General features: G+C 43.3%; 5 protein-coding genes across 8 annotated transcripts in view; 4 read left to right on the forward strand and 1 right to left on the reverse strand.

Annotated features, from left to right (window-relative positions):
* Positions 1–2,375: 2,375 nt before the first annotated feature.
* On the forward strand, positions 2,376–48,047 carry LOC110530835 (1-phosphatidylinositol 4,5-bisphosphate phosphodiesterase delta-1). 2 transcript variants are annotated; one of them, XM_036986605.2, is made up of 16 exons: positions 2,376–2,690; positions 16,421–16,579; positions 21,145–21,251; positions 22,844–22,965; positions 24,426–24,555; positions 26,995–27,223; positions 27,509–27,710; positions 28,449–28,593; positions 28,910–29,062; positions 31,248–31,400; positions 31,879–32,038; positions 33,709–33,825; positions 36,203–36,381; positions 37,713–37,845; positions 37,979–38,128; positions 44,783–48,047. In XM_036986605.2, exons 1-16 carry the CDS (start codon positions 2,660–2,662, stop codon positions 44,869–44,871), a joined length of 2,259 nt encoding a protein of 752 aa, XP_036842500.2. In that variant the 5' UTR covers positions 2,376–2,659; the 3' UTR covers positions 44,872–48,047. The 2 variants fall into 2 exon arrangements, with proteins under 2 accessions (XP_036842500.2, XP_036842499.2); XM_036986604.2 differs by lacking the exon at positions 2,376–2,690 and adding an exon at positions 8,121–8,474.
* Positions 48,048–52,354: 4,307 nt separating this feature from the next.
* Positions 52,355–61,898, forward strand: LOC149982175 (1-phosphatidylinositol 4,5-bisphosphate phosphodiesterase delta-1-like). The gene is made up of 4 exons (XM_090182907.1): positions 52,355–52,566; positions 54,658–54,790; positions 54,926–55,075; positions 58,489–61,898. Exons 1-4 carry the CDS (start codon positions 52,420–52,422, stop codon positions 58,575–58,577), a joined length of 519 nt encoding a protein of 172 aa, XP_090039033.1. The 5' UTR covers positions 52,355–52,419; the 3' UTR covers positions 58,578–61,898.
* A 611-nt stretch (positions 61,899–62,509) lies between these two features.
* Positions 62,510–79,533, forward strand: LOC149982176 (1-phosphatidylinositol 4,5-bisphosphate phosphodiesterase delta-1-like). The gene is made up of 5 exons (XM_090182908.1): positions 62,510–65,942; positions 69,392–69,570; positions 72,509–72,641; positions 72,777–72,926; positions 76,219–79,533. The coding sequence occupies exons 1-5, from the start codon at positions 65,543–65,545 to the stop codon at positions 76,305–76,307; spliced, it is 951 nt and encodes a 316-aa protein (XP_090039034.1). The 5' UTR covers positions 62,510–65,542; the 3' UTR covers positions 76,308–79,533.
* Positions 79,534–85,443: 5,910 nt separating this feature from the next.
* On the reverse strand, positions 85,444–132,679 carry LOC110530834 (CTD small phosphatase-like protein). 2 transcript variants are annotated; one of them, XM_021614118.3, is made up of 8 exons: positions 131,885–132,573; positions 100,074–100,231; positions 99,722–99,754; positions 96,734–96,835; positions 92,513–92,569; positions 89,375–89,467; positions 86,852–87,037; positions 85,444–86,603 (listed from the first exon to the last, which is right to left on the reverse strand). In XM_021614118.3, exons 1-8 carry the CDS (start codon positions 131,958–131,960, stop codon positions 86,478–86,480), a joined length of 831 nt encoding a protein of 276 aa, XP_021469793.1. In that variant the 5' UTR covers positions 131,961–132,573; the 3' UTR covers positions 85,444–86,477. The 2 variants fall into 2 exon arrangements, with proteins under 2 accessions (XP_021469793.1, XP_021469794.1); XM_021614119.3 differs by lacking the exon at positions 99,722–99,754 and having other exon boundaries at positions 131,885–132,679.
* Positions 132,680–134,472: 1,793 nt separating this feature from the next.
* Positions 134,473–144,179, forward strand: part of hhatla (hedgehog acyltransferase like, a) — a 42,858-nt gene continuing 33,151 nt past the window's right edge. The window contains exon 1 of one of the 2 annotated variants that reach the window (XM_090182911.1): positions 134,473–134,881. The gene's annotated coding sequence lies outside the window, so the exon portion shown is untranslated. Of the gene's footprint in view, positions 134,882–141,804; positions 141,903–144,179 lie in introns of those variants that run through there. The other variant, XM_090182910.1, reaches the window with a different exon arrangement.

Below are 144,179 nucleotides of genomic sequence, written 5' to 3' on the forward strand. Positions count from 1 at the left end.
GAGCCAGTTTGCTACAGCAGGAAAATAGCCCTGCAGCAACAGGAAATGCGAATTATTAAGTGGATTTTAATTCATTTATATTTTTGATACATTTTTTTAAGGGAAAATCAAGTCCGAAATTTCTACATAAAAATTATAAACTTCAGAAGCCTTTTTAAACCTCAAATACACTCCTGCAACAGGGTGATCAAATTATGATCCTACATTTGTATGGGGATGCCTCTTCCCTCTTCCCAGAAGTGAGGCCCTGTCCCTGTGTAAAAGCACACTAATCCCTGTGTGTTAATGATCCCTGTGCCCTGCTGTGCTGACTGAGCGCCGCCCAGAGGTAAGCCTGGCCTGAAAGGGAAGTGCTGAGGGCCACAAGCTCCCCCGGCATCCAGCCGGCAACTTGCCTCTCCATCACTATTGTCTGGGGGAACTGGGTTGGGGGCAGGGCCCGGCTCTAAAATAACTTTTTTATTGGTAGTAGTGCATGGTGCTCCCCTAGTACTCTAACCTTTAGTTAGGAGCACCACCAGTACTCTAACCTTTAGTTAGGAGCACCACCAGTGCTATAACCTTTAGTTAGGAGCACCACCAGTACTCTAACCTTTAGTTAGGAGCACCACCAGTGCCATAACCTTTAGTTAGGAGCACCACCAGTACTCTAACCTTTAGTTAGGAGCACCACCAGTACTCTAACCTTTAGTTAGGAGCACCACCAGTACTCTAACCTTTAGTTAGGAGCACCACCAGTACTCTAACCTTTAGTTAGGAGCACCACCAGTGCTATAACCTTTAGTTAGGAGCACCACCAGTACTATAACCTTTAGTTAGGAGCACCACCAGTGCTATAACCTTTAGTTAGGAGCACCACCAGTACTCTAACCTTTAGTTAGGAGCACCACCAGTACTCTAACCTTTAGTTAGGAGCACCACCAGTACTCTAACCTTTAGTTAGGAGCACCACCAGTACTCTAACCTTTAGTTAGGAGCACCACCAGTGCTATAACCTTTAGTTAGGAGCACCACCAGTACTCTAACCTTTAGTTAGGAGCACCACCAGTACTCTAACCTTTAGTTAGGAGCACCACCAGTGCTATAACCTTTAGTTAGGAGCACCACCAGTACTCTAACCTTTAGTTAGGAGCACCACCAGTGCAGGAACACCAGTAAAAGAGAGTAGGCCCATATGAATCAACCTTTAAAGCACATCTCCTGGAGTTGCTCTTTACTTTCGTCTAGTGCCATCTTTAAACATACTGGCCGAGTTGTTCTCCAGATGGATAACTTGACCAGGGGTCAGGGGTCAATGGTCCAAATCAAGTTAAGTGTGATGCGGGTGCACTGTCATTTTTGGTTAACCATCTGCCAACATCCATGATGGCGGCAGGTAGCCTAGTGGTTAAGGGTGTTGGACCAGTCACCGAAAGGTTGCTAGTTCAAATCCCCGAGCTGACTAGGTGGAAAAAGCTGTCGACGTGCCCTTGAGCAAGGCACTTAACACTAATTGCGCATGTTAATCGCTCTGGATAAGAGCATCTGCAAAATGACAAAAAATGTAAATATATATATATATATACAGTATATGGGCCAGGCTTTGAATGCACAGAGTATAGTTGAAGATAAGTACATGAAAACGGTTTGTCCTGCAGGTTGCTTTACATTCCCATGCTTTTACCACAGACCGTCTGGATTAACCACAGACCAATAAACATGACATCATTACATACCCATTGGTTAAAATATGTACTGTCTGGACCAAAAAAAAATGTATGCATGAAAACATAACAACTTAGCTGACCTCTATTCTTTAAACTGGACAATAACAACACACAGTAGATCCTTATGAAATACTTTACTAGGCTGTCTGTCACCTGCTCCACCTTTCCTATTGTTTAAACATTCTTTCAAACGGTTGCCAGCCACTGTAACCAAGGGAAGATATTAGCCTCAGGTTATGCTTTGAGACCGGTCTGGCTTCTTTCAGGTCAAGATGTCTGTGATTGGTGAGAGAACGCGCGAGTCATTCCAATTATGAGCCTCCAATAATTCCCATTGGAAATGGGGCAGAGGGCCAGCTGTCTTAGAGATCGCTAGTGATTCTGCGAACGGAGAATCATTGATCAATCACTTGTCATCTGTGACATTCTGAGTGGGCAGGCTACATTTACAGTTACACTGACTGCCCAACCGAACCTATAGCCCAGCTGACTTAAGTTATTATTTTACTGATCCATCTACATTTGATACATTCTGAATATAAATAGGACGGTTGACACTACAGAATTGTTTCACAATGAAGTCACTCTGAAAGTATGTTTTGCATTTAGTGTTGACTTCGCACGAAAATGGTATCGTAAGGAGTAACCCAAAACTGGTCCACGATGCCAGGGACATCACTCGTTGACAACAGACGGGGAGGAGGAGTGGCATTTCAATCTTCCACAGGAAAAGTACCTGCCCTCAGAACTAACCTTACTTTGATCATGTTTTTGAGGATGTTATATTGTACTCTTTGAATAAGAAAAACAATGATTTTAGGCTATCCGAGGCACGCGTAACTACGCACACGACAGAGAGCAGGATTGGGAGTGGCCTTCGGAGGATGGAGGACGGATAGAGAGGACGGACAACTTTCCCCGGTACTATCATAGGCACAAGAACATTTGACATAATGGAAACAAATGGGATAAACGACAAACACGGTAAAAGCTACAGACTTTGTTCTTTTTTTAATGATGAATTAAATCATTTATTGATCTAGACGTTTTAAAAAAGGTTACATTTTGTCATCTGAAGCAACTTGAATAGGATATGTTTTGATTTGTTTTCGTTGTTTTACTCATTTAAATGTACAACTGTTGATTGTGATGGTCTTGACCAACAACATTCCAAATAGTTTACGGCAGGTGTATAATTACAGGAAGCTGTTATCCTGTTAGTCATAATGGTTACTCATAGGGTAATATAATACACAGCCATAACCTACATGAATCAACACCCATTATTTCTCAATAACCAGCGTCAGTATGTATGTATGTATGTACTGTATTTCAGTCAATCCCACTGCTCTCATCTAAATCAAATAGATAAATATGTTCCATGGAGATATGTTCCATGGGGATAAGTTCCATGGGGGAATGTTCCATGTGAATATGTTCCATGTGGATATGTTCCATGTGGATATGTTCCATGGTGATAAGTTCCATGTGGATATGTTCCATGGAGATAAGTTCCCTGGGGATAAGTTACATGTGGATATGTTCCATGGGGATATGTTCCATGGGGATATGTTCCATGGAGATAAGTTCCATGGGGATAAGTTCCATGTAGATAAGTTCCATGGGAATAAGTTCCATGGGGATATGTTCCATGGGGATAAGTTCCATGTGGATATGTTCCATGGAGATAAGTTCCATGGGGATAAGTTCCATGGAGATAAGTTCCATGGGAATAAGTTCCATGGGGATATGTTCCATGGGGATAAGTTCCATGGAGATAAGTTCCATGGGGATAAGTTCCATGGGGATATGTTCCATGGGGATAAGTTCCATGTGGATATGTTCCATGGAGATAATTTCCATGGGGATAAGTTCCATGGAGATAAGTTCCATGGGAATAAGTTCCATGGGGATATGTTCCATGGGGATAAGTTCCATGGAGATAAGTTCCATGGGGATAAGTTCCATGGAGATAAGTTCCATGGGGATAAGTTCCATGGAGATAAGTTCCATGGGAATAAGTTCCATGGAGATAAGTTCCATGGGGATAAGTTCCATGGGGATAAGTTCCATGGAGATAAGTTCCATGGGGATAAGTTCCATGGAGATAAGTTCCATGGGGATAAGTTCCATGGAGATAAGTTCCATGGGAATAAGTTCCATGGAGATAAGTTCCATGGGGATAAGTTCCATGGGGATAAGTTCCATGGAGATAAGTTCCATGGGGATAAGTTCCATGGAGATAAGTTCCATGGGGATAAGTTCCATGGGGATAAGTTCCATGTGGATAAGTTCCATGGAGATAAGTTCCATGGGGATAAGTTCCACAGGGGTAAGTTCCACAGGGATAAGTTCCACGGGGATAAGTTCCATGGGGATAAGTTCCATGGGGATATGTTCCATGTGGATAAGTTCCATGGAGATAAGTTCCATGGGGATAAGTTCCACGGGGATAAGTTCCATGGGGATAAGTTCCATGGGGATATGTTCCATGGGGATAAGTTCCATGGGGATAAGTTCCATGGGGATAAGTTCCATGGGGATAAGTTCCATGGGGATATGTTCCATGGGAATAAGTTCCATGTGGATAAATTCCATGGGGATAAGTTCCATGGAGATATGTTCCATGGAGATAAGTTCCATGGGGATAAGTTCCATGGAGATAAGTTCCATGGGAATAAGTTCCATGGGGATATGTTCCATGGGGATAAGTTCCATGTGGATATGTTCCATGGAGATAAGTTCCATGGGGATATGTTCCATGGAGATATGTTCCATGGAGATAAGTTCCATTGGGATAAGTTCCATGGAGATAAGTTCCATGGAGATAAGTTCCATGGGGATAAGTTCCACGGGGATAAGTTCCATGGGGATAAGTTCCATGGGGATAAGTTCCATGGAGATAAGTTCCATGTGGATAAGTTCCATGGAGATAAGTTCCATGGGGATAAGTTCCACAGGGGTAAGTTCCACGGGGATAAGTTCCATGGAGATAAGTTCCATGTGGATAAGTTCCATGGAGATAAGTTCCATGGGGATAAGTTCCACGGGGATAAGTTCCATGGGGATAAGTTCCACGGGGATAAGTTCCACGGGGATAAGTTCCATGGGGATAAGTTCCATGGGGATATGTTCCATGGGGATAAGTTCCATGGGGATAAGTTCCATGGGGATATGTTCCATGGGGATAAGTTCCATGGGGTGGGTATGAAATGTGAACATCATCATCCCCCATATTCTTTACCAACTGCCCACACAACAACACTAACACAACTTTTGTCTGAGTGTAACGGATGTGAAACGGCTAGCTTAGTTAGCGTGGACGCTAAATAGCGTTTCAATCAGTGACGTCACTTGCTCTGACACCTTGAAGTAGTAGTTCCCCTTGCTCTGCAAGGGCCGCGGCTTTTGTGGAGCGATGGGTAACGATGCTTCGAGGGTGACTGTTGATGTGTGCAGAAGGTCCCTAGTTCGCGCCCGGGTATGGGCGAGGGGACGGTCTAAAATTATACTGTTACATTGGTGCCGTGACCCGGATTACTAGTTGCTGCGGAAAAAGGAGGAAGGTCAAAAGGGGGGTGAGTGTAACGGATGTGAAACGGCTAGCTTAGTTAGCGTGGGCGCTAAATAGCGTTTCAATCAGTGACGTCACTTGCTCTGAGACCTTGAAGTAGTAGTTCCCCTTGCTCTGCAAGGGCCTCGGCTTTTGTGGAGCGATGGGTAACGATGCTTCGAGGGTGACTGTTGATGTGTGCAGAAGGTCCCTAGTTCGCGCCCGGGTATGGGCGAGGGGACGGTCTAAACTTGTACTGTTACATTGATGCTGTTGACCCGGATTACTGGTTGCTGCGGAAAAAGGAGGAAGGTCAAAGGTGAGTGTAACGGATGTGAAACGGCTAGCTTAGTTAGCGTGGGCGCTAAATAGCGTTTCAATCAGTGACGTCACTTGCTCTGAGACCTTGAAGTAGTAGTTCCCCTTGCTCTGCAAGGGCCGCGGCTTTTGTGGAGCGATGGGTAACGATGCTTCGAGGGTGACTGTTGATGTGTGCAGAAGGTCCCTAGTTCGCGCCCGGGTATGGGCGAGGGGACGGTCTAAAATTATACTGTTACATGAGGGCACACTTGGATTTGAAAAAATATATGTGTGAGGTTTTGGTTTAATTGCATTCCACCTGTAGGCAAAAGGCGTGGCCTTGGTCTGGACCGTCTAGACTCTATGCCCTATATCCAATACAGTCCATGGACCCTCAGCCCCTATCCCAAACTACTGGGCACCTCTGTTTAATACCTACCCCCTACTGCTGGGTACTTCTGTTTGACCCCTAGCCCCTATCCCCTACTACTGGGCACTTCTTTTGAATACCTACCCCCTACTGCTGGGCACCTCTGTTTAATACCTAACCCCTACTGCTGGGCACCTCTGTTTGACCCCTAGGCCCTACTGTTGGGTACTTCTGTTTGACCCCTAGCCCCTATCCCCTACTACTGGGCACTTCTGTCGGTCTGACACAATTGGATAGGTGTATCCATAGCCTTATCTAAATATAAGGATAGAACAGTGGCTATAGGACAGTGGCTATTGGACAGCGGCTATAGGACAGCGGCTATAGGACAGCGGCTATAGGACAGGGGCTATAGGACAGTGGCTATTGGACAGATGCTATAGGACAGCGGCTATTGGACAGAGGCTATAGGACCGCGGCTATAGGACAGAGGCTATAGGACAGCGGCTATAGGACAGAGGCTATTGGACAGCGGCTATGGGACAACGGCTATGGGACAGGGGCTATAGGACAGCGGCTATAGGACAGGGGCTATAGGACAGTGGCTATTGGACAGAGGCTATTGGACAGCGGCTATAGGACAACGGCTATGGGACAGGGGCTATAGGACAGCGCCTCGGCTACGGCATCTTTGTTTGTCTGTGAGTGTAGGCTACACTACGGTTTTTCAAAAAAACTTGTCTGGTGATATGAACGGACATTTAATAACTTGTTTGTAAAGCGGGACTAAAATCCATCACTCGGCAACCAGAACTGTCAATCATATAATATCAAACTGCGCGCATACCACTCTCCTAAAACAGTACTTTAATGTTTGTCAAATACCGTGATTTACCAAGACATTTAGTATAAATAAAACACATCTAGCTACCATACAATAAAAAAAACTGCATTAAAAAAACATAGCAGCACATCAATCAGCGACGTTTATTGTTGTCAGGGAATAAATACATAACATTTTGACGCCGGAGCAGAATTCTACTGTCTGACAAGGTACAGACCTGATGCGGCACTTTTTTCCATTTATTATTGTCTGAAAAGTTATCAATTGTCGCTATAGACATGTTACTGTAGCTGCGTTCTATGTCAGTACGGGGTGGAAGTAACGTTAGATAACTTAATTTCCCGGCTCCTGCGGTCAAACATACGTAATATGTTCTTCATTGTAAATTAAACGTGACATTTTATGAATTGTTCCTATCGTTTTAGCGGAAAACCGAGAAAAAAAATGGCCTTTTAAACGTTAAGAAAAATGGTCCGTTTGACACATCCCTAGTACAGGATAGTGGCTATGGGATAGTGGTTAGTGGTCCATTTTGAATTCAGCTGAGCTAGGAAATGGCAGGCAGTTGAGAGTGAAGCGAACCAATCCTCTTCTAGCTAAATATCTAGCCTAATTCTTGTTTGTCTCAGTCTGAATCATTATGTGGCTCACTTTCTGGTTTCCATATGATACTCACCATACTCCCCATTCAATGGTATGATGTTTACAGTAGCTGCTGGCAGGGTTATAACTTCATTCTGCACAACAAAACAATAAGACATTTCATAATTGTAAGGAGATGACAAAATAACCTGCAATGATGGCGGTTATATCCTTTTCATACAATCTAGCCTTTTGGGGGCCCAACGTGAAATTTGGTTGGGAGGCCTCCCCACCTCGCGGCAAAATATTTTACCGCTGCAAATCTAACTGGTAAATTGAGACCCAACTGAGTCCGCAAATGCCTGGAACCGGCCCTGCACACAATGTCTTCTAGAATCTCACCGCAAGAGGGCAACCTAGTCTTATTATCAATACCATCTAAGTACAGCTGTCTCAGGCAAAGTAAGGTAAGGTAAGGCCATAATGAAAATAATCACATTTGGCAGATGCCATCTCTTATAGTATGACTCCTATAAATAGTACGCCATCATTCATGATATTGATCATAAACATCTGTCCAATAGCCACTGTCCTTATGAATGATGGCATAGGGCTACTTAGTATACTAGACACTTTGGTTAAAATGATGCTGATTTAAACCGAGCATAACCATCTAATAGCATATGCAGCCAGTATCAGGACAGTAACACAGTGGCATTTTTTAATTGTGTGTTTTAAAAAAAAATGATAGTGTACTGTACACGCAGTGAAACCGCGAAAACACGTAACAGATGCTTTCTCCTTACCGTAACCAGTATTTGCCTATCGCTTTACTGAGGAGTGGAGTTGACTGTAAAATGATTAGTGAACTTTTACCCTTGAGTAGTACACGCCCTTTAAGAAATATCCTTTCAAAACGCCAAGCACGAATAGGATTCTCGCTGACAAGACACTTTTGTTTTGTAACAACGGATACTATTTGTAACAACGGATACTATTTGTAAGGAATTGAAGTCACAATGCAATGCATACAAAGGCAGCCCAAACGCACCAGATCCGAGGAATTACTTCATAATGAAAAAAGCAAGAAGGTTACGCGTTTAAATGTCAAACTGTTGGGTAAGTTTACTTATCTAACCCACGGGAACACCTGTGATATTGTAAGATGTTGTGTCAACCATTTGACAGCTGTTTCTACCTGCGACTGTAGCCAACATATACTGTGACACATGATCACTAGGTCACCTAATAGGCATAGCACTTCCAATGCCTGTATGGAGGCAGTAGTACCTGGGATCAGCTGGCACGACTTTCACTATTGACACCTTTTCAAGTCTTTCTATCACGTAAAAAGGCCCAGAGTATCTAACATTCAAAAGCTCTATATCCCTACACTATCTAAATTCAATAGCACTCTTTCCATACTCCCTACAGTTATATAGTATTGTAGCGACCCTGGTGTATATGTGCGGATATCGACTCTGCCACTGAAGCATGGTTTTGTGGCACAGTCGATTTTCGCGTGGCTATGGGCCAGATGGTTGAGGGCTCGGGCCGCACTCCTTGCCTGTTTCATTACACTGAAGCAAGATTTGTGTTGGTTTTTTTTCTCATATTTTTTTATGGATTCGTCCAGGCTGTTATGTTTATGTTTTGCATGTTACTGTTTAATAATACATTAAAAAACAAGCTCAAGTGGCGGAAGTCGATACCCGCGATCATACACCAGGGTCGCTACACTATTTATAAAGATTATATAGCTCACGCTTTTGATGAGGCCACACACAAATACTTAATAACTAATGATTAGTAAATGGTTTATAAGGACCTATATTACACATATTATGGTTAGAGTACATTATTAATAAATGACAAATGCTTTATTTCGTGGCGTTATTATAAAATGCCCCAGAATATACAAACGGTCAACATCAGTGACAATTATATCTATTTAGTTAAACTTGGTGTGTCTGGGGGCCATGATGTGGAGTAACCTAAACAAACCTAAAACAACTAAAAACGTGAAGATCTGATCACTGGAAGCTCACTATAACCATTTCGAATGAGGTTAGGGGACAGACTGGTCCAACTCAAGGTGTCATGAATAAAAATACCCCCCCAACATGAAATATTATCACATGACCCTCCCCTTGTACTGTATAGAATTAAACCAAAATAATGCTTACGACCAAAAAGAAGTACAGCAACCTTGTGTTTATTTAACTAGGCAAGTCAGTTAAGAACAAATTATTTTTTACAATGATGACCTAGGAACATTGGGTTAACGTCCTTGTTCAGGGTCAGAACGACAGATTTTTACCTTGTCAGCTTGGGGATTTGATCTTAGCAACCTTTCAGGTTACTGGCCCAACGCTCTAACCACTAGACTACCTGCTGCCCCAGCAATGTTTATAAATGTTTATGTAACGACTTCACCACTTCAGCATGCTTTTGTGGCACAGTTGATGCCACACAGGGCTCATGGCCAGAAGGTTACGGGTTCACCGACCACCACAGACGAGCTCACTCTCCCTGCCTGTTTCATTACACTACAATCAGAGCCGACTGCAGACAATGATCAGCTAGGGGGGAAATCAGATTTTCTACATTTTGATGCCATATTTCTAATTATATAAAATATATGCAACGAATTCTCCACCAACAGGTTACTATTCCAATACACCACACAACCAATAAACAAAGCATAGCGACATAAGGCCCTTGAAAATCATGGTTTGTGTTATTCAACACCACAATAAACAGACTATGTCAATGTTGACAAACAGAAAATACATCCCTCCCTACCAATATCAAAGACTGGTCTTGACAATCTCAGAAGTTCATTAAACATTTTGGTGTTTTGTAACAGTTGGCCTCTTTCCATTCATCAATTGGTTGCTGCACATGTTGGGATTGATTGATGGATTTGATTTGTCAAGACCAGTTTAGTAAATGGTTTATAAGGACCTATATTACACATATTATGGATGGAGTACATTATTAATAAATGACAAATGCTTTATTTCGTGGCGTTATTATAAAGTGCCCCAGAATATACAAACGGTCAACATCAGTGACACTTATATCTATTTAGTTAAACCTGGTGTGTCTGGGGGCCATGATGTGGAGTAACCTAAACAAACCTAAAACAACTAAAAACGTGAAGATCTGATCACTGGAAACTCACTATAACCATTTCGAATGAGGTTAGGAGACAGACTGGTCCAACAGGAAAAAATACATATGTGACCGACCACCTTGATTCAGTCTTATGTAGCAAAATTTGAAATTGTGTTTATTTTTTTAATTTTTACGTTGAATAAAAGCAGAGACGCAAAGCTACAAAATGGTATATCATACACTGCATTTGAGGAACAACGGGAAAGTAATTCTGCTTTGAAAGTTGATAAACTTTTGAGAAAATGGCCTTTTGGTTTTGGCATCTACTGGAGAGCTCTTCTTCTTCTTCTCTTCAGCTAGCTAGCTAACAGTACACACTCACTTGAAATGAAAATACTTTATGTCAGAATTAGAAACATGTCCTATATGAAAATGAAGCTAGCTAGACTATCTTACCCGTGGTCTGAAATCGGAGTAGATAGCCAGAGCGAATTTACCAGCTATGTCTATCAACAGTTGTCGCAGTGACATTCTATTGAAATGGATACCTCCACATGTCCCGTAGATATGTAGCTAGCTAGCTAGTTAAACAATGAACCATAATCCCAACTCACGACAATACTACCCTGCATGAATCTGCAGGTAGCTAACCAACCAGGTTCAATGTTAGCTAGCTAACATTAGGCTATAACTAGCCAAGCAAATAGCAGTGGTGGAAAAAGTACCCAATTATCATACTTGAGTAAAAGTTAAAGATACCTTAAAAGAAAAGGACTCAAGTAGAAGGGAAAGTCATCCAGTAAATACTACTTTAATAAAAGTATTTGGTTTTAAATGTATCAAAAAATAGAACTATAAATCATTTAACATTTCTGTCACGCCTGCTTCCGCTCCCCCTCAGGCTGCCCATCATTACGCACACCTGTCACCATCTGTAATGAACACGATGGGAGACAGAGAGCTGGTTTCATTCGCAGGGCGCAGCAGGTGTTTATTTGTGAAGGACCACAGGAGGAGGCAGGTAGCTGGGTCCAGGGACAGGCAGTAGGTCATACACAGGAGGAGGCAGGTAGCTGGGTCCAGGGACAGAAGGTCATACACAGGAGGAGGCAGGTAGCTGGGTCCAGGGGCAGAAGGTCATACACAGGAGGAGGCAGGTAGCTGGGTCCAGGGGCAGGCAGTAGGTCATACACAGGAGGAGGCAGGTAGCTGGGTCCAGGGGCAGAAGGTCATACACAGGAGGAGGCAGGTAGCTGGGTCCAGGGGCAGGCAGTAGGTTATACACAGGAGGAGGCAGGTAGCTGGGTCCAGGGGCAGGCAGTAGGTCATACACAGGAGGAGGCAGGTAGCTGGGTCCAGGGGCAGGCAGTAGGTCATACACAGGAGGAGGCAGGTAGCTGGGTCCAGGGGCAGGCAGTAGGTCATACACAGGAGGAGGCAGGTAGCTGGGTCCAGGGGCAGGCAGAAGGTCATACACAGGAGGAGGCAGGTAGCTGGGTCCAGGGGCAGTAGGTCATACACAGGAGGAGGCAGGTAGCTGGGTCCAGGGGCAGAAGGTCATACACAGGAGGAGGCAGGTAGCTGGGTCCAGGGGCAGAAGGTCATACACAGGAGGAGGCAGGTAGCTGGGTCCAGGGGCAGAAGGTCATACACAGGAGGAGGCAGGTAGCTGGGTCCAGGGGCAGGCAGAAGGTCATACACAGGAGGAGGCAGGTAGCTGGGTCCAGGGGCAGAAGGTCATACACAGGAGGAGGCAGGTAGCTGGGTCCAGGGGCAGAAGGTCATACACAGGAGGAGGCAGGTAGCTGGGTCCAGGGGCAGGCAGTAGGTCATACACAGGAGGAGGCAGGTAGCTGGGTCCAGGGGCAGTAGGTCATACACAGGAGGAGGCAGGTAGCTGGGTCCAGGGGCAGAAGGTCATACACAAGAGGAGGCAGGTAGCTGGGTCCAGGGGCAGAAGGTCATACACAGGAGGAGGCAGGTAGCTGGGTCCAGGGGCAGAAGGTCATACACAGGAGGAGGCAGGTAGCTGGTTCCAGGGGCAGAAGGTCATACACAGGAGGAGGCAGGTAGCTGGGTCCAGGGGCAGTAGGTCATACACAGGAGGAGGCAGGTAGCTGGGTCCAGGGGCAGAAGGTCATACACAGGAGGAGGCAGGTAGCTGGGTCCAGGGGCAGTAGGTCATACACAGGAGGAGGCAGGTAGCTGGGTCCAGGGGCAGAAGGTCATACACAGGAGGAGGCAGGTAGCTGGGTCCAGGGGCAGAAGGTCATACACAGGAGGAGGCAGGTAGCTGGGTCCAGGGGCAGTAGGTCATACACAGGAGGAGGCAGGTAGCTGGGTCCAGGGGCAGAAGGTCATACACAGGAGGAGGCAGGTAGCTGGGTCCAGGGGCAGGCAGTAGGTCATACACAGGAGGAGGCAGGTAGCTGGGTCCAGGGGCAGAAGGTCATACACAGGAGGAGGCAGGTAGCTGGGTCCAGGGGCAGTAGGTCATACACAGGAGGAGGCAGGTAGCTGGGTCCAGGGGCAGAAGGTCATACACAGGAGGAGGCAGGTAGCTGGGTCCAGGGGCAGGCAGTAGGTCATACACAGGAGGAGGCAGGTAGCTGGGTCCAGGGGCAGAAGGTCATACACAGGAGGAGGCAGTTAGCTGGGTCCAGGGGCAGGCAGTAGGTCATACACAGGAGGAGGCAGGTAGCTGGGTCCAGGGGCAGAAGGTCATACACAGGAGGAGGCAGGTAGCTGGGTCCAGGGGCAGGCAGTAGGTCATACACAGGAGGAGGCAGGTAGCTGGGTCCAGGGGCAGAAGGTCATACACAGGAGGAGGCAGGTAGCTGGGTCCAGGGGCAGAAGGTCATACACAGGAGGAGGCAGGTAGCTGGGTCCAGGGGCAGGCAGTAGGTCATACACAGGAGGAGGCAGGTAGCTGGGTCCAGGGGCAGAAGGTCATACACAGGAGGAGGCAGGTAGCTGGGTCCAGGGGCAGGCAGTAGGTCATACACAGGAGGAGGCAGGTAGCTGGGTCCAGGGGCAGAAGGTCATACACAGGAGGAGGCAGGTAGCTGGGTCCTGGGGCAGGCAGTAGGTCATACACAGGAGGAGGCAGGTAGCTGGGTCCAGGGGCAGAAGGTCATACACAGGAGGAGGCAGGTAGCTGGGTCCAGGGGCAGGCAGTAGGTCATACACAGGAGGAGGCAGGTAGCTGGGTCCAGGGGCAGAAGGTCATACACAGGAGGAGGCAGGTAGCTGGGTCCAGGGGCAGGCAGTAGGTCATACACAGGAGGAGGCAGGTAGCTGGGTCCAGGGGCAGAAGGTCATACACAGGAGGAGGCAGGTAGCTGGGTCCAGGGGCAGGCAGTAGGTCATACACAGGAGGAGGCAGGTAGCTGGGTCCAGGGGCAGAAGGTCATACACAGGAGGAGGCAGGTAGCTGGGTCCAGGGGCAGGCAGTAGGTCATACACAGGAGGAGGCAGGTAGCTGGGTCCAGGGGCAGAAGGTCATACACAGGAGGAGGCAGGTAGCTGGGTCCAGGGGCAGGCAGTAGGTCATACACAGGAGGAGGCAGGTAGCTGGGTCCAGGGGCAGAAGGTCATACACAGGAGGAGGCAGGTAGCTGGGTCCAGGGGCAGGCAGTAGGTCATACACAGGAGGAGGCAGGTAGCTGGGTCCAGGGGCAGAAGGTCATACACAGGAGGAGGCAGGTAGCTGAGTCCAGGGGCAGGAGGTCATACACAGGAGGAGGCAGGTAGCTGGGTCCAGGGGCAGCCAGAAGGGCATACACAGGGGGTACAAAAAGGCAACAGTACAGGCAGGGAAAAGGCTAGTAACATTGTCCGGGAGATCAGGCAACAGGTAGATAACAGAAATCCGATAGGCCAAAGGCATCGTTAGTGAGGCAGGCAAAAACTATCATACACGGGAGGATTAAATTACGGGAAAAACAGCTCTCCGAAAGAAGTGTCACAAAACAACCAATACCTCACAATGACGAAGTGCAAAGACCTGAACTAAATAGTGTGTGATAATGACATACAGATGTGTGAACAGGTGATCAGAATTCAGGTGATTGGGATCTGGAGAGTGAGCTGCGTTCAGGGGATCTACATTGTTTGAGAGTGTGAGATGGAAGGAGACGTTACACCATCATTACGCGGATCAGCGCAATATTAGACTCAGTTGGACCCCTTCACTTTGTTGATTTCCCCTTCAATATCTGTCTGTTCCTCACATTTTTGGACTCACCTTGTTGTGCTGTGCTCACTTGGAACAGGAAGGTGGGGCGACGGTCCCTCGTGGGTAAATTTTGTCATCAAAGTCTGTCTTTCTCTGGATTTATGGTGCTTTACAACATTGGAACGCAGGAGTGATGGTTGCTGGAAATGGGCCTCTGTACGCCTATGTAGATATTGCATGAATAAAAACATCTGCAGTTTCCAGATACAATGGCCATGTCACGTTCTGACCTTAGTTATTTTATTATGTCTTTGTTTCTGTATGGTCAGGGCGTGAGTTGGGTGGGTTGTCTATGTTATTTTTTCTATAATTTGGGATTTTTTGTAATTCGGCCTGGTATGGTTCTCAATCAGAGGCAGCTGTCAATCGTTGTCCCTGATTGAGAATCATACTTAGGTAGCCTGGTTTCACTTTTGAGTTGTGGGTGTTTATTTCCTGTTTAGTGTTTTTTCATTCACCTTACGGGACTGTTCGTTTTGTCGTTTGTTGTTTTGTTCAGTGTTCAGTTATTTTATTAAAAACATGAACACTTACCACGCTGCGCTTTGGTCCTCACCTTCTTCCACCACACACGATCGTTACAGGCCATTACAACATTTACAATGTCTACACTGTATTTCTGATCAATTTGATGTTATTTTAATGGACAAAAAAATCTGCTTTTCTTTCAAAAACAAATAACTTTCTAAGTGACCCCAAACTTTTGAACGGTAGTGTATATTTTTTACATAGTTTGAAAACTGATATGTGAAAACTCCATGTGTAACTCTGTGTCGTTGTATCTGTCGAACTGCTTTGCTTTATCTTGGCCAGGTCGCAGTTGTAAATGAGAACTTGTTCTCAACTTGCCTACCTGGTTAAATAAAGGTGAAATAAAAAAAATATGTGACACATAGTAATGGCAAAATAACATGCAAAACAGGCAAAAAAAACACCCTCCCTTCAGCTGTGGCCAATAAAACCCCACCCTCCCCTCCCCTGTGGCCAATAAAAACCACCCTCCCCTCCCCTGTGGCCAATAAAAACCACCCTACCCTCCCCTGTGGCCAGTAAAATAAAAACCACCCTCCCCTCCCCTGTCGCCAGTAAAATAAAAACCACCCTCCCTCCCCTATGGCCAATAAAAACCACCTTCCCCTCCCCGATGGCCAATAAAAACCACCCTCCCCTCCCCTGTGGCCAATAAAAACCACCCTCCCCTCCCCTGTGGCCAATAAAAACCACCCTACCCTCCCCTGTGGCCAATAAAAACTACCCTCCCCTCCCCTGTGGCCAATAAAAACCACCCTCCCCTCCCCTGTGGCCAATAAAAACCACCCTACCCTCCCCTGTGGCCAATAAAAACTACCCTCCCCTCCCCTGTGGCCAATAAAAACCACCCTACCCTCCCCTGTGGCCAATAAAAACCACCCTACCCTCCCCTATGGCCAATAAAAACCACCCTCCCTCGTGGTCAACCTTCCCTTATTTTGGACCACCCCTCTCACCCGTTCATTTCGATCTGTCCCTTATAGGCTCCATTATTTCTTTATATATTTTTTATTGATCCAGCTAAGTCTTCTTCTTACAGCATCACTTTATTGTCTTGATAGTCTGTATTTTATATCTTTCCCTTCTGAGGGAGACGTGAACCTCCAATAATAACCTGCCTTTCATTGCCTATACAGTAACTACTATCTTCCTGACACTCTGTCTCTCCCGTCCTCAGGTATGGAGGGGGACACAGACCTCCAGTTCCTGCTGGTGGGTGGAGACCTTCTGAAGGTGAGATCTTCCTCCTGGAAGAAGACCCGCTTCTACAAGCTACAGGAGGACTGCCAGACCATGTGGCACGAGTCCAAGAAGACCTTCAAGTTCAAACAGACCTGTGAGTGCTGTCCGTGAAAACCACCATGGTGCAATCCATCCACATGTGTGTATGACTGTCCATCTCCCCGACCGTCTGTCTCTAGTGTTGGGGTGTGGTGGATAGGAGTTTGTTGGCTCTTTGTTCTGTTTTCAATGTTCTTCTATGATGTCCATTGGGAGATAAGGGTGGATTTAGGAGATAAAAAAACGGGGGTTTCATCTCAGGGGGAACACTTAGAGGTGATTTAAAGAAAACATTTTTTTGGGGGTGGGGGGGGGGGTAGATCAGCTTTAATATTGCAGATAGAATGAAACTTCCATCAATGTAATTGTCTGCATCACTTCCAATCCCCCATATCTATGTTTTGCAAATATATATATATATATATATATATATATATATATAACTTTTGACTGGTACTGTATATGTGTGTATGTATGTATGTATGTATGTATGTATGTATGTATGTATATATATATATATATATATATATATATATATATATATATATATATATATATATATATATATATATATATACACACATGTACAGTACCAGTCAAAAGTTTAGACACACCTACTCATTCAAGGTGTTTTTTGTGTGTTTTTTTTACTATATCTACAAGTGAAGACATCAAAACTATGAAATAAAACGTATGGAGTCATGTAGTAACCAAAAAAGTGTTAAACAAATCAAAATAGATTTTAGATTTTAGATTCTTCAAAGTAGCCACCCTTTGCCTTGATGACAGCTTTGCACACTCTTGGCATTCTCTCAACCAGCTTTACCTGGACTGCTTTTCCAACAGTCTTGAAGGAGTTCCCACATATGCTGAGCACTTGTTGGCTGCTTTTCCTTCACTCTGCGGTCCAACTAATATCAAACCATCCCAATTGGGTTGAGGTAGGGTGATTGTGGAGGCCAGGTCATTAGATGCAGCCCTCCATCACTCTCCTTGGTCAAATTTCCCTTACACAGCCTGGAGGTGTGTTGGGTCATTGTCCTGTTGAAAAACAAATGATAGTCCCACTAAGTGCCTACCAGATGGGATGGCGTATTGCTGCAGAATGCTGTGGTTGCCATACTGGTTAAGTGTGCCTTGAATTCTAAATAAATCACTGACAGTGTCACCAGCAAAGCACCCCCAAAGCTATTTCAAAATAGCGCTTGATGGTTTTTGCGACTGCACTTGAAGAAACTTTAAAAGTTCTTGAGATGTTCCCTATTGACTGACCTTCATGTCTTAAAGTAATGATGGACTGTCATTTCTCTTTGCTTAATTGAGCTGTTCTTGCCATAATATGGACTTGGTCTTTTACCAAATCTTCTGTATACCACCCCTACCTTGTCACAACACAACTGATTGGCTCAAACACATTACATTACGAACAAAATAAATTCCACAAATTAACTTTTATCAAGGCACACCTGTTATTTGAAATGCATTCCAGGTGACTACCTCATGAAGCTGGTTGTGAGAATGCCAAGAGTGTGCAAAGCTGTCATCAAGGCAAGAATCTCAAATATAAAATATGCACCTTTTTGGTTGGTTACTACATGATTCCATATGTGTTATTTCATAGTTTAAATGTCTTTACTATTATTCTACAAGGTAGTACAAATAGTAAAAATAAAGAAACACTGGAAATACATATATTTAAAAAATATATATTTTCCTTTATTACTTTCTAACCCTACAATCCCTCCCCTATTTAACCCCTGCTGGTGAACATGGGAGTCCTACTACGGCTAAAGGCAGAGATGGTCAATTAGTCGGTGCACCAATAATGCAGTGCATGGCCTTGTCATTGTTTGTCTCACAGCCACACCTGTGGCAGCCAGGTAGGTCCTTATCTCCCTGAGCCCTGAGGCTGAGGTAGTTCTCAGTTAGTTCTCAGGAAGGCTAACTATCTGTAAATGGCCACATCTACGACTGAGTTACTCTATCAGAAGAGCTGAGGGATTGACCAAGCCCATTCCACACACAGTCCCTGCAATTACCCTGAGGTGAAACCTATCTCCCGAGTGGCGCAGCGGTCTAAGGCACTGCATCTCAGTGCTAGAGGTGTCACTACAGACCCTGGTTCAATTCCAGGCTGTACCACAACTGGCCGTGATTGGGAGTCCCATAGGGCGACGCACAATTAGCCCAGCGTCTGGCCGGGGTAGGCCGTCATTGTAAATAAGAATTTGTCCTTACCTGATTTGCCTAGGTAAATATAGGTAAAATAAAACCTAGTCCTCTAAGATCTACAGGAGTGGTTAGGGTAGGGAATGTTTTAGAATCCAGTATCCTCTACCTTTACACTCAGGTCTCTCAGATAAAAAAAACGATTATATTTTTCTGTTATGGTAATTACTGCAATATGTACTGGCATTAATTTAGATGAACGAAAAATGTGGATGGTTTTTTATTTATTTTATTTAGGCCGCTAGATTTGAATACGTATACTACAATACGTAATACATGACATGATTTGATATTTTATTCAGCTTCATGATGGCACCTTTTTATGGGTTAAATCTTTAGGTTCACAGACCATAAAAGTCTGATAGACCATAAAAGTCTGTCACCACTGAGAGTTTGATAATAACTATGGTGACAGGAGTTTATGGCTTTCTTAGTCACTCTTAGCACAGACAGGTCTCTAAAGTCAGAGAGAAATTAGTGTTTTCATTGGATAAGCTGTTTTTTTTAGTTTTTTTTTTAACAAAAACGGAGATAAAGAAAGAATTTGAAGGCATTTTGTTTGTCGTTTTTAATAAGGTTTTGTATTTGATCTTTTATACACTTTTGAAATTGTGTGTTTTTTGTTTTTTTTTGTCAATTCTGTAATCTTGAGTGGAAATTTCCAGAGCTGGTTTATGAGTATTTTTATAGTCTATTATATTTTATGACACAAAGCAAAGTTCACTTGAATGCAGAACATACACAGAAGACTACTGAAACAAAAGCCTCAGACAATTTAGTATCCAAAGTACACACAAAAAAACTTCCCATCGTAGTAATCAATCAACGCAGAATTAGTATAAAGTAATTCCTGGTTCTAGGGAACGCCAAACCTTAACTGTCTTTTGCACGTTTCCTATGTGACTTCCTGTTTATTCAAATGATCTTTCATTGCTCTTTTTCTATGTGAGTGCTTTAATAATAATAATTATACATGGGATTTATGGAGTGCTTTTTAATGGACCCAAAGTAAAAAATAAAAAAAATATGAATAAAATAAAAACAGTAGTCAAAACCAAACAACATCAGACTATCAAAACATGAAAAAATAGAGGTGGGTCAAGGAAGGGAAAGAGTGTGATGTATCAGTATATGGAGAGGAGAGGGTTGGGATTAACATACAGACCCGGGTTTAGGGTAAGGGGCGGGATTGGGGTTAAAATACAGACCCTGTTTAGGGTAAGGGGCGGGATTAAGGTTAGAATACAGACCCTGTTTAGTGTAAGGGGCGGGATTGGGGTTAGAATACAGACCCTGTTTAGGGTAAGGGGCGGGATTGGGGTTAGAATACAGACCCGGGTTTAGGGTAAGGGGCGGGATTGGGGTTAGAATACAGACCCTGTTTAGGGTAAGTGGCGGGATTGGTGTTAGAATACAGACCCGGTTTAGGGTAAGGGGCGGGATTGGGGTTAGAATTCAGACCCGGTTTAGGGTAAGGGGTAGGTTAAGGTTTTAGGTTAGGTGGTGCTCAGTATGGAGGAGAGAGGAGTGTCTTTGTAGTGTATTGCATTGCTTGTGTGTGTGTGTGTGGGGGGGGGGGGGTCAAAGAGTTAGGACTTTAGGGGGGACAGAAAGATGAGGGAGGGAGTTCTAGAGCCTAGGATCAACCCTGGAGGAGGCCCTGTCGCTGAAACTCTGGAGAAGGCCCTGTCACTGAAACTCTTGATCAACCCTGCAGAAGGCCCTGTCGCTGAAACTCTGCAAAAGGCCCTGTCGCTGAAACTCTTGATCAACCCTGGAGAAGACCCTGTCGCTGAAACTCTTGATCAACCCTGGAGAAGACCCTGTCGCTGAAACTCTTGATCAACCCTGGAGAAGGCCCTGTCGCTGAAACTCTTGATCAACCCTGGAGAAGGCCCTGTCGCTGAAACTCTTGATCAACCCTGGAGTAGGCCCTGTCGCTGAAACTCTTGGCAAGGTGGTGAAGGGCTTTGTAGATCAGAAAGAGGATCTTGTAATCCCTGCTGGGGGAGGACTGGGCAATTTCACGGTGAAGTTGTATTCCTGTCAATACCTGTTGTATTCGGCGCATGTGACAAATACAATTTGATTTGATTTGACAGGGGTGATGTGCTGCCAGGACTTAATGTGGGTGACGAGTCGGGCTGCAGAGTTCTGAACCATTGGCAGCTTATGGAGGGAGCTTGAGTTGATGCCGGAGAGTAGTGAGTTGCAGTAGTCAAGATTGGATTGGGTTGGGCAACACTGGTTCTTTGGTATTCAACACGGGTTCTTTGGTATTCAACACTGGTTCTTTGGTATTCAAAGTTGCTTTACAATATAGTCTGAGCGATCCTGTTGTAGACAATAACCCCGCCCCCTCCCTCTCCTCTCGTCTCCTCTCCTCTACAGTCTCCATTAAGGACATCTCGGCGGTGCGTGCTGGCCGTCAATCGGAGGGTCTGAGGAAGAACACAGAGGAGCCGGTGGAGGGGAGATGTTTCTCCATAATCTTCAAGGTTCTTTTATATATTTTTAAACAACTGAATTTGCAGTGTATTCAATGTCATTTCAGTCAGGCTTTATTTCGCTTTAGAGTATTACAGAGATGGGAGGAGGTCAGGCAGAGATGGCAGTGGGTGGAGGTCAGGCAGAGATGGCAGTGGGTGGAGGTCAAGCAGCGATGACAGTGGGAGGAGGTCAGGCAGAGATGACAGTGGGTGGAGGTCAAGCAGCGATGACAGTGAGAGGAGGTCAGGCAGAGATGACAGTGGGAGGAGGTCAAGCAGAGATGACAGTTGGTGGAGGTCAAGCAGAGATGACAGTTGGTGGAGGTCAAGCAGAGATGACAGTGGGAGGAGGTCAGGCAGAGATGACAGTGGGTGGAGGTCAAGCAGCGATGGCAGTGGGTGGAGGTCAGGCAGATATTAGGTAGAAGCATCCGTCAACAGACTGTGGGAGGAGGTCAGGCAGAGATGGCAGTGGGAGGAGGTCAGGCAGAGATGACAGTGGGTGGAGGTCAGGCAGAGATGACAGTGGGAGGAGGTCAGGCAGAGATGACAGTGGGAGGAGGTCAGGCAGAGATGGCAGTGGGTGGAGGTCAGGCAGGGATGACAGTGGGTGGAGGTCAGGCAGAGATGACAGTGGGAGGAGGTCAGGCAGAGATGACAGTGGGAGGAGGTCAGGCAGAGATGACAGTGGGTGGAGGTCAAGCAGAGATGACAGTGGGTGGAGGTCAGGCAGAGATGACAGTGGGAGGAGGTCAGGCAGATATTAGGTACAGCATAATCTCTTGTGGACAGACGCACGTAACATAGTGTGGTCTAGAAGCATCCGTCAACAGACTGTGGGAGGAGGTCAGGCAGCGATGGCAGTGGGTGGAGGTCAGGCAGATATTAGGTAGAAGCATCCGTCAACAGACTGTGGGAGGAGGTCAGGCAGCGATGGCAGTGGGTGGAGGTCAGGCAGATATTAGGTAGAAGCATCCGTCAACAGACTGTGGGAGGAGGTCAGGCAGCGATGGCAGTGGGTGGAGGTCAGGCAGATATTAGGTAGAAGCATCCGTCAACAGACTGTGGGAGGAGGTCAGGCAGCGATGGCAGTGGGTGGAGGTCAGGCAGATATTAGGTAGAAGCATCCGTCAACAGACTGTGGGAGGAGGTCAGGCAGCGATGGCAGTGGGTGGAGGTCAGGCAGATATTAGGTAGAAGCATCCGTCAACAGACTGTGGGATGAGGTCAGGCAGAGATGGCAGTGGGTGGAGGTCAGGCAGAGATGACAGTGGGAGGAGGTCAGGCAGATATTAGGTAGAGGCATCCGTCAACAGACTGTGGGATGCGGCGACTAATGAGGAACTTTGTTCTGGTGTGCAAGATTTTTTCAGCACTAATCATTTGGACAAATCCTGATTTCGCAGGTGTTAGCATATTTCGACTGTCAGAAGGGGAGGGGACATTTTGGCCACGAAGAGCAAACCCCAAAACCTAATGAATCTTCTGACACATTTACACAAGATTGTAGTGCTGGGTTTCTGAAATTAGGTACAGCATTGTATTAACACGATCACATTTACATCACAGTTGCATTTGTACAACCCTCCATTATTTTTAAGGGCAGAAGAAAGAACCTGGACCTGATGGCTAGCTCTGAGGAGGAGGCCAAGCAGTGGGTCACCAGCCTGGAGAAGATAATGTCCAACATGGAGAACCTTAACAGTCAGCAGAAGACTGAGCAGTATCCTTCTCACAGATATAGAGTCAGAACCACGGGAATCAGAATCTATAGAAAGGCCTTGGAACCTCTAACTCTGGCAATTTGAATGGTAAACTATATGAGTGCAACGGCCGCCAGTCCACCCATTATGACATCATTGATTTGAATGGGGAGGTCCATTCTATCGATTCTATTTCTATGGTCATAACAGCCTCATCGTGGTTAGGGTAAGTATACTTTAGTTACTAACCATTTGTTTTTGAGAAACTCGTATTCATTTGAAATGACTGAATCAATATTGTACTGGGCAGTAATATTTGATAGTGAATATTCAGTGTATTATATATACACATCACATACACAACCAAACGGTTTATCTGATAAATAGCTATCTGCTAGAGACTGTGTTTGAGTTACAGTAGTAGGCAGGGAAAAACATGTCTGAGAATGGACTTCTAAATTTAAGTTACAAAGCATTAACAAACCATTACAAGGCTTATTCTAAGCATGGTCAGAGAGAGAGAGAGAGAGAGAGAGAGAGAGAGAGAGAGAGAGAGAGATCATAGCCTGAAAGGTCATGCCCCAAAAGTCCATGGGGTGGAGTGAGAGAGAGACAGAGAGAGAGAGAAAGAGAGATAGAGAGAAAGAGGGAGAGAGTGAGAGAGAGAGAGAGAGAGAAAGAGAGATAGAGAGAGAGAGAGAGAGAGAGAGAGAGAGAGAGAGAGGGAGATCATAGCCTGAAAGGTCATGCCCCAAAAGTCCATGGGGTGGAGTGAGAGAGAGACAGAGAGAGAGAGAGAGTGAGAGAGAGAGAGAGACAGAGAGAGAGAGAAAGAGAGATAGAGAGAAAGAGGGAGAGAGTGAGAGAGAGAGAAAGAGAGATAGAGAGAGAGAGAGAGAGAGAGAGAGAGAGAGAGAGATCATAGCCTGAAAGGTCATGCCCCAAAAGTCCATGGGGTGGAGTGAGAGAGAGACAGAGAGAGAGAGAGAGTGTGAGAGAGAGAGAGAGAATCTCACCACAGCAGGTCAGGAACAAATAAGAGAAAGAGCAATGAAGACCTTGTAATAAGCATCTGAGTTGTTGACCAATAGTATTACTGTACAGTTAACCACCAATCAGATATCAGACCTACATGATGTAACCAAGGCTTCTCAAAGGTGAGCCAATGGAGTGTTGGCAAGACCAGCACAGATAATGCTGAATTCCTAGGAAAACACAGAGGAAATGATTGCATCCAGTTGATAAGAAGAGTCCCTTTGGGGGGCTGCCCTACAATATGACAAGGAATCCTCTTGTAGAAATACTGTCTGTGCAGGCTTTTGCTCTAGTAGGGCTGGAACAAATCCCTGCAGAAGGGTAGCTCTGCAGGAGGGCTGGCAACCTCTTTGCAGTAGGTAATGATACTGATCATGTAACCCATATCACCATGTTGTGCCCATATGATACGGTGAGTTCAGTCCTTACATGAACTCTTCTTCAGTTGGATCTTCAACTGCCTTAGGAAAGCAGACAAGAACAGTGACAACAAGCTGAGTCTGAAGGAGCTGAAGGACTTCCTGCACCAGATCAACATCGAGGTGGACGATCAATACGCAGAGAAGCTCTTCCAGGTGAACACTTGAATTAAATACTTTATTTTATTGTATAATTTAATAACTTTTATAATTCTCAGAAAAACAACGTTTTGATACATCTAAGAGCTCAAATCGTCTTCTAGGTGAACACGTCACAATATAAAATATGACAAAGTGTAGAGGCCTGGTGTACAGTGTAGAGGCCTGGTGTACAGTGTAGAGGCCTGGTGTACAGTGTAGAGGCCTTGTGTACAGTATAGAGGCCTTGTGTACAGTGTAGAGGCCTTGTACAGTATAGAGGCCTTGTGTACAGTGTAGAGGCCTTGTGTACAGTGTAGAGGCCTTGTGTACAGTATAGAGGCCTTGTGTACAGTGTAGAGGCCTTGTGTACAGTGTAGAGGCCTTGTGTACAGTATAGAGGCCTTGTGTACAGTGTAGAGGCCTGGTGTACAGTGCAGAGGCTTGGTGTACAGTGTAGAGGCCTGGTGTACAGTGTAGAGGCCTGGTGTACAGTGTAGAGGCCTGTTTTACAGTGTAGAGGCCTGGTGTACAGTGTAGAGGCCTTGCGTACAGTGTAGAGGCCTGTTTTACAGTGTAGAGGCCTGGTGTACAGTGTAGAGGCCTTGCGTACAGTGTAGAGACCTAGTGTACAGTGTAGAGGCCTGGTTTACAGTGTAGAGGCCTTGTGTACAGTGTAGAGGTCTGGTGTACAGTGTAGAGACCTTGTGTACAGTGTAGAGGCCTGGTGTACAGTGTAGGGCCTTGTGTACAGTGTAGAGGCCTGGTGTACAGTGTAGAGGCCTGGTGTACAGTGTAGAGGCCTTGTGTACAGTGTAGAGACCTAGTGTACAGTGTAGAGGCCTGGTTTACAGTGTAGAGGCCTTGTGTACAGTGTAGAGGTCTGGTGTACAGTGTAGAGACCTTGTGTACAGTGTAGAGGCCTGGTGTACAGTGTAGGGCCTTGTGTACAGTGTAGAGGCCTGGTGTACAGTGTAGAGGCCTGGTGTACAGTGTAGAGGCCTTGTGTACAGTGTAGAGACCTAGTGTACAGTGTAGAGACCTGGTGTACAGTGTAGAGGCCTTGTGTACAGTGTAGAGGCCTGGTGCACAGTGTAGAGGCTTGGTGTACAGTATAGAGGCCTTGTGTACAGTGTAGAGGCCTGGTGTACAGTATAGAGGCCTGGTGTACAGTGTAGAGGCTTGGTGTACAGTATAGAGGCCTTGTGTACAGTGTAGAGGCCTGGTGTACAGTATAGAGGCCTGGTGTACAGTGTAGAGGCCTGGTGTACAGTGTAGAGGCCTGGTTTACAGTGTAGAGGCCTGGTGTACAGTGTAGAGGCCTTGTGTACAGTGTCGAGACCGGGTGTACAGTGTAGAGGCCTGGTTTACAGCGTAGAGGCCTGGTTTACAGTGTAGAGGCCTGGTGTACAGTGTAGAAGCCTGGTGTACAGTGTAGAGACCTTGTGTACAGTGTAGAGGCCTGGTGTACAGTGTAGAGGCCTGGTGTAGAGGATAGAGGCCTGGTTTACAGTGTAGAGGCCTGGTGTACAGTATAGAGGCCTGGTGTACAGTATAGAGGCCTTGTGTACAGTGTAGAGGCCTGGTGTACAGTATAGAGGCCTTGTGTACAGTGTAGAGGCCTGGTGTACAGTGTAGAGGCCTGGTGTAGAGGATAGAGGCCTTGTGGTCAGTGTAGAGGCCTTGTGTACAGTGTAGCAACTTTCATAAAATAGGTGCATTACCGCCACTGACCTCGTTCGTCTTTCAGTCACCCACGTGGGTATAACCAATGAGGAGATTGCACATGGGTACCTGCTTCTATAAACCAATGAGGAGATGGGAGAGGCAGGACTTGCAGCGCGATCTGCGTCACAAATAGAACTGACTTCTATTTTAGCCCTTGGCATCACAGACAGTCGTTGGCTCGCGCGAGCTGTGTTTGTGCAATAATTGAATTTAATAGATTTCTAAATGTATTTTGCAACGGTCGCACACGCGACGCGAACGGTGTAGTCAGCCTGTAAGGTGCTTGTTCTTTAGGAGAAGCTTTGTCTTCTGTCTTTTACACTCCACCTTCAAGACAGACAAGGAGGCAGGGTCAGGGGTCACGGGTCAGGGTCAGGAGGCAGGGTCAAGAGGCAGAGTCAGGAGGCAGGGGTCAGGGTTCAGGAACAGAGGCCGGGGTCAGGAGGCAGGTGCAGGAACAGGGTCAGGAGGCAGGGTCAGGAGGCAGGTGGCAGGGGTCAGGTGGCAGGTGGCAGGGGTCAGGTGGCAGGGTCAGGAGGCAGGGTCAGGAGGCAGGTGGCAGGGGTCAGGTGGCAGGGTCAGGAGGCAGGGTCAGGGGGCAGGAGACAGGGGTCAGGAGGCAGGGGTCAGGAGGCAGGGTCAGGAGGCAGGGGTCAGGAGGCAGGGTCAGGATAGCAACAGCATTTTGATACACCAATGAATGTCTTTCTCCATATCTCCATCCTGTAGGAGTGTGACCAGTCTAAGTGTGGCCACCTGGCTGGCGATGAGATAGAGCACTTCTACAGCCTTTTGACCCATCGCGAGGAGATAGACACCATCTACGGAGAATACGCTAAGACCACGGGCTTCATGAGCGCTGAAAATCTACTGGAGTTCCTGATTAAAGAGCAGAGAGAGGAGGCAACGCTAGCCGATGCACACAGACTCATCAACAAGTACGAATTGGATGATAAAGGTGATTATGAATGAATATTTAGTTGTTATGCCTTCACAACAACATAGAAGAGCATTCATAAAGTCTTCCTAAGCCCTACATACAGTAGACGTTTCAAAAAATTATTTAGAAGAAAAATCCTACTACATAACACAGCATTCCCTGGAGGGTGAGACTGGGAGCTGTCCATATCATTTCAAACAGTTCAGAGTTAACTTCCTATTCAGTAACGACACTTCTGCTCATTTGAATTGTCAGCAGTCTATCTTGTAGTTAGAGTCTGACATCTGTCTGGTCTAACTGCAGCCAAAGAGAAGCAGCTGATGACCCAAGATGGTTTCCTGATGTATCTCCACATGCCCGAGGGTCTGGTGCTGAATCCTACCCACAAGGCCGTGCACCAGGACATGAGCCAGCCCCTGAACCACTACTTCATCTCCTCGTCTCACAACACATACCTGATGGAAGACCAGCTCAAAGGGCCCAGCAGTACTGAGGCCTACGCCAGGTATAAATGACAGACATCATCTAGGACAATGTTTTTCCAAACCTCTCCTTGAGTAATCTCAGCTAGTTCCACCTATTTGATCTACTCTGGTATTACAGTAGTACATGTGATTCAACTGAGTAACTTCAGCTAGTTCCACCTATTTGATCTACTCTGGTATTACAGTAGTACACTTGACTCAACTGGTCTGGACTAAGATTTACTAGCTATTGTAATGTTTCTTAGCTTCTATTCTTATGGAAGACACTGTGGACATTTAAAAACCTGTACTTGTCAGTGTCTGCCTGGGAATGAGTCAAGTCAGGACATGTTGTTAAAACATTAGTTAAACAGTTAAACAGTAACTCTTCGTAGGGCTCTTATAAAACAGTTATAACCCTTCGTAGGGATCTTATAAAACAGTTATAACCCTTCATAGGGATCTTATGAAACCATTATAACCCTTCGTAGGGCTCTTATGAAACAGTTATAACCCTTCATAGGGATCTTATGAAACCATTATAACCCTTCGTAGGGCTCTTATGAAACTGTTATAACCCTTCGTAGGATCTTATGAAACCGTTATAACCCTTCTTAGGGCTCTTATAAAACAGTTATAACCCTTCGTAGGGCACTTATAAAACAGTTATAACCCTTCGAAGGGCTCTTTAAAAACAGTTATAACCGTTCGTAGGGCTCTTATAAAACAGTTATAACCCTTCGTAGGGCTCTTTTAAAAACAGTTATAACCCTTCGTAGGGCTCTTATAAAGGGCTGTCGCTGTGTGGAGCTGGACTGCTGGGACGGGTCAGACGGAGAGCCAGTCATCTACCATGGATACACCCTCACTTCCAAGATCCTGTTTAAAGACACCATCAAAGCCATCAAGGAGTACGCCTTTAAGGTAGACTAAAGTTCCATGTCAACTTTGTAGAATTGTATCTGTCCTGTTCCTGTTTAATTCATATCATGTTTGATGACAACATTAATTACAGATGGTCATCCTTCTTATCAACAGAGGCCCAAAAGGCTCGGGCCTTTTCCCGTGTCAAATACTTACGCTGCACTTTATTCTGTTTGTCCAGTACAATGAAATCAAAGGAATATTCCCAAAAGTCTAAACTCCATGCTAAATCAAGCGCCTACAGAAATGATTTCACACATTTATTTGACTCAGGTCTGGAGTTGAACTGTATTTAACTGTCTCTGTCTGTCCCCAGACCTCGGACTACCCAGTGATCCTGTCCTTGGAGAATCACTGTAGTGTGGAGCAGCAGAGGGTCATGGCCCAGCACATGAGCTCCATCCTGGGCAGCGCTCTGCTCACCTCCCCCCTGGGGGACCAGATGCCCACAGGCTTCCCCTCCCCAGAGGTGGCTGGCTATAGTCTCTAGTCTACTGTTTCATATAAGAGTCACTGTCTGTGTGTATATGAGGAAGTGTATGATATGCAGAATTCTTACAGTTCCCCTCTTTTGACAACACATTCTAGATTTACTTCTGTTTTAATGTGCCTAGTGCTTCCTAGGACCAGGAGCATTTCCTGTCCAGGAATGTCTCTAGTTCCTTAGTCAAGAAGAACTTAAAAATATACACTGAGTATACCAAACATTATGAACACCTGCTCTTTCCCTGACATAGACTGACCAGGTGAATCCAGGTGAAAGTTGATCCCTTATTGATGTCACTTGTTTAAAAACATCTTATGCCTGGGGGCAGTATTGAGTAGCTTGGATGAATAAGGTGCCCAGAGTAAACGACCTGCTACTCAGTTCCAGCTGCTAATATATGCATATTATTAGTATATTTGGATAGAAAACACTCTGAAGTTTCTAAAACTGTTTGAATGATGTCTGTGAGTATAACAAAACTCATATGTCAGGCGAAAACCTGAGAAAAATCCAACCAGGAAGTGGGAAATCTGAGGTTTGTAGTTTTTCAACTCATTGCCATTCCAAAATACAGTGTCTGTGGGGTCATTTTGCACTTCCTAAGGCTTCCACTAAGATGTCAACAGAATTTAGAACCTTGTTTGATGCTTCTACTGTGAAGGGTGGCCGAAGGAGAGGGGATTGAGCCAGGTGTCTGGCAGAGAGCCACGAGCTCGTGATGCGCGGTCATGCGAAAGTTAGCTTTCGTTTCCATTGCTTTTTGTAGAAAAAGGAATTCTCCGGTTGGAACATTATTGAAGATTAATGAGAAAAACATCCTAAAGATTGATTCTATACTTCGTTTGACATGTTTCTATGACCTGTAATATAACTTTTTGGACCTTTCGTCCGACCTTTCGGCGCGTTTGGATTTGTTTACCAAACGCACTAACAGAAGGAGGTATTTGGACATACATTTTATCAAACAAATCAAACATTTATTGTGGAACTGGGATTCCTGGGAGTGCATTCTGATGAAGATCATCAAAGGTAAGTGAATATTTATCATGTTATTTCTGACTTCTGTTGACTGCACCATATGGCGGATATCTTTTTGGCTTGTTTGGTCTCTGAGCGCCGTACTCAGATTATTGCATGGTTTGCTTTTTCCGTAAAGCTTTTTTGAAATCTGACACAGCGGTTGCATTAAGGAGAAGTGAATTTAAAATTCCATGTATAACACTTGTATCTTTGATCAATGTTTATTATGAGTATTTCTGGAAATTGATGTGGCTCTACAAAATCACCAGATGTTTTTGGAACTACTGAACATAACACGCCAATGTATACTGAGATTTTTTTTATATAAATATGAATTTTACCGAACAAAACATATATGTGTAACATGAAGTCCTATGAGTGTCATCTGATGAAGATCATCAAAGGTTAGTGATTCATTTTATCTCTATTTCTGCTTTTTGTGACTCCTGTCTTTGGCTGGAAAAATGGCTGTTTTTCTGTGACTTGGTGGTGATCTAAAATAATTGTTTGTGGTGCTTTTGCTGTAAAGCCTTTTTGAAATTGGACACTGTGGTGGGATTAACAACAAGATTACCTTTAAAATGGTATAAGATACTTGTATGTTTGAGGAATTGTAATTATGAGATTTCTGTTGTTTGAATTTGGCGCCCTGCACTTTCACTGGCTGTTGTCATATCAATCCCGTTAGCGGGATCTCAGCCATAAGAAGCTAAATCACTTCAATCAGTTTAGATGAATGGGAGGAGACAGGTTAAATAATTATTTTAAACCATTTAAGTGCCTTTGAACAGGGTATGGTAGTAGATGCCAGGCACACAGGTTTGTGTCAAGAACTGCTTGTGTCAAGAACTTGTTTTTTCACACTCAACAGTTTACCGTGTGTTTCAAGAATGGTCCACCACCCATAGGACATCCAGTTAACTTGACACAACTGTGGGAAGCATTGGAGTCAACATGGGCCAGCATCCTTTGGAACGCTTTTGACACCAACGAATTGAGGCTGTTCTGAGGGCAAAACTCAATATTAAATAGGTGTTTCCTAGTGTTTGGTATACTCAGTGTATATAGTTTTATTCCATCACATTATCAGAGCCTTTGTGAACTAACACATTAAGATAATTGTTTATATGTGTGTCACATTCGTCAGGAGCTGAAGGGGAGGTTCCTGGTCAAAGGGAAGAGGTTAACTAAACTGGAGGCCTGCTTTGGCCCTGAGGAGACAGCTGGGGATGATGGTAGCTTAACTGAGGAGGAGGAGGATGACAAAGAGGAGGAGGAAGAGGAGAAGAAGAAGGCCACGGTAGGGGAATAGGAGCCAAACCTACTATGGCACTCCAATAGTATCATTGTGACGGCCCCCTCCCTGTCTTCTACACCACATAACTGTATTGCAACATACTGTGTATGTTCTATATGTTCTGTATGTTCTATATGTTCTGTATGTTCTGTATGTTCTATATGTTCTGTATGTTCTATATGTTCTGTATGTTCTATATGTTCTGTATGTTCTATATGTTCTGCATGTTCTATATGTTTTGTATGTTCTATATGTTCTGTATGTTCTACATGTTCTGCATGTTATATATGTTCTATATGTTCTGTATGTTCTATATGTTTTGTATGTTCTATATGTTCTGTATGTTCTATATGTTCTGCATGTTCTATATGTTCTGTATGTTCTATATGTTCTAGTAGAGCTGGAGTGTGTTACCATTCTGTCCAAACTACTGTACAGTAAAGCTGAAGTGAGCTGAAGTGTGAATGTGTTTGATCTGCAGGAAGGTAAAAAACTGAAGCTGGCTAAGGAGCTGTCAGACATGGTGATCTACTGTAAGAGCGTCCATTTCAATGGATTCCAGGATGCTAAAGATAACCTGGGCTTCTACGAGATGTCCTCCTTCAAGGAAAGGAAAGCTATGGCGTTGGCTGAGGAGTCTGGTGAGCATGTTAACTGTGAAGCTGAGGAGTCTGGTGAGAATGTTAACTGTGAAGCTGAGGAGTCTGGTCATGTTAACTGTGAAACTGAGGAGTCTGGTGAGCATGTTAACTGTGAAGCTGAGGAGTCTGGTCATGTTAACTGTGAAACTGGGGAGTCTGGTGAGCATGTTAACTGTGAAGCTGAGGAGTCTGGTGAGCATGTTAACCGTGAAGCTGAGGAGTCTGGTGAGCATGTTAACTGTGAAGCTGAGGAGTCTGGTGAGCATGTTAACCGTGAAGCTGAGGAGTCTGGTGAGCATGTTAACTGTGAAGCTGAGGAGTCTGGTGAGCATGTTAACTGTGAAGCTGAGGAGTCTGGTGAGCATGTTAACTGTGAAGCTGAGGAGTCTGGTGAGCATGTTAACTGTGAAGCTGAGGAGTCTGGTGAGCATGTTAACTGTGAAGCTGAGGAGTCTGGTGAGCATGTTAACCGTGAAGCTGAGGAGTCTGGTGAGCATGTTAACTGTGAAGCTGAGGAGTCTGGTCATGTTAACTGTGAAGATGAGGAGTCTGGTGAGAATGTTAACTGTGAAGCTGAGGAGTCTGGTGAGCATGTTAACCGTGAAGCTGAGGAGTCTGGTGAGCATGTTAACTGTGAAGCTGAGGAGTCTGGTCATGTTAACTGTGAAGATGAGGAGTCTGGTGAGAATGTTAACTGTGAAGCTGAGGAGTGTGGTGAGAGAATGTTAACTGTGAAGCTGAGGAGTCTGGTGAGAATGTTAACTGTGAAGCTGAGGAGTCTGGTGAGAATGTTAACTGTGAAGCTGAGGAGTCTGGTGAGAATGTTAACTGTGAAGCTGAGGAGTCTGGTGAGAGTGTTAATTGTGAAGCTGAGGGTGCCGTGGAGAGTACATTTTTTATTTTGCTCAAGCGTTTAGCTGCAGTACCTATTACAACCTATCGCCACTTATCGCAGAAAATGTTTAGCAAATATAGGGAGTGTTACTTTATTCACCATGAACGACGATCAGTTTACCCACCCCTTTTTTTTAACCTCTACGTCACTGCTGTGAAGGTTTCTACCTCTACGTCACTGCTGTGAAGGTTTCTACCTCTACGTCACTGCTGTGAAGGTTTTTACCTCTATGTCACTGCCGTGAAGGTTTTTACCTCTACGTCACTGCTGTGAAGGTTTCTACCTCTACGTCACTGCTGTGAAGGTTTTTACCTCTATGTCACTGCCGTGAAGGTTTTTACCTCTACGTCACTGCTGTGAAGGTTTCTACCACTACGTCACTGCTGTGAAGGTTTCTACCTCTACGTCACTGCTGTGAAGGTTTCTACCTCTACGTCACTGCCGTGAAGGTTTTTACCTCTACGTCACTGCTGTGAAGGTTTTTACCGTTACGTCACTGCTGTGAAGGTTATATTAGACTAACACAAATGGAGAAAATTATTTCAACTTCATTGAACTTAATTGTACACAAAGATAGTACACAAAATGTCTTGTTAATAGTTTCTCATCACACTCCAGTAAGGATATGAGAATGACGTTGTTCTGTATAGGTTCTGTAGAGCTAAGTGATATCTCTCTCTCTTTTTGTTCTCTCTCTCTTTTTGTTCGCTCTCTCTCTTGTTTGGTTCTCTCTCTCTCTCTCTTTTGTTTATTCTCTCTCTCTCTCTCTCTCCAGCCAACAGCTACATCCATCACAATGTGGACAAACTGAGTCGTATCTATCCAGCAGGCACCAGAACAGACTCCTCCAACTATAACCCTGTACCCTTGTGGAACGCAGGCTGTCAGATCGGTAAGACTGTCTAAAAGAAGAAGGGACAAGGGCAAGAGGGAATGTTTTCATGTAGTAAATGGGCTGTGGTACAATTCTCTCCTGAAGTTAGGCAGCAGGTAGCCTAGCGGTTAAGACTTTCGTGTCTTTAGTATCATTAAAGGTGAAGACTTATTTTATCTAATCAATTCTCTGTAATTATTATGACGTGATTAAACTAATCATGTAAATATAATTAACTAGGAAGTCGGGGCACCACGGAAAATGTCCAGATTACAAAGTTATAATTTTCTGAATATAACTCTTCAGATATTTTAATATCTGATCAACAAGTCAATTAATTATTATTATTACCTTTGTCAGTCTCATCTGAACGTCGTAAATGGTTGGTTATCTGCACAAACCCAGCCTTTACTATAAATCATCCATACACCAACTGGCTCAATTATATATTTACTAACTAATTAAACAACATTATACCGTCCCTAGTGGACTAAACAAAAACCGTTTGGTTATAACACGTGTGGCACACCAGGGGGTTTGGTCAAGACGTTTACACAGATCAGACACAGAGTGTAATTAGCTCGGTTTCAAGGGTGTCTATTAAATAATAAATCAAAAGAAAAGGATAGGTCTCCCCCATGAGACCCTCTCCGGGATACCGTCGTCTGGGCTCCGGGTCTTGCTGTATCCTGTCGGGCACACACACTCAACCGTCTTAGCTCGTCTGCAACTACACGGAAGTCACCTTACTTCACCCAGTTCTTCCCTGTGCGCTGCCCTTCTGGCAGCTTTATGGGACTTGAACAGCTGGTGAGCAATCAGCCCTTGATTACTCACCAATCCCCAATCAGCCCCAATTAGTCCTAGCCGGAGAGCCCGTCGTGACCTGGCACGTCCAGCAGATGGAGCCATCGCCTCGTGATGTATACTCCGTCTGTCACCAGGCCTCGACGAGTCTCCCCCTGGTGGCTGACCTGCTGTACGACACACACGATAGATTCAGAGAAGAGAAGGGGTTTTGGAAGGAAGACTAAGGGACATGAGTCTCTATGCGAAGCTATTCTCTCATAAATACATATGCCACTTACGATCGCTCATTCGGAAAAGCAATGCATTGTATTTACGTGAAGCTGGTGATGTGAGGCTCTGGTTTGCCCAGTCGATGTCGCCCTGTCCTTTGTGGAATCTTCCAGGTCGTCGTGTGAGAAGTTCACGTGTTCTGAGAGGTTCATCTCTCTCTGGAGACTCGTCCACGTCGGTCAGTGTTGTCGTACTAGATTTGCTACCTTTCCAGCTGCAGTCTGTTATGCTGTCCTCTAGGACTCACTTCTTCTTGAGTGATCAATAGTTCAGAATTCATACCATTTCACGTGTAGAGCAAGCGCCCACGTTTCCTGGCCTGTATGGTTGACATTAGAATTAGCCCTTTTAAACGTGAGGATTTATTCAGAATTTGAGTGACTTTTCGTTATGCGGAGTGGATATCCACAGCTCGCCCTGGGGCTTGCTTAGTCCAATGTGAATTGGGTCACGGGGGCACTTTTAGAAATGTAGAAAAGGGGGTGGTTTATCATTTCCAACCAATGTCTATTCACCTGGGCGTGGCTACTGACTTAGTTAAACTTTACAGGGAAGATGATTTTCTCATTTTGAGTAGAGTTTATTTTATTTTTTATTTTTACAGGGACAGTGCACATTAATCAACGTTTCAGTAAAAGTGATGGTTTTAGCCAGCCGGCTAATTTTCAACCGCAGTCCCTGGGCAGGTTCATAAAAAATTGTTTTTTTACATCACATTACATCATTTCGCAAATAGTTTCATCTTTACTCATTCATTTTAAATAAGAATAAGTTGAAAGCCTCGTAACTGAGGGACCTGTATAAAGAGAGTTAGGGTAATGTGGCTGTATTGTCTTTCATGAGGTCACAAACATGAAACAGAATGTTTATTGTTCAATTCTCAAATTCTGGGATGGAGTAGAATTCGGCGGGAGAATCCCTTTGTCTTAATGTGAAACTTTCTCTCTCTATACCGCATGGTCATGGAGAGAGGAGTCTCTGTGGTATTTACGACGTGGTTGTAAGGTCCTAAAACTGAGGGGGGGGGGGGGGGGGGGTTGTTCACGTCTCTGCTAGCCAATTCACTGAAAGGGCTTGCGTCAAGACAAAAGCTTTGGGCCGACTCCGTGAAAAAATCTGTCAATGTGCCCTTGAGCAAGGCACTCTGGATAACATAATCTGTCAAATGACTGATTTTTAAATGTACACTCCCCCTCATGGATTTTAAAGGACTGGTGTGAGGAAATCATGCTTACACCATCCATTAGGAGTGAGCATTCTAGAAGGGTAAGGATTCTCCCCACAACTGTTACTTAATCTCCTCTCCCCCTGTCAGTGTCCCTGAACTTCCAGACCTCCTGTAATGACATGGATGTGAACCAGGGTCGGTTCCTGACCAACGGGAAGACAGGATACGTCCTAAAGCCGGCCTACATGAGGGACCTGGGGTCAGAGTTTGACCCCATCACTCTGACCGCGGGACCGTGGCTGCAGCACAAGACGCTCCACCTCATGGTCAGACTCATTCTCTGGCTTGTTGGTTATATGTACATATCTCATTGACCTCGTACCCCTGCACATCGACTCAGTACTGGTACACCGTACATTTAGCCAAATTATTGACCTCGTACCCCTGCACATCGACTCAGTACTGGTACACCGTACATTTAGCCAAATTATTGACCTCGTACCCCTGCACATCGACTCAGTACTGGTACACCGTGCATTTAGCCAAATTATTGACCTCGTACCCCTGCACATCGACTCAGTACTGGTACACCGTACATTTAGCCAAATTATTGACCTCGTACCCCTGCACATCGACTCAGTACTGGTACACCGTGCATTTAGCCAAATTATTGACCTCGTACCCCTGCACATCGACTCAGTACTGGTACACCGTGCATTTAGCCAAATTATTGACCTCGTACCCCTGCACATCGACTCAGTACTGGTACACCGTGCATTTAGCCAAATGATTGACCTCGTACCCCTGCACATCGACTCAGTACTGGTACACCGTACATTTAGCCAAATTATTGACCTCGTACCCCTGCACATCGACTCAGTACTGGTACACCGTGCATTTAGCCAAATTATTGACCTCGTACCCCTGCACATCGACTCAGTACTGGTACACCGTGCATTTAGCCAAATTATTGACCTCGTACCCCTGCACATCGACTCAGTACTGGTACACCGTGCATTTAGCCAAATTATTGACCTCGTACCCCTGCACATCGACTCAGTACTGGTACACTGTACATTTAGCCAAATTATTGTTACTCGTTGTGTTTCCATTATTACATGTTTTACTTTTCTATTATTTCTCTATTTTCTTCCTCTCTGTATTGCTGGGAAGGACCCATACGTCAGCATTTCACTGTTAGTCTACACGTTGTTTACCAAGGACCCATACGTCAGCATTTCCCTGTTAGTCTACACGTTGTTTACCAAGGACCCATACGTCAGCATTTCACTGTTAGTCTACACGTTGTTTACCAAGGACCCATACGTCAGCATTTCACTGTTCGTCTACACGTTGTTTACCAAGGACCCATACGTCAGCATTTCACTGTTAGTCTACACGTTGTTTTACCAAGGACCCATACGTCAGCATTTCACTGTTAGTCTACACGTTGTTTTACCAAGGACCCATACGTCAGCATTTCACTGTTAGTCTACACGTTGTTTTACCAAGCAATGTGACTAATAAAATTGTATTTTTTTGTCATATATACAGTAGCTTGTGTGTTATCAACGTTCACTCTCTTATGACCACGTTTCCACATTGATGATGACAAAAACGCTGACCATGTAGTCGTTTTCCCCTTTGTCATTCCCAGATCATCTCAGCCCAGCAGCTTCCAAAAGTGAACCAGAAAAAGACATCCATTGTGGACGCGCTGGTCAAAGTGGAGATACACGGGGTGCCTGCTGACACCGCAGATAAAGAGACGCCGTACATCGGGAACAATGGTATGAGAATTCACACACCCAAAGTGCTTAGCAAGTGACACTGTTCTGACCAGAATTCAACAATGCTCATTTAACTAGCAGATGTTTCTACCAATGTGTAACGGGGTGTTTTCTTGATTTTTGGACTCCTCAGGTTTCAACCCGATGTGGAATGAGAACTTTAAGTTTGATGTGTACGTGCCAGAGCTGGCCCTGGTCCGTTTTGTGGTCGTGGACCACGACTCTGTTACTGATAATGACTTCGTCGGACAGTTCACCGTACCATTCACCAGTTTACAGATGGGTAAGTTAGTAGTCATACCATTCACCAGTTTACAGATGGGTAAGTTAGTAGCCATACCATTCACCAGTTTACAGATGGGTACGTTAGTAGTCATACCATTCACCAGTTTACAGATGGGTACGTTAGTAGTCATACCATTCACCAGTTTACAGATGGGTAGGTTAGTAGTCATACCATTCACCAGTTTACAGATGGGTACGTTAGTAGCCATACCCTGCCATTCACCAGTTTACAGATGGGTAAGTTAGTAGTCATACCATTCACCAGTTTACAGATGGGTACGTTAGTAGTCATACCATTCACCAGTTTACAGATGGGTACGTTAGTAGTCATACCCTGCCATTCACCAGTTTACAGATGGGTAGGTTAGTAGTCATAACATTCACCAGTTTACAGATGGGTAGGTTAGTAGTCATACCATTCACCAGTTTACAGATGGGTACGTTAGTAGTCATACCATTCACCAGTTTACAGATGGGTAGGTTAGTAGTCATACCATTCACCAGTTTACAGATGGGTAGTTAGTAGCCATACCCTGCCATTCAGTAGTTTACAGATGGGTACGTTAGTAGTCATACCATTCACCAGTTTACAGATGGGTAGGTTAGTAGTCATACCATTCACCAGTTTACAGATGGGTAAGTTAGTAGTCATACCATTCACCAGTTTACAGATGGGTACGTTAGTAGTCATACCATTCACCAGTTTACAGATGGGTAGGTTAGTAGTCATACCATTCACCAGTTTACAGATGGGTACGTTAGTAGTCATACCCTGCCATTCACCAGTTTACAGATGGGTAAGTTAGTAGTCATACCATTCACCAGTTTACAGATGGGTACGTTAGTAGTCATACCATTCACCAGTTTACAGATGGGTACGTTAGTAGTCATACCATTCACCAGTTTCAGATGGGTAAGTTAGTAGCCATACCCTACCATTCACTAGTTTACAGATGGGTAGGTTAGTAGTCATACCATTCACCAGTTTACAGATGGGTACGTTAGTAGTCATACCATTCACCAGTTTACAGATGGGTACGTTAGTAGTCATACCATTCCCCAGTTTACAGATGGGTAAGTTAGTAGTCATACCATTCACCAGTTTACAGATGGGTACGTTAGTAGTCATACCATTCACCAGTTTACAGATGGGTAGGTTAGTAGTCATACCATTCACCAGTTTACAGATGGGTACATTAGTAGTCATACCATTCACCAGTTTACAGATGGGTAGGTTAGTAGTCATACCATTCACCAGTTTACAGATGGGTACGTTAGTAGCCATACCCTGCCATTCACCAGTTTACAGATGGGTACGTTAGTAGTCATACCATTCACCAGTTTACAGATGGGTACGTTAGTAGTCATACCATTCACCAGTTTACAGATGGGTAGGTTAGTAGTCATACCATTCACCAGTTTACAGATGGGTACGTTAGTAGCCATACCCTGCCATTCACCAGTTTACAGATGGGTAAGTTAGTAGTCATACCATTCACCAGTTTACAGATGGGTACGTTAGTAGTCATACCATTCACCAGTTTACAGATGGGTACGTTAGTAGCCATACCCTGCCATTCACCAGTTTACAGATGGGTAAGTTAGTAGCCATACCATTCACCAGTTTACAGATGGGTACGTTAGTAGTCATACCATTCACCAGTTTACAGATGGGTACGTTAGTAGTCATACCATTCACCAGTTTACAGATGGGTAGGTTAGTAGTCATACCATTCACCAGTTTACAGATGGGTACGTTAGTAGCCATACCCTGCCATTCACCAGTTTACAGATGGGTAAGTTAGTAGTCATACCATTCACCAGTTTACAGATGGGTAGGTTAGTAGTCATACCATTCACCAGTTTACAGATGGGTACGTTAGTAGTTATACCATTCACCAGTTTACAGATGGGTACGTTAGTAGTCATACCCTGCCATTCACCAGTTTACAGATGGGTAAGTTAGTAGTCATACCATTCACCAGTTTACAGATGGGTAGGTTAGTAGTCATACCATTCACCAGTTTACAGATGGGTACGTTAGTAGTCATACCATTCACCAGTTTACAGATGGGTAGGTTAGTAGTCATACCATTCACCAGTTTACAGATGGGTAAGTTAGTAGTCATACCATTCACCAGTTTACAGATGGGTACGTTAGTAGTCATACCATTCACCAGTTTACAGATGGGTAGGTTAGTAGTCATACCATTCACCAGTTTACAGATGGGTACGTTAGTAGTCATACCCTGCCATTCACCAGTTTACAGATGGGTAAGTTAGTAGTCATACCATTCACCAGTTTACAGATGGGTACGTTAGTAGTCATACCATTCACCAGTTTACAGATGGGTAGGTTAGTAGTCATACCATTCACCAGTTTCAGATGGGTAAGTTAGTAGCCATACCCTGCCATTCACTAGTTTACAGATGGGTAGGTTAGTAGTCATACCATTCACCAGTTTACAGATGGGTACGTTAGTAGTCATACCATTCACCAGTTTACAGATGGGTACGTTAGTAGTCATACCATTCCCCAGTTTACAGATGGGTAAGTTAGTAGTCATACCATTCACCAGTTTACAGATGGGTACGTTAGTAGTCATACCATTCACCAGTTTACAGATGGGTACATTAGTAGTCATACCATTCACCAGTTTACAGATGGGTAGGTTAGTAGTCATACCATTCACCAGTTTACAGATGGGTACGTTAGTAGCCATACCCTGCCATTCACCAGTTTACAGATGGGTAAGTTAGTAGTCATACCATTCACCAGTTTACAGATGGGTACGTTAGTAGTCATACCATTCACCAGTTTACAGATGGGTACGTTAGTAGCCATACCATTCACCAGTTTACAGATGGGTACGTTAGTAGTCATACCATTCACCAGTTTACAGATGGGTAGGTTAGTAGTCATACCATTCACCAGTTTACAGATGGGTACGTTAGTAGCCATACCCTGCCATTCACCAGTTTACAGATGGGTAGGTTAGTAGTCATACCATTCACCAGTTTACAGATGGGTAGGTTAGTAGTCATACCATTCACCAGTTTACAGATGGGTACGTTAGTAGTCATACAATTCACCAGTTTACAGATGGGTACGTTAGTAGCCATACCCTGCCATTCACCAGTTTACAGATGGGTACATTAGTAGTCATACCATTCACCAGTTTACAGATGGGTAGGTTAGTAGTCATACCATTCACCAGTTTACAAATGGGTACGTTAGTAGTCATACCATTCACCAGTTTACAGATGGGTAGTTAGTAGTCATACCATTCACCAGTTTACAGATGGGTAGGTTAGTAGTCATACCATTCACTAGTTTACAGATGGGTAGGTTAGTAGTCATACCATTCACCAGTTTACAGATGGGTACGTTAGTAGCCATACCATTCACCAGTTTACAGATGGGTAGGTTAGTAGCCATACCATTCACCAGTTTACAGATGGGTAGGTTAGTAGTCATACCATTCACCAGTTTACAGATGGGTACGTTAGTAGCCATACCCTGCCATTCACTAGTTTACAGATGAGTTAGTACTCAGACCCTGCCATTCACTAGTTTACAGATTAGTTAGTACTCAGACCCTGCCATCCACTAGTTTACAGATGAGTCAGTAGCCATACCATTCACCAGTTTACAGATGGGTAGGTTAGTAGTCATACCATTCACCAGTTTACAGATGGGTACGTTAGTAGCCATACCCTGCCATTCACTAGTTTACAGATGAGTTGGTACTCAGACCCTGCCATTCACTAGTTTACAGATTAGTTAGTACTCAGACCCTGCCATCCACTAGTTTACAGATTAGTTAGTACTCAGACCCTGCCACCCACTACTTTACAGATGAATTAGTAATCAGACCCTGCCATCCACTAGTTTACAGATTAGTTAGTAGCCATACCCTGCCATTCACATGTTTACAGATTAGTTAGTAGCCATACCCTGCCATCCACTAGTTTACAGATTAGTTAGTACTCAGACCCTGCCATCCACTAGTTTACAGATTAGTTAGTACTCAGACCCTGCCATCCACTAGTTTACAGATTAGTTAGTACTCAGACCCTGCCATCCACTAGTTTACAGATTAGCTAGTACTCAGACCCTGCCATCCACTAGTTTACAGATTAGTTAGTACTCAGACCCTGCCATCCACTAGTTTACAGATTAGTTAGTACTCAGACCCTGCCATCCACTAGTTTACAGATTAGTTAGTACTCAGACCCTGCCATCCACTAGTTTACAGATTAGTTAGTACTCAGACCCTGCCATCCACTAGTTTACAGATTAGTTAGTACTCAGACCCTGCCATCCACTAGTTTACAGATTAGTTAGTTCTCAGACCCTGCCATCCACTAGTTTACAGATTAGTTAGTACTCAGACCCTGCCATCCACTAGTTTACAGATTAGTTAGTACTCAGACCCTGCCATCCACTAGTTTACAGATTAGTTAGTAGCCATACCCTGCCATCCACATGTTTACAGATTAGTTAGTAGTCATACCCTGCCATTCACATGTTTACAGATTAGTTAATAGCTATACCCTGCCATTCACATGTTTACAGATTAGTTAGTAGCTATACCCTTTGCCAGATGAGATGGGTGAGTTGGTAATAGATCCTTACAGTACCTTCAGTGTTTTAATACACTGGCAAGAGTCATCGTTCCAAAGTTCCAAAGTCCAAACTCAACCATTGGTTCTTTATTTTGATAGAAACGATTCTTAATCTACTAACACTGAAACCCATACTATGCTTTTCCTGTCAGTGTGACTAGATGATAGGGAAGTATTGTCTCCTCTCTGACACAGAGAACAGAGTCTCTGTCATCATGACAAGACTGTAAAGCTTTGTTTCGCTCTTTAACTACAGTACCAGTCAAAAGCTTGGACACACCATTTTCTACATTGTACAATAATAGTGAATACATCACAACTATGAAATAACACATATGGAATCATGTAGTAACCCAAAAAGTGTTAAACAAATAAAAAATATATTCTTCAAAGTAGCCACCCATTTCAAGCACACTCTTGGAATTATCTCAACCAGCTTCATGAGGAATGCTTTTCCAACAGTCTTGAAGGAGTTCCCACATATGCTGAGCACTTGTTGGCTTCTTTTCCTTCATTCTGCGGTCCAACTCATCCCAAACCATCTTAATTGGGTTTAGGTTGGGTGATTGTGGAGGCCGGTCAACTGATGCAGGCGGCGCACAATTGGCCCAGCATTGTCCGGGTTATGGTTTGGCCGGGGTAGGCCGTCATTGTAAATATAAATGTGTTCTTAACTGACTTGCCTAATTAAATAAAGGTTAAATAAAAAATGCAGCATTCCATCACTCTCCTTCTTGGTCATATAGCCCTTAGATAAGCCTGGATGTGTGTTTTGGGTCATTGTCTTGTTGAAAAACAAATGATAGTCCCACTAAGTGCAAACCAGATGGGATGGCGTATCGCTGCAGAATGATGTGGTAGACATGCTGGTTAAGTGTGCCTTGAATTCTAAATAAATCACAGACAGTGTCAACAGCAAAGTTCCCCCACACCATCACACCTCCTCCTCCATGCTTCACGGTGGGATCTACACTTGCAAAGATCATCTGTTCACCTACTCTGCGTCAAACAAAGACATGGCGGTTGGGACCAAAAATCTCAAATTTGGACTCATCAGACAAAAGGACAGATTTCCACCAGTGTAATGTCCAAGCAAGTCTCTTCTTCTCATTGGTGTCCTTTAGTAGTGGTTTCTTTGCAGCAATTCGACCATGAAGGCCTGATTCACACAGTCTCCTCTGAACAGTTGATGTTGAGATGTGTCTGTTACTTGAACTCTGTGAAGCATTTATTTTGGCTGCAACCTGAAGTGCAGTTAACTCTAATAAATTTATCCTCTGCAGCAGAGGTAACTCTGTGTCTTCCTTTCCTGTGGCGGTCCTCATGAGAGACAGTTAACTCTAATGAACTTATCCTCTGCAGCAGAGGTAACTCTGGGTCTTCCTTTCCTGTGGCGGTCCTCATGAGAGCCAATTTCATCATAGCGCTTGATGGTTTTTGCGACTGCACTTGAATAAACTTTCAAAGTTCTTGAAATTTTCTGGATTAACTGACCTTCATGTCTTAAACTAATGATGGACTGTATTTTCTCTTTGCTTATTTGAGCTGTTCTTGCCATAATATGGACTTGATCTTTTACCAAATAGGGCTATCTTCTGTATACCAGCTCTTCCTTGTCACAACACGACGGATTGGCTCAAACACATTACATTAAGAAGGAAAGAAATTCCACAAAGGAACTTTTAACAAGGCACAACTGTTCATTGAAATGCATTCCAGGTGACTACCTCATGAAGCTGGTTGAGAGAATGCCAAGAGTGTGCAAATCTGTCATCAAGGCAAAGGGTGCATACTTTGAAGAATCTCAAATATAAAATATATGAATATTTGTTTAACACTTTTTTGGATACTACATGATTCCATATGTGTTATTTCATAGTTTTGACATTTTCACTATTATTCTACAATGTAGAAAATAGTAAAAAATAAAGGAAAAACCCTTGAATGACTAGGTGTCCAAACTTTTGACTGGTACTGTATACACACTGACTGTTCATTGACTGAGAACCTTCTCTCCGTTTAGGATACAGACATGTGCCGCTACTCAACAAGGAAGGAGACCCCCTTCCCTCAGCAGGACTGTTCGTACACATCATGATCATGGATGCCTAAAACAATCCCTGTCTGAATGTGCCATAATCACCACTGTGACTATCGTCCTGTCCCAAACAGAACTTCAGCCCTATACCAATACACCCTAGGGCACTAGAGTGGATCTGAAATGATTGAATATGTGTAAGTGTCCTAGGGAGGAGGGGCTAGGGGTTGGTTTGGGATTTGGCCCGAGGTAGGCGGGGCCAGGGGTTGGTTTGGGACCGGGCCCGAGGGAGGCGGGGCTAGGGGTCGGTCTGGGCCCAGAGGACATCCTCCTCTGGATTTTTGAAAAATAATTATAATTAGCTTATCGAATAGGCAAGAAGATTATCTGTAACAGTAGAACTCCATTTGAGTTTTTTGTACTAGTATTTTTGGGAATTGTGACAAATGAACAAGTTTATCAAACTATCACATCACAGGGATTATACAAACCATTGTTTTTGTATACTCGGTATTATTATATTGTTAAAACACTTTTCATTTTGGATCGTTGTATTTTTTTAATTTTTTTGATGTCCACCATGTTGTATAATCAGTTTATTTAAATCAAGGTATTTAAATGATAATTTTAAGATAATTCATTGAATGAACAGTATTTGAAGCCAACAAACAGACAATATTTTATTTTTTACAAAGAAGCACTTAGATGTTTCAGCTTTTATTGTTATGAATCAATATCCACGTTGTATACAGAGCATTCGGGAAGGATTCAGACCCCTTGACTTTTGCCACATTTTGTTACGTTACAGACTTATTCTAAAATTAATTTAAGAAATGTTTTCCCTCATCGATCTACACACAATACCCCATAATGACCTCACAATACCCCATAATGACCTCACAATACCCCATAATGACCTCACAATACTCCATAATGACCTCACAATACTCCATAATGACATCACAATACCCCATAATGAAAGCAAAAACAGGTTTAGAAATGTTTTCTAATTTGTTAAAATTTAAAAAAAAAAACAGAATGACCTTATTTACATAAGTATTCAGACCCTTTGCTATGAGACTCGACATTGACCTCAGGTGCACCCATTGTTTCCATTGATCATCCTTGAGATGTTTCTACAACTTGATTGGAGTCCACCTGTGGAAAATTCAATTGATTGGACATGATTTAAAAAGGCACAGACCTGTCTATATGAAAAGGTCCCAGAGTTGACAGTGCATGTCAGGGCAAAAACCAAGCCATGAGGTCGATGGAATTGTCCCTAGAGCTCTGAGACAGAATTGTGTCAGATCTGGGGAAAGGTAACAAAAACATTTCTGCAACATTGAATGTCCCCAAGAACACAGTGGCCTACATCATTATTTTTTTAAATGTAAACTTTATTTAACTAGGCAAGTCAGTTACGAACAAATTCTTATTTACAATGACAGCCTAGGAACAGTGAGATAACTGCCTTGTTCGGGGGGGGAGACAGATTTTTACCTTGTCAGCTCAGAGATTTGATCTCGCAACCTTTCGGTTACTGCCCCAACGCTCCAAACACTAGGCTACCTGCCGCCCCATATTTACAATGACGGCCTACCCCGGCCAAACCCGGACGACGCTGGGCCAATTGTGCGCTGCCCTATGGGATTCCCAATCATAGCCGGATGTGATACAGCCTGGATTCAAACCATGGACTGTAGTGATGCCTCTTGCACTTAGATGCAGTGCCTTAGACCGCCGCGCCACTCGGGAGCCCAATTCTTAAATTGAAGAAGATTGGAACCACCAAAACTCTTCCTGGAGCTGGCCCCCCAGCCAAACTGAGCAATAGGGGAGAAGGGCCTTGGTCAGGGAGGTTACAAAGAACTCAATGGTCACCATGACAGAGCTCCAGAGTTTCTCTGTGGATATGGGAGAGCCTTCCAGACCATCTCTGCAGCACTACACCAATCAGGATTTTATAGTAGAGTGGCCAGACGGAAGCCACTCCTCAGTAAAAAGCACATGACAGCCCACTTGGAGTTTGCCAAAAGGCACCTAAAGACTCTCAGACCATGAGAAACAAGATTATCTGGTCTGATGAAACCAAGATTGAACTCTTTGTTTTTCAGCGGCAGGGACTGGGAGACTAGGCAGGACAATGACTCTGAGCACACAGCCAAGACAATGCAGGAGTGGCTTCGGGACAAGTCTCAATGTCCTTGAGTGGCCCAGCCAGAGCTCGGACTTAAACCCGATCGAACATCTCTGGAGAGACCTGATAGAGCTTGAGGATCTGCAGAGAAGAACAGGAGAAACTACCCAAAAACATGTGTGCCAAGCTTGTAGCGTCCTACACAAGAAGACTCGAGGCTGTAATCACTGCCAAAAGGTACTTCAAGAAAGTACTGAGTCAAGGGTCTGAATACTTATGTAAACGTGATCAGTTTTTTTATTTGTAACAAACTTGCAAAAACATCTAAAAACCTGTTTTTGCTTTGTCATTATGGGGTATTGTGCGTAGACTGATGAGAACAAAAAAAATTGTATCACTTTTAGAATAAGGCTGTAACTTAACAAAATGTGGAAAAAGGTCAAGGGGTCTGAATAGTTTCTAAATGCACTGTATGTGATATCAACCAAGTATATAATATGTACATGTTTAATTTGTCCTGGGAAAATGCAATCTCTGATAAATTAAGGAAACAAATGAATTGTTTGTGCTATCAGTTGGTGTCAGTAATTCACAGTTAATCAAATGGTTTTTTATTCAACCGTTACTACCAAATATCTGTACTAATTATGAGCATTGTGTGTGGGGAAATGCACTCATTAAATATTATATTATTTACTGTGTTCCATGGGTCACGTAAGTATTAGACAATGTAGAGTTGGGTACCACTGACTCTATAGTCGGCAAAAACACATCAAGCTGGTACTGTGTAACCGTGCAGTCCCTCAACTCCCCACTCTGCCCTTAAGATTCTTCCTAATATTGAGTTGCCTCCCCCTCAATTAGTCGGGTCATGAACTCTTAGGTGTCCAAAGCGTTCCACGGGGATGGTGGCACATGTTGGGGGGCGGGTAGCCTAGGGGTTAGAGCGTTGGGCTAGTAACTGGAAGGTTGCAAGTTCAAATCCCCGAGCTGACAAGGTACCAATCTGTCGTTCTGCCCCTGAACAGGCAGTTAACCCACTGTTCCTAGGCCGTCATTGAAAATGATAATTTGTTCTTAACTGACTTGCCTAGTTGAATAAAGTTTTTTTTTAAATGTTGATTCCAATGCTTCTCAGTTCTGTCAATGTGGCTCGATGTCCATTGGACCATTCTTGATCCACACAGCAGCGTTGCAGTTCTTGACAAACTGGTGTGCCTGGCACCTACTACCCTGTTCAAAAAGGTACTTCAATATTTTGTCTTGCCCAATCACAAACACAACACAACCCATTTCTCAAGGCTTAAAAATCCTTCTTACACCCGTCTCCTCCTCTTCATCTTCGCCAGTGGAGGCTGCTGAGGAGAGGACGGCTCATAGTAATGGCTGTAATGGAATGGCATCAAACACATGGAAACATCGTCTTTCAAGTACTTGATACCATTCCAGCCATTACCACGAGCTTGTCCTCCCCAATTAAGGTGCCACCAACCTCCTGTGGTCTACACTGATTGAAGTGGATTTAACAAGTGACATCAATAAGGGGTCATAGCTTTCACCTGGATAGTCTGTCATGCAAAGAGCAGGTGTTGATAATCTTTTGTACTTATACTTAAATCGTCCGTCATTTAGTGAAAACCGATTCAACTTGCCAAGGGCTTATCAATCAATTGAGAAAAAAAAAGTGCAAAAAAAACCCCACGACTTCTTATTTTCTTAAAAAGGTGCTTTATTGTGACGAGGAAGAAAATATGCTCCAAAATCATAATTAATGTAATAAATAAATAAAAACATTGTACAGCAATGTCCCTCTCTGACCTGCTGGGGTTTGAGAGACTCAGATGGAGTCACAACAGGGCCTGTAATTCAGTTTCACAGGAGGAGTGCTGATCTAGAATCAGTTTAACCTTTTCAAATCAATAATCAACAAGAATGGGGACCTGATCCTAGATCAGCACTAGTACTCAACACTAAATACAGGCCCAGATCTCTCTGTCACTTCAGTCTTCTCTGACGATCCTTTTGCTTCAATCAAACAATGTCTCGTCTAGCCTTACCTTAGCTTTAAACTGCTTAGCAATATATTAATCACAACTGACAAATCAATATCACAAGTCATGCCTGAAGGTATAGGCTGGTAAGGGCTAGTATGGGTCGGTATGGGCTGGCAGGGGTTGGTAGGGGCCGGTATGTGTCGTTAGGGGCCGGTAGGGAACGGTAGGGAACGGTATGGGTTGATAGGGAACGGTATGGGTTGGTAGGGCATGAAATAAATATGCGGTATGAAGGTATGGGTTGGTAGGGAACGGTATGGGTCGGTAGGGAACGGTATGGGTTGGTAGGGGCCGGAATGGGTTGGTAAGGAACGGTTTGGGTTGGTAGGGAACGGTATGGGTTGGTAGGGCATGAAATAAATATGCGGTATGAAGGTATGGGTTGCAATTAACATTTTATTACAATTGACAGACGGCAAAGAAATGTTGATAGTGTGGAGAGTACAGGGTGAAAACAAAAACATGGACACTCAAAAAGTACACCAATTAGGAGAGAAAGTAACACAAATAATCTGACAAAGAATACCAACTGAACTTCCCTGTGAGTTGAAATCGGAGACTGGTAGAAGACTGTGTTAAACAAGGAGGTGTGTGATCGTGTGTGACTGAATGCAGCGTCTGACACATACATACACCTAGTCTTCATGTACAGTAACTAATCATTCAAGGGGTTTTCTTTATTTTAAAAAAGTATGATTTTCTACATTGTAGAATAATAGCGAAGACGTCAAAACTATGAAATAACACACATGGAATCATGTAGTAATCAAAAAAGTGTTAAATCAAAATATATTTTATATTTGAGATTCTTCAAAGTATCCACCCTTTGCCTTGATAACAGATTTGCACACTCTTGGCATTCTCTCAACCAGCTTCATGAGGTAGTCACCTGGAATGCATTTCAATTAACAGGTGTGCCTTGTTAAAAGTTAATTTGTGGAATTTCTTTCCTTCTTAATGCGTTTGATACAGTTGTGTTGTGAGAAGGTAGGGGTGATATACAGAAGATAGCCCTATTTGGTAAAACACCAAAGTCCATATTATGGCAAGAACAGCTCAAATATGCAAAGAGAAACGATAGTCCATCATTACTTGAAGACATGAAGGTCAGTAAATCCGGAAAATTTCAAGAACTTTGACATTTTCTTAAAGTGCAGTCGCACTATAATGAAACAGGCTCTTATGAGGACCGCCACAGGAAAGGAAGACACAGAGTTACCTCTGTTGCAGAGGATAAGTTCATTAGAGAGTTATCAGTCTCAGAAATTGCAGCCCAAGAATGTGAGATTTTTGGTTCCAACCGCTGTGGTCTTTGTGAGACGCAGAGAAGTTGAACGGATGATCTCTGCATGTGTGGTTCCCACCGTGAAGCATGGAGGAGGAGGTGTGATTCTGTGGGGGTGACACTGTCAGTGATTTATTTAGAATTCAAAAAGGCACACTTAAACAGCATGGCTACCACAGCACTCTGCAGGGAAACGCCATCCCATCTGGTTTGCGCTTATCATTTGTTTTTCAACAGGACAATGACCCCATTTGACCAAGAAGGAGAGTGATGGAGTGCTGTATCAGATGGCCTGGCCTCCACAATCACCCGACCTCAACCCAATTGAGATGGTTTGGGATGAGTGAATGAAAAGCTGGTTGAGAGAATGCCAAGAGTGTGCAAAGCCGTCATCAAGGCAAAGGGTGGCTACTTTGAAGAATCTCAAATATAAAATATATTTTGATTTGTTTAACACTTTTTTGGTTACTACATGATTCCATATGGGTTATTTCATAGTTTTGATGTCGTCACTATTATTCTGCAATGTAGAAAATAGTACAAATAAAGAAAAACCCTTGAATGATTAGCTGTGTCCAAACTTTTGACTGGTACTGTAATGTGAGGTAAAAGAGTTCTGATTGAAAACGTAATTCAATAGATGTCGTCACCAACACCAGTTTTCTCAAAGTGTGCTAGAGATGTTAGTCATCACAGAGAGAGAGAGAGAGACGTTACCGTGCTGAGAGAAGACAAATTAAAAACACCAGCTGGATAAAAATTGGTAAAATGGGAAACTTTTTCAAAACCAAATACTAATATTTCCAAATTAACTCCTTAATATCTACAGAAACATTGCAAACGTTGTTTAGAATCAATCCTCAAGGTGTTTTTCACATATCTATTCGATGATAAGTCACTCCTGGCAGTTTGGTTTCTCCTCTCTTCAAAATGGAAAAATGCGCGCACCTGGAGATTGCGCAATAGTTTCGACAGAGGACACCCAGCGGACACCTGGTAAATGTAATCTCTTATGGTCAATTTTTCAATGATATGCCTACAAATACGTCACAATGCTGCAAACACCTTGGGGAAACGACAGAAAGTGTAGGCTCTCTCCTTGCACATTCACAGCCATATAAGGAGACATTGGTACACAGCGCCTCAAAAATCTGTCTCACTTCCTGTATGAAATTTCATCTTGGTTTCGCCTGTAGCATTAGTTCTGTGGCACTCACAGACAATATCTTTGCAGTTTTGGAAACGTGTTTTCTTTCCAAAGCTGTCAATTATATGCATAGTCGAGCATCTTTTCGTGACAAAATATCTTGTTTAAAACGGGAACGTTTTTCATCCGAAAATGAAATACTGCCCCCAGAGTTTCATGAGGTTAATCAATGTTTCAGTACAAGTGACGGTTTTAGCCAGCCGGCTCATTTTCAACCGCAGTTCCTGGGCAGGTTAAATGTAAAAAAAAAAGTTAACATCACATTACATCATTTCGCAAATAGTTTCATCTTTACTCATTCATTTTAAACAAGAATAAGTTGAAAGCCTCGTAACTGAGGGACCTGTATAAAGAGAGTTAGGGTAATGTATCTGTATTGTCTTTCATGAGGTCACAAACATGAAACAGAATGGACCGGGTCGTAGCTCCACCGACCGTTTACACATTCTCCAAAATAGGAATATTGTTCAATTCTCAAATTCTGGGATGGAGTAGAATTCGGCGGGAGAATCCCTTTGTCTTAATGTGAAACTTTCTCTCTCTATACCGCATGGTCATGGAGAGAGGAGTCTCTGTGGTATTTACGACGTGGTTGTAAGGTCCTAAAACTGAGGGGGGGGGGGGGGTTGTTCACGTCTCTGCTAGCCAATTCACTGAAAGGGCTTGCGTCAAGACAAAAGCTTTGGGCCGACTCCGTGAAAAAATCTGTCAATGTGCCCTTGAGCAAGGCACTCTGGATAACATCATCTGTCAAATGACTGATTTTTAAATGTACACTCCCCCTCATGGATTTTAAAGGACTGGTGTGAGGAAATCATGCTTACACCATCCATTAGGAGTGAGCATTCTAGAAGGGTAAGGATTCTCCCCACAACTGTTACTTAATCTCCTCTCCCCCTGTCAGTGTCCCTGAACTTCCAGACCTCCTGTAATGACATGGATGTGAACCAGGGTCGGTTCCTGACCAACGGGAAGACAGGATACGTCCTAAAGCCGGCCTACATGAGGGACCTGGGGTCAGAGTTTGACCCCATCACTCTGACCGCGGGACCGTGGCTGCAGCACAAGACGCTCCACCTCATGGTCAGACTCATTCTCTGGCTTGTTGGTTATATGTACATATCTCATTGACCTCGTACCCCTGCACATCGACTCAGTACTGGTACACCGTACATTTAGCCAAATTATTGACCTCGTACCCCTGCACATCGACTCAGTACTGGTACACCGTACATTTAGCCAAATTATTGACCTCATACCCCTGCACATCGACTCAGTACTGGTACACCGTGCATTTAGCCAAATTATTGACCTCGTACCCCTGCACATCGACTCAGTACTGGTACACCGTGCATTTAGCCAAATTATTGACCTCGTACCCCTGCACATCGACTCAGTACTAGTACACCGTACATTTAGCCAAATTATTGACCTCGTACCCCTGCACATCGACTCAGTACTGGTACACCGTGCATTTAGCCAAATTATTGACCTCGTACCCCTGCACATCGACTCAGTACTGGTACACCGTGCATTTAGCCAAATTATTGACCTCGTACCCCTGCACATCGACTCAGTACGGGTACACCGTGCATTTAGCCAAATTATTGACCTCGTACCCCTGCACATCGACTCAGTACTGGTACACCGTGCATTTAGCCAAATTATTGACCTCGTACCCCTGCACATCGACTCAGTACGGGTACACCGTGCATTTAGCCAAATTATTGACCTCGTACCCCTGCACATCGACTCAGTACGGGTACACCGTGCATTTAGCCAAATTATTGACCTCGTACCCCTGCACATCGACTCAGTACGGGTACACCGTGCATTTAGCCAAATTATTGACCTCGTACCCCTGCACATCGACTCAGTACGGGTACACCGTGCATTTAGCCAAATTATTGACCTCGTACCCCTGCACATCGACTCAGTACTGGTACACCGTGCATTTAGCCAAATTATTGACCTCGTACCCCTGCACATCGACTCAGTACTGGTACACCGTACATTTAGCCAAATTATTGTTACTCGTTGTGTTTCTATTATTACATGTTTTACTTTTCTATTATTTCTCTATTTTCTTCCTCTCTGTATTGCTGGGAAGGACCCATACGTCAGCATTTCACTGTTAGTCTACACGTTGTTTACCAAGGACCCATACGTCAGCATTTCACTGTTAGTCTACACGTTGTTTTACCAAGGACCCATACGTCAGCATTTCACTGTTAGTCTACACGTTGTTTACCAAGGACCCATACGTCAGCATTTCACTGTTAGTCTACACGTTGTTTACCAAGGACCCATACGTCAGCATTTCACTGTTAGTCTACACGTTGTTTACCAAGGACCCATACGTCAGCATTTCACTGTTAGTCTACACGTTGTTTACCAAGGACCCATACGTCAGCATTTCACTGTTAGTCTACACGTTGTTTTACCAAGGACCCATACGTCAGCATTTCACTGTTAGTCTACACGTTGTTTTACCAAGGACCCATACGTCAGCATTTCACTGTTAGTCTACACGTTGTTTACCAAGGACCCATACGTCAGCATTTCACTGTTAGTCTACACGTTGTTTACCAAGGACCCATACGTCAGCATTTCACTGTTAGTCTACACGTTGTTTACCAAGGACCCATACGTCAGCATTTCACTGTTAGTCTACACGTTGTTTACCAAGGACCCATACGTCAGCATTTCACTGTTAGTCTACACGTTGTTTACCAAGGACCCATACGTCAGCATTTCACTGTTAGTCTACACGTTTTTTTACCAAGGACCCATACGTCAGCATTTCACTGTTAGTCTACACGTTGTTTACCAAGGACCCATACGTCAGCATTTCACTGTTAGTCTACACGTTGTTTACCAAGGGACCCATACGTCAGCATTTCACTGTTAGTCTACACGTTGTTTACCAAGGACCCATATGTCAGCATTTCACTGTTAGTCTACACGTTGTTTACCAAGGACCCATACGTCAGCATTTCACTGTTAATCTATACGTTGTTTTACCAAGCAATGTGACGAATAAAATTTTATTTTTTTTGTCATATATACAGTAGCTTGTGTGTTATCAACGTTCACTCTCTTATGACCACGTTTCCACATTGATGATGACGAAAACGCTGACCATGTAGTCGTTTTCCCCTTTGTCATTCCCAGATCATCTCAGCCCAGCAGCTTCCAAAAGTGAACCAGAAAAAGACATCCATTGTGGACGCGCTGGTCAAAGTGGAGATACACGGGGTGCCTGCTGACACCGCAGATAAAGAGACGCCGTACATCGGGAACAATGGTATGAGAATTCACACACCCAAAGTGCTTAGCAAGTGACACTGTTCTGACCCGAATTCAACAATGCTCATTTAACTAGCAGATGTTTCTACCAATGTGTAATAGGGTGCTTTCTTGTTTTTTTTGGACTGCTCAGGTTTCAACCCGATGTGGAATGAGAACTTTAAGTTTGATGTGTACGTGCCAGAGCTGGCCCTGGTCCGTTTTGTGGTCGAGGACCACGACTCTGTTACTGATAATGACTTCGTCGGACAGTTCACCGTACCATTCACCAGTTTACAGATGGGTAAGTTAGTAGTCATACCATTCACCAGTTTACAGATGGGTACGTTAGTAGTCATACCCTGCCATTCACCAGTTTACAGATGGGTAAGTTAGTAGTCATACCATTCACCAGTTTACAGATGGGTACGTTAGTAGTCATACCATTCACCAGTTTACAGATGGGTACGTTAGTAGTCATACCATTCACCAGTTTACAGATGGGTAAGTTAGTAGTCATACCATTCACCAGTTTACAGATGGGTAAGTTAGTAGCCATACCCTGCCATTCACTAGTTTACAGATGGGTAAGTTAGTAGTCATACCATTCACCAGTTTACAGATGGGTAGGTTAGTAGTCATACCATTCACCAGTTTACAGATGGGTAAGTTAGTAGTCATACCATTCACCAGTTTACAGATGGGTAAGTTAGTAGTCATACCATTCACCAGTTTACAGATGGGTAGGTTAGTAGTCATACCATTCACCAGTTTACAGATGGGTAAGTTAGTAGTCATACCATTCACCAGTTTACAGATGGGTACGTTAGTAGTCATACCATTCACCAGTTTACAGATGGGTAAGTTAGTAGTCATACCATTCACCAGTTTACAGATGGGTAAGTTAGTATTCATACCATTCACTAGTTTACAGATGAGTTAGTAGTCATACCATTCACCAGTTTACAGATGGGTACGTTAGTAGTCATACCATTCACTAGTTTACAGATGAGTTAGTAGTCATACCATTCACTAGTTTACAGATGAGTTAGTAGTCATACCATTCACCAGTTTACAGATGGGTAAGTTAGTAGTCATACCATTCACCAGTTTACAGATGGGTACGTTAGTAGTCATACCATTCACTAGTTTACAGATGGGTACGTTAGTAGTCATACCATTCACCAGTTTACAGATGGGTAAGTTAGTATTCATACCATTCACTAGTTTACAGATGAGTTAGTAGTCAGACCCTGCCATCCACCAGTTTACAGATTAGTTAGTAGTCATACCCTGCCATTCACATGTTTACAGATTAGTTAGTAGCTATACCCTGCCATTCACATGTTTACAGATTAGTTAGTACTCAGACCCTGCCATTCACATGTTTACAGATTAGTTAGTACTCAGACCCTGCCATTCACATGTTTACAGATTAGTTAGTAGCTATACCCTGCCATTCACATGTTTACAGATTAGTTAGTAGCTATACCCTGCCATTCACATGTTTACAGATTAGTAGTTAGTAGCCATACCCTGCCATTCACATGTTTACAGATTAGTAGTTAGTAGCCATACCCTGCCATTCACATGTTTACAGATTAGTAGTTAGTAGCTATACCCTGCCATTCACATGTTTACAGTTTAGTTAGTAGCTATACCCTTTGCCAGATGAGATGGGTGAGTTGGTAATAGATCCTTACAGTACCTTCAGTGTTTTAATACACTGGCAAGAGTCATCGTTCCAAAGTTCCAAAGTCCAAACTCAACCATTGGTTCTTTATTTTGATAGAAACGATTCTTAATCTACTAACACTGAAAGCCCATACTATGCTTTTCCTGTCAGTGTGACTAGATGATAGGGAAGTATTGTCTCCTCTCTGACACAGAGAACAGAGTCTCTGTCATAATGACAAGACTGTAAAGCTTTGTTTCGCTCTTTAACTACAGTACCAGTCAAAAGCTTGGACACACCATTTTCTACATTGTAGAATAATAGTGAAGACATCACAACTATGAAATAACACATATGGAATCATGTAGTAACCAAAAAAGTGTTAAACAAATCAAAATATATTCTTCAAAGTAGCCACCCATTTCAAGCACACTCTTGGAATTATCTCAACCAGCTTCATGAGGAATGCTTTTCCAACAGTCTTGAAGGAGTTCCCACATATGCTGAGCACTTGTTGGCTGCTTTTCCTTCATTCTGCGGTCCAACTCATCCCAAACCATCTTAATTGGGTTTAGGTTGGGTGATTGTGGAGGCCGGTCAACTGATGCAGGCGGCGCACAATTGGCCCAGCATTGTCCGGGTTATGGTTTGGCCGGGGTAGGCCGTCATTGTAAATATAAATGTGTTCTTAACTGACTTGCCTAATTAAATAAAGGTTAAATAAAAAATGCAGCATTCCATCACTCTCCTTCTTGGTCATATAGCCCTTAGATAAGCCTGGATGTGTGTTTTGGGTCATTGTCTTGTTGAAAAACAAATGATAGTCCCACTAAGTGCAAACCAGATGGGATGGCGTATCGCTGCAGAATGATGTGGTAGACATGCTGGTTAAGTGTGCCTTGAATTCTAAATAAATCACAGACAGTGTCAACAGCAAAGTTCCCCCACACCATCACACCTCCTCCTCCATGCTTCACGGTGGGATCTACACTTGCAAAGATCATCTGTTCACCTACTCTGCGTCAAACAAAGACATGGCGGTTGGGACCAAAAATCTCAAATTTGGACTCATCAGACAAAAGGACAGATTTCCACCAGTGTAATGTCCAAGCAAGTCTCTTCTTCTCATTGGTGTCCTTTAGTAGTGGTTTCTTTGCAGCAATTCGACCATGAAGGCCTGATTCACACAGTCTCCTCTGAACAGTTGATGTTGAGATGTGTCTGTTACTTGAACTCTGTGAAGCATTTATTTTGGCTGCAACCTGAAGTGCAGTTAACTCTAATAAATGTATCCTCTGCAGCAGAGGTAACTCTGTGTCTTCCTTTCCTGTGGCGGTCCTCATGAGAGACAGTTAACTCTAATGAACTTATCCTCTGCAGCAGAGGTAACTCTGGGTCTTCCTTTCCTGTGGCGGTCCTCATTAGAGCCAGTTTCATTATAGCGCTTGATGGTTTTTGCGACTGCACTTGAATAAACTTTCAAAGTTCTTGAAATTTTCTGGATTAACTGACCTTCATGTCTTAAACTAATGATGGACTGTATTTTCTCTTTGCTTATTTGAGCTGTTCTTGCCATAATATGGACTTGATCTTTTACCAAATAGGGCTATCTTCTGTATACCAGCTCTTCCTTGTCACAACACAACGGATTGGCTCAAACACATTACATTAAGAAGGAAAGAAATTCCACAAAGGAACTTTTAACAAGGCACAACTGTTCATTGAAATGCATTCCAGGTGACTACCTCATGAAGCTGGTTGAGAGAATGCCAAGAGTGTGCAAATCTGTCATCAAGGCAAAGGGTGCATACTTTGAAGAATCTCAAATATAAAATATATGAATATTTGTTTAACACTTTTTTGGATACTACATGATTCCATATGTGTTATTTCATAGTTTTGACATCTTCACTATTATTCTACAATGTAGAAAATATTACAAAATAAAGACAAAAACCCTTGAATGACTAGGTGTCCAAACTTTTGACTGGTACTGTATACACACTGACTGTTCATTGACTGAGAACCTTCTCTCCGTTTAGGATACAGACATGTGCCGCTACTCAACAAGGAAGGAGACCCCCTTCCCTCAGCAGGACTGTTCGTACACATCATGATCATGGATGCCTAAAACAATCCCTGTCCGAATGTGCCATAATCACCACTGTGACTATCGTCCTGTCCCAAACAGACCTTCAGCCTTATACCACTACACCCTAGGGCATTAGAGTGGATCTGAAAGGGTTGAATATGTGTAAGTGTCCTAGGGAGGAGGGGCTAGGGGTTGGTTTGGGATTGGGCCCGAGGAAGGCGGGGCTAGGGGTTGGTTTGGGATTTGGCCCGAGGTAGGCGGGGCCAGGGGTTGGTTTGGGACCGGGCCCGAGGGAGGCGGGGCTAGGGGTCGGTCTGGGCCCAGAGGACATCCTCCTCTGGATTTTTGAAAACTAATTATAATTAGCTTATCGAATAGGCAAGAAGATTATCTGTAACAGTAGAACTCCATTTGAGTTTTTTGTACTAGTATTTTTGGGAATTGTGACAAATGAACAAGTTTATCAAACTATCACATCACAGGGATTATACAAACCATTGTTTTTGTATACTCGGTATTATTATATTGTTAAAACACTTTTCATTTTGGATCGTTGTATTTTTTAAAATTTTTTGATGTCCACCATGTTGTATAATCAGTTTATTTAAATCAAGGTATTTAAATGATAATTTTAAGATAATTCATTGAATGAACAGTATTTGAAGCCAACAAACAGACAATATTTTATTTTTTACAAAGAAGCACTTAGATGTTTCAGCTTTTATTGTTATGAATCAATATCCACGTTGTATACAGAGCATTCGGGAAGGATTCAGACCCCTTGACTTTTGCCACATTTTGTTACGTTACAGACTTATTCTAAAATTAATTTAAGAAATGTTTTCCCTCATCGATCTACACACAATACCCCATAATGACCTCACAATACCCCATAATGACCTCACAATACCCCATAATGACATCACAATACCCCATAATGACATCACAATACCCCATAATGACATCACAATACCCCATAATGACATCACAATACCCCATAATGAAAGCAAAAACAGGTTTAGAAATGTTTTCTAATTTGTTAAAAAAAAACAAAAAAAACAGAATGACCTTATTTACATAAGTATTCAGACCCTTTGCTATGAGACTCGACATTGACCTCAGGTGCACCCATTGTTTCCATTGATCATCCTTGAGATGTTTCTACAACTTGATTGGAGTCCACCTGTGGAAAATTCAATTGATTGGACATGATTTAAAAAGGCACAGACCTGTCTATATGAAAAGGTCCCAGAGTTGACAGTGCATGTCAGGGCAAAAACCAAGCCATGAGGTCGATGGAATTGTCCCTAGAGCTCTGAGACAGAATTGTGTCAGATCTGGGGAAAGGTAACAAAAAAATTTCTGCAACATTGAATGTCCCCAAGAACACAGTGGCCTACATCATTATTTTTTTAAATGTAAACTTTATTTAACTAGGCAAGTCAGTTACGAACAAATTCTTATTTACAATGACAGCCTAGGAACAGTGAGATAACTGCCTTGTTCGGGGGGGAGACAGATTTTTACCTTGTCAGCTCAGAGATTTGATCTCGCAACCTTTCGGTTACTGCCCCAACGCTCCAAACACTAGGCTACCTGCCGCCCCATATTTACAATGACGGCCTACCCCGGCCAAACCCGGACGACGCTGGGCCAATTGTGCGCTGCCCTATGGGATTCCCAATCATAGCCGGATGTGATACAGCCTGGATTCAAACCATGGACTGTAGTGATGCCTCTTGCACTTAGATGCAGTGCCTTAGACCGCCGCGCCACTCGGGAGCCCAATTCTTAAATTGAAGAAGATTGGAACCACCAAAACTCTTCCTGGAGCTGGCCCCCCAGCCAAACTGAGCAATAGGGGAGAAGGGCCTTGGTCAGGGAGGTTACAAAGAACTCAATGGTCACCATGACAGAGCTCCAGAGTTTCTCTGTGGATATGGGAGAGCCTTCCAGACCATCTCTGCAGCACTACACCAATCAGGATTTTATAGTAGAGTGGCCAGACGGAAGCCACTCCTCAGTAAAAAGCACATGACAGCCCACTTGGAGTTTGCCAAAAGGCACCTAAAGACTCTCAGACCATGAGAAACAAGATTATCTGGTCTGATGAAATCAAGATTGAACTCTTTGTCACGTCTGGAAGAAACCTGGCACCATCCCTACGGTGAAGCCTGGTGGTGGCAGCATGATGCTGTAGGGATGTTTTTCAGCGGCAGGGACTGGGAGACTAGGCAGGACAATGACTCTGAGCACAACAGGACAATGACTCTGAGCACACAGCCAAGACAATGCAGGAGTGGCTTCGGGACAAGTCTCAATGTCCTTGAGTGGCCCAGCCAGAGCTCGGACTTAAACCCGATCGAACATCTCTGGAGAGACCTGATAGAGCTTGAGGATCTGCAGAGAAGAACTGGAGAAACCACCCAAAAACATGTGTGCCAAGCTTGTAGCGTCCTACACAAGAAGACTCGAGGCTGTAATCACTGCCAAAAGGTACTTCAAGAAAGTACTGAGTCAAGGGTCTGAATACTTATGTAAACGTGATCAGTTTTTTTTATTTGTAACAAACTTGCAAAAACATCTAAAAACCTGTTTTTGCTTTGTCATTATGGGGTATTGTGTAGACTGATGAGAACAAAAAAAAATGGTATCCCTTTTAGAATAAGGCTGTAACTTAACAAAATGTGGAAAAAGGTCAAGGGGTCTGAATAGTTTCTAAATGCACTGTATGTGATATCAACCAAGTATATAATATGTACATGTTTAATTTGTCCTGGGAAAATGCAATCTCTGATAAATTAAGGAAACAAATGAATTGTTTGTGCTATCAGTTGGTGTCAGTAATTCACAGTTAATCAAATGTTTTTTTATTCAACCGTTACTACCAAATATCTGTACTAATTATGAGCAGAGTGTGGGGAAATGCACTCATTAAATATTATATTATTTACTGTGTTCCATGGGTCACGTAAGTATTAGACAATGTAGAGTTGGGTACCACTGACTCTAGTCGACAAAAACACATCAAGCTGGCACTGTGTAACCGTGCAGTCCCTCAACTCCCCACTCTGCCCTTAAGATTCTTCCTAATATTGAGTTGCCTCCCCATCAATTAGTCGGGTCATGAACTCTTAGGTGTCCAAAGCGTTCCACGGGGATGGTGGCACATGTTGGGGGCGGCAGGGTAGCCTAGTGGTTAAAGCGTTGGGTTAGTAACTGGAAGGTTGCAAGTTCAAATCCCCGAGCTGTCGTTCTGCCCCTGAACAGGCAGTTAACCCACTGTTCCTAGGCTGTCATTGAAAATGAGAATTTGTTCTTAACTGACTTGCCTAGTTAAATAAAGATTTTTTTTTAAAATGTTGATTCCAATGCTTCCCAGTTCTGTCAATGTGGCTCGATGTCCATTGGACCATTCTTGATCTACACAGGAAACTCAGCAGCGTTGCAGTTCTTGACAAACTGGTGTGCCTGGCACCTACTACCATACCCTGTTCAAAAAGGTACTTCAATATTTTGTCTTGCCCAATCACAAACACAACCCATTTCTCAAGGCTTAAAATTCCTTCTTACACCCGTCTCCTCCTCTTCATCTTTGCCAGTGGAGGCTGCTGAGGAGAGGACGGCTCACAGTAATGGCTGTAATGGAATGGCATCAAACACATGGAAACATCGTCTTTCAAGTACTTGATACCATTCCAGCCATTACCACGAGCTTGCCCTCCCCAATTAAGGTGCCACCAACCTCCTGTGGTCTACACTGATTGAAGTGGATTTAACAAGTGACATCAATAAGGGGTCATAGCTTTCACCTGGATAGTCTGTCATGCAAAGAGCAGGTGTTGATAATCTTTTGTACTTATACTTAAATCGTCCGTCATTTAGTGAAAACCGATTCAACTTGCCAAGGGCTTATCAATCAATTGAAAAAAAAAAAAGTGCAAAAAAAACCCCACGACTTCTTATTTTCTTAAAAAGGTGCTTTATTGTGACGAGGAAGAAAATATGCTCCAAAATCATAATTAATGTAATAAATAAACAATGTACAGCAATGTCCCTCTCTGACCTGCTGGGGTTTGAGAGACTCAGATGGAGTCACAACAGGGCCTGTAATTCAGTCTCACAGGAGGAGTGCTGATTTAAAATCAATAATCAACAAGAATGGGGACCTGATCCTAGATCAGCACTAGTACTCAACACTAAATACAGGCCCAGATCTCTCTGTCACTTCAGTCTTCTCTGACGATCCTTTTGCTTCAATCAAACAATGTCTCGTCTAGCCTTACCTTAGCTTTAAACTGCTTAGCAATATATTAATCACAACTGACAAATCAATATCACAAGTCATGCCTGAAGGTATAGGCTGGTAAGGGCTAGTATGGGTCGGTATGGGCTGGCAGGGGTTGGTAGGGGCCGGTATGTGTCGTTAGGGGCCGGTAGGGAACGGTAGGGAACGGTATGGGTTGATAGGGAACGGTATGGGTTGGTAGGGCATGAAATAAATATGCGGTATGAAGGTATGGGTTGGTAGGGAACGGTATGGGTCGGTAGGGAACGGTATGGGTTGGTAGGGGCCGGAATGGGTTGGTAAGGAACGGTTTGGGTTGGTAGGGAACGGTATGGGTTGGTAGGGCATGAAATAAATATGCGGTATGAAGGTATGGGTTGCAATTAACATTTTATTACAATTGACAGACGGCAAAGAAATGTTGATAGTGTGGAGAGTACAGGGTGAAAACAAAAACATGGACACTCAAAAAGTACACCAATTAGGAGAGAAAGTAACACAAATAATCTGACAAAGAATACCAACTGAACTTCCCTGTGAGTTGAAATCGGAGACTGGTAGAAGACTGTGTTAAACAAGGAGGTGTGTGATCGTGTGTGACTGAATGCAGCGTCTGACACATCATACATACACCTAGTCTTCATGTACAGTAACTAATCATTCAAGGGGTTTCCTTTATTTAAAAAAAGTATGATTTTCTACATTGTAGAATAATAGCGAAGACGTCAAAACTATGAAATAACACACATGGAATCATGTAGTAATCAAAAAAGTGTTAAATCAAAATATATTTTATATTTGAGATTCTTCAAAGTATCCACCCTTTGCCTTGATAACAGATTTGCACACTCTTGGCATTCTCTCAACCAGCTTCATGAGGTAGTCACCTGGAATGCATTTCAATTAACAGGTGTGCCTTGTTAAAAGTTAATTTGTGGAATTTCTTTCCTTCTTAATGCGTTTGATACAGTTGTGTTGTGAGAAGGTAGGGGTGATATACAGAAGATAGCCCTATTTGGTAAAACACCAAAGTCCATATTATGGCAAGAACAGCTCAAATATGCAAAGAGAAACGATAGTCCATCATTACTTGAAGACATGAAGGTCAGTAAATCCGGAAAATTTCAAGAACTTTGACATTTTCTTAAAGTGCAGTCGCACTATAATGAAACAGGCTCTTATGAGGACCGCCACAGGAAAGGAAGACACAGAGTTACCTCTGTTGCAGAGGATAAGTTCATTAGAGAGTTATCAGTCTCAGAAATTGCAGCCCAAGAATGTGAGATTTTTGGTTCCAACCGCTGTGGTCTTTGTGAGACGCAGAGAAGTTGAACGGATGATCTCTGCATGTGTGGTTCCCACCGTGAAGCATGGAGGAGGAGGTGTGATTCTGTGGGGGTGACACTGTCAGTGATTTATTTAGAATTCAAAAGGCACACTTAAACAGCATGGCTACCACAGCACTCTGCAGGGAAACGCCATCCCATCTGGTTTGCGCTTATCATTTGTTTTTCAACAGGACAATGACCCCATTTGACCAAGAAGGAGAGTGATGGAGTGCTGTATCAGATGGCCTGGCCTCCACAATCACCCGACCTCAACCCAATTGAGATGGTTTGGGATGAGTGAATGAAAAGCTGGTTGAGAGAATGCCAAGAGTGTGCAAAGCCGTCATCAAGGCAAAGGGTGGCTACTTTGAAGAATCTCAAATATAAAATATATTTTGATTTGTTTAACACTTTTTTGGTTACTACATGATTCCATATGGGTTATTTCATAGTTTTGATGTTGTCACTATTATTCTGCAATGTAGAAAATAGTACAAATAAAGAAAAACCCTTGAATGATTAGCTGTGTCCAAACTTTTGACTGGTACTGTAATGTGAGGTAAAAGAGTTCTGATTGAAAACGTAATTCAATAGATGTCGTCACCAACACCAGTTTTCTCAAAGTGTGCTAGAGATGTTAGTCATCACAGAGAGAGAGAGAGAGACGTTACCGTGCTGAGAGAAGACAAATTAAAAACACCAGCTGGATAAAAATTGGTAAAATGGGAAACTTTTTCAAAACCAAATACTGACAAAGGTAACTAGAAAAATATCACAATGATATGAACAACAGTTTCAGAGAGAGAGAGAGAGAGAGAGAGAGAGAGGTGAAACCCAGTAACACTTTCTATTACACTAAAGGGCATTCATTGCATTACAAACAAGTAACATATTGAAAGCATGACACCCATATCATCAGCAAGAATACACAAACATTATTATTAAAATGTCCATGTCAACAACCACAGGTTGACAATATGGTACACCAAGACCCCATAGGAGCTACCAATAGTAGCCTGCCTACCAAAATCACTAGTAGCGAAAACCTTAAGGTCTAAACACACTGTGCCAACCATTAAAAGCAGCGGGTGACCGTCCTATTGCCTCTGAACAGATCATCATTTTCTGTTCCATTTCTCGAACGAATCGCACCGCTCGTCGACACCCAGCAGGTGATCACGTGACCACCTGCTGCTTTTACCCATTGGTCAGGACATTGTGTTTCTTCCTGGTCTATGATGTTATAGCTAGACTAGATACCTTGGGATTCATGACGGAGAATTGCTTTAAGGCATTATTACCATGCCGAGGTATCCTGCGGTCCTTTCGCAGTGCTCAGAGTGTTACAACAGAACCTGCATTCACTGTTCAGACTCCTACACAATGAGATGGGAGAGACAGGAGTTTTCCCTAACCTAATCAGATCAGAGAGTCAAATCAATCAGCTTTTAGTTTCTTTGCATTCCATGTATGGAACAACCTACAGAGTTCTCTACAACAGGATGTCCATGTATGGAACAACCTACAGAGTTCTCTACAACAGGATGTCCATGTTTGTTCTCTCTCTCTATCTCTCTCTCTTGTTTTGCTCTCTCTCTCTATCTCTCTCTCTTGTTTTGTTCTCTCTCTCTCTCTCTCTTTTGTTTGTTCTCTCTCTCTCTCTCTCTCCAGCCAACAGCTACATCCATCACAATGTGGACAAACTGAGTCGTATCTATCCAGCAGGCACCAGAACAGACTCCTCCAACTATAACCCTGTACCCTTGTGGAACGCAGGCTGTCAGATCGGTAAGACTGTCTAAAAGAAGAAGGGACAAGGGCAAGAGGGAATGTTTTCATGTAGTAAATGGGCTGTGGTACAATTCTCTCCTGAAGTTAGGCAGCAGGTAGCCTAGCGGTTAAGACTTTCGTGTCTTTAGTATCATTAAAGGTGAAGACTTATTTTATCTAATCAATTCTCTGTAATTATTATGACGTGATGAAACTAATCATGTAAATATAATTAACTAGGAAGTCGGGGCACCACGGAAAATGTCCAGATTACAAAGTTATAATTTTCTGAATATAACTCTTCAGATATTTTAATATCTGATCAACAAGTCAATTAATTATTATTATTACCTTTGTCAGTCTCATCTGAACGTCGTAAATGGTTGGTTATCTGCACAAACCCAGCCTTTACTATAAATCATCCATACACCAACTGGCTCAATTATTTATTTACTAACTAATTAAACAACATTATACCGTCCCTAGTGGACTAAACAAAAACCGTTTGGTTATAACGCGTGTGGCACACCAGGGGGTTTGGTCAAGACGTTTACACAGATCAGACACGGAGTGTGATTAGCTCGGTTTCAAGGGTGTCTATTAAATAATACATCAAAAGATAAGGATAGGTCTCCCCCATGAGACCCTCTCCGGGATACCGTCGTCTGGGCTCCGGGTCTTGCTGTATCCTGTCGGGCACACAAACTCAACCGTCTCAGCTCGGGCACCGTCTGCAACTACACGGAAGTCACCTTACTTCACCCAGTTCTTCCCTGTGTGCTGCCCTTCTGGCAGCTTTATGGGACTTGAACAGCTGGTGAGCAATCAGCCCTTGATTACTCACAAATCCCCAATCACCCCCAATTAGTCCTAGCCGGAAAGCCTGTCGTGACCTGGCACGTCCAGCAGATGGCGCCATCGCCTCGTGATGTATACTCCGTCTGTCACCAGGCCTCGACGAGTCTCCCCCTGGTGGCTGACCTGCTGTACGCCACACACGATAGATTCAGAAGGGATTTTGGAAGGAAGACTAAGCGACATGAGTCTCTATGCGAAGCTATTCTCTCATAAATACATATGCCACTTACGATCGCTCATTCGGAAAAGCAATGCATTGTATTTACGTGAAGCTGGTGATGTGAGGCTCTGGTTTGCCCAGTCGATGTCGCCCTGTCCTTTGTGGAATCTTCCAGGTCGTCGTGTGAGAAGTTCACGTGTTCTGAGAGGTTCATCTCTCTCTGGAGACTCGTCCACGTCGGTCAGTGTTGTCGTACTAGATTTGCTACCTTTCCAGCTGCAGTCTGTTATGCTGTCCTCTAGGACTCACTTCTTCTTGAGTGATCAATAGTTCAGAATTCATACCATTTCACGTGTAGAGCAAGCGCCCACGTTTCCTGGCCTGTATGGTTGACATTAGAATTAGTCCTTTTAAACGTGAGGATTTATTCAGAACTTGAGTGACTTTTCGTTATGCGGAGTGGATATCCACAGCTCGCCCTGGGGCTTGCTTAGTCCAATGTGAATTGGGTCACGGGGGCACTTTTAGAAATGTAGAAAAGGGGGTGGTTTATCATTTCCAACCAATGCCTATTCACCTGGGCGTGACTAGTGACTTAGTTAAACTTTACAGGGAAGATGATTTTCTCATTTTGAGTTGAGTTTATTTAATTTTTTATTTGTACTGGGACATTAAACCAGTTGCGACGAGCAAACCCGGATCTGGGATCCTATTTATAGCCTCAAGCTCATTACCATAACGCAACGTTAACTATTCATGAAAATCGCAAATGAAATGAAATAAATATGCTAGCTCTCAAGCTTAGCCTTTTGTTAACAACACTGTCATCTCAGATTTTCAAAATATGCTTTTGAACCATAGCTAAACAAGCATTTGTGTAAGAGTATTGATAGCTAGCATACCATTAAGCCTAGCATTCAGCAGGCAACATTTTCCACAAAAACAAGAAAAGCATTCAAATAAAATCATTTACCTTTGAAGAACTTCAGATGTTTTCAATGAGGAGACTCTCAGTTAGATAGCAAATGTTCAGTTTTTCCAAAAATATTATTTGTGTAGGAGAAATCGCTCCGTTTTGTTCTTCACGTTTGGCTGAGAAAAAAAACTGAATTCAGTATTAACAACGCAAACTTTTTTCCAAATTAACTCCTTAATATCTACAGAAACATTGCAAACGTTGTTTAGAATCAATCCTCAAGGTGTTTTTCACATATCTATTCGATGATAAGTCACTCCTGGCAGTTTGGTTTCTCCTCTCTTCAAAATGGAAAAATGCGCGCACCTGGAGATTGCGCAATAGTTTCGACAGAGGACACCCAGCGGACACCTGGTAAATGTAATCTCTTATGGTCAATTTTTCAATGATATGCCTACAAATACGTCACAATGCTGCAAACACCTTGGGGAAACGACAGAAAGTGTAGGCTCTCTCCTTGCACATTCACAGCCATATAAGGAGACATTGGTACACAGCGCCTCAAAAATCTGTCTCACTTCCTGTATGAAATTTCATCTTGGTTTCGCCTGTAGCATTAGTTCTGTGGCACTCACAGACAATATCTTTGCAGTTTTGGAAACGTGTTTTCTTTCCAAAGCTGTCAATTATATGCATAGTCGAGCATCTTTTCGTGACAAAATATCTTGTTTAAAACGGGAACGTTTTTCATCCGAAAATGAAATACTGCCCCCAGAGTTTCATGAGGTTAATCAATGTTTCAGTACAAGTGACGGTTTTAGCCAGCCGGCTCATTTTCAACCGCAGTTCCTGGGCAGGTTAAATGTAAAAAAAAAAGTTAACATCACATTACATCATTTCGCAAATAGTTTCATCTTTACTCATTCATTTTAAACAAGAATAAGTTGAAAGCCTCGTAACTGAGGGACCTGTATAAAGAGAGTTAGGGTAATGTATCTGTATTGTCTTTCATGAGGTCACAAACATGAAACAGAATGGACCGGGTCGTAGCTCCACCGACCGTTTACACATTCTCCAAAATAGGAATATTGTTAAATTCTCAAATTCTGGGATGGAGTAGAATTCGGCGGGAGAATCCCTTTGTCTTAATGTGAAACTTTCTCTCTCTATACCGCATGGTCATGGAGAGAGGAGTCTCTGTGGTATTTACGACGTGGTTGTAAGGTCCTAAAACTGAGGGGGGGGGGGGGGGGGGTTGTTCACGTCTCTGCTAGCCAATTCACTGAAAGGGCTTGCGTCAAGACAAAAGCTTTGGGCCGACTCCGTGAAAAAATCTGTCAATGTGCCCTTGAGCAAGGCACTCTGGATAACATCATCTGTCAAATGACTGATTTTTAAATGTACACTCCCCCTCATGGATTTTAAAGGACTGGTGTGAGGAAATCATGCTTACACCATCCATTAGGAGTGAGCATTCTAGAAGGGTAAGGATTCTCCCCACAACTGTTACTTAATCTCCTCTCCCCCTGTCAGTGTCCCTGAACTTCCAGACCTCCTGTAATGACATGGATGTGAACCAGGGTCGGTTCCTGACCAACGGGAAGACAGGATACGTCCTAAAGCCGGCCTACATGAGGGACCTGGGGTCAGAGTTTGACCCCATCACTCTGACCGCGGGACCGTGGCTGCAGCACAAGACGCTCCACCTCATGGTCAGACTCATTCTCTGGCTTGTTGGTTATATGTACATATCTCATTGACCTCGTACCCCTGCACATCGACTCAGTACTGGTACACCGTACATTTAGCCAAATTATTGACCTCGTACCCCTGCACATCGACTCAGTACTGGTACACCGTGCATTTAGCCAAATTATTGACCTCGTACCCCTGCACATCGACTCAGTACTGGTACACCGTACATTTAGCCAAATTATTGACCTCGTACCCCTGCACATCGACTCAGTACTGGTACACCGTGCATTTAGCCAAATTATTGACCTCGTACCCCTGCACATCGACTCAGTACTGGTACACCGTGCATTTAGCCAAATTATTGACCTCGTACCCCTGCACATCGACTCAGCACTGGTACACCGTACATTTAGCCAAATTATTGACCTCGTACCCCTGCACATCGACTCAGTACTGGTACACCGTACATTTAGCCAAATTATTGACCTCATACCCCTGCACATCGACTCAGTACTGGTACACCGTGCATTTAGCCAAATTATTGACCTCGTACCCCTGCACATCGACTCAGTACTGGTACACCGTGCATTTAGCCAAATTATTGACCTCGTACCCCTGCACATCGACTCAGTACTGGTACACCGTGCATTTAGCCAAATGATTGACCTCGTACCCCTGCACATCGACTCAGTACTGGTACACCGTGCATTTAGCCAAATTATTGACCTCGTACCCCTGCACATCGACTCAGTACTGGTACACCGTGCATTTAGCCAAATTATTGACCTCGTACCCCTGCACATCGACTCAGTACGGGTACACCGTGCATTTAGCCAAATTATTGACCTCGTACCCCTGCACATCGACTCAGTACTGGTACACCGTGCATTTAGCCAAATTATTGACCTCGTACCCCTGCACATCGACTCAGTACGGGTACACCGTGCATTTAGCCAAATTATTGACCTCGTACCCCTGCACATCGACTCAGTACGGGTACACCGTACATTTAGCCAAATTATTGACCTCGTACCCCTGCACATCGACTCAGTACTGGTACACCGTACATTTAGCCAAATTATTGTTACTCGTTGTGTTTCTATTATTACATGTTTTACTTTTCTATTATTTCTCTATTTTCTTCCTCTCTGTATTGCTGGGAAGGACCCATACGTCAGCATTTCACTGTTAGTCTACACTTTGATCACCAAGGACCCATACGTCAGCATTTCACTGTTAGTCTACACGTTGTTTTACCAAGGACCCATACTTCAGCATTTCACTGTTAGTCTACACGTTGTTTACCAAGGACCCTTCAGTCAGCATTTCACTGTTAGTCTACACGTTGTTTACCAAGGACCCATACGTCAGCATTTCACTGTTAGTCTACACGTTGTTTACCAAGGACCCATACGTCAGCATTTCACTGTTAGTCTACACGTTGTTTACCAAGGACCCATACGTCAGCATTTCACTGTTAGTCTACACGTTGTTTTACCAAGGACCCATACGTCAGCATTTCACTGTTAGTCTACACGTTGTTTTACCAAGGACCCATACGTCAGCATTTCACTGTTAGTCTACACGTTGTTTACCAAGGACCCATACGTCAGCATTTCACTGTTAGTCTACACGTTGTTTACCAAGGACCCATACGTCAGCATTTCACTGTTAGTCTACACGTTGTTTACCAAGGACCCATACGTCAGCATTTCACTGTTAGTCTACACGTTGTTTACCAAGGACCCATACGTCAGCATTTCACTGTTAGTCTACACGTTGTTTTACCAAGGACCCATACGTCAGCATTTCACTGTTAGTCTACACGTTGTTTTACCAAGGACCCATACGTCAGCATTTCACTGTTAGTCTACACGTTGTTTTACCAAGGACCCATACGTCAGCATTTCACTGTTAGTCTACACGTTGTTTACCAAGGACCCATACGTCAGCATTTCACTGTTAGTCTACACGTTGTTTTACCAAGGACCCATACGTCAGCATTTCACTGTTAGTCTACACGTTGTTTTACCAAGGACCCATACGTCAGCATTTCACTGTTAGTCTACACGTTGTTTTACCAAGGACCCATACGTCAGCATTTCACTGTTAGTCTACACGTTGTTTTACCAAGGACCCATACGTCAGCATTTCACTGTTAGTCTACACGTTGTTTACCAAGGACCCATACGTCAGCATTTCACTGTTAGTCTACACGTTGTTTACCAAGGACCCATACGTCAGCATTTCACTGTTAGTCTACATGTTGTTTACCAAGGACCCATACGTCAGCATTTCACTGTTAGTCTACACGTTGTTTACCAAGGACCCATACGTCAGCATTTCACTGTTAGTCTACACGTTGTTTACCAAGGACCCATACGTCAGCATTTCACTGTTAGTCTACACGTTGTTTACCAAGGACCCATACGTCAGCATTTCACTGTTAGTCTACACGTTGTTTACCAAGGACCCATACGTCAGCATTTCACTGTTAGTCTACACGTTGTTTACCAAGGACCCATACGTCAGCATTTCACTGTTAGTCTACACGTTGTTTTACCAAGGACCCATACGTCAGCATTTCACTGTTAGTCTACACGTTGTTTACCAAGGACCCATACGTCAGCATTTCACTGTTAGTCTACACGTTGTTTACCAAGGACCCATACGTCAGCATTTCACTGTTAGTCTACACGTTGTTTTACCAAGGACCCATACGTCAGCATTTCACTGTTAGTCTACACGTTGTTTACCAAGGACCCATACGTCAGCATTTCACTGTTAGTCTATACGTTGTTTTACCAAGCAATGTGACGAATAAAATTGTATTTTTTTTGTCATATATACAGTAGCTTGTGTGTTATCAACGTTCACTCTCTTATGACCACGTTTCCACATTGATGATGACGAAAACGCTGACCATGTAGTCGTTTTCCCCTTTGTCATTCCCAGATCATCTCAGCCCAGCAGCTTCCAAAAGTGAACCAGAAAAAGACATCCATTGTGGACGCGCTGGTCAAAGTGGAGATACACGGGGTGCCTGCTGACACCGCAGATAAAGAGACGCCGTACATCGGGAACAATGGTATGAGAATTCACACACCCAAAGTGCTTAGCAAGTGACACTGTTCTGACCCGAATTCAACAATGCTCATTTAACTAGCAGATGTTTCTACCAATGTGTAATAGGGTGCTTTCTTGTTTTTTTTGGACTGCTCAGGTTTCAACCCGATGTGGAATGAGAACTTTAAGTTTGATGTGTACGTGCCAGAGCTGGCCCTGGTCCGTTTTGTGGTCGAGGACCACGACTCTGTTACTGATAATGACTTCGTCGGACAGTTCACCGTACCATTCACCAGTTTACAGATGGGTAAGTTAGTAGTCATACCATTCACCAGTTTACAGATGGGTACGTTAGTAGTCATACCCTGCCATTCACCAGTTTACAGATGGGTAAGTTAGTAGTCATACCATTCACCAGTTTACAGATGGGTACGTTAGTAGTCATACCATTCACCAGTTTACAGATGGGTACGTTAGTAGTCATACCATTCACCAGTTTACAGATGGGTAAGTTAGTAGTCATACCATTCACCAGTTTACAGATGGGTAAGTTAGTAGCCATACCCTGCCATTCACTAGTTTACAGATGGGTAAGTTAGTAGTCATACCATTCACCAGTTTACAGATGGGTAGGTTAGTAGTCATACCATTCACCAGTTTACAGATGGGTAAGTTAGTAGTCATACCATTCACCAGTTTACAGATGGGTAAGTTAGTAGTCATACCATTCACCAGTTTACAGATGGGTAAGTTAGTATTCATACCATTCACTAGTTTACAGATGAGTTAGTAGTCATACCATTCACCAGTTTACAGATGGGTACGTTAGTAGTCATACCATTCACTAGTTTACAGATGAGTTAGTAGTCATACCATTCACCAGTTTACAGATGGGTAAGTTAGTAGTCATACCATTCACCATTTTACAGATGGGTACGTTAGTAGTCATACCATTCACTAGTTTACAGATGAGTTAGTAGTCATACCATTCACCAGTTTACAGATGGGTACGTTAGTAGTCATACCATTCACCAGTTTACAGATGGGTAAGTTAGTATTCATACCATTCACTAGTTTACAGATGAGTTAGTAGTCAGACCCTGCCATCCACCAGTTTACAGATTAGTTAGTAGTCATACCCTGCCATTCACATGTTTACAGATTAGTTAGTAGCTATACCCTGCCATTCACATGTTTACAGATTAGTTAGTACTCAGACCCTGCCATTCACATGTTTACAGATTAGTTAGTACTCAGACCCTGCCATTCACATGTTTACAGATTAGTTAGTAGCTATACCCTGCCATTCACATGTTTACAGATTAGTTAGTAGCTATACCCTGCCATTCACATGTTTACAGATTAGTAGTTAGTAGCCATACCCTGCCATTCACATGTTTACAGATTAGTAGTTAGTAGCCATACCCTGCCATTCACATGTTTACAGTTTAGTTAGTAGCTATACCCTTTGCCAGATGAGATGGGTGAGTTGGTAATAGATCCTTACAGTACCTTCAGTGTTTTAATACACTGGCAAGAGTCATCGTTCCAAAGTTCCAAAGTCCAAACTCAACCATTGGTTCTTTATTTTGATAGAAACGATTCTTAATCTACTAACACTGAAAGCCCATACTATGCTTTTCCTGTCAGTGTGACTAGATGATAGGGAAGTATTGTCTCCTCTCTGACACAGAGAACAGAGTCTCTGTCATCATGACAAGACTGTAAAGCTTTGTTTCGCTCTTTAACTACAGTACCAGTCAAAAGCTTGGACACACCATTTTCTACATTGTACAATAATAGTGAATACATCACAACTATGAAATAACACATATGGAATCATGTAGTAACCCAAAAAGTGTTAAACAAATAAAAAATATATTCTTCAAAGTAGCCACCCATTTCAAGCACACTCTTGGAATTATCTCAACCAGCTTCATGAGGAATGCTTTTCCAACAGTCTTGAAGGAGTTCCCACATATGCTGAGCACTTGTTGGCTGCTTTTCCTTCATTCTGCGGTCCAACTCATCCCAAACCATCTTAATTGGGTTTAGGTTGGGTGATTGTGGAGGCCGGTCAACTGATGCAGGCGGCGCACAATTGGCCCAGCATTGTCCGGGTTATGGTTTGGCCGGGGTAGGCCGTCATTGTAAATATAAATGTGTTCTTAACTGACTTGCCTAATTAAATAAAGGTTAAATAAAAAATGCAGCATTCCATCACTCTCCTTCTTGGTCAAATAGCCCTTACACAGCCTGGAAGTGTGTTTTGGGTCATTGTCCTGTTGAAAAACAAATGATAGTCCCACTAAGTGCAAACCAGATGGGATGGCGTATCGCTGCAGAATGATGTGGTAGACATGCTGGTTAAGTGTGCCTTGAATTCTAAATAAATCACAGACAGTGTCAACAGCAAAGTTCCCCCACACCATCACACCTCCTCCTCCGTGCTTCACGGTGGGATCTACACTTGCAAAGATCATCTGTTCACCTACTCTGCGTCAAACAAAGACATGGCGGTTGGGACCAAAAATCTCAAATTTGGACTCATCAGACAAAAGGACAGATTTCCACCAGTGTAATGTCCAAGCAAGTCTCTTCTTCTCATTGGTGTCCTTTAGTAGTGGTTTCTTTGCAGCAATTCGACCATGAAGACCTGATTCACACAGTCTCCTCTGAACAGTTGATGTTGAGATGTGTCTGTTACTTGAACTCTGTGAAGCATTTATTTTGGCTGCAACCTGAAGTGCAGTTAACTCTAATAAACTTATCCTCTGTAGCAGAGGTAACTCTGGGTCTTCCTTTCCTGTGGCGGTCCTCATGAGAGACAGTTAACTCTAATGAACTTATCCTCTGCAGCAGAGGTAACTCTGGGTCTTCCTTTCCTGTGGTGGTCCTCATGAGAGCCAGTTAACTCTAATAAACTTATCCTCTGCAGCAGAGGTAACTCTGGGTCTTCCTTTCCTGTGGCGGTCCTCATGAGAGCCAGTTTCATCATAGCGCTTGATGGTTTTTGCGACTGCACTTGAATAAACTTTCAAAGTTCTTGAAATTTTCTGGATTAACTGACCTTCATGTCTTAAACTAATGATGGACTGTATTTTCTCTTTGCTTATTTGAGCTGTTCTTGCCATAATATGGACTTGATCTTTTACCAAATAGGGCTATCTTCTGTATACCAGCTCTTCCTTGTCACAACACAACGGATTGGCTCAAACACATTACATTAAGAAGGAAAGAAATTCCACAAAGGAACTTTTAACAAGGTACAACTGTTCATTGAAATGCATTCCAGGTGACTACCTCATGAAGCTGGTTGAGAGAATGCCAAGAGTGTGCAAATCTGTCATCAAGGCAAAGGGTGCATACTTTGAAGAATCTCAAATATAAAATATATGAATATTTGTTTAACACTTTTTTGGATACTACATGATTCCATATGTGTTATTTCATAGTTTTGACATTTTCACTATTATTCTACAATGTAGAAAATAGTAAAAAATAAAGGAAAAACCCTTGAATGACTAGGTGTCCAAACTTTTGACTGGTACTGTATACACACTGACTGTTCATTGACTGAGAACCTTCTCTCCGTTTAGGATACAGACATGTGCCGCTACTCAACAAGGAAGGAGACCCCCTTCCCTCAGCAGGACTGTTCGTACACATCATGATCATGGATGCCTAAAACAATCCCTGTCTGAATGTGCCATAATCACCACTGTGACTATCGTCCTGTCCCAAACAGACCTTCAGCCCTATACCAATACACCCTAGGGCACTAGAGTGGATCTGAAATGATTGAATATGTGTAAGTGTCCTAGGGAGGAGGGGCTAGGGGGTGGTTTGGGATTGGGCCCTAGGGAGGCGGGGCTAGGGGTTGGTTTGGGATTTGGCCCGAGGTAGGCGGGGCCAGGGGTTGGTTTGGGACCGGGCCCGAGGGAGGCGGGGCTAGGGGTCGGTCTGGGCCCAGAGGACATCCTCCTCTGGATTTTTGAAAAATAATTATAATTAGCTTATCGAATAGGCAAGAAGATTATCTGTAACAGTAGAACTCCATTTGAGTTTTTTGTACTAGTATTTTTGGGAATTGTGACAAATGAACAAGTTTATCAAACTATCACATCACAGGGATTATACAAACCATTGTTTTTGTATACTCGGTATTATTATATTGTTAAAACACTTTTCATTTTGGATCGTTGTATTTTTTTAATTTTTTTGATGTCCACCATGTTGTATAATCAGTTTATTTAAATCAAGGTATTTAAATGATAATTTTAAGATAATTCATTGAATGAACAGTATTTGAAGCCAACAAACAGACAATATTTTATTTTTTACAAAGAAGCACTTAGATGTTTCAGCTTTTATTGTTATGAATCAATATCCACGTTGTATACAGAGCATTCGGGAAGGATTCAGACCCCTTGACTTTTGCCACATTTTGTTACGTTACAGACTTATTCTAAAATTAATTTAAGAAATGTTTTCCCTCATCGATCTACACACAATACCCCATAATGACCTCACAATACCCCATAATGACCTCACAATACCCCATAATGACCTCACAATACTCCATAATGACCTCACAATACTCCATAATGACATCACAATACCCCATAATGAAAGCAAAAACAGGTTTAGAAATGTTTTCTAATTTGTTAAAAAAATTTAAAAAAAACAGAATGACCTTATTTACATAAGTATTCAGACCCTTTGCTATGAGACTCGACATTGACCTCAGGTGCACCCATTGTTTCCATTGATCATCCTTGAGATGTTTCTACAACTTGATTGGAGTCCACCTGTGGAAAATTCAATTGATTGGACATGATTTAAAAAGGCACAGACCTGTCTATATGAAAAGGTCCCAGAGTTGACAGTGCATGTCAGGGCAAAAACCAAGCCATGAGGTCGATGGAATTGTCCCTAGAGCTCTGAGACAGAATTGTGTCAGATCTGGGGAAAGGTAACAAAAAAATTTCTGCAACATTGAATGTCCCCAAGAACACAGTGGCCTACATCATTATTTTTTTAAATGTAAACTTTATTTAACTAGGCAAGTCAGTTACGAACAAATTCTTATTTACAATGACAGCCTAGGAACAGTGAGATAACTGCCTTGTTCGGGGGGGGAGACAGATTTTTACCTTGTCAGCTCAGAGATTTGATCTCGCAACCTTTCGGTTACTGCCCCAACGCTCCAAACACTAGGCTACCTGCCGCCCCATATTTACAATGACGGCCTACCCCGGCCAAACCCGGACGACGCTGGGCCAATTGTGCGCTGCCCTATGGGATTCCCAATCATAGCCGGATGTGATACAGCCTGGATTCAAACCATGGACTGTAGTGATGCCTCTTGCACTTAGATGCAGTGCCTTAGACCGCCGCGCCACTCGGGAGCCCAATTCTTAAATTGAAGAAGATTGGAACCACCAAAACTCTTCCTGGAGCTGGCCCCCCAGCCAAACTGAGCAATAGGGGAGAAGGGCCTTGGTCAGGGAGGTTACAAAGAACTCAATGGTCACCATGACAGAGCTCCAGAGTTTCTCTGTGGATATGGGAGAGCCTTCCAGACCATCTCTGCAGCACTACACCAATCAGGATTTTATAGTAGAGTGGCCAGACGGAAGCCACTCCTCAGTAAAAAGCACATGACAGCCCACTTGGAGTTTGCCAAAAGGCACCTAAAGACTCTCAGACCATGAGAAACAAGATTATCTGGTCTGATGAAACCAAGATTGAACTCTTTGTTTTTCAGCGGCAGGGACTGGGAGACTAGGCAGGACAATGACTCTGAGCACACAGCCAAGACAATGCAGGAGTGGCTTCGGGACAAGTCTCAATGTCCTTGAGTGGCCCAGCCAGAGCTCGGACTTAAACCCGATCGAACATCTCTGGAGAGACCTGATAGAGCTTGAGGATCTGCAGAGAAGAACAGGAGAAACTACCCAAAAACATGTGTGCCAAGCTTGTAGCGTCCTACACAAGAAGACTCGAGGCTGTAATCACTGCCAAAAGGTACTTCAAGAAAGTACTGAGTCAAGGGTCTGAATACTTATGTAAACGTGATCAGTTTTTTTATTTGTAACAAACTTGCAAAAACATCTAAAAACCTGTTTTTGCTTTGTCATTATGGGGTATTGTGCGTAGACTGATGAGAACAAAAAAAATTGTATCACTTTTAGAATAAGGCTGTAACTTAACAAAATGTGGAAAAAGGTCAAGGGGTCTGAATAGTTTCTAAATGCACTGTATGTGATATCAACCAAGTATATAATATGTACATGTTTAATTTGTCCTGGGAAAATGCAATCTCTGATAAATTAAGGAAACAAATGAATTGTTTGTGCTATCAGTTGGTGTCAGTAATTCACAGTTAATCAAATGGTTTTTTATTCAACCGTTACTACCAAATATCTGTACTAATTATGAGCATCGTGTGTGGGGAAATGCACTCATTAAATATTATATTATTTACTGTGTTCCATGGGTCACGTAAGTATTAGACAATGTAGAGTTGGGTACCACTGACTCTATAGTCGGCAAAAACACATCAAGCTGGTACTGTGTAACCGTGCAGTCCCTCAACTCCCCACTCTGCCCTTAAGATTCTTCCTAATATTGAGTTGCCTCCCCCTCAATTAGTCGGGTCATGAACTCTTAGGTGTCCAAAGCGTTCCACGGGGATGGTGGCACATGTTGGGGGGCGGCAGGGTAGCCTAGGGGTTAGAGCGTTGGGCTAGTAACTGGAAGGTTGCAAATTCAAATCCCCGAGCTGACAAGGTACCAATCTGTCGTTCTGCCCCTGAACAGGCAGTTAACCCACTGTTCCTAGGCCGTCATTGAAAATGATAATTTGTTCTTAACTGACTTGCCTAGTTGAATAAAGTTTTTTTTAAAATGTTGATTCCAATGCTTCTCAGTTCTGTCAATGTGGCTCGATGTCCATTGGACCATTCTTGATCCACACAGCAGCGTTGCAGTTCTTGACAAACTGGTGTGCCTGGCACCTACTACCCTGTTCAAAAAGGTACTTCAATATTTTGTCTTGCCCAATCACAAACACAACACAACCCATTTCTCAAGGCTTAAAAATCCTTCTTACACCCGTCTCCTCCTCTTCATCTTCGCCAGTGGAGGCTGCTGAGGAGAGGACGGCTCATAGTAATGGCTGTAATGGAATGGCATCAAACACATGGAAACATCGTCTTTCAAGTACTTGATACCATTCCAGCCATTACCACGAGCTTGTCCTCCCCAATTAAGGTGCCACCAACCTCCTGTGGTCTACACTGATTGAAGTGGATTTAACAAGTGACATCAATAAGGGGTCATAGCTTTCACCTGGATAGTCTGTCATGCAAAGAGCAGGTGTTGATAATCTTTTGTACTTATACTTAAATCGTCCGTCATTTAGTGAAAACCGATTCAACTTGCCAACTTGCTTATCAATCAATTGAAAAAAAAAAAAGTGCAAAAAAAACCCCACGACTTCTTATTTTCTTAAAAAGGTGCTTTATTGTGACGAGGAAGAAAATATGCTCCAAAATCATAATTAATGTAATAAATAAACAATGTACAGCAATGTCCCTCTCTGACCTGCTGGGGTTTGAGAGACTCAGATGGAGTCACAACAGGGCCTGTAATTCAGTCTCACAGGAGGAGTGCTGATTTAAAATCAATAATCAACAAGAATGGGGACCTGATCCTAGATCAGCACTAGTACTCAACACTAAATACAGGCCCAGATCTCTCTGTCACTTCAGTCTTCTCTGACGATCCTTTTGCTTCAATCAAACAATGTCTCGTCTAGCCTTACCTTAGCTTTAAACTGCTTAGCAATATATTAATCACAACTGACAAATCAATATCACAAGTCATGCCTGAAGGTATAGGCTGGTAAGGGCTAGTATGGGTCGGTATGGGCTGGCAGGGGTTGGTAGGGGCCGGTATGTGTCGTTAGGGGCCGGTAGGGAACGGTAGGGAACGGTATGGGTTGATAGGGAACGGTATGGGTTGGTAGGGCATGAAATAAATATGCGGTATGAAGGTATGGGTTGGTAGGGAACGGTATGGGTCGGTAGGGAACGGTATGGGTTGGTAGGGGCCGGAATGGGTTGGTAAGGAACGGTTTGGGTTGGTAGGGAACGGTATGGGTTGGTAGGGCATGAAATAAATATGCGGTATGAAGGTATGGGTTGCAATTAACATTTTATTACAATTGACAGACGGCAAAGAAATGTTGATAGTGTGGAGAGTACAGGGTGAAAACAAAAACATGGACACTCAAAAAGTACACCAATTAGGAGAGAAAGTAACACAAATAATCTGACAAAGAATACCAACTGAACTTCCCTGTGAGTTGAAATCGGAGACTGGTAGAAGACTGTGTTAAACAAGGAGGTGTGTGATCGTGTGTGACTGAATGCAGCGTCTGACACATACATACACCTAGTCTTCATGTACAGTAACTAATCATTCAAGGGGTTTTCTTTATTTTAAAAAAGTATGATTTTCTACATTGTAGAATAATAGCGAAGACGTCAAAACTATGAAATAACACACATGGAATCATGTAGTAATCAAAAAAGTGTTAAATCAAAATATATTTTATATTTGAGATTCTTCAAAGTATCCACCCTTTGCCTTGATAACAGATTTGCACACTCTTGGCATTCTCTCAACCAGCTTCATGAGGTAGTCACCTGGAATGCATTTCAATTAACAGGTGTGCCTTGTTAAAAGTTAATTTGTGGAATTTCTTTCCTTCTTAATGCGTTTGATACAGTTGTGTTGTGAGAAGGTAGGGGTGATATACAGAAGATAGCCCTATTTGGTAAAACACCAAAGTCCATATTATGGCAAGAACAGCTCAAATATGCAAAGAGAAACGATAGTCCATCATTACTTGAAGACATGAAGGTCAGTAAATCCGGAAAATTTCAAGAACTTTGACATTTTCTTAAAGTGCAGTCGCACTATAATGAAACAGGCTCTTATGAGGACCGCCACAGGAAAGGAAGACACAGAGTTACCTCTGTTGCAGAGGATAAGTTCATTAGAGAGTTATCAGTCTCAGAAATTGCAGCCCAAGAATGTGAGATTTTTGGTTCCAACCGCTGTGGTCTTTGTGAGACGCAGAGAAGTTGAACGGATGATCTCTGCATGTGTGGTTCCCACCGTGAAGCATGGAGGAGGAGGTGTGATTCTGTGGGGGTGACACTGTCAGTGATTTATTTAGAATTCAAAAGGCACACTTAAACAGCATGGCTACCACAGCACTCTGCAGGGAAATGCCATCCCATCTGGTTTGCGCTTATCATTTGTTTTTCAACAGGACAATGACCCCATTTGACCAAGAAGGAGAGTGATGGAGTGCTGTATCAGATGGCCTGGCCTCCACAATCACCCGACCTCAACCCAATTGAGATGGTTTGGGATGAGTGAATGAAAAGCTGGTTGAGAGAATGCCAAGAGTGTGCAAAGCCGTCATCAAGGCAAAGGGTGGCTACTTTGAAGAATCTCAAATATAAAATATATTTTGATTTGTTTAACACTTTTTTGGTTACTACATGATTCCATATGGGTTATTTCATAGTTTTGATGTCGTCACTATTATTCTGCAATGTAGAAAATAGTACAAATAAAGAAAAACCCTTGAATGATTAGCTGTGTCCAAACTTTTGACTGGTACTGTAATGTGAGGTAAAAGAGTTCTGATTGAAAACGTAATTCAATAGATGTCGTCACCAACACCAGTTTTCTCAAAGTGTGCTAGAGATGTTAGTCATCACAGAGAGAGAGAGAGACGTTACCGTGCTGAGAGAAGACAAATTAAAAACACCAGCTGGATAAAAATTGGTAAAATGGGAAACTTTTTCAAAACCAAATACTGACAAAGGTAACTAGAAAAATATCACAATGATATGAACAACAGTTTCAGAGAGAGAGAGAGAGAGAGAGAGAGAGAGAGAGAGAGGTGAAACCCAGTAACACTTTCTATTACACTAAAGGGCATTCATTGCATTACAAACAAGTAACATATTGAAAGCATGACACCCATATCATCAGCAAGAATACACAAACATTATTATTAAAATGTCCATGTCAACAACCACAGGTTGACAATATGGTACACCAAGACCCCATAGGAGCTACCAACAGTAGCCTGCCTACCAAAATCACTAGTAGCGAAAACCTTAAGGTCTAAACACACTGTGCCAACCATTAAAAGCAGCGGGTGACCGTCCTATTGCCTCTGAACAGATCATCATTTTCTGTTCCATTTCTCGAACGAATCGCACCGCTCGTCGACACCCAGCAGGTGATCACGTGACCACCTGCTGCTTTTACCCATTGGTCAGGACATTGTGTTTCTTCCTGGTCTATGATGTTATAGCTAGACTAGATACCTTGGGATTCATGACGGAGAATTGCTTTAAGGCATTATTACCATGCCGAGGTATCCTGCGGTCCTTTCGCAGTGCTCAGAGTGTTACAACAGAACCTGCATTCACTGTTCAGACTCCTACACAATGAGATGGGAGAGACAGGAGTTTTCCCTAACCTAATCAGATCAGAGAGTCAAATCAATCAGCTTTTAGTTTCTTTGCATTCCATGTATGGAACAACCTACAGAGTTCTCTACAACAGGATGTCCATGTATGGAACAACCTACAGAGTTCTCTACAACAGGATGTCCATGTATGGAACAACCTACAGAGTTCTCTACAACAGGATGTCCATGTATGGAACAACCTACAGAGTTCTCTACAACAGGATGTCCATGTATGGAACAACCTACAGAGTTCTCTACAACAGGATGTTCTGGGGCCTCTCGGCAGTTCAACATGTTGAATGGGGACCACCTTGCTGAGGAACGTGATCGTTTTTTTCTTGAAAATGTATTTGTAAATTGTTGAATTTGTATTGTATTTTGTAACGTGCTAAAATAAATCAATACAACAGGCCCTAGTAATAGCCAATAACAACAGGCCCTAGCAATAGCCAATAACAACGGGGCCAGAGTATTTCCTGATCAAGTCACATGGTATGGGGGGGGGGGGGGGGGGGAGACACTCTGTCCTAACACTGACCCAGGTTGAGTCTCCTGAAAGTTATTGCCCATGGTTACAGTACTGTTTCCGTGTGTGTCCTCAGGACTCAAGTCAGGCACTGCGGTGAGGAGGAACATGGCACTCTACCCATTAGAATACTGTACAACATCAGGACTGCATCCCAAACTACACCCTAACTCCAATGTAGTGCACTACTTTGGACCATGGTCCATGGTCAACAGTAGTGCACTAAATAGGGAATACAGTGCCTTGCGAAAGTATTCGGCCCCCTTGAACTTTGCGACCTTTTGCCACATTTCAGGCTTCAAACATAAAGATATAAAACTGTATTTTTTTGTGAAGAATCAACAACAAGTGGGACACAATCATGAAGTGGAACGACATTTATTGGATATTTCAAACTTTTTTAACAAATCAAAAACTGAAAAATTGGGCGTGCAAAATTATTCAGCCCCCTTAAGTTAATACTTTGTAGCGCCACCTTTTGCTGTGATTACAGCTGTAAGTCGCTTGGGGTATGTCTCTATCAGTTTTGCACATCGAGAGACTGACATTTTTTCCCATTCCTCCTTGCAAAACAGCTCGAGCTCAGTGAGGTTGGATGGAGAGCATTTGTGAACAGCAGTTTTCAGTTCTTTCCACAGATTCTCGATTGGATTCAGGTCTGGACTTTGATATAAGATTTGTGCAATATACGACTGATTGTTGTCCTATGGACAGAGTCTCCCACCTCAGCTGTAGATCTCTGCAGTTCATCCAGAGTGATCATGGGCCTCTTGGCTGCATCTCTGATCAGTCTTCTCCTTGTATGAGCTGAAAGTTTAGAGGGACGGCCAGGTCTTGGTAGATTTGCAGTGCTCTGATACTCCTTCCATTTCAATATTATCGCTTGCACAGTGCTCCTTGGGATGTTTAAAGCTTGGGAAATCTTTTTGTATCCAAATCCGGCTTTAAACTTCTTCACAACAGTATCTCGGACCTGCCTGGTGTGTTCCTTGTTCTTCATGATGCTCTCTGCGCTTTTAACGGACCTCTGAGACTATCACAGTGCAGGTGCATTTATACGGAGACTTGATTACACACAGGTGGATTGTATTTATCATCATTAGTCATTTAGGTCAACATTGGATCATTCAGAGATCCTCACTGAACTTCTGGAGAGAGTTTGCTGCACTGAAAGTAAAGGGGCTGAATAATTTTGCACGCCCAATTTTTCAGTTTTTGATTTGTTAAAAAAGTTTGAAATATCCAATAAATGTCGTTCCACTTCATGATTGTGTCCCACTTGTTGTTGATTCTTCACACAAAAATACAGTTTTATATCTTTATGTTTGAAGCCTGAAATGTGGCAAAAGGTCGCAAAGTTCAAGGGGGCCGAATACTTTCGCAAGGCACTGTAGGGTGCCATTTGGGACGCACTCCAGATCACTGGAAACAATGAGAGGGATACCATGGCAACAGTGTACCACTGGGGGGGGGGGGGGGGGGGGGGGGGGGATTTGTATGGGTTACCGCCTCCCGAAGGATATTTTTTGTTTGTTGCTAGACTTATATCCATGTGTAGAAATAAAATGATAAAGTTAAAAACTAGCAGACTAAAATAATTAACTGGATTGCTAACAAAGTAGGATTCATTCACTTCAAAACATAACTGAATGGCATTCGTTAACTGGCAAAACTCCTTAAAATAGACTGAGCTAAACCCCTACTTAGATTTTAACAATTGAAATCACGTTTTGGCAAAAACGAATAAAAGAAATGCATTGAAAAATGTTGGCACAAATTCAACTATGGTTCAGGATGTTTTTCCCAAAATTCAGCCTAATTGCTATGTAGAAAGTTACATATTCCTTTGCTTCTTAAAACAAATGAACCATAATACACTATTCTAAGGTATAGTGAAGACAGCAAGATAAAGAGAAAATAAAACGCTTATATGGTGTCAAAAAGAAGAGGAATATAACGTGTAACCAATACAAGGTAGGACAACCTCCTAAAATAACAACAGTGGTTTGTTATAAAGAATCATAGCGGTCTCCATTTTAAAGTATAGACAGAATTCAATAAAAAGACTGAAGAAGTATTCTGAAAATATGCCATGTACAAAATATCTCCTCATGACCACATTCAAACAAGGCACTTCGTTCGGTAAGAAAAGGAAAACAGTAAATCACAGTCCTTTCAAACTACCAGACACTCTCCTGATGCATAGCAACAATACAAGGACCTAATACTCAGACTGAATTTATCGGTTATCTTCACAACAACAACAACAACAACAAAAAAACAATTTCCACACAAAATATAGATTTTTGGTTAAAAGTAACAACTCTGCCTGTTAGTCGGTGTCACAACACAAGACTAGAGTTTCTTCCTTTGCGTCCATTCCCTCAAATCAAAAACGCATTCTGCCACCCCATACAAATCTTCTAACCGATGATGTCACAGTCGAGCTTCCTGGTTCCGCCACTGTGCTCCATGGGAGTTGGAGTATTCTCCACTCTGACTACAGTGAGCCCCCAGCCTCTAGGAGAGGATACCATAGCGGAGAGAGGTGTACTGTTTGGGGTGTCTGGTGTTGGGTTACACACTACAATCCCACAGTGTGACTCCAGGTTGCCTCTAGGGGACAGAGGACGGGAAATCTGTCTAAGCCTGAGCGATGGTGTGTCGTTAAAGAGGCAGAGTGAGAAAGAGAGAGAAAGAGAGAGAGAGAGAAAGAAAGAAAGAGAGAGAGAGAGAGAGAGAAAGGTGGGGTTACCCTGGTGCTACCTGCCCCGGAGGTTCTGCAACACACCATACACCTCTTCCTCTCTGCTTAGGCCCTCGAAGAAGGGCAGCAGGTCCTGTAGCTCTGTGTCGCTCAGATCATCAAACCACGACTGGACCGGCACCTGAGGAGACAGACAGCACATGCTGGTTCAGTTGGGTCTACTGTGTGTAATGGCTTTTGGTTCCGGCCCTGCACTAAACACACCTGATTCAAGTGATCAACGTCTAGATCAGCAGCTGATTAGAAGAATCGCGTGTGTTAGAGCAGGGTTGGAATAAAACCTGGCGGAGTCAGTAGCTCCAAAGGAAGATCACTAGGCCAGTGGCAGGAGAGTTGTCTGCTACACACAGGCGTAACTAGCGAACTCACAGCGTTCTCGGGGTGGAAGATGTAGGAGGCAGGAGAGTTGTCCAGTATGATGACGTTGCTGAGCTCTCTACCCAGCCTGCTTAGGTCCTTAACATAGTTCCCCCGGTGAAACACACATGACTCCCGGAACAGACGGGCTCGGAACACACCCCATTGGTCCAGAAGATCCGCCACAGGGTCAGCATACTGGACACACACAGGGTCAAAAAGGTTACTACTACAGGTCAGGGGTCAGACATCAAAAGGTCAAAGAAGACACTGTACAGAGATGGAAGCAGGAAGCTCTGAAGCTACCACTAACTAGCCTGTTAGTGCAATCATGCTATCAAACCTTTGGCACGAAAAGGAGTGACATGATGGCACAAACAGACTAGTACCCAGGCTAGACTAGCACATCTTAGTGATTTAATGCAGCTGCTTACTGACATGGTTGGTAGTCTCCGTAGGACAGGGAGATCCCACTACTGATGGGTAGGAAACTTTGAAAATGGGAAACGCTCAGTTACCACACAGACAGTTGACACTTGCCCAGACAGAGATCGGCTCAAAGAGATGGACAAGAGGAGGGAGTAGATAGATATTAACACAGGAAGACCAGAAGGGAGTAGATAGATATTAACACAGGAAGAACAGAAGGGAGTAGATAGATATTAACAGGAAGAACAGAAGGGAGTAGATAGATATTAACACAGGAAGACCAGAAGGGAGTAGATAGATATTAACACAGGAAGAACAGAAGGGAGTAGATAGATATTAACAGGAAGAACAGGAGGGAGTAGATAGATGTTAAAACAGGAAGACCAGAAGGGAGTAGATAGATATTAACACAGGAAGAACAGAAGACAGGAGGAACAGAAACCAAAACAATGAGAACAGAGCCATGCCCCAAATGGCACCCTATTCCCTATAGTAGACTACTAGAGTATGCACCCTATAGTGGACTACTAGAGTATACACCCTATTCCCTACAGTGGACTACTAGAGTATGCACCCTATTCCCTATAGTAGACTACTAGAGTATGCACCGTATTCCCTGTAGTGGACTACTACAGTATGCACCTTATTGTAGACTACTAGAGTATGCACCGTATTCCCTATAGTGGACTACTAGAGTATGCACCTTATTGTAGACTACTAGAGTATGCACTCTATCCCCTATAGTGGACTACTAGAGTATTCCCCCTATAGTAGACTACTAGAGTATGCACCCTATTCTCTATAGTGGACTACTAGAGTATGCACCCTATTCCCTATAGTGGACTACTAGAGTATGCACCCTATTCCCTATAGTGGACTACTAGAGTATGCACCCTATTCCCTATAGTGGACTACTAGAGTATGCACCCTATTCCCTATAGTGGACTACTAGAGTATGCACCCTATTCCCTATAGTGGACTACTAGAGTATGCACCCTATTCCCTATAGTGGACTACTAGAGTATGCACCCTATTCCCTATAGTGGACTACTAGAGTATGCACCCTATTCCCTATAGTGGACTACTAGAGTATGCACCCTATTCCCTATAGTGGACTACTAGAGTATACACCCTATTCCCTATAGTGGACTACTAGGGTATACACCCTATTCCCTACAGTGGACTACTAGAGTATGCACCCTATAGTAGACTACTAGAGTATGCACCCTATAGTAGACTACTAGAGTATGCACCTTATTGTAGACTACTAGAGTATGCACCCTATTCCCTATAGTGGACTACTAGAGTATACACCCTATTCCCTATAGTGGACTACTAGGGTATACACCCTATTCCCTACAGTGGACTACTAGAGTATGCACCCTATAGTAGACTACTAGAGTATGCACCCTATAGTAGACTACTAGAGTATGCACCCTATAGTAGACTACTAGAGTATGCACCCTATAGTAGACTACTAGAGTATGCACCCTATAGTAGACTACTAGAGTATGCACCCTATAGTAGACTACTAGAGTATGCACCTTATTGTAGACTACTAGAGTATGCACCCTATTCCCTATAGTAGACTACTAGAGTATGCACCCTATAGTAGACTACTAGAGTATGCACCCTATAGTAGACTACTAGAGTATGCACCTTATTGTAGACTACTAGAGTATGCACCCTATTCCCTATAGTAGACTACTAGAGTATGCACCCTATAGTAGACTACTAGAGTATGCACCCTATAGTAGACTACTAGAGTATGCACCCTATAGTAGACTACTAGAGTATGCACCCTATAGTAGACTACTAGAGTATGCACCCTATAGTAGACTACTAGAGTATGCACCCTATAGTAGACTACTAGAGTATGCACCCTATAGTAGACTACTAGAGTATGCACCCTATAGTAGACTACTAGAGTATGCACCCTATAGTAGACTACTAGAGTATGCACCCTATAGTAGACTACTAGAGTATGCACCCTATAGTAGACTACTAGAGTATGCACCCTATAGTAGACTACTAGAGTATGTACCCTATAGTGGACTACTAGAGTATGTCAGACAAGGGACAAAGGATTAGAGTTGCTGAAAGTACCTTTGCGAGACTAGCCGTGAAGAGAACACATTCAAACAGCTCTCCCATCTTCTGCAGGAACTCATCCACATGAGGTCTCTTCAGCACGTACACCTGCAACCACAGATTAATATAGGATGATTCAAAACCAAATAAACATGTGTTTTATGTGAGAAGTAGGCATTGGTCTGAAGCAGGAAAATAAAGGACATTCACATGAGCACCACAATGCCTACCCCACCCATGCACAGCCAAGGTTTTTCAGCACACAGCTTTTACCTACTACAGAAGCTACTGTATATTGGTCTATTGCACTTCAAACAGTGTGTGTGCAGGTTGTTTAGGATTCAAAACTTCTCAAACAGCCTAATCATCTAATTTCCTTGGTTTTTACACCAGTAAAACACAACATTATTACACAACATTATAATACATCATAACACAGCAATACAAGTCAAGTAAAAAGTACACAAAAATAACAAATGGCAACAGAAATAATGCAGTTGTTAGTATTTATTTAACATTAACAGCTGATTTTACAGAGGGAAGCGGGGAAAAAAACAAAAACAGAAACCCATTTAAGCCAATAAGGAGAAGTCAGGGTAAATGTTCCAGTTCTCTTTTAACAAGACAATATGAGGAAGGAGGAAGTTCCTGGAAAATACACACAATAATCACCATGTAGCCTACCCATTTAACTGTTTACATACTGTGGCGTACAGCAGGTCAGCCACCAGGGGGAGACTCGTCGAGGCCTGGTGACAGAAGGAGGATACATCACGAGGCGATGGCTCCATCTGCTGGACGTGCCAGGTCATGATGGGCTCTCTGGCCAGGACTAATTGGGGCTGATTGGGGATTGGTGAGTAATCAAGGGCTGATTGCTCACCAGCTGTACAAGTCCCATAAAGCTGCCAGAAGGGCAGCACACAGGGGAGAGACTTGGGGAGGGAAGGACTCCTGTATATTTGGGGATGGTAACAGGAGTGAGTTCAGTGTTTGATACTCACAGGATACAGCAAGACCTGATCCTGGAGAGGGTCTCCTGGGGGGTACAGTAAGACCAGGAGCCCAGAAGACGGAATCCTGGAGAGGGTCTCTTGGGGGATACAGTAAGACCCGGAGCCCAGAAGACAGGATCCTGGAGAGGGTCTCTTGGGGGATACAGTAAGACCCGGAGCCCAGAAGACGGTATCCCGGAGAGGGTCTCTTGGGGGATACAGTAAGACCCGGAGCCCAGAAGACGGTATCCCGGAGAGGGTCTCTTGGGGGATACAGTAAGACCCGGAGCCCAGAAGACGGTATCCCGGAGAGGGTCTCTTGGGGGATACAGTAAGACCCGGAGCCCAGAAGACGGTATCCCGGAGAGGGTCTCTTGGGGGAGACCTATTCTTTTGGACTATTATTTGAATAAACACCTTTGAAACTGAACTAATCCTACTCTGTGGCAACGTTTCGACCCCCAACCCCCTGGTCTGCCACAATACATTGACTTGTCACATTAGGTGGCACAAACTCCTCTGTGTTCTGCGCCAGTAGAGGGCCTGTGCTACCTCTCCTCCATTGACATCCTTAGTCATCGGTCATCCACCTCGGTGGAAACGTCTTGGGATTAAACCCAAGGGGACGGCACTGGTTCGGCAGATGCGCAAATTTAGAGGTGAATGTTTCCCGGGACGACAGTCTTCTCTTGATATCGCACAGCGGAAGAGCTGGATGTTCCGGTGAGACCAGAAGATATATAAAAAAAAAAGTGTGTAGAGAGATCGTGGCGCTCCGTCAATTAGCTGGTGTACGCATTTCAGGGAACACAATCCTCCCACTTTGCCATTAAGCAGCGTGTCCCTGGGATGTAGCGTAGGAGGTGGCGCAGTAGTACACACACACACACACACACACACCAGTCTCTGTCCAATGGTACTCAAAGATGCTCTTTTAACATCGTGTGTGTGTGTCGGGACTGTGTGTCAAAACTACGCACGGAAGAATGATCGTAATGGTCTCCTCCTAGAAGCGAACCCAGGTCCTTCAGATCCCACGGCGGTGCGGTTAAAACAAACCCGGTCGTGAACGCATCATCTCGACACGATTTAAAAATGGACAGTCTGGTGATGACAGGAAGCGTTTGTTGATCACTCACTCACTCACTACTGAGCATTTATTTATATTGCTTGGTAAAAATGTTTTATTGTTGATGTGTTGAAAATAGTCACATTGCTAACCAAGTTAGCAAGCATGGCATTTTCTTTTAACTGCACAAAAGGTCATGCAGGCAAGCAATGGTGTTGGTGTTATTTAACCTGGGTGCACCTGTACCCCCCCCCCACCCCCCAGCTACTTTTTACTTGGATGGTGAAGTCAGCTTTTTGGGAACACGTTGAAAAGTAACGTGACACAATTTGGAGTTTTGTATTTTGTTCCTAATGCTAACGACCCTGTGAAAAATACGGTATGTGGTTCTCGCTAATGACCCAACAGCTCATGACGAGATGCGGGGAGCGTGTTGTATACCTCCCAATCCGATACAAATGTGCAAATCAACTTTGCACAGATATAATAGTAGGGAGATTTGAATTTAACATTGAGCTTCAACCAATGCCATACGATTACACCCACAACCAGTGTTTTTGGGGTCATACACCTGAAACCAGTCAGAATTACAACAACTACAATCACTGATCATACACACATTAAGTCGAACAATCAGACCGCTATCCTCTTCCTCTTTCCCAGACCAGTAGCCGCCACCCAGTTCACTGATCATACACACATTAAGTCGAACAATCAGACCACTATCCTCTTCCTCTTTCCCAGACCAGTAGCCGCCACCCAGTTCAAGTAATCATGAACAGGCCAACCAGGATACACACAGCCTATCCTGGATTACTTGAACTGGGTCACAACCTTTCTCCTCCTCCTCTTCTTCTTCTTCTTCTTCTTCTGGAGTTGAGCTCAGAGGAACTGGGAGCAACAGTGGAACATTTGGTCGGATTTTGAAAGACTTGTGAAAATATCAAACTTAAAATGTGTCTTCTATAAAAGTAAAATTGGTCATTTCTGACAACACCGTTGGAGACGCTAATGACTCCAGCGCACATAATCAAATAACCAGTATTTAAAAGTGAATAAAAGACAGAGACAGTAGTGATCCTACAGTACCTGATGAACTGTGCCATCTATCTCCACAGGGACTATGAAGTCAGCATTGCTAATGGGCTGCAAGAGAGAAGAGATAAAACACAACATGTCAGAGTGTCTCAGACACTGCTCCACAGTGGTGTAATACAACAGTCACACAGCAGAGGGAGAGCTTGCACAGTGCCATAGATTTTAGGCTAGCACACCCATTCAGTCGCCTTCAAGAAAGGAAAACTAATCTCCTCCTGCCTCCTTAAGTATTATTCTCCTCCTCCTTCCCCTTTTCTGACAAAACAAAATCTCTATTTCTCTCTGCCTTTCTCTCTAACAAACTATAGGACAGAGAGAGAGAGAGAGAGAGAGAGAGACAGAGAGAGAGACAGAGATAGAGACAGAGAGAGAGACAGAGAGAGAGACAGAGAGACAGAGAGAGAAACTGTACCAAGTAAAAGAGGAGGAGAAGAGGGGGATTACGAGAAAGATATTCTGGATAATGACACCAGAGGCCAAGCAAGGTCACTGTTAGTCAGTCTCTCTGAACTACAGTCTATCCCAGCTACTGCTGTTGACTCTCTAACATGGAACAGAACAGTCTCTACTGCTGTTGACTCTCTAACATGGGACAGAACAGTCTCTACTGCTGTTGACTCTCTAACATGGGACAGAACAGTCTCTACTGCTGTTGACTCTCTAACATGGAACAGAACAGTCTCTACTGCTGTTGACTCTGTAACATGGAACAGAACAGTCTCTACTGCTGTTGACTCTCTAACATGGGACAGAACAGTCTCTACTGCTGTTGACTCTCTAACATGGGACAGAACAGTCTCTACTGCTGTTGACTCTCTAACATGGGACAGAACAGTCTCTACTGCTGTTGACTCTCTAACATGGGACAGAACAGTCTCTACTGCTGTTGACTCTCTAACATGGGACAGAACAGTCTCTACTGCTGTTGGCTCTGTAACATGGAACAGAACAGTCTCTACTGCTGTTGACTCTCTAACATGGGACAGAACAGTCTCTACTGCTGTTGGCTCTCTAACATGGGACAGAACAGTCTCTACTGCTGTTGACTCTGTAACATGGGACAGAACAGTCTCTACTGCTGTTGACTCTAACATGGGACAGAACAGTCTCTACTGCTGTTGACTCTCTAACATGGGACAGAACAGTCTACTGCTGTTGACTCTCTAACATGGGACAGAACAGTCTCTACTGCTGTTGACTCTCTAACATGGGACAGAACAGTCTCTACTGCTGTTGACTCTCTAACATGGGACAGAACAGTCTCTACTGCTGTTGACTCTCTAACATGGGACAGAACAGTCTCTACTGCTGTTGACTCTCTAACATGGGACAGAACAGTCTCTACTGCTGTTGACTCTCTAACATGGGACAGAACAGTCTACTGCTGTTGACTCCCTAACATGGGACAGAACAGTCTCTACTGCTGTTGACTCTCTAACATGGGACAGAACAGTCTCTACTGCTGTTGACTCTCTAACATGGGACAGAACAGTCTCTACTGCTGTTGACTCTCTAACATGGGACAGAACAGTCTACTGCTGTTGACTCTCTAACATGGGACAGAACAGTCTCTACTGCTGTTGACTCTGTAACATGGAACAGAACAGTCTACTGCTGTTGACTCCCTAACATGGGACAGAACAGTCTCTACTGCTGTTGACTCTCTAACATGGGACAGAACAGTCTCTACTGCTGTTGACTCTCTAACATGGGACAGAACAGTCTACTGCTGTTGGCTCTGTAACATGGGACAGAACAGTCTCTACTGCTGTTGACTCTCTAACATGGGACAGAACAGTCTCTACTGCTGTTGACTCTCTTAACATGGGACAGAACAGTCTCTAACTGCTGTTGGCTCTGTAACATTGGACAGAACAGTCTCTAATGCTGTCTACTGCTGTTGACTCTCTAGTTAGCTACCTTTAAAATGGACTTTTCCCCCCAGAACAGGTAAGAAAATGGTGCTGCTCTCGGAGTTGGTTATCTATAAACTCAGACTGCTTTACAAACACACAGTGCTGCTAGCTCACAGCAGACACATCCTGGATCTGTCCTACTGGAAGTTGTTGAGGAGGACACAGAGGTCTGTAAAGGAGAAAGGAAACGCTCTCTGTTGTTTTATCTGCAGCTCAGACTGCTTTTAGTGACGAGAGATAAATGCTTTTTGAAGTCAGTTTGATTCTTTAAAAAAAATTAACAGTTTTCAATTTCGGTTTCAATTATTTGGGTTGGATGCTGTAACACAGAATAAAACAATTAATAAAAGTCCCATGAGGGTAGCGACTGCCCATTACTGCTGATCACTTATCATCACTTTATATATTTCAGTTGTGGTATACATTACATGTGTCTTATTTGATGACTTTATTATTTCATTCCAAGTCATCTCATCTCTATAGAGCTGCTGTCTGACAAAATCACTATTTAGTAGTTCTTCAAAGTAAATAAGGCATACTTTTATGACTGCTGAACACCAACTATCAACCACCCAGATCATGTATTTTCAGGTAGAGATACCTGGTGAAGCAACAGCTGCTCTCTATATTACCTCAAGATCACGATACGTCGCTAAGCAACAGCTGCTCTCTATATCACATGAACACGATACGTTGCTAAGCAACAGCTGCTCTCTATCACCTCACGATATGTCGCTAAGCAACAGCTGCTCTCCATCACCTCACGATATGTCGCTAAGCAACAGCTGCTCTCTATCACCTCACGATATGTCGCTAAGCAACAGCTGCTCTCTATATCACCTCACGATACGTCGCTAAGCAACAGCTGCTCTCTATATCACCTCACGATATGTCGCTAAGCAACAGCTGCTCTATATCACCTCACGATACGTCGCTAAGTAACAGCTGCTCTCTATATCACCTCACGATATGTCGCTAAGCAACAGCTGCTCTCTATATCACCTCACGTCGCTAAGCAACAGCTGCTCTATATCACATAATCACGATACGTCGCTAAACAACAGCTGCTCTCTATATCACCTCACGATCGGGCATTCTTCTCTCTTCTGTAGCAGTCGTAAAAGTAACACAGACCGGACAAGTAAGTGCGCACTGGATTATGGTCATTGTAGTTAATTACCACGTTTTATGCGCTAAAGTATGTCGAATTTGGCTAGTTGGAAACTACAACTCCCTACTACATCGCAAGGTTCAGGCTGTATCTGATCAACCTCGAGAGAAAACACTGCAATGCGCGTACTGAGCTCTCAGGAAGAAAAACCAAAACAAAATGGAATTCAAATAATTGAACCGACATCTGTCAATTAGTTGTTTATTAAAACGCGAAAAATGAATGGCTCAGAACTAAGTACTTTACAAACACACGGTCTAATGTACGTGTAACCCGACATGATTACAATGAACAGACGGAGAGCAGTGGGGAACTCAAAGTAAAGAGGAAACTGGAGGTTAAGTCTACACATTATGACAAAGGCAAGATGAGCCTCATTCAACATACTATTTATGTGTATTTAACCAGGCAAGTCAGTGAAGAACAAATTCTTATTTACAACGACGGCCATACCGTCGGCCAAACCCGGACGACGCTGGGGCCAAATTGTGCGCCGCCCTATGGGGACTCCCATTCACGGCCGGTTGTGATACAGCCTGGAATCGAACCTAGGGTGTCTGTAGTGACGCCTCTAGCACTGAGATGCAGTGCCTTAGACCGCCTCACCACTCGGGTGCCTATGAAGGCTGATGAGGGGAGAATTAAAGCGGGAATCGTGCAGCAGTCTGTGCAGCAGACAGACAGGCATGAATTCAGGAGAAACCAATTAGATAGCTCTTCAAAGCGTGATGGAGTCTTGAGTGAGAGGCCAGCCCAGCCAATGAGAGGCCAGCCCAGCCAATGAGAGGCCAGCCCAGCCAATGAGAGGCCAGCCCAGCCAATGAGAGGCCAGGCCAGCCAGTGAGAGGCCAGCCCAGCCAGTGAGAGGCCAGGCCAGCCAATGAGAGGCCAGGCCAGCCAGTGAGAGGCCAGCCCAGCCAGTGAGAGGCCAGGCCAGCCAATGAGAGGCCAGCCCAGCCAATGAGAGGCCAGCCCAGCCAATGAGTCGAGTACCAAGTTCAACTTTGTCTCAGAGGAAAATTGGTTTTGCAGAAATAATCTAACATAAAACATGAAAACTGTACATTTATAATACCAGCCTACCAGGGCTTAATTTTAAAAAACAACAACATTTTTTTTTTTTACCTTGAATGAGCTGTGTACCAATGTCTCATCCAAGTCGATCACTACACACTTCTTCCCATAGTCTGATATGTTCATCTCTGGTAGGAGGAATTTGGCTGGAGGCTGAAGGAGAGAGAGAAGATATTATATGTTAGAGAATGAGATGGAGGTAGAGAGAGGGAGGTAGAGTAGAGAAAGAGAGGAGAGGAGAGAAAGAGAGGAGAGAGAAAGAGAGGAGAGAGAGAGATGAGAGGGAGAGATGAGAGTGCATAATCAACACATTGAGATATCATTAGTTAAATGTGTGAGGCAGGGTGGATTAGCAGCCCAGTATTAATAGTGAGTCTGGTGTTTCCCATAAAGAAAGATTAAGGGAGAGAAACATGAACACTAGCTAACACTGTGCTGGAACGGTCTGCTGGTTCTCTCTTCTGAACAGATCGGGTCTACATCGAACAGAACCAACAGACACCACGAAGGACTAAAGCTACCCATCCCTGCCCGGCATCATCTCAGAACAGGAATCCCATCATCTCTGTCCTTCCCTCTCAACACTAACCAAGTGTAGTGTAATATATATATATATATATATATATATATATATATATATATATATATATATATATATATATATATATATATATATATATATAGTGTGTTTAATCCCTCCAGATTTCTGTCTAATCTGAAGAGATTAAAGTTAACTTTCACACATTCTGTCAGACAGTAACAGGTCATGTTGCGGTCAACCGGTACAGACCGAGCCCGTGTTCCATTTCTCTCTTTTTGTTATTGTTTTACATTCCAGATACAGTGCACTACTTTTAACCAGGGTCCATAGGGGCTCTTGTCAAAAGCAGTATACTTTATAGAGAATAGGGTGCCATTTGGGACAACACACAGACAGGACTACTTTCCAGAAAAAAATCACAGTCTGTCCTTCACAGGAACACGGGACTATGTTAAACACCAGATCAATGTCGCTAACTGAAACATTTCCTGCGTGGACCTGAAGTGCTATGGAAAACGGAAGCCCTCCGTGATGGAGATAGTGAAAAACGGACATGCAGCAGATTACTCCATTAAAAAAAAGAAGGGTAGACTCAGCAATAGGAGACGATAATACACACAGTGACCACGGCAACTAGTTCCCTCTGTTCCCTGCCTCGAGGCCGAAGCGGAGTCTAATGTTTAATGGACTTAGACCTTGGGTGTCATGGTTCAGACACAGACTGTGGTAGGTGATCTAGCCAGTGTTTATCTTCACTAGCTAGATAACGAGCTCTTCTCTAATACCCTCATTAGCTAAATGGGATCAATCACCTCCTACTTTCCATGAGAGCAGAATATATGGCGGTATACCGAATAGCACCCTATTCCCTAAGTAGTACATATGGCTCTAGTCAAAAGTAGTGTACTATGTAGGGAATAGGGTGCCGTTTGAGATGCAGGCGTAGACTACAAGAACCAATGGGATTGAAGCTCTCACAGAGTACGCCTATGTCTGTAAGGCAATAGCGGAGAAAAAAAAAAAATTCATAGTACATTGCTTGTGCACTATGAGTGGCGCAGCGGTCTAAGGCACTGCATCTCAGTGCTAGTGGCGTCACTACACACCCTGGTTCGCTCCCGGGCTGTATCACAACCGGCCGTGGCCAGGACTCCCATAGGGCGAAGCACAAATGGCCCAGCGTCGTCCGGGTTAGGGGAGGGTTTGGTCGGGGTAGGCCGTCATTGTAAAATAACAATTTGTTCTTAACCAACTTGCCTAGTTAATACATTTTATATATTGAAACTGTATTTAAGTGCAAAATGTAGCATAAACCTCATTGTAATCAGACAGTGTGATTTAATTATAATTTTTCTTCAGCCATGTGCCTTAAGGAGGGGCAAACATGTCACCCCTACAGCTACTTTTACTGTCAAAACGTATTCAAGAGGCTTCGTAGTGGCTTCTTCTATGGCCTCTTCTGGACTTTCTACATAATTGATAGGCAGGCTGTCTAGGAGGTTCAGTTCGTTTGTTTACCTAGAGAGCGTCTCATTCTGGTCCCAACAGATTATTACGTTGTCTGTCGTTGAACCAAAATAAAGTAGTAGAAACAACACGTCTCTAAACTGGCTTTAGAACCAATCCAGGAAGATTGGTCAGGCTGGCAGTTAGTGTTGTTAGGAAGTTTTTACAAATGCAACCAAACCACTTATATCACTCATGCAGGAGACGCAATATGCTTGAACACTGTTTGATTGCTTACGAACACCTAAAAATTAAACCCACCACCATTCAGATAAGAGGACTTCAGCCCCACCCCCCCAAAATAATCTAATTGCGATTTGTGTACCAAAATATTGCAATTTGAGATCAAAACACTTAGAATAGAAATAGAATGATGGTTCTAATGTTATGGTTGGAATACAATGGGCATTTGGAATGCAGTTTTGTTGGCATGACAACGGAAGTAAGGGAGGAGAATGGTTGTGAGAGTAGGAACCAAAGTGTTGGTCAGTGTTTCACCATGGGACCCTAATTAGATTTAAATAGACAGGTACATTCAGACAACAAATATTTGCCTTTTCCTCTCAGATTAAGAACAAGCTGTTGCACAAACAATGCTGATATTCCACACCACTGGTACCGGCCTGTAGCAGAGCAAAGGTTTACTAGCAAGATTTGTCCCATCTCAGTGGATTTAGCTAGCGATTAGCATTAGGGGCTAACACACATTTTTTGGGGGCACATTTGCAGCTTAATAATGCAATTTTGATTAAAATGTGATTAATCGTGCAGCCCTACCTAGAGCCAAGACATTCAGAGCAAATACAGAGCCAAATCTTAGACTTGAGATCCATGTGCCTATAAGTCACATTTATCTCATTGGGCAGCAATGAGTGACTTAATGATTTACATGATAGTCAGTCAGTGTTAGGATCACGGATCTTAAGTTAGGATTCAGCCACTTAAGGACTGAGCGGCCACATGCAGAAGGAAAGATAAATAGTGATACATACACTAGGGATAGGAATAACCTCGACCTGGTCAAACTAGACACACAGAGAGAGAGAGACAAAGAGACACAGACAGAGAGACACAGACAGAGAGACACAGAGAGAGAGAAAGCGAGACAGAGAGAGACAGAGAGCGAGACAGAGAGAGACAGAGAGCGAGACAGAGAGACACAGAGAGTGAGAGCGAGACACAGAGAGAGAGAGACAGAGAGAGAGAACGTCACAAACATGGAAACATAACAGTCAATGTTTAAAGATTCTGGAGTTCTTCAAAGACACTTCTCTTCTTCATTGTTTATCCGCAGTTTAGAAGTATTGTGTGTGTGTGTGTGTGTGTGTGTGTGTGTGTGTGTACCTTTGGTTGTGTCCCATTCTCCTCTGGGGCTGGAGGCAGGGAGGTGGTTGTGTTGTTGGAGGCAGGAGGCTCCACATTGTAGTTCCTAAAGCAACAGAAGAACGTACTAAAGATGCCTGGACTCCTCTGCTTCTTCACACTGCTGTTGGACTGGGAGACTGGAGGGGGAAACAGAGGAGAGACGTTAAAACATTAAGAGTAAAGAAACAGAGCTACTGAAAATGCCTGGACTCCTCTGCTTCTTCAAACTGCTGTTGGACAGGGAGACTGGAGGAAGAAATATCTTGCTGTGTTTTTGTAAACGCAAATCTAAAATAAGTCTTATTGTAATTTCTTGCAAAGTCTCAGACTAATTTTGTGCTTCAGTTACACTTCTCCACTCAGATGAGAAATCTTTGCTGTGGTTTTCAGACCAATCAAAAGTCCCACATTCATGAACAGGCATTCGATCAGCAGACGGCGCTCTTGACTGATGGCAGCGAGAAAATGGCAATGGTTTTAGCAAGTTCAAATCCACGAGTACCTTCAAGCAAAACATTAGGAAATGTAGCTGGCTACATTTTTTTCTGTGGTAAACATAAAAAAATCTGATGGCCGTGCATCATCTTTGTAAAAAAAAAAAAATATCTTGCTCTTTCATTGTGTGCTGATTTACTTATGTGTGGCTGCTAGCCAAATGGCGTTGCACTTCTGTTGTCATCTGATGAAAACTACGCTATTTTCTGTATCATTTTTAGCATTCATTTATTTACTTGCCCGCCCCATATCGCTCTATAGAAAGCAACAAAAAAAAAAAAACACTTGCCGTTAAATATAAAACGTAGGTGGTTTAAATTAGAGGTCGACCGATTAATTGGAATGGCCGATTAATTAGGGCCGATTTCAAGTTTTCATAACAATCGGAAATCGGTATTTTTGGGCACAGATGTATTTATTTTTTTACACCTTTATTTAATCTTTATTTAACTAGGCAAGTCAGTTAAGAACACATTCTTATTTTCAATGACGGCCTAGGAACGGTGGGTTAACTGCCTCGTCAGGGGCAGAAATACAGATTGTCACATTGTCAGCTCGGGGGATCCAATCTTGCAACCTTACAGTTAACTAGTCCAACGCGATAACAACCTGCCTCTCTCGTTGCACTCCACAAGGAGACTGCCTGTTACGCAAATGCAGTAGGCCAAGGTAAGTTGCTAGCTAGCATTAAACTTATCTTATAAAAAACAATCAATCATAATCACTAGTTAACTACACATGGTTGATGATATTACTAGATATTATCTAGCATGTCCTGTGTTGCATATAATCTGACTGAGCATACAAGCATACAAGAATCTAAGTATCTGACTGAGCGGTGGTAGGCAGAAGCAGGTGCGTAAACATTCATTCAAACAGCACTTTCGTGCGTTTTGCCAGCAGCTCTTCGTTGTGCGTCAAGCATTGCGCTGTTTATGACTTCAAACCTATCAACTCCCGAGATGAGGCTGGTGTGACCGAAGTGAAATGGCTGGCTAGTAAGCGCGCGCTAATAGCGTTTCAAACTTCACTCGCTCTGAGCCTTGGGGTGGTTGTTTCCCTTGCTCTGCATGGGTAATGCTGCTTCGATGGGGTGGCTGTTGTCGTTGTGTTGCTGGTTCGAGCCCAGGGAGGAGCTAGGAGAGGGACGGAGGCTATACTGGTACACTGGCAATACTAAAGTGCCTATAAGAACATCCAATAGTCAAAGGTTAATGAAATACAAATGGTATAGAGGGAAATAGTCCTATAATAACTACAACCTAAAACTTCTTACCAGGGAATATTGAAGACTCATGTTAAAAGGAACCACCAGCTTTCATATGTTCTCATGTTCTGAGCAAGGAACTGAAACGTTAGCTTTCTTACATAGCACATATTGCACTTTTACTTTCTTCTCCAACAGTTTGTTTTTGCATTATTTAAACCAAATTGAACATGTTTCATTATTTATTTGAGACTAAATTGATTTTATTGATGTATTATATTAAGTTAAAATAAGTGTTCATTCAGTATTGTTGTAATTGTCTTTATTACAAATACTATTTAAAAAAAATGTTTTTAAATGTTTTAAATATTTATTATTATTTATTTATTTATTTATTTATTTATTTTTAAAATCGGCCGATTAATTGGTACCGGCTTTTTTGGTCCTCCAATTATCGGTATCGGCGTTGAAAAATCATTCTCGGTCAACCTCTAGTTTAAATCAATGAATAACTCAACTTCATTATTGAGCAGAAGTATAGCACTCTGGGAAAAAAAAGAGCAGAGAGAAATACTAATGAATGATATATGAATGCACATAGCTGCTTTCCTGCAACCGAAAACAACCCGTGTGATGAAGGTAACACACAACCCGTGTGATGAAGGTAACACACAACCCGTGTGATGAAGGTAGCACACAACCCGTGTGATGAAGGTAGCACACAACCCGCATGATGAAGGTAGCACACAACCCGCGTGATGAAGGTAGCACACAACCCGCGTGATGAAGGTAACACACAACCCGTGTGATGAAGGTAGCACACAACCCGTGTGATGAAGGTAGCACACAACCCATGTGATGAAGGTAGCACACAACCCGTGTGATGAAGGTAGCACACAACCCGCGTGATGAAGGTAACACACAACCCGTGTGATGAAGGTAGCACACAACCCGCGTGATGAAGGTAGCAGAGTAGTGTAGTAGCTGTTGTTGATCCTGGTCTGACAGACTAAACCACTGATCAGAAAATAACCAGTGACATCAGCCACACATAGCCTAGCTGTAGACGCTCTCTCCCGCTTGTTCGGTCTCTTCCCGCTTCCCTGCCCCCCCATGTCTCTCTCTCTCCCTCCCATATCTCTTCCCCTGTCTCTACCCCCCCCTCTCCACAGCCCCGTAAGTCAGTCAGTCTGACCCGGTAGAACCAGCCTATACAAGGCAGCATTCCTCTCCCTCCCTCCCTCCCTCCCTCCCTCTCGCCCTCCTCCAATCCACTCCCCTCCCTGCTCTCCTCCACTCCCCTCCCCCTCCTCTCTCTTTTCTCCCCCCTCCTCCTCCTACCCTCCCACCGAAGCGAGAGCTGCGGTCAGTCCACCCACGCTAACACACCCAGTCAACCGCCCCTCAACACTCCCAGTCAAACTCCCCTCCTACGCCCCTCAACCCCTCCCCCCCTACGCCCCCTCACCTCTCCGCGGGCCAAGCTGCAACACCAGGGCCAGTTCAGGAGGGTGCAACGTTAGTTACATAATGTTCAGAGGATAGAAATGTATTGTGTCACTCACAGTAAGGTCTTGGTAACGTCCCAAACCGCACACTATTCCCTATATAGTGCCCTACTTTTGATCAGAGCCCTATAGGTGTGTGGGTCCTGGTCAAAAGTAGGGCACTATGTAGGGAATAGGGTACCGTTTGTGTACAAACACGCACAAAGCCATCCCGCCCGCCCCCACTTAAACCAATCAGATCACGTCTCCCTGTTCCTACTCCCCTCCTACAAGCAGCAACTCAATGAGGAGCCACTAACACAGTGAAAAGTGAGGCACTGGACAGAGACAGACAGACTCACTGCTGCAGGACTGAGAATAATGATAGGAATATGCTGGATGAGTCCTTCACCCAGGACTCACCGGTCAATACTGAGGAATATATATATATATATATATATCGTCAGTCACAGGCTTCATTAGGAAATGTGTTGATGTTGTACCCACAACAACAATGCGGTCATATTCCAACCAAAAACCCTGGACGAACGGAGATATCCGTACAATGCTGAGAGCCCGTACTGCAGCATTCAATGTCAGCGGTGAAGACGGCCCAGTACATCACTGGGACCGTGGCCCTCCAGCAGGTGGTGAAGACGGCCCAGTACATCACTGGGACCGTGGCCCTCCAGCAGGTGGTGAAGACGGCCCAGTACATCACTGGGACCGTGGCCCTCCAGCAGGTGGTGAAGACGGCCCAGTACATCACTGGGACCGTGGCCCTCCAGCAGGTGGTGAAGACGGCCCAGTACATCACTGGGACCGTGCTCCCACCCATCCAGGACATCTACTTGAAACGGTGCCTAGGGAAGGCCCGCAGCATCATCAAGGACCCCACACACCCCAGCCACAAGCTGTTCTCTCCCTTACCGTCGGGCAGACGGTATCGGAGCATAAGGTCTGATAGAAACAGTCTCTGAGCCTGTTGGTATCTACAAGCCATCAGACTGCTGAACACTTGAACTGGACTGACCACCTGCTCTGATTCTCCACAACTTCGCACACACTACTACCATACTCTTATTATACTGCTCAGTTTATACACTGCCCCCAATCCCCCCCCTTCACCAAAACACATGTAAATAATGAGACTATAAATTGTGTCTTCCTGTATTATATTGAAATGTTTGTTCTATTCTACTGAGCCATTTACTCTATGTTCGTATACTTATCTTGTATTATTTCATATTGTTGTTGCATTGTTGAGAAGGAACCATTTCATTGGATGTATGTATGTATGTATGTATACCATGTGTATCCCGTACACACAACTAATACAAACTTGATTTGGGACGCAGACAGGATGTCAAATCACCATCACTTCACCTCTAAAAGGATTGGCGTAATCTTCTGAGAGAAAAAAATACATTATTCCAATGGATTCACATTATTAGGGCAGAGAGCAAACAGATACCATGGTGACAATCCAAGTTGCAGGAGTCTCTCTCTATCTCTGTATGTATGTCTCTCTCTCTCTGTATGTCTCTCTCACTCTCCCAGTCTGTATGTCTCTCTCTCTCTCGGTCTGTATGACACTACCTGTTTGTCTCAAATTCTCTGACTGTCTCTCTCACACTGTCTCACTCTTCTCCATCTCTCCCTCCCTCTCATTTCATCATCCTCTCTTCCTCTCCCACGCTCTCCCTCTGGCTTCCAGTCAAATTAATGACTGCTTCTCTCACTTCAGTATGCTGGGTATTTAAATCTCTCCTTCAATCTAAGACCGACACAGCGAGAGAGAATTAACGAACTAGCCTAGGCATCCATCGATGACAGAGCTGGGCTATAGAGCAAGATTGAACGATATGGGAATTTTGTATCCGATACCGATTTTTGAGTGGAATATTCACAGATACGCAATATTTCGTATCATTATAGAAAACTTCAAACCAGCCAGGTCACCCATGATACAAGTCAGTATTCGATGTCCATCCATGTTCTGAGGACGTTAGGAGATGTGGAAACCTGCTACTAGGGGGCAACAGTGAGCGCTGTTACCTTCTAAGTAGGTTTTGGTTTACTAGGGCGTTGTGGACGGCCGTTGCTAGGGCGTTGTGGACGGGCGTTGCTAGGGCGTTGTGGACGGGCGTTGCTAGGGCGTTGTGGACGGGGATGGGCGTTGCTAGGGCGTTGTGGACGGGGATGGGCGTTGCTAGGGCGTTGCTAGGGCGTTGTGGACGGAGATGGGGGAAGGGCGTAATCATCCTCTTTCCGATTCCAAAGGTTGTTTAAGATTTTTGTTTTAAGCCGACCCCAAACCTTAGTTAATGCCTGAACTATATAACTATATACTATAACACTATTTTGGTGTTTTGGTAAGGGCTCAGAGTGACATCACGTACTCAAGACGGCTCAACCAATCACCCGACGGGTTCTATGAAATTGCCCGAGAGACACAGTTAGCCTTCGTCGATGAGTCATCAGTGGGAAGCTGGAACACCACTAGTGAAGGAGCCATTTCTGCGCTCCATAGGACGGCCACCGCGCTGCATAGGACGGCCATATAAACATCCACCTCGCCTCATATAAACATCCACCTCGCCTCATATAAACATCCACCTCGCCTCATATAAACATCCACCTCGCCTCATATAAACATCCACCTCGCTTCAAATAAGACTTACAGAAAACATTTGACCTCTGTCATTACTAACAAAGGGTATATAACAAAGTATTGAGATAAACTTTTGTTATTGACCAAATACTTATTTTCCATCATATGTTGCAAATAAATTCATAAAAAATCCTATAATGTGATTTTCTGGAGAAAGAAAATCTCATTTTGTCTGTCATAGTTGAAGTGTACCTATGATAAAAATTACAGGCCTCTCTCCTCTTTTTAAGTGGGAGAACTTGCACAATTGGCGGCTGACTAAATACTTTTTTGCCCCACTGTAAACATCCACCTCGCCTCCTATTAAACATCCACCTCGCCTCCTATTAAACATCCACCTCGCCTCCTATTAAACATCCACCTCGCCTCCTATTAAACATCCACCTCGCCTCCTATTAAACATCCACCTCGCCTCCTATAAAACATCCACCTCGCCTCCTATAAAACATCCACCTCGCCTCCTATTAAACATCCACCTCGCCTCCTATTAAACATCCACCTCGCCTCCTATAAAACATCCACCTCGCCTCCTATAAAACATCCACCTCGCCTCCTATAAAACATCCACCTCGCCTCCTATAAAACATCCACCTCGCCTCCTATAAACATCCACCTCGCCTCCTATAAACATCCACCTCGCCTCCTATAAACATCCACTGCGCTTACATGGCTTGCTGAAATGACATGGAACGACCCACATACTAAAATTAGGCAGTTCTGTGCTTCCTATGTATGAATCATCGCAATCACATCACACAAAAACTAACATCAACCAGGACTTCTGGCTCTGCTCAGTCCACTGCATGGCTCCAAATATAGCCCACAGCTGGGGGGGGGGGGGGGTGACAGACAGAGAGGAAAGGTACTGTCCATTACTGTTGCCTACCTATACAAACTGAGTTGGTTTATGCTGCTGGATGCATTCAGACTCGGGTTTCCGTTAGTTCTTGACTGGCCTGGGCAGAGCCATGACCTCAACCCCATCAAACATACTGAAAGGAAAGGGCCTTCCCCAAAACGGTTGCCAGAAAGTTGGAAGCACCGAATCGTCTGGAACGTCATTGTATGCTGTAGCGTTAAGCTTACCCTTCACTGGAACTACGGGGCCCAGTCCGAACTATGAAAAACAGCCCCAGACCATTATTCCTCCTCCACCAAACTTTACAGTTGACACTATGCATTCGGGCAGATAGCAAGCTTTACACCACCCCAGGCGAAGCTTGGCACTGGCTCATGGTGATCTTAGGCTTGTGTGCGGCTGCTCGGCCATGAAAACCCATTTCATGAAGCTCCAGATGAACAGTTCTTGTGCCAACGTTGCTTCCAGAGACAGTTGGAACTTGGTAGTAAGTGTTGCAACTGAGGACAGAGGAGTTTTACAAGCTACGAGCTTCAGCGGTCCCATTCTGTGAGCTTGTGTGGCCTACCACTTTGCAGCTAAGCCGTTGTTGTTCCCAGACATTTCCACTTCACAATAACAGCACTTAAAGTTGACCAGGGCAGCTTTAGCAGGGCAGACATTTGACAAACTGACTTGTTGGAAAGGTGGCATCCTATGACAGTACCACGTTGAAAGTCACTGAGCTCTAAAGTAAGGCCATGCTACTGCCTAGGTTTGTCTATGAAGATTGCATGGCTGTGTGCTTCATTTTATACACTGGTCAGCAACGGGTGGGGCTGAAATAGCCAAATCCACTAACTTGAAGGGGTGTCCACATACTTTTGTATATATAGTGTACATGACTAACGAAAATACACACAATTGAATTCCAATAAATTATGCAAATTAACCCATTGACCAATAAGCATGATGGTCAAATGTATTTCCATCAACTAATATTTTGTAATTGGATCGTTTTTTTCTCACGATAGATTTGGCCAGCGTCAATTTTATCAATCGACTTGTCATTATAATTTTTGGGGCCAAAAGCTGTCAATTACTCTGACAGACTAAAAGTATGACAGTGTGAGGAACATCCAATGTGCAGGAATGAATTCAACCACTAAATATAGACTTCAAACAGCATAGACTGTTTCAGTCTCTCACTAAAAGACTTCATATAAACAACATAACCACGTATCTTGGACCTTGACAGTGAAATAATTAGTCAATCTGCACTGGAGAGCACAAATAAACAATCACTTGTGGTCCAGTTGCTCTGGAAAGCAGGCAGCAGCTCGTTCCATTCAACACTAAACTGTTCACACACACACAAAAATAAGGCATTAGGGAGTGGGTGCAACAACAGCTTCGCATGGTCTAACCATTTCAGGAGAATGTGTTATTCCAACTCCGAAGCAGCTTGCCAACCAGCCCGCCTCTCTGTCAGAAGACCTGTGCGTGTGTGCGCGTGCATGTGTGCGTGCGCTACGTGCGTCACAGTCCAGACTCATGGGTGGGTTTGTGGTTGTTGACACATCATAACTGTGTGCTTGTGTAAGATTTGGGATGTGCTTCCCTTAGACCACACAGACCAGTCCCGATGTGCTTCCCCTAGTCCACACAGACCAGTCCTGATGTCCTTCCCCAACTCCACACAGACCAGTCCCGATGTCCTTCCCCTAGTCCACACAGACCAGTCCTGATGTCCTTCCCCTAGTCCACACAGACCCGTCCTGATGTCCTTCCCCTAGTCCACACAGACCAGTCCTGATGTCCTTCCCCTAGTCCACACAGACCAGTCCTGATGTCCTTCCCCTAGTCCACACAGACCAGTCCTGATGTCCTTCCCCTAGTCCACACAGACCAGTCCTGATGTCCTTCCCCTAGACCACACAGACCAGTCCTGATGTGCTTCCCCTAGACCACACAGACCAGTCCCGATGTCCTTCCCCTAGTCCACACAGACCAGTCCCGATGTCCTTCCCCTAGACCATACAGACCAGTCCTGATGTCCTTCCCCTAGTCCACACAGACCAGTCCTGATGTCCTTCCCCTAGTCCACACAGACCAGTCCTGATGTTCTTCCCCTAGTCCACACAGACCAGTCCCGGTGTGTAATCTAAATTCAAGGATTTTTAAAAAATGACAGTGAACGTAAGGAGTAGGCTACGTATGCAGTGTTGTTGAAGTATCCAAATCAACATACAGTGCCTTGCGAAAGTATTCGGCCCCCTTGAACTTTGCGACCTTTTGCCACATTTCAGGCTTCAAACATAAAGATATAAAACTGTATTTTTTTGTGAAGAATCAACAACAAGTGGGACACAATCATGAAGTGGAACGACATTTATTGGATATTTCAAACTTTTTTAACAAATCAAAAACTGAAAAATTGGGCGTGCAAAATTATTCAGCCCCCTTAAGTTAATACTTTGTAGCGCCACCTTTTACTGCGATTACAGCTGTAAGTCGCTTGGGGTATGTCTCTATCAGTTTTGCACATCGAGAGACTGACATTTTTTCCCATTCCTCCTTGCAAAACAGCTCGAGCTCAGTGAGGTTGGATGGAGAGCATTTGTGAACAGCAGTTTTCAGTTCTTTCCACAGATTCTCGATTGGATTCAGGTCTGGACTTTGACTTGGCCATTCTAACACCTGGATATGTTTATTTTTGAACCATTCCATTGTAGATTTTGCTTTATGTTTTGGATCATTGTCTTGTTGGAAGACAAATCTCCGTCCCAGTCTCAGGTCTTTTGCAGACTCCATCAGGTTTTCTTCCAGAATGGTCCTGTATTTGGCTCCATCCATCTTCCCATCAATTTTAACCATCTTCCCTGTCCCTGCTGAAGAAAAGCAGGCCCAAACCATGATGCTGCCACCACCATGTTTGACAGTGGGGATGGTGTGTTGCTTTTACGCCAAACATAACGTTTTGCATTGTTGCCAAAAAGTTACATTTTGGTTTCATCTGACCAGAGCACCTTCTTCCACATGTTTGGTGTGTTTCCCAGGTGGCTTGTGGCAAACTTTAAACAACACTTTTTATGGATATCTTTAAGAAATGGCTTTCTTCTTGCCACTCTTCCATAAAGGCCAGATTTGTGCAATATACGACTGATTGTTGTTCTATGGACAGAGTCTCCCACCTCAGCTGTAGATCTCTGCAGTTCATCCAGAGTGATCATGGGCCTCTTGGCTGCATCTCTGATCAGTCTTCTCCTTGTATGAGCTGAAAGTTTAGAGGGACGGCCAGGTCTTGGTAGATTTGCAGTGGTCTGATACTCCTTCCATTTCAATATTATTGCTTGCACAGTGCTCCTTGGGATGTTTAAAGCTTGGGAAATATTTTTGTATCCAAATCCGGCTTTAAACTTCTTCACAACAGTATCTCGGACCTGCCTGGTGTGTTCCTTGTTCTTCATGATCCTCTCTGCGCTTTTAACGGACCTCTGAGACTATCACAGTGCAGGTGCATTTATACGGAGACTTGATTACACACAGGTGGATTGTATTTATCATCATTAGTCATTTAGGTCAACATTGGATCATTCAGAGATCCTCACTGAACTTCTGGAGAGAGTTTGCTGCACTGAAAGTAAAGGGGCTGAATAATTTTGCACGCCCAATTTTTCAGTTTTTGATTTGTTAAAAAAGTTTGAAATATCCAATAAATGTCGTTCCACTTCATGATTGTGTCCCACTTGTTGTTGATTCTTCACAAAAAAATACAGTTTTATATCTTTATGTTTGAAGCCTGAAATGTGGCAAAAGGTCGCAAAGTTCAAGGGGGCCGAATACTATCGCAAGGCACTGTAAGAACACAAGGGCCTATTTAAAACATGGCTAGTCATTATTAGCCTGGTTCTGTATGGAATACAGGCATATTATGGGACACAGGCCATGTCAATACCTTTATTTATTTTTTAAACATACCCTTGTAAAACTGACCATCCTACCAATCCTCGACTTTGGCGATGTAATTTACAAAATAGCCTCCAATACCCTACTCAACAAATTGGATGCAGTCTATCACAGTGCAATCCGTTTTGTCACCAAAGCCCCATATACTACCCACCATTGCGACCTGTACGCTCTCGTTGGCTGGCCCTCGCTTCATACTCGTCGCCAAACCCACTGGCTCCATGTCATCTACAAGACCCTGCTAGGTAAAGTCCCCCCTTATCTCAGCTCGCTGGTCACCATAGCATCTCCCACCTGTAGCACACGCTCCAGCAGGTATATCTCTCTAGTCACCCCCAAAACCAATTCTTTCTTTGGCCGCCTCTCTTTCCAGTTCTCTGCTGCCAATGACTGGAACGAACTACAAAAATCTCTGAAACTGGAAACACTTATCTCCCTCACTAGCTTTAAGCACCAACTGTCAGAGCAGCTCACAGATTACTGCACCTGTACATAGCCCACCTATAATTTAGCCCTATCAACTACCTCTTTCCCAACTGTATTTTATTTATTTATTTATTTTGCTCCTTTGCACCCCATTATTTTTATTTCTACTTTGCACATTCTTCCATTGCAAAACTACCATTCCAGTGTTTTACTTGCTATATTGTATTTACCTTGCCACCAAGGCCTTTTTTGCCTTTACCTCCCTTCTCACCTCATTTGCTCACATTGTATATAGACTTGTTTATACTTTATTATTGACTGTATGTTTGTTTTAGTCCATGTGTAACTCTGTGTTGTTGTATCTGTCGAACTGCTTTGCTTTATCTTGGCCAGGTCGCAATTGTAAATGAGAACTTGTTCTCAACTTGCCTACCTGGTTAAATAAAGGTAAAATAAATTTAAAAAATATATTTTTTTAATGTTATACACAGTACCAGTCAAAAGTTTGGACACAGCTACTCATTCAATGGTTTTTCTTATTTTCTACATTGTAGAACAATAGTGAAGACATCAAAACTATGAAATAACACACATGGAATCACGTAGTAAACAAAGAAGTGTTAAACAAATCTAAATATATTCCATATTTTTGATTCTTCAAAGTAGCCACTCTTTGCCTTGATGACAGCTTTGCACACTCTTGGCATTCTCTCAACCAGCTTCATGAGGTAGTTAACACGTGTTCCTTGTTAAAAGTGAATTTGTTGAGCCAATCAGTTGTGTTGTGACAACGTAGTGGTGGTATACAGAAGATAGCTCTGTTTGGTGATAACAGATTGACTGCAGTACCTCCAGAACTAGCGTTACAGTGGATTTGGAAAGTATTCAGACCCCTTCACTTTTTCCACATTTTGTTACGTTACAGACTTAGTCTAAAATGGATTAAATAAAGAAATACCTTATTTATATAAGTATTCAGACCCTTTGCTATGAGACTCTAAATTGAGCTCAGATGCATCTTGTTTCCATTGATCATCCTTGAGATGTTTCTACAACTTGATTGGAGTCCACCGGTGGTCAATTCAATTGATTGGACATGATTTGGAAAGGTACACACCTGTCAATATAAGGTTCCACAGTTGACTGTGGGTGTCAGAGCAAGAACCAAGCCATGAGGTTGAAGGAATTGTCCGTAGCGCTCCAAGACAGGATTGTGTCGAGGCACAGATCTGGGGAAGGGTACCAAAACATTTCTGCAGCATTGAAGGTCCCTAAGAAAACAGTGGCCTCCATCAATCTTAAATGGAAGGAATTTGGAACCACCTAGACTCTTCCAAGAGCTGGCCGACCGGCCAAACTGAGCATTCAGGGGAGAAGGGCCTTGGGCAGGTAGGTGACCAAGAACCCGATGGTCACTCTGACAGAGCTCCAGAGGTCCAATCGAACTTTAATTGTCACATGCTCCAAATACAACAAGTGTAGACTACCGTGAAATGCTTACTTACAAGCCCTTAACCAACAGTGTAGTTCAAGAAGAGTCCTCTGTGGAGATGGGAAAACATTCCAGAAGGACAACCATCTCTGCAGCACTCCACCAAATCATGCCTTGATGGCGTCACGTCTGGAGGAATCCAGGCACCGACTCATCACCTGGCCAAAACCATCCCTATGGTCATCATGCTGTGGGGATGTTTTTCAGTGACATGGACTGGGAGACTAGTCAGGATCGAGGGAAAGATGAATGGAGCAATGTACAGAGAGATCCATGATGAAAACTGGCTCCAGAGCGCTCAGGACCTCAGACTTCCAACAGGACCATGATCCTAAGCACACGGCCAAGACAACGCAGGAGTGGCTTCAGTACAAGTCTCAGGATGTACTTGAGCAGCCCAGCCAGAGCCTGGACTTGAACCCGATCAAACATCTCTGGAGAGACCTGAAAATAGCTGTGCCAAACTTGTAGCGTCATACGCAAGAAGAATCGAGACTGTAATCGCTGCCAAAGGTGCTTCAACAAAGTACTGAGTAAAGGGTCCGAATATTCACGTAAATATGATTTAAGTTTTTTTAATACACATTAACAAAAAAATATTTTAAAAGTATTTTTACTTTGTTATTATGTGTAGATTTGTTCCATCCCCACCCCCATCAATGCAATTCATTTTAGAATAAGGCTGTACCATAACAAAATGTGGAAAAAGTCAAGGGGTCTGAATACTTTCCGAAGGCACTGTATGTACCCCCACCACCACCACCACAAACAGTCTAAATCGTGTTTTTCATGAAATGTTATGATATTTGGATGAATCCAGGTCAAAGTATGATGACTAAAGTTTGATCAAAACGACCGTTGGTTCTACATCGATAAAGTTTGATCAAAACGACCGTTGGTTCTACATCGATAAAATTTGATCAAAACGACCATTGGTTCTACATCGATAAAGTTTGATCAAAGTGATCATGAAGAACAAAACTCATGTCATGTCATGTCAACACATTTTGTCAACAATGCTGAGAACTTCATTACAAAAGACATGCCAAATGGGAGATTAATAAAATAATTGACATAATTGATGCAATTTCGATTGTTGTTGGAGTTGCTTTGTGTAATTTGATTGAGATAATTTTACTGTAACACTGCTCACCGCATCCAAGTTGCTTGACATAGGTGTTTCAAAGAGCTGTCAGTCAAGGTGAGCTCATGAATATACGCTCCCCGCCCACTCAGCATGTCTTCTCAAACTTGTTGGTAGTTAGCCATGAGAGAAAAAGTACTTTCTAAAATGTAGCATTTCTATCCACCACCCCCCCCCCCAAAAAATATTATTATTATTTTAGTCACAAAAAGGTCATTTTACATGGAAATCAGAATAACTGTTCGGGATCTTTAAAACGGAGTCACTCTGCACTGCCTCCCTGTCTAATATCAGAGTTGTGTAATACCATCATGCTGAGACTATGGGGCTAGTCAAGTCTGGCCAAAAGTAGTCAACAACAGCAGTATTACCTGGAAGAACTGTAAGGATAACGACATAATAATAAGAATCAAATATACCCCAGCTGTAGGGCTCCCGAGTGGCACTGCATCTCAGTGCTAGAGTTATCACTACAAACCCTGGTTCAATTCCAGGCTGTATCACAACCGGCCGTGATTGGGAGTCCCATACGGCGGCGCACAATTGACCCAACGTCGTCCACGTCCCAGCCTGATAAACCCAGCACCATACCCCAGCCCTTTAGCACCATACCCCAGGCCCCTAGCACCATACCCCAGCCCTTTAGCACCATGCCCCAGCCCCCTAGCACCATACCCCAGCCCCCTAGCACCATACCCCAGCCCTTTAGCACCATACCCCAGCCTGATAAACCCAGCACCATACCCCAGCCCTTTAGCACCATACCCCAGGCCCCTAGCACCATACCCCAGCCCCCCTAGCACCATGCCCTAGCACCATACCCCAGCCCCCTAGCGCCATACCCCAGCCCCCTAGCACCATACCCCATCCCCCTAGCGCCATACCCCAGCCCCCTAGCGCCATACCCCAGCCCCATACCCCAGCCCCCTAGCGCCATACCCCAGCCCCCTAGCACCATACCCCAGCACCATACCCCAGCCCCCTAGCACCATACCCCAGCCCCCTAGCACCATACCCCAGCCACCTAGCACCATACCCCAGCACCAACAAGATAGTTAGCCTATATTTAGACAGAAACCCCAGCCAGCCTGGCAGGCAGCAGCAGCTTTAACAGTGGCTGTAGAGTAGACAGAGAACAGAAGGACACTTGTGTTTGACGGCAGCCGGGAGAGCAGAGGTGGACTGAGGCCAAAGGTGGTGGCCAATTCTGTTCCTGGCAGTTGGTCTGGTGCTTCTTCAGCCATTAACTTTAGTCTACTTTATTCATGTTAGTTTACTAACCAAGACTTAAAAAATATACTGCTTGGGATGTGCATCACAGTCAAATCAACTGCTTGAAAAGGTAAGAAAATGACATTTTATATAGTGAGGCACCCATTGGTACAATTCAACACGAGGAGATATATTTCTCATGCATGTGAAATCTTAACCTCAGATACAAAAGTTAGAAATCAGACATAGCCTACGCAACACATGGGACAACAACAGTCCCTTCACTCCAGGGTGGGCAAACATATGGCCCTGCAGGCAAGGTTTGACTCAAAACATCTAATATATATTCAATATTTTCTAGGGGTAGAAAAATGAACTCGGTATACTATAAAATGACTCAAACCAAATTTAAACTAGGTAGAAACTGTGTAGAAATAATAATTGACATCCTTTTAACACCCCTGCTCTATGCCCTGCCTCTGCCAGATGTTCCGTTGGCGTGTCCAGTCTCTTCTGTCCAGATTTTCACAAAACGGACAGCAGTCTGTAATTATTGCTCAGATACAATCCTAGTTGCAATGTTAATGTTTGCGTTGGCACCATGAAGAACTGCTCTGTGTGACTCATTCAGTGCGAGAGAGAGAAACCGAGAGCGAGCATGGGTGGATAGGAGAGATATGTTGGATCAGAGAGAGAAACCGAGAGCGAGCATGGGTGGATAGGAGAGATATGTTGGATCAGAGAGAGAAACCGAGAGCGAGCATGGGTGGATAGGAGAGATATGTTGGATCAGAGAGAGAACGGGAGTGAAGGAAGCAGAACCGCGAACACAACCCGTGTGAGCAGCAGCATCACTAAGCTCTGCTTTCAGCGGCCTGGCCTCAAATATGACAACCACGGAAAGACACTCCCTGTCCCTTCATCCCTCCCTCTCCACCAGCCTCTCAAGCTCACCCTCTCTGGGTCAGTGCCATGGGGAGTTAGTGTCATCTGAGCCGGCTCTGCACTGAGAAGAGGGCCTGCTCTCCGACCTACTCATATCTAAACTACTGCATACAGACACTTCTTGTTCGTTACTTCAGTCAGACTCAGAACTGATAGTAGCATCAAATGACCCGTTGTGGGTGTACTGAAATTAGGGCTGGGTGATATATTTAACTAATTCAATTAATTTGAATCGCATTCACACACACACACACACACACACACACGAGAGATCCCTTCCTCCACTCTCACAAGTGGTTTCAACTCGCTATTTACATTTGAGGTTTGATCCAACAGAAAATCAGTCATATGGACACAAACACACTGATATTATTTCATTGTAATAGAGAGGGCTCTAAATTAATTTAAAAGTATATATTTGCTATCACAAAAAAATTAGGAGCAACACATAAAATGTAGGAACCCCAGAGAATAAGATTGTTTAAATTGATTGGGATAGAGCCTATATTGGGGCTATATGAATTCTTGCTAATTTTGAAGGACATGTTGTGCCCTAGAAACAAACATGTAACACTGTAAAGACATTAATATATTATAAAAGCCTAAATGTTGATATGAATACCTGTCATTGAAATTAGTACATCAGGTGATCGTCTGCAAATAAGTGTGGTTTATATTCATGTTTACCAATACCTGTTACGCTTGGGCCCCGTCTAATTATTTCTGCAAGCGGTTTAATTGCCAGTGCAAACAGAAGGGGGGAGAGGGGACATCTCTGCCTTGTGCCCCTTTCTAAAGCAATTTCATCAGATAATGTATTATTTGTGTATATTTTTTTGCTTTAGGACATTTATCAAATGTTTTTTCTAAAATGTATTATTTCAGATGGAAAATTGAAAGCTTCCAAAGTTTTGAATAGAAAAATGCAATTCAAGACAGGCAAAGGCCTTTTCGGCATTAACAGCCATTATTGATAAATCTATATCTTGTTTTATAGAGTATTGTATTAAAACAGAGAACTTGTTCGCGTATATTTTAAATAAACCCTGTTTAATTTATAGGTATCAAGTCTGGTAAGACTTGCCATTCGATTGCTTATGAGTTTTGTTATTATTTTATTGTCACAATTTATTCAACTGGGTTTGTAAACAGCAGGAGATTTTTGCGGGTTTTAATATAATTTAAATAACTGTTTGATACATTGAACTAGGAACCACTGAATTGTGTGTGATGTGTGTGTAAATAGGGAAGCTACTTTGTCACAAATTGTTTAATAGAATTCTATGGGAAAGCAGTCCGGGTGCTTTTCTCTGCACAAATGTTTTTAACGGTGTCTAATATCTCTTCTTGGGTGATCTCTGTTTTCTGTGATGTTTTGTCTCCTGATAATTGCTTCAGGGTTGTCGAGTTCAAGAAAGCTGTAGGATTGGTCAGAAGACATTCTTTAAAAAAAATTATTACTCTCAGAATTAAAAGGAAAGTTTTACATCTTCCTTAGTCTGAAGGTGGTTTTAACCTCCCCGACTTGAAATTCTATCAACTCGCCACCCAGGGCTTTAGTAAAAATTCACTAAAAGAGGAACAATGGGTGCCAATATTGAAGATGCTCATTCTCATCCCCAGAATCTTTTTACGTGTCTGTTTTCAAAGGATAAAGCTAAGAACATTAACAACTTCATAGTTAAGAAAACTGTAACAATACGGAAGAACATTTTACTATTTAGACAAGAACCAATATCACTCCCTAAAAAACACAACCCCATCCTTTGACCGATTAATTGATCCACATGGAAAACTAAAAGCATAGAAACTATAAATGACTTGGTAATAACAAATACATGTATTTCCATAACAAAATTAAAAAGCAATTTTGGACTGAGGAATGTAGATATTTCCAAATACATGAAACTTAAGTTTCATAAAGAAATGTTGATTTGAAATCTTCTGGACATCAGAGTAACCTAGAGGGAAAAAGTGCAACCATGATGTTGCTTTACAACGGTACTGTGAAGCCTTATCTTGACAAAGATTATTATTATTTGGAGAAGAAAGAAAAATCCCAAATTGCACAGTGGTCCAAAATAAAAATAAATATATTTCTGGCGAATATGCAACCAAATTGTTTGCAATTTAACCTTTCTAAAGATACCCTGTCTCAACTCGTCAAATTGCAGAGAGCAGACACTACTAAAAACAGGAGTATCAATGAACATGATTGTGGATTATGTTCAGTTTGTCACGGCTGCATTGTCGTACCACTGGCAGCATTTTAGCCAAAGAATGTTACACTAGTCTTTTATAAATGTGCAATAAGCATAAAACACAATTATAAGGAATTTGAAACTTCTTCTCTTTCTGAGAAATAAGATAGGCCATTTTGATTTGAACATCTGAACAAAGTGGACAGGCTTAGCATGCTGTTCAAACAGTTGCAGACAGACAGAAGGGTGTGTTCATAACTATTCAACTGTTATACTTTGTTAGCTAGCATATAGATCCAAGTTGGCTAAGGTTTAAATATAAAGATTAGCTGGCTACTCACTTGGACGTGGGCTTGTTCTTGAGAGATTGTTAATGAGACCTGTGTTCATGTTCTAGAATACCTACAATAAGTTAGTCATTATTAGTGAATGTGCAAGGTTCTGGTTAAAATTCTAACCAAGAGTACTTTCATAGACTTGATAGCCAGATCAGTGATTATTGCAACAACAACAACAAAAAAGCAGGTTAAACTATTTTGATGAAATAATAAAATTATTAGTGGGTCTCATGGTTGTATAAGGCTTATATTTAGCCTAGGTATAATTTCACAAGCCCTTAATTCATTATCGCTGACTGTTTGAAATGCAGTACATTTGACCTTTAAAATGTACAACAAAGCTTATTTAGATAAAACATTTATAAAAAATAAAATTGAGAGTCAGACATAAATTTGAAAAAAAAATTTTGGGCCATATCGCCCAGCCCTGACTGAACTGCATCATATCCCATTCTCTGCTGTAATGATTTACGCCAACTGTGTGTGTGTGTGAACAAAACTAACCTAGTTATGTTAGCAATTTCCACTTGGCTGTCAGACCAACAACATGCATTCTTTCTTAGGAGGAAGGAAGGAGCCGACAGTAATTGGTCTGAGCTGCGCTAGGCTAATCATCGCTAATGAGATTACAACAAAGCCACACTCATCTAATGAAACCTGAACGACTAAGGTCATTAGTAAAAGGCTTTAGGCCCTCAGTTTAACCAACACAGGTCCTTCATATTAGGCCTATGGCAGCATTTCAAATGGCACCACATTTCCTATATAGTGCACTACTTTTGACCGGGGTCCATTTGAATAGGATGACTTTTAAATTCAGCCTCTCACTCCTTGCTGGTGGGTCTTTTTCTGGTCGATAGCAGATTATAGGTCCATCTGTCATTGGGCTTCAGTGATTGGTTGACACAGGTCAAAGTGCATGACCTTTCCCAGACTGGCCACTGCCACACCTTCACACTTTGGCCCCATGACCCTACTTGACCCTGTTTGGCTCCTTTTGGAATTTATTGCACAGAAGAGCAATAGCTGGGAACTGGAAAATGTGTGATTCTGCCCAGCCAGTGTTTCCTAGGGACAGAGAGATACCAGCATCGCGATAATCGTTAGCATCTTGGCAAGGAAACAAAACACAAAGCAGATTTACCGTCGATAGGAAAACAGAGACGCAATATGTTTTAAAACAAACATCATTATGTTGTAATCCAGTCACATTTTACACTGAGCGTACAAAACATTAGGAACACCTACCTAATATTGAGTTGCACATCCTTTTGCCTTCAGAACAGTCTCACTTTGACGGGGCAATGGACTCTACAAGGTGTTGAAAGCATTACACAGGGATACTGACTAGAGGTCAGCGTTTAACACCACAGTGCCCTCAAAGCTCATCACTAAGCTAAGGACCATTGAACTAAACACCTCCCTCTACAACAGGATCCTGGAATTCCTGACGGGCCGCCCCTAGGTGATAAGGGTAGGTAACGACATCTGCCACACTGATCCTCAACACTGGGGCCCCTCAGGGGTGATTGCTCACTCCCCTCCTATGCACCCCTTTCAACCAAGACTGTATGGCCATGCACGACCCCAACACCATCATTATATTTGCCAATGACACAACAGTGGTAGGCCTGATCATCGACAACGATGAGACAGCATATAGGGAGGAGGTCAGAGACCTGGCCATGTGGTGCCAGGGTAAAAACCTCTCCCTCAACGTGATCAAGACAAAGGAAATGATTGTGGACTACAGTCAAAGGAGGACCGAGCACGCCCCCATTCTCATCGACGGGGCTGTAGTTGAGCAAGTTGAGAGTTCCGTGGCGTCCATATAACCAACAAACTAACATGGTCCATTCACACCAAGACAGTCGTGAAGAGGGCACAACAAAACCTATTCCCCCTCAGGAGACTGAAAATATTTGGCATGGGTCCTCAGATCCTCAAAAAGTTATACAGCTGCACCATCAAGAGCATGGTTGCATCACTGCCTGGTATGGCAACTGCTCGGCCTCCGACCGGAAGGCACTACAGAGGTTACGACCCAGTACATCACTGGGGCCAAGCTTCCTGCCATCCAGGACCTCTATACCAGGTGGTGTCAGACAAAGGCCCTAAAAATTGTCAAAGACTCCAACCACCATAGTCATAGACTGTTCTCTCTGCTGCCGCACGGCAAGTGGTGCCAGAGCGATCCAAGTCTAGGTCCAAAAGGTTTCTTAACAGCTTCTACCCCTCCCCCCCCCCCAGCCATAAAACTCCTGAACAGCTAATCAAATGGATACCCAGACTATTTGCATTGTCCCCTCACACCGTTTTACGCTGCTGCTACTCACCGACTATGCATAGATAAACACTTTAACTCTACCTACATGTACATATTACCTCGACTAACCTGTCCCACCGCACATCGACTCTGTACCAGTACCCCCTGTATATAGCCTCCACATTGACTCTGTACCGGTACCCCCTGTATATAGCCTCCACATTGACTCTGTACCGGTACCCCCTGTATATAGCCTCCACATTGACTCTGTACCAGTACTCCCTGTATATATTCTCCACATTGACTCTGTACCAGTACCCCCTGTATATAGCCTCCACATTGACTCTGTACCGGTACCCCCTGTATATAGCCTCCACATTGACTCTGTACCGGTGCCCCCTGTATATAGCCTCCACATTGACTCTGTACCAGTACTCCCTGTATATAGTCTCCACATTGACTCTGTACCAGTACCCCCTGTATATAGCCTCCACATTGACTCTGTACCGGTACCCCCTGTATATAGCCTCCACATTGACTCTGTACCAGTACTCCCTGTATATATTCTCCACATTGACTCTGTACCAGTACCCCCTGTATATAGCCTCCACATTGACTCTGTACCGGTACCCCCTGTATATAGCCTCCACATTGACTCTGTACCGGTGCCCCCTGTATATAGCCTCCACATTGACTCTGTACCAGTACTCCCTGTATATAGTCTCCACATTGACTCTGTACCAGTACCCCCTGTATATAGCCTCCACATTGACTCTGTACCGGTACCCCCTGTATATAGCCTCCACATTGACTCTGTACTGGTACCCCCTGTATATAGCCTCCACATTGACTCTGTACCGGGACCCCCTGTATATAGCCTCCACATTGACTCTGTACCGGTACCCCCTGTATATAGCCTCCACATTGACTCTGTACCGGTACCCCTTGTATATAGCCTCCACATTGACTCTGTACCGGTACCCCCTGTATATAGCCTCCACATTGACTCTGTACTGGTACCCCCTGTATATAGCCTCCACATTGACTCTGTACTGGTACCCCCTGTATATAGCCTCCACATTGACTCTGTACTGGTACCCCCTGTATATAGCCTCCACATTGACTCTGTACTGGTACCCCCTGTATATAGCCTCCACATTGACTCTGTACCGGTACCCCCTGTATATAGCCTCCACATTGACTCTGTACCGGTACCCCATGTATATAGCCTCCACATTGACTCTGTACCGGTACCCCCTGTATATAGACTCCACATTGACTCTATACTGGTACCCCCTGTATATAGACTCCACATTGACTCTGTACCGGTACCCCCTGTATATAGTCTCCACATTGACTCTGTACCGGTACCCCCTGTATATAGCCTCCACATTGACTCTGTACCGGTACCCCCTGTATATAGTCTCCACATTGACTCTGTACCGGTACCCCCTGTATATAGACTCCACATTGACTCTGTACCGGTACCCCCTGTATATAGTCTCCACATTGACTCTGTACCGGTACCCCCTGTATATAGCCTCCACATTGACTCTGTACCGGTACCCCCTGTATATAGCCTCCACATTGACTCTGTACAGGTACCCCCTGTATATAGCCTCCACATTGACTCTGTACTGGTACCCCCTGTATATAGCCTCCACATTGACTCTGTACTGGTACCCCCTGTATATAGCCTCCACATTGACTCTGTACCGGTACCCCCTGTATATAGCCTCCACATTGACTCTGTACTGGTACCCCCTGTATATAGCCTCCACATTGACTCTGTACCGGGACCCCCTGTATATAGCCTCCACATTGACTCTGTACCGGTACCCCCTGTATATAGCCTCCACATTGACTCTGTACCGGTACCCCTTGTATATAGCCTCCACATTGACTCTGTACCGGTACCCCCTGTATATAGCCTCCACATTGACTCTGTACTGGTACCCCCTGTATATAGCCTCCACATTGACTCTGTACTGGTACCCCCTGTATATAGCCTCCACATTGACTCTGTACTGGTACCCCCTGTATATAGCCTCCACATTGACTCTGTACTGGTACCCCCTGTATATAGCCTCCACATTGACTCTGTACCGGTACCCCCTGTATATAGCCTCCACATTGACTCTGTACCGGTACCCCATGTATATAGCCTCCACATTGACTCTGTACCGGTACCCCCTGTATATAGACTCCACATTGACTCTATACTGGTACCCCCTGTATATAGACTCCACATTGACTCTGTACCGGTACCCCCTGTATATAGTCTCCACATTGACTCTGTACCGGTACCCCCTGTATATAGCCTCCACATTGACTCTGTACCGGTACCCCCTGTATATAGTCTCCACATTGACTCTGTACCGGTACCCCCTGTATATAGACTCCACATTGACTCTGTACCGGTACCCCCTGTATATAGTCTCCACATTGACTCTGTACCGGTACCCCCTGTATATAGCCTCCACATTGACTCTGTACCGGTACCCCCTGTATATAGTCTCCACATTGACTCTGTACAGGTACCCCCTGTATATAGCCTCCACATTGACTCTGTACTGGTACCCCCTGTATATAGCCTCCACATTGACTCTGTACTGGTACCCCCTGTATATAGCCTCCACATTGACTCAGTACCGGTACCCCCTGTATATAGACTCCACATTGACTCTGTACCGGTACCCCCTGTATATAGACTCCACATTGACTCTGTACTGGTACCCCCTGTATATAGCCTCCACATTGACTCTGTACCGGTACCCCCTGTATATAGCCTCCACATTGACTCTGTACCGGTACCCCCTGTATATAGACTCCACATTGACTCTGTACCGGTACCCCCTGTATATAGCCTCCACATTGACTCTGTACCGGTACCCCCTGTATATAGACTCCACATTGACTCTGTACTGGTACCCCCTGTATATAACCTCCACATTGACTCTGTACCGGTACCCCCTGTATATAGTCTCCATATTGACTCTGTACCGGTACCCCCTGTATATAGCCTCGCTACTGTTATTTTACTGCTGCTCTTCAATTGTTATTTTTATTTCTTATCTATTTTTTTTACCTAACACTTATTTTTCTTAAAACTGCATGGTTGGTTAAGGGCTTGTAAGTAAGCATTTCACTGTAAGGTTGTATTCGGCACACGTGACAAATAAAATGTGATTTGATACTGGACCCATGTTGACTCCAATGCTTCTCACAGTTGTGTCAAGGTCGCCGTGTTACCTTTGGGTAGTGGAACATTCTTGTTACACAGGAAACTGTTGAGCGTGAAAAACCCAGCCGTGTTGATGTTCTTGACACAAACTACTGCACCTGGCACCTATTACCGTACCCCGTTCAAAAGCAGTTAAATGTGGTCTTGCCCATTCACAAATAGCCTGTCTCAAAGCTTAAAAATTACTTATTAAACCAGCCTCCTTCCCTTCATCTAACCTGACTGAAATGGATTTAACAAGTGACATCAATAAGGGATAGCTTTCACCAGGATTTACCTGGTCAGTTTCTCATGGAAAGACCAGGTGTTCCTAATGTTTTGTACACTCAGTGTATTTTCCAAGCTATAACACAACATATTTTACATACAGCAGGTTTTTAAAGGATCACAGAGTGGTCCGCTTCGTGTTAAAATCTTAGCCACGGGGGGGGGGGTGAAAAAAAAATACTGCAATACTGGTATCATCACAGCCCTAGCATTTCTCCTAACATTGTATAAAAGGGAGTGAGGCAGTACTGGTCTATCCAATACTACACCTAAACCTCAATTGATAAATACCACAATCAATCACCCACAGCTTTGTAGTAATTCTCAAAAAACAGTCACCATCCTATTTGTTTATTAAACGTATGTCTGTATTATTCTGACTTATAAAAGCTCCATCATCTACTTCAATAGCCTCAACAGTCCAGGTAGCTAGAATCAGACCAGGAAAAGACCTGCGGTCGTCATCGTTCTGGTTCAAAATGTCCTGCTAGCTTCAGGGATCTGACTGGTACTGATACACACCAGATACTGGTACCCAGGAAACCCAGTCACCACACACTGTAAATGTTACAGTAGCAGCCAACGGGACTGGAAGGGAACACAATGCCACAAGAGGTTTAACTTTATGACGCTTTAATCCACTAAACATGCTGACAATGAGTGATTGATGTCACCAGGGCTCATGCAGTAAGTGTACAAAAGGAATGCAATGAAGACGGAATGGATTGACTTGTTCACAGTTGGTGCAAACCTGCAAAAGTAGGTTTAGGCTCGATGTTGAGTACTTCATCGGTCTGTTTAGGGATATTTAGTACTAGGCCTACACCAGACAAGCAGTGGGGGTGCCACCACAATGTGTTCATCAGCCATCGGAGACACAATACGCCGAATCACACACTGAAGCATTGGCCTTAGGGCAATTCCACGGTAACTGAGTGATGCTTAGGCTCAAGCGATTTTTTTTACTTTAAAAATGGATGCCAAACCAAAAACAAATTATTGCAAAGTTAATAAACACCATACAAACACTATGCACAAGGACTACGTTGAATAACTTCCACAGAGAATTTTACAGTGCAGATGCAAAGTTTGGTAACAGAATGGTAGTTTGTGTTGTTTGGGCTGTCAGTCTGTTACCAAACTTTCCATCTGCACTGTTCAAGTAAATGTGTTTTTGTAAAATTGTATGGAAAGTGTTAATAAAAACGAAAAGTCACTGTTACCGTGGAATTGACCCTTACCATAAAATATTCTGTCATTACCTCAGGCTATTCAGAAAGATGGACCTTAAGAGGGACATGAAGTGACCTAACAACTTGCAGAGTTAGTGTGTGGAGATAACATTTTCAATAGCTATCAGACACCGAACACCCTGAATCACATACTTGGATTTATTTATGCTATCCAGTGCAGTTTGGCAATTCACTCAAATGATTGGCATTAACTCGCTTATTTTGAACGATAGACCTTAGCAGGGTCATGGAGTGACCTAGTCTAAACAGCTGAAGAGCAGACATGTGTCCAGCTACACATGGAGTGACTTAGTCTAACAGCAGCCATATAGGTCCAGCTACACATGGAGTGACCTAGTCTAACAGCAGCCATATAGGTCCAGCTACACATGAAGTTACCTAGTCTAACAGCAGCCATATAGGTCCAGCTACACATGGAGTGACCTAGTCTAACAGCAGCCATATAGGTCCAGCTACACATGGAGTGACCTAGTCTAACAGCTGTAGAGCAGACATATACAGTTGTCAAGTCAGAAGTTCATACACCTTAGCCAAATACATTTAAACTCAGTTTTTCACAATTCCTGACATTTAATCCTAGTAAAAATGTCCTGTCTTAGGTCAGTTAGGATCACCACTTTATTTTAAGAATGTGAAATGTCAGAATAATAGCAGAGAGAATGATTAATTTCAGCTTTTATTTATTTCATCACATTCCCAGTGGATCAGAAGTTTACATACACTCAATTAGTATTTGGTAGCATTGCCTTTAAATTGTTTAACTTGGGTCAAACGTTTTGGGTAGCCTTCCACAAGCTTCCCACAATAAGTTGGGTGATTTTTGGCCCATTCCTCATGACAGAGCTGATGTAACTGAGTCAGGTTTGTAGCCCTCCTTGCTCGCACACGCTTTTTCAGTTCTGCCCACACATTTTCTATAGGATTGAGTTCAGGGCTTTGTGATGGCCACTCCAATACCTTGAATTTGTTGTCCTTAAGCCATTTTGCCACAACATTGGAAGTATGCTTGGGGTCATTGTACATTTGGAAGACCCATTTGCAACCAAGCTTTAACTTCCTGACTGATGTCTTGAGATGTTGCTTCAATATATGCACATAATTTTCCTCCCTCATGACGCCATCTATTTTGTGAAATGCACCAATCCCTCCTGCAGCAAAGCCCCCCCACAACATGATGCTGCCACCCCCGTGCTTCACGGTTGGGATGGTGTTATTTGGCTTGCAAGCCTCCCCCATTTTCCTCCAAACATAACAATGGTCATTATGGCCAAACAGTTATATTTTTGTTTCATCAGCCCAGAGGACATTTCTTCAAAAAGTACGATCTTTGTCCCCATGTGCAGTTGCAAACCGTAGTCTGACTTTATGGCGGTTTTGGAGCAGTGGTTTCTTCCTTGCTGAGAGGCCTCTCAGGTTGTCGATATAGGACTTGTTTTACTATGGATAGAGATACTTTTGTACCCGTTTCCTCCAGCATCTTCACAAGGTTCTTTGCTGTTGTTCTGGGATTGATTCGCACTTTTCACATCAAAGTACGTTCATCTCTAGGAGACAGAGCGAGTCTCCTCCCTAAGCGGTATGACGGCTGCGTGGTCCCATGGTGGTTATACTTGTGTACTATTGTTTGTACAGATGAACGTGGTACCTTCAGGCATTTGGAAATTGCTCCCTAGGATGAACCAGACTTGTGGAGGTCTACCAATTTTTTTTCTGAGGTCTTGGCTGATTTGTTTTGATGTTCCCATGATGTCAAGCAAAGAGGCAGTGAGTTTGAAGATTGGCTTGAAATACATCCACAGGTACACCTCCAATTGACTCAAATGATGTCAATTAGCCTATTAGAAGCTTCTAAAGCCATGACATCATTTTCTGGAATTTTCCAAACTGTTTAAAGGCACAGTCAACATAGTGTATGTAAACTTCTGACCCACTGGAATTGTGATACAGTGAATTATAAGTGAAATAATCTGTAAACAATTGTTGGAAAAATTACTTGTGTCATGCACAACGTAGATGTCCTAACAGACTTGCCAAAACTATAGTTTGTTAACAAGAAATTTGTGGAGTGGTTGAAAAACGAGTTTTATGGACTCCAACCTAAGTGTATGTAAACTTCCGACTTCAACTGTAGGTCCAGCTGTACATGGAGTGACTTAGTTTAACAGCTGAAGAGCAGCCATATAGGTCAGCTATATATTAAACTCTGATGGAAACAAGACACCTCTTTATGCGAGTAGTGATATTGCGAAGCCGGTTGTATCGGTGTGTGTCTTTCTGTGTCAGTGTTTCAATAGTTGCCAGATGCCCTGATTTGGAAAAGATCCCCTCTATATGCCTGTCAATTGACACCTAGCCTCTTTCAAAACCTCTTTGGTTGATATATAGTGTAGCTACTGTGACATTCATGTTTTGGCAAGCTCCATCTGGTTCTCTGAAATTAACCAGCCTTTAAGGTGACCTGTATCAGAGTTACATTAGTACTCTGCCCACGACGTAAACAGTAGTGGAAAACAGTGGAGGAAATTGCTTGTTATGAGTACAGCACGTTACTTGAATGTGGCAGGACCGGGCCAAGAATCATGCTGCAATGGCACACAACTCCAGGAAAAACCTGACAGGCATACCAGTTAAAGCTGTTTGTTTATTTGAATCCCCCATTAGCTTTTGCACCAGCTATTCTTACTGGGGTCCACGACAACAACAACAACAAAAAACATGACAAATAAAACACTGATAGACAAGGACAGTCACACAAATGTCAAATATAACAATATACAAAACATACTACAACAACAAACAATAGTGAAGTGTTGAAAGTGTGTCTGGACCCTCACAGTCCCCACCGTTCTATGAGATGTTGTTTAACCTGGGTTTTTTTTTTTATTTTTTTTTTTTTTAAAAAGGTATTTTTGCCGTTTGCTGAGGAATTGGAAATGGAATGCAATCATGGCTTTGTATAATACTGTGCGTTGATTTGAATCCGTTTTGGACTTGGTGACTGTGAAGAGACCCCTGGTGGCATGTCTTGGAGGGGGGGGGGGGGGGGGGGGGGGGGGGGGTAATATGTGTATGTCTCAGCTGAATGTTATTTGATTATTCAGACAATTTTCATCACAGTAATAATATTTATCATAAAAACTAGAAGAGAAGCAGTTCATATCTGGTCAACTCTCAACCAGGGAAGACTGGCATGCATGTTGTTGATGTTGGTTCTATAGGGGCCGTTAAGGACAAGGCGTACTGCTCTGTTTTAAGCCAGCTGCAGCTTTGCTAGGTCTTTCTTTGCTGCCCTAGAACATATTACCGGACAGTGATCAGGATGGGACAAGGCCAGAGCCGGAACCACTAGTACAGTTGATTTGTATCAAAAACGCAAAACATATATATATATATATATTTTTTTATAAACATACATACCCCTCCCCCATCTTCACAACTTTGTCAATAGGACTTGCCCATGATAAGTGACAACTCAGTATTTATAATTAGGAGTTTACCTTTCTCAATCTGCTCAACGGTCCCACACTTTATGTACAACTTCAGTTGAGGTTTAGGTCTTAGAGAATTTGTTTTAAATCAAAAACAATGCTTTTAGGGTGTGTGTGTGTGCGCACGCGAGTGTGTGAAAAAGGAGTGGGGCTCACTGCAAACTCTAGAAAACAGATCGCTAACTAGTTAGAGTACTGCATTACCTCCAAGTCCACCTATAACTTATCTGACTAGCTGTTTAATTAGCTAGATAGCTAAAATAAGTGGGCAACGTTAGCTAGCAAGTCATCTCCTAGCTCTCAAAATACCTTCTCTGTCAGGTTATCAGTTCTCGTCAACCAAAATGGTGAAATACAATTCCAACACTGTGTTTTACATGTTCAGAAATGTCAATAATGTCCATTTCAAACAGATTCCACCACAAAGACCAGAGAGGTTTTCCAATGCCTCGCAAAGAATGGCATCTATTGGTAAAAAAAAAGAAAAGTGTTTTAAAGCAGACATTGAATATCCTTTTGAGCATGGTGAAGTTATTAATTACACTTTGGATGGTGTATCAATACACCCAGTCACTACAAAGACACAGGCGTCCTTCCTAATTCAGTTACCAGAGAGGAAGCAAACCGCTTAGGGATTTCACCATGAGGCCAATTATGACTTTAAAACAGTTGGCTGTGTTAGGAGAAACCTGAGGATGACAAGAGTGAAAAGGATGCCTGTACAGAATAAAAATATTCCAAAACATGCATCCTGTTTGCAACAAGGCACAATTTCTTTCATTTAACCGTTATTTAACTAGGCAAGACAGTTAATAATAAATTCTTATTTACAATGATGGTCTACCCCGGCCAAACCCGGACGACGCTGTGCCAATTGTGAGCCGCCCTATGGCCTAAAGTAATACTACTAAAAATGTGGCAAAGTAATTAGCATTTTTGTCCTGAATACAAAGTGTTATGTTTGGGACAAATCCAAATACAACATATTACTGAGTACCACTCTCCATATTTCCAAGCATACTGGTGGCTGCATCATGTTATGGGTATGCTTGTAACCTTTAAGGACTGGGGACTTTTTCAGGATAAAAAATAAACCTAATGGAGCTAAGCAAAATCCTAGAGGAAAACCTGGTTCAGTCTGCTTTCCACCAGACACTGGGAGATGAATTCCCCTTTCAGCAGGACAATAACCTAAAACACAAGACCACATATACACTGGAGTTGCTTACCAAGAAGCCAGTGAATGTTCCTGAGTGGCCAAGTTACATTTTTGACTTAAAACTACTTGAAAATACTGTATATGGCAAAACCTGGTTCAGTCTGCTTTCCACCAGACACTGGAGGGAGATGAATTCCCCTTTCAGCAGGACAATAACCTAAAACACAAGGAAACCAAGAAGCCAGTAAATGTTGCCGAATGAGTTTTATTTTTATTTTTTTACCCTTTTTCTCCCCAATTTTGTGGTATCCAATTGTTGAAGTAGCTACTATCTTGTCTCATTGCTACAACTCCCGTACGGGCTCGGGAGAGACGAAGGTTGAATGTCATGCGTCCTCCGATACACAACCCAACCAGCCATACTGCTTCTTAACACAGCGCTCATCCAACTCGGAAGCCAGCCGCACCAATGTGTCGGAGGCTACACCGTGCACCTGGCAACCTTGGCTAGCGCGCACTGCGCCCGGCCCGCCACAGAAGTCGCTGGTGCGCGATGAGACAAGGAGATCCCTACCGACCAATCCCTCCCTAACCCGGACGACGCTAGGCCAATTGTGCGTCGCCCCACGGACCTCCCGGTCGCGGCCGGTTACGACAGAGCCTGGGCGCGAACCCAGGGACTCTGATGGCACAGCTGGCGCTGCAGTACAGCGCCCTTAACCACTGCGCCACCCGGGAGGCCGCCGCCGAGTGAGTTTTGACTTAAAAATCTGCTTTAAAATCTTTGGCAAGATCTGAAAATCGTTGTCTACAACCAATTTGATCAACAACCAATTTGACCGAGCGTGAAGGATTTAGAAAATTATACAAATTGGCAAATGTTGCACAATCCAGGTGTGGAAAGCTGTTACAGACTTAATAGACTCATAGCTGTAATCGCTGCAAAAGGTGATTCTAACTTGTATTGACTCAGGGGGTTGAGTACTTATCTAATCAAGATATATTTGTGGTTTTTTTTTATATATACAAATGTTAGCATTTTTTCTCCCACTTTGACATTAGAGTATTTTCTGTAGACTGTTGACAAAGAATGACAATTAAATACATTTTAATCGCACTTTGTAACAACAACATTTTGGAAAAAGTCAAGGGGTGTGAATATACTCACTGAAAGGCACTGTATATGGCAGTAGTTTAGTTCTTATTTGTTTTGTTAACTATGGGTCCACATTTTTTTTGTATGATCTTTCTTATATCGTTCCGATATAGGTCAGACACTTTAATCCGTATGGGGGGGTGCGCTACTAAAACCGTCCTACGGGATCATTAAGCTATTTGATTTAAAAATGTTACGATCCCTTTATAAAAACCATGAAACATAACATTTGACCTTTCTGCTATTAGCCCATAGAAACACATTGAATAACGTATTTATACATGGAAAAGCAGTAATATATATATATTTTAAAACATGTATCAAAAAGGGAGTTTGTTTTAAGGTTGTTAGCTTCTATAAAACGGGATAGATAGTCTTCTCCAATCCAACATCATGTCATTTGTATAATATTGATAATATTGCAACAGTTTCTGACAGCCAGAGCGCTTTCCCCAAAAACCACTGGTGGGTGCTAGTCAACTAGCTACCGTAAAAATCCATCTGGGCTTTTTTTTCCTCTCTCTCTTACCTTTTTCCTGATTAAACGAGATAATCTCCTCTTCTTTTGGGTTGGAAACCTGGGTTATTATAGACGTGTGATCCATTGCGACGGATGGGTATTCCTTTGTTGTTGTTTTTTTGTTGGCTCGTTTTAAAATGTTTATTTTACTTGCTTGTCCTAGTCCACAATGGGTAACGTTAGCTGCCTTGCTAGCTGTGTTGAAATGGCAGCCGGGCCCTAAACTAGCTGGACTGAGACGGGACACAAGGAGGGGGCTAAATGTAAACTAGCTAGTGGTTTAAAGACAAAATACAACCACTTGTCAATCGCTGGGAATACTCCAATTTAGTAAGCAACATTTAAGAACAATATGGGCAAAACAAACTCCCAACGTTGAACTCAAGAAGAAGAAAACGTTGCTAACGTCTGGCTTAGCAACTAGAGCTAGCCTTAAACTGATCAGTGTTCAATTCAACATAATAAAAAATAAATAAATAAAAATTGACGTTTTGACTGAAACAATGATGAAACGACGATTGAAAAAAAAAAAAAAAAACTCGGTCGCCTGGGTCAAGTTTCAATACGAAAAATGAAACAGTTCCGATAATCCCGTTTCTTGAACTCTCTTCATTTTCAAAAAATAATTGTATCCCCCCTCTATACTCTTTCCAACATGGAGGCGTCGTGTGTATTTGGATCAGAAGCGCGCAGCGCTCAAGTGGGAGGCGGTTTCTAGGAACCCCTCCTCCCACGGATCGAAAATAATACCTCCGTAGCTTTATCAACGTACCAACCTTTAGGGTCAATGATATTTGAGTCACTGCCTTCTGAAATGTTGCTATTTTTTTATTTGTTTTATGGATTGACAGTCTACGATGGATGGCCAGTACAACATAGTTTCTGCACAATTTAAATTTGAACATGTTAGATTTTTTTTTGGGGGGGGGGGTTAGATTCCAGGGCAATGCATGAATTAGGTCAAAACATGTAGATGGCCGTAATGATACAGATCACTATTTTATCTCAATAACTATACTCTGTCAAACCGTTTGTGAATGTTTTTTTTTCTTCAGCATTTGCATATGGAACCTTGAGATGGACGGATGGGTCCACGATCAGCATGGACCCAATCAGCACCACTGGACAAATCCAGCAGGAATGACATAGGCGCCATCTGGTGGCCGAAGTGTTGAATTGCAATCAGAAGCTTCATTATGGCATCGCTCTCATGTTACCGACACATCATATGAATGAATGCCTGCCTTCAGAGCTGTGCAGCCTATCTGTCTTCGTGTGGGTGGTGGTTCAGTGAATGTGGGTTAGATTCCAGCTGAGGAGCGAAAATACACAGCAGTTAGACCTACCAGTTGCATAGCACACTTTAGTTGTGTGTACAGTATAGTATACAGTATATATATATATATACATATAGATATGTATAGATATGTGTGTTAAGAGCAGCCTTTTGTAATGTTTATTTACACATACTTTTCTTATCACTGATTCATGGCAAATACTGTTTAATGAATGCATCAATAAAGCTAGATTCCATGACCACGTTTGTGTGTGTGCGTGTTATTCATCAATAAAGAATGAAATAATTGATCATCATAACAGTGCCAAAATCCTTATGGTTTCTTCTGCTCTCCGTAGACAAGCACGCTATGTTATTATTAACAGCCTATTGATTGCTACAGGTTTTTATGGATTTATGACCTTTGTATTGTGCATATATAGATTTCAATTCTGCATCTCCTCCTATAGGTTACCATCATTTGGGTCTCCTTGAGCCCCCCAACAGCTCAACTTTAACCCTCTAAAATGACTAGAATAAACATTCATTGGCATTTTATTAATACAATTCCATTGCGAGGACAACACTACTTCGCACAGTAGAATATATATATATATATATATATATATATATATATATATATATATATATATATATTTTTTTTTTTTTTTTTTTTTTTTTTTTTTTACAAGGCTTTGTCTTACTCTAGTGAACACAGATGTTAACGACACCCTATACCACTGACTTTTTAAATATTTCCTGTCTGTAATATGCTGACTTACTTATTTTATTCTGTATTCTTATTTCTCATGTGTGTTTTTTCTAGTAATACATTGTCATTGATTATTGCATTGTTTGGTTTTGTGTTTGCGGGAAAGGCATTTTACCGTACTTGTGCACGTGACATTAAATCTTGAAATGTGAGAAACACCTTTAGGCTACATCTCTCTGTGTAACAACCTTTTATATTTTATTATATTCTATTATGTTATATCATAGTCTACTCTAACAGTTTGTCCTGGCCAGTTTACCCTGCCTGCCCAGTGCCTCAAAATGATGATGAAGGTAGCCTAGTGGTCAAAGCGTTGGGCCAGTAAACAAAAGGTTGTCTGATCGAATCCCCGAGCTGACAAGGTAAAATCTGTTGTTCTGCCCTTGAGCAAGGCAGTTAACCTACTGTTCCCCCGGGCGCCGTGGATGTGGAAGCAGTCTCTGATTCAGAGGGGTTGAGTTTTATGCGGAAGACACATTTCAGTTGTACAACTGACTAGGTGTCCCCCTTTCTCATGTGGTATTGACAGATGGGGAGGATGATGCACATGATCTGCGGGAGCAAGCGTGACATTAACACCCCCCCGAGCCTGACGGGCCGGCGGAGGCATGGGGCGCAGGAGCCCGGCGAACCGGCTGGGGCGTGGGAGCCTGACGATCCGGTTGAGGCGTGACAGCCTGTCGATCCCGCAGGGACGTGGGAGCCTGGTGAGCCATCTGAGGCGTAAAAACCTGACGATCCGGCTGAGGCCTGACGTGGGATGGGCGCCTGCAGCGCCAACCAGGGCAACCTCTCGAGCCGGCTAGGGCATGGAAGCCCGAAGATCCAGCTAAGGCACCACGGGTTCTATCTACGGCAGCCCCAGGACCCGACGTCACCACCAACCGAAAAGCCAGCACTCCCCGATGCTTCATTTGATGGCTGCTGCATTCTGTAAGAACCGACGCTGGAGAAGCAGGTACGGGGAGTCAACATTTAATTTGGAACAGGACAGGCACAGCGTCAGCACCGGGTAACATAAGGACATACGACAATTAATGCAGCAGCTGGGAACAGAGCTGGGGAACTGACAAATATAGGGATCACCTGTAATAAAACAGGTGATTGAGTCCAGGTGAGTCCAAATATTCGCTGAGGCGCGTGACGAGGGAAGCAGTTGTGCGTTATGATGGTGGCAGGAGTGCGCAGCGCTGGGCAGCCTGCCGCCCTCGAGCACCACGGGGAGAGTACTGGGGCAGGCGTGGCAAAATAGCATTAAACTTTCTTACAAACTAATGTAACATTCAACCTTAAAACGAGTAACACGTCCATGGCCACATTATAAGGTTACTGTCACTATGCATTTAATCTTAGGGATCATCAACTACATTCAGCTGCGGGTCGATTTTTTCTTGAGCGGATGGTCTCCGGGGCCTGAACATAATTACAAATAATTGCAAATTTACCGCAAGAAGCCCAAACATATATGTTTGACTAAAACATAATCATTCCAAACGTTGCTAACATTTGCATAATCTTTTTTATTCTCTCTATTACTTGTGGGAATAGATTTCTTAAATGAAAATAACTTGGAGCTGATTTCTTGGTGTTTTTACCGTTTTTTATGTCCAACAAAAAAATAAACAAAATTATTACTTCGATTTTGGGGTTCAAATAAAACCACACGTTGGCCAAATTAGTCCCTCCGGGCCACCAGTTGGGGAACCCTGATATAAACCCTGCATGTTCAGGATAAACAGTAGACAGTACAGGTACAGGTGCATCAAATATATATATATAGTGTGTATTCTAGTCAAGGCTCATCCTATATAACTAGGCCTACTGCTGTACATACCTTTCTATTCATATACTGTCCATACTGGCGTTACACACCATATATACAGTCCCGGTCAAAAGTTTGGACACACCTACTCATTCAAGTTTTTTTCTTTATTTTCTACTGTTTTCTACATTGTAGAATAATAGTGAAGACATAACAACTATGGAATAACACATATGGCATCATGTAGTAACCAAAAAAGTGTTAAACAAATCAAAATATATTTTATATTTGAGATTCTTCAAAGTAGCCACCCTTTGCCTTGATGAAAGCTTTGCACACTCTTGGCTTTCTCTCAACCAGCTTCATGAGGTAGTCACCTGGAATGCATTTCAATTAACAGGTGTGCCTTGTTAAAAGTACATTTTTAATGTGTTTGAGTCAATCAGTTGTGACAAGGTGGTATACAGAAGACAGCCCTATTTGGTAAAATACCAAAGTCCATATTATGGCAAGAACAGCTCAAATATGCGAGTAACGACAGTCCATCATTACTTTAAGACATGAAGGTCAGTCAATACGGAAAATTTCAAGAACTTTAAAACTGCAGTCGCATAAACCATCAAGCACTATGATGAAAGTGGCTCTCATGAGTACCTTCACAGGAAAAGATGACCCAGAGTTACCTCTGCTGCAGATGATAAGTTAGAGTTACCAGCCTCAGAAATTGCAGGCCAAATAAATTCTTCACAGAGTTCAAGTAACAGACACATCTCAACATCAACTTTTCAGAGGAGACTACACGAATCAAAACTTCATGGTCAAATTGCTGCAAAGAAACCACTACTGAAGGACACCAATAAGAAGAAGAGACTTGCTTAGTCCAAGAACAGGAGCAATAGACATTAGACAGGTGGAAATCTGTCCTTTGGTCTGACGAGTCCAAATTTGAGATTTCCACTATGTCTTTGTGAGACGTAGAGTAGGTGAACGGATGATCTCCGCATGTGTGGTTCACACCATGACTCATTGAGGAGGAGGTGTGATGGTGTTGGAGTGCTTTGCTGGTGACACTGTCAGTGATTTATTTAGAATTCAAGGCATACTTAACCAGCATGGCTACCACAGCATTCAGCAGGGAAACGCCATCCCATCTGGTTTGAGCTTAGTTGGACTATCATTTGTTTTTCAACAGGACAATGACCCAACACACCTCCAGGCTGTGTAAGGGCGTTTTGACCAAGAAGGAGAGTGATGAGTGCTGCATCACATGAGCTGGCCTCCAAAATCACCCCTCCTCAAACCTATTTTGATGGTTTGAGATGAATTGGACCGCAGAGTGAAGCAAATGCAGCCAACAAGTGCTCAGCATATGTGGGAACTCCTTCAAGATTGTGGGATGAGTTTTGTGATTGTATTTTTTAGGGATCCCCCATTAGCGGCTGCCAAAGCAGCAGCTACTCTTCCTGGGGTCCAAACTTATTCAATCACTTACATTACACATAAAACAAAAGATAAAACAGTGCATCATATGACATTAACAACGTTACACCACAACATATCTACAATAAAGAATGTTTAGTACCACCATGCAACAATATTACCATGGATGCGTATGCATGTGTTTGTACCTTTGTGTGTGTCTCTTCACAGTCCCCGCTGTTCCATAAGGTGTATCAGTTACCTGATGTGGAATAGAGTTCCATGTAGCCATGTCTCTATGTAGTACTTTGTGCCTTTGTGCCTCCCATAGTCTGTTCTGGACTTGGGGACTGTGAAGAGACCTTTGAGGGCATGTCTTGTGGGGTATGCGTAGGTGTCTGAGCTGTGTGCCAGTATTTTAAGCAGACAGCTCGGTACATTCAGCTTGTCAACACCTCTTACAAAAACAAGTAATGAGGAAGTCAATCTCTCTTCACTTTGAGCCATGAGAGATTGACATGCATGTCATTAATGTTAGCTCTCTGTGTACTTTTAAGGGCCAACTGTGCTGCCCTGTTCTGAGCCAACTGCATTTTTCCCAAGTCACTCTTTGTGGCACCTGACCACACTACTGAACAGTAGTCCAGGTGCAACAAAACTAGAGCCTGTAGGACCTGCCTTGTTGATATTGTTGTTAAGAAGGTAGAGCAGCTCTTTATTATGGACAGACTTCTCTCCCATCTTAACTACTGTTGTATCAATATGTTTTGACCATGGCAGTTCACAATCCTCAACTTGCTAAATTTCCACATTATTCATTACGACATGTAGTTGAGGTTTAGGGTTTAGTGAATGATTTGTCCCAAATACAATGCTTTAACTATTTAGGAATAACTTATTCCTTGCTACCCACTCTGAAATTAACTGCAGCTCTTTGTTAAGTGTTGCAGTCATTTCAGTTGCTGTAGTAGCTGATGTGTATAGTGTTGAGTCATCCGCATACATAGACACACTGGCTGTACTCGACTCATGTCTTAGTAAAGATTGAAAAAAGTAAGAGGCCTAAACAGCTACCCTGGGAAATTCCTGATTCTACCTGGATTATGTTTGAGAGGCACCCTCTGTGTTCTGTTAGACAAGTAGCTCTTTATCCACGTTATAGTAGGGGGTGTAAAGCCATAACACATACGTTTTTTTCCATCAGCAGACTATGATCGATAATGTCAAAAGCTGCACTGAAGCAACAAGACAGCCTCCACAATCTTTTCATCATCAATTTCTCTCAGCCAATCATCAGTCATTTGTGTAAGTGCTGTGCTTGTTCAGTGTCCTTCCCTATAAGCGTGCTGAAAGTCTGTTGTCAATTTGTTTACTATGAAATAGCATTGTATCTGGTCAAACAGCATTTTTTCCAGAGGTTTACTAAGGGTTGGTAACAGGCTGATTGGGCGGCTATTTGAGGCAGTAAAGTGGGCTTTACTAGAGGGATGACTTTAGCTTCCCTCCAGGCCTGAGGGCACACACTTTCTAGTAGGCTTAAATTGAAGATGTGGCAAATAGGAGTGGCCATATCGTCTGCTATTAACCTCAGTAATTTTCCATCCACATTGTCATATCCCGGTGGCTTGTCATTGTTGATAGACAACAATAATTTGTTCCCCTCTTCTACACTGCCTTTGTGGAATTCAAAAGTACAATTCTTGTTTTTCATAATTTGGTAAAATATACTTGGATGTGTAGTGTCAGTGTTTGTTGCTGGCATGTCATGCCTAAGTTTGCTTATCTTGCCAATGAAAAGTAATTAAAGTAGTTGGCAATATCAGTGGGCTTTGTGATGAATGAGCCATCTGATTCAGTGAATGATGGAGCTGAATTAGCATTTTTTACCCAAAATGTAATTTAAGATGCCCCAAAGCTTTTTTACTATCATTCCTTATATAATTTATTTTTGTTTGATAGTACAGTTTATTTTTTATTTAGTTTAGTAAAATTATTTCTTAATTTGCAGTATGTTTGCCCATCAGTTGGACTGCCAGACTTATTTGCCATAGCTTTTACATCATCCCTCCCAACCATACAGTTTTTCAATTTCTCATCGAATCCAATGGGATTTAACAGTTTTTACAGTCATTTTCTTAATGGGTGAGTGCTTATTAGTAACTGGAATAAGCAATTTCATAAATGTGTCAAGTGTAGTGTATGGTTTCTCCTCATTACACACCACAGACCAGCAATTATGATTTACACCATCAACATGTGAATCACTACAAAACTTGTTGTATGACCTCTTACACTTTATTAGGCCCAACCTTTGGAACTTTGGTTTTCCTACAGGAGACATGGCTACTATATTGTGATCACTACATCCTATGGAATTGGATACTGTTTTTTAATTATTATTATTTTTTAACTCTGCAGCATTAGTAAAGAAGTGATCAATACATGTTGATGATTTCATTCCTGTGCTCTTTGTAAATACCCTGGTATGTTGACTGACAACCTGATCCAGGTTGCAGGCACTGGTTACAGTTTGAAGTTTTTTTCTTGAGTGGGCAGCTTGATGAAAGCCAGTCACTATTTAAATCACCCAGAAATTATACCTCTCTGTTGATTTCACATACATCATCAAACATTTCACATGTTATCCAGATACTGACTGTTAGCACTTGGTGGTCTATAGCTGCTTCCCACAATAATGGGTTTTAGGTGAGGCAGATGAACCTGTAGCCATATTACTTCAACAGCATTTAACATAATATCGTCTCTAAGCTTTACAGGAATGTGGTTCTGAATATCGACGGCAACACCTCCCCCGTTGGCATTTCTGTCTTTTCGGTAGATGTTCTAACCATGTATTTCTACCACTGTACCATCAAAGGTACAGTGCCTTGTAAAAGTATTCATCCCCCTTGGCATTTTTCCTATTTTTTTTGCATTACAACCTGTAATTTAAATTGATTTTTATTTGGATTGCATGTAATGGACGTACATAAAATAGTCAAAAGTGGTGAAGTGAAAGGAAAAAAAATACATACAAATGGGAAAGTGGTGTGTGCATATGTATTCTCCCCTTTTGCTATGAAGCCCCTAAATAAGATCTGGTGCAACCAACTACCTTCAGAAGTCACATAATTAGTTAAATAAAGTCCAACTGTGGTCAATCTAAGTGTCACATGATCTGTCACAAGATCTCAGTATATATACACCTGTTCTGAAAGGCCCCAGAGTCTGCAACACCACTAAGCAAGGTGCACCACCAAGTAAGCGGCACTATGAAGACCAAGGAGCTCTCCAAGCAAGTCAGGGATAAAGTTGTGGAGAAGTACAGATCAGGGTTGGGTTATAAAAAAAAACTGAAACTTTGAACATCCCACGGAGCACCATTAAATCCATTATTAAAAAATGCAAAGAATATGGCACCACAACAAACCTACCAAGAGAGGGCCGCCCACCAAAACTCACAGACCAGGCAAGAAGGGCATTAATCAGAGAGGCAACAAAGAGACCGAAGATAACCCTGAAGGAGCTGCAAAGCTCCACAACGTAGATTGGGGTATCTGTCCATAGGACCACTTTAAGCCGTACACTCCACAGAGCTGGGCTTTACGGAAGAGTGGACAGAAAAAAGCCATTGCTTAAAAAATAAGCAAAGATGTTTGGTGTTCGCCAAAAGGCATGTGGGAGACTCTCCAAACATATGGAAGAAGGTACTCTGGTCAGATGAGACAAAAATTTAACTTTTTGGCCATCAAGGAAAATGCTATGTTTGGCGCAAACCCAATACCTCTCATCACCCCGAGAACATCATCCCCACAGTGAAGCGTGATGGTGGCAGCATCATGCTGTGGGGATGGTTTTCATCAGCAGGGACTGGGAAACTGATCAGAATTGAACGAATGATGGATGGTGCTAAATACAGGGAAATTCTTGATGGAAACCTGTTTCAGTCTTCTAGAGATTTGAGACTGGGATGGAGGTTCACCTTCCAGCAGGACAATGACTCTAAGCGTACTGCTAAAGCAACACTTGAGTGGTTTAAGGGGAAACATTTAAATGTCTTGGAATGGCCTAGTCAAAGCTCAGACCTCAATCCAATTGAGAATCTTTGGACTTAAAGATTGCTGTACACCAGTGGAACCCATCCAACTTGAAGGAGCTGGAGCAGTTTTGCCTTGAAGAATGGGCAAACATCCCAGTAGCTAGATATGCCAAGCTTATAGAGAAATACCCCAAGAGACTTGCAGCTGTAATTGCTGCAAAAGGTGGTTCTACAAAGTATTGACTTTGGGGGGTTGAATAGTTATGCACGCTCAAGTTGTCCATTTTTTTTGTCTTATTTCTGGTTTGTTTCACAAAATAATATATTTTGCATCTTCAATGTGGTAGGCATGCTGTGTAAATCAAATGATACAGACCCCCCAAAATCAATTTTAATTCCAGGTTGTAAGGCAACAAAATAGGAAAAATGCTGAGGGGGTGAATACTCACTGTATAATCTTAGTGAGTTTCAGAGATAGTCAGAATATGAATGTCATCTGTTACAAGCAAGTTATTTACTTTATGGACCTTGTTTCTCAGGCTGCATATGTTAATATGGGCTATTTTTAGCACATTTCTGGGTTGCTTGATTGTTTTAAATTCTTTACTGGGAAGCTTATCAGAAGTAGACCTGCTCATGTTATTTATGTTGGAGCTGATAGTACAGGGTGAGCTGCACAAAGTGGTCTTCCTGCTAGGGCACACCGCCTCAGTGCTAACAGTATAACTCTGGTTCATAGACTCATGATTACTGCATACAGTAAGTACATTTAATTGACTTACATTGTGTCTGCCAACACTCCTAGGATAATGTACATTTGATGCAGATTTATGATGACTCATTGTCACAATTGCTGGGATTAACTGAGCTCGTCTTGGGTCATTGATAAGTCATTGTTTCCACGCAGCCTTGAAATGCGTAGACAGAGTTCAGGAGTCAAGATGATTTGGATGAACTCCGTCATTCCTGTAGAGTATCTTCTGTTTCCAGAACTTTTTCAACGTTATCCATAAAAGGGATTCCAGCAGGGTTACAGTAGTCTTTTAGCCAGATGTTTTATGCCAGTAGCCTGCTGAATCTTTCACACCCGTAGCCTAACGACGGCACTGGACATGATTGGCCGTTTGTTTGGAGTCTTTTACTGCTAAAATCAGTTCTTTAAAATCAATGTTCAGATGTTTCGAGATAGCCCTCTTGATTTTGTTTGACCCCATATGGACTACGTCAGCATCAGCTCCCGGCATCTGTGGTAGATCAGTCGGAAGCAGCCTTGTTATGTTCTGTACTCGTGCTCCTGGGTAGCACTGTGTTTTTGCATTGGGAACCGAGATGTTTCTCACCATAGAGCTGCCAATGATGACGGCTGGTGGTGTTGAATGGAAAGGTGTCTCAGGCAGCCTCACGGTCTGATGAGGGTGTGAGTGCTGAGAATCTGAACCAGATGTAGAAGCCACTGGAGAGGAAGACAGAACAGAGGACGAATACGCAGGTACCTCCGAATCCAATATCGAATGGGAAGCCCCTAAGGAAGAGGGCGCCGGAACCTCTGAATCCAGGGCGACAAAGCGGTCTGTGACGGTCCGGGCATAACATCTCTAAGGAGGCCCCTGTTGCCAGAGGCCGCTTTCTTCGACTTCCGCGGCGAGTGACGTACCTCAATGGCTGATTGGTTGGGTCGAGAACAGTTCCATTCTCCAGGGAAGGGGGAGACCCCTTCGGGGAAAGATCCCTGCTGAGCCAGTCGGCTGTGGAGAGCCGGGGTGGAAGAAAATGAAAAAGTAGGCAGACGTGGATTCCCCAGTAGCTTGTGTAGGTTTGCTACCTGCTATCTAAGAGTAGCCACTTCGCTACTGTAGTTCTCCACAAGCAAGCAATTGCTACATTGAAAGTCAGCGCAGTCCAGATCATTCCGGAACAAAGCAAAGTAAATACAGCTTCTGCAGCGCTGGGAACGTTCAATATTTGAGGCGGCTGAGCCAGCTCGGCTAGCTGGGCTTCCGTGTCTCTCCCCCTATGTGGAATCTGACAGGATCCCAGGACAGACAGCTGCGCTCACAGCAACTAAGCCCAACAGAGTCGCAGGATCCAAAATGAAATACAAGTATATAAAAACAACATTTACAAGGAAACACTGTCAACTTAAAAATAAAAAAAACTAAGTCTCTTGTTCAGCTTTTGTTCAGCCTTCAGCGTTCAATAACAAACAACATACATAGCCTGATCTGGTGGATATCATTCTCATGAAGCGGAAACAGAGTGAAGGAAAAGCAGCCAACAAGTGCTCAGCATATGTGGGAACTCCTTCAAGACCGTTGGAAAAGCATTCCAAGTGAAGCTGGTTGAGAGAATGCCAGGAGTGTGCAAAGCTTTCATCAAGGCAAAGGGTGGCTATTTTGAAGATATATTTTAATTTGTTTAACACTTTTTTGGTTATTACATGATTCCATATGTGTTATTTCATAGTTTTGATGTCTTCACTATTATGCAAACAATGTAGAAAATAGTAAAAATAAAGAAAAACCCTTGAATGAGTAGGTGTGTCCAAACTTTTTACTGCTACTGTATTTGTATTCCCGGACTCTGACATTGCTCATTCTAATATGTCTTTGTGTGTATTGTTTTGTATTGTTCGGTATTACTCCGCTGTTGGAGCTAGAAACATAAGCATTCCACTGCACCTGCGATAATATCTGCAAAATATGTGTACGCGACCAATAACGTTTGATTTGATAACAGGCATAAGTAGTTGCAGGTCTGTCGAGATCTTCACAATTAATATAATAATCTGCGCAGAATCTCGAATGGCTTTGATCAGTTGCCCCATGTACTTTAATGTAATTTCAACTGCAATCCAGGTCATTTGGTTCTGCTATTAGATGAAGCACAGTCACAACACAATCTGTTTTAAAAAATATAAACAAAATATCTGACTTTGTTTTATCTCATTTGAACTTTGCTGCGCTTTTAAATGGTTGAAAGCCCAGTGAAAGACATTTGGGTGACAACTAAACCAAAAATCAGACATTGTTTTTCCAT

Source organism: Oncorhynchus mykiss, chromosome 8 (genome assembly GCF_057628025.1).
Source record: "Oncorhynchus mykiss isolate SJ-2025 chromosome 8, ASM5762802v1, whole genome shotgun sequence".
NCBI classification, from domain to species: domain Eukaryota; kingdom Metazoa; phylum Chordata; class Actinopteri; order Salmoniformes; family Salmonidae; genus Oncorhynchus; species Oncorhynchus mykiss.

Excerpts from the sequence above, each read along its gene's own strand:
- LOC110530835 (XM_036986604.2), top strand. The coding sequence starts at position 8,375 with ATGCAATGCATACAAAGGCAGCCCAAACGCACCAGATCCGAGGAATTA. Across the intron at positions 22,966-24,425 it reads AGTCAGCAGAAGACTGAGCA|TTGGATCTTCAACTGCCTTA; the intron begins GTATCCTTCTCA and ends ACTCTTCTTCAG. Across the intron at positions 29,063-31,247 it reads CAGGCTTCCCCTCCCCAGAG|GAGCTGAAGGGGAGGTTCCT; the intron begins GTGGCTGGCTAT and ends CACATTCGTCAG.
- LOC149982175 (XM_090182907.1), top strand. The coding sequence starts at position 52,420 with ATGGATGTGAACCAGGGTCGGTTCCTGACCAACGGGAAGACAGGATAC. Across the intron at positions 52,567-54,657 it reads ACAAGACGCTCCACCTCATG|ATCATCTCAGCCCAGCAGCT; the intron begins GTCAGACTCATT and ends TGTCATTCCCAG. Across the intron at positions 54,791-54,925 it reads GCCGTACATCGGGAACAATG|GTTTCAACCCGATGTGGAAT; the intron begins GTATGAGAATTC and ends TGGACTGCTCAG.
- LOC110530834 (XM_021614118.3), bottom strand. The coding sequence starts at position 131,960 with ATGGATCACACGTCTATAATAACCCAGGTTTCCAACCCAAAAGAAGAG. Across the intron at positions 99,755-100,073 it reads AGAATGGGACACAACCAAAG|TTTGACCAGGTCGAGGTTAT; the intron begins GTACACACACAC and ends CTGTGTGTCTAG. Across the intron at positions 92,570-96,733 it reads TGGTACACAGCTCATTCAAG|CCCATTAGCAATGCTGACTT; the intron begins GTAAAAAAAAAA and ends TCTCTCTTGCAG.
- LOC149982176 (XM_090182908.1), top strand. The coding sequence starts at position 65,543 with ATGGGAGAGACAGGAGTTTTCCCTAACCTAATCAGATCAGAGAGTCAA. Across the intron at positions 65,943-69,391 it reads GAACGCAGGCTGTCAGATCG|TGTCCCTGAACTTCCAGACC; the intron begins GTAAGACTGTCT and ends TCCCCCTGTCAG. Across the intron at positions 69,571-72,508 it reads ACAAGACGCTCCACCTCATG|ATCATCTCAGCCCAGCAGCT; the intron begins GTCAGACTCATT and ends TGTCATTCCCAG.